The sequence below is a fragment of the Phyllostomus hastatus genome, unplaced genomic scaffold (assembly GCF_019186645.2).
Source record: "Phyllostomus hastatus isolate PE091 unplaced genomic scaffold, TTU_PhHast_1.1 phas_scaffold_345, whole genome shotgun sequence".
Lineage (NCBI taxonomy): Eukaryota > Metazoa > Chordata > Mammalia > Chiroptera > Phyllostomidae > Phyllostomus > Phyllostomus hastatus.
This window is the reverse complement of record NW_025334024.1, coordinates 29,693,192-29,830,808: the sequence shown is the minus strand read 5'-3', so window position 1 is coordinate 29,830,808 and position 137,617 is coordinate 29,693,192. Positions and strand designations below refer to the sequence as shown.

At 62.0% G+C, this 137,617-nt stretch overlaps 3 protein-coding genes across 13 annotated transcripts; 1 reads left to right on the top strand and 2 right to left on the bottom strand.

Annotated features, from left to right (window-relative positions):
• Positions 1-372: 372 nt before the first annotated feature.
• On the bottom strand, positions 373-36,354 carry ABCC11 (ATP binding cassette subfamily C member 11). Its single transcript, XM_045818832.1, is given in 29 exon segments — positions 373-541; positions 666-830; positions 1,968-2,081; positions 2,642-2,720; positions 4,518-4,677; positions 6,055-6,244; positions 7,563-7,652; positions 11,175-11,361; positions 12,621-12,758; positions 12,882-13,097; positions 13,712-13,920; positions 15,018-15,121; positions 16,786-16,875; positions 18,601-18,697; positions 18,781-18,915; positions 20,086-20,289; positions 21,214-21,286; positions 22,748-22,872; positions 23,800-23,871; positions 25,794-26,057; positions 26,506-26,613; positions 27,776-27,924; positions 28,093-28,240; positions 29,018-29,191; positions 30,773-31,006; positions 32,347-32,494; positions 34,236-34,394; positions 34,729-34,865; positions 36,256-36,354. Coding segments are annotated over 29 exon segments (4,218 nt in total). The 3' UTR covers positions 373-391.
• Positions 36,355-41,928: 5,574 nt separating this feature from the next.
• On the top strand, positions 41,929-73,447 carry LONP2 (lon peptidase 2, peroxisomal). 2 transcript variants are annotated; one of them, XM_045818591.1, is made up of 15 exons: positions 41,929-42,290; positions 49,252-49,486; positions 51,056-51,187; positions 52,312-52,434; positions 54,407-54,570; positions 55,703-55,797; positions 58,511-58,769; positions 61,031-61,172; positions 63,057-63,207; positions 64,862-64,988; positions 67,047-67,180; positions 69,567-69,706; positions 70,373-70,580; positions 70,994-71,184; positions 73,039-73,447. In XM_045818591.1, exons 1-15 carry the CDS (start codon positions 42,058-42,060, stop codon positions 73,255-73,257), a joined length of 2,553 nt encoding a protein of 850 aa, XP_045674547.1. In that variant the 5' UTR covers positions 41,929-42,057; the 3' UTR covers positions 73,258-73,447. The 2 variants fall into 2 exon arrangements, with proteins under 2 accessions (XP_045674547.1, XP_045674548.1); XM_045818592.1 differs by lacking the exon at positions 41,929-42,290 and adding an exon at positions 49,021-49,191 and having other exon boundaries at positions 49,346-49,486.
• A 3,947-nt stretch (positions 73,448-77,394) lies between these two features.
• SIAH1 (siah E3 ubiquitin protein ligase 1) lies at positions 77,395-97,196 on the bottom strand. Of its 10 annotated transcripts, none has more exons than XM_045818579.1 (4): positions 95,951-96,227; positions 79,925-80,085; positions 79,499-79,619; positions 77,395-79,335 (listed from the first exon to the last, which is right to left on the bottom strand). In XM_045818579.1, exon 4 carries the CDS (start codon positions 79,331-79,333, stop codon positions 78,485-78,487), a length of 849 nt encoding a protein of 282 aa, XP_045674535.1. In that variant the 5' UTR covers positions 79,334-79,335; positions 79,499-79,619; positions 79,925-80,085; positions 95,951-96,227; the 3' UTR covers positions 77,395-78,484. The 10 variants fall into 10 exon arrangements, 9 of the variants coding, with proteins under 9 accessions (XP_045674535.1, XP_045674536.1, XP_045674537.1 ...); XM_045818580.1 differs by lacking the exon at positions 95,951-96,227 and adding an exon at positions 95,254-95,536; XM_045818581.1 differs by lacking the exon at positions 95,951-96,227 and adding an exon at positions 80,515-80,597.
• Positions 97,197-137,617: the final 40,421 nt, after the last annotated feature.

Here is a 137,617-nt window from a genome sequence, read left to right as displayed (position 1 = left end):
CCTGAGCCAACCAAGTTCCCTTTCCCACAAGTCAGTTTCAGGGAGTTCCTGCTCCTGGAACCTGAAGGAACGTTAGCTCGAGTAGAAAGCAGGACAGAGAAGGAGACTTCTCTTTACAGAGTTAACACATCATTTGCAACACTCTTCACACAGATCAGAAAAGTATAATCAGCTTTTACATTACGATGACATTACTCAACACATCGGTCAAAAAGAGACACAACATCATCTGACCCCATGGTCTCCAAGGATGCTGGGGTCCTTAGCATCCCCAAACCGCCCTCGGTCTCCTCGTGTGTCCCCTCCCCAGCACCCCTCGGCCCCCATCAGCCCGGCTTTCGGCAGGAGTCTCTGCTGCCCCTGCCCCTGAAGGTCACAGACTGCGCGGGGCTCACAGCGGCACACCCGGCGAACCGGGGTGATGCGCTCGGCCCCCGGCCCCCGCGTCTCCCGAGCTCTGCAACCGGGCCATCGCCAGGAGGGTTGCGAACATGGACCCGGGCTGCCTCTGCAGGACCTCGGGCCTGTCGAACTCCACAACCTGGAGGGTGGAGAGAGGGAGGGACAGCGACCCCCGCTGGGCTCAGCCTGGAAGGACCGAAGGCCTCCGGGGCGCTGGCGTGCACGCCAGCCAGTCCTCCCCCTGCCCGGGCTGCCGCCCTCACCTTCCCGTTGTCCATGACCAGGATGCGGTCGCAGTAGAGGACGGTGGTGATGCGGTGGGCGATGACCAGCACCGTGCAGCCCCGGAAGGCTTCGCGGATCGTGTGTTGGACCAGAGCATCGGTCTCCAGGTCGATGGAGGCTGTGGCTTCGTCGATGAGGAGGATCTGGCGGACACAGACGGGGGGAGAGGGGGTGAAGGTGAAGGCGGCCTTGGGCCCCGAACCTGGGTCTGGCCCCGGGTCGGCCCCTATTCCGCCGAGACCCTGAGCTGCACACTGAGAGCTTGAGACTGCAGTCCAAACCCGCTGTGAGCTCTTGTCGCTGGCGGCGTGTTGAAGACACTGTGAGGTCGCCACCAAGGGCTAACTTTTCTAGTTAAAATCTTTCCCCAAATTTACCGATTAGAGAGAGATGCATTGATCTGTTGTTCCCCGAGTCCCGCACTCATGGGTTGATCCCCCTGTCTGTGCCCCGGCCGGGGCTGGGACCCTCAACCTTGGCGTGTTGGAATGCTGCTCTGACCGACCGAGGGCCCGGCCACGGTGAGAGGGAAACTCTTGAAAATGTCCCAGGGGCCCTTCTGCTTTCATGAACCGCCTTCCTGTTCGCCGCATGAACGCAGATTGACGTCCCTCACGGGGGGGGGGGGGCAGGCACATGGCACGGGGGGGGGGGCAGGGAGGGGCGCCTCGTGGGCCGGCAGAGCCCCTCCCCCACCCCCAGACCACCGTGCTTTCTACTGCGGCGTTTTGGAACTTGTTTCATGAACCACCTGCGTTAGGGAGCTGTCACGGGCACGGGTGTGACTTCACGAATGTCACTGTTCACGACGAAACCCTTCGTAAAAAGAGGGCGTCGTGAGTGAGTCAGAGGGCACCCAGACACGACGAGATCGAGAGTGCGTGCACACCTGTGTGTGTGTGTGGGCGCGTGTGGGCGTGCTGTGCGTCGCTCGTGAGAGAAAGCTAGCCGCTCACGAGCCCAGGGGGTCTACCTGTGTTAACTGGTGAAATTATTTTGAAAACTCCAAGAAACACTGTCAGATGAAATTTCCCCAACCTCTATAGCTTTGCCCCAGAACGGCAGAGCTGTCCGTCTGGGTCCTAATAAGGACAAGGGAGCATCCTGCCCCCACGTTTTAGGAGAACGTGCAGCGAGCCACTTTTACATCAGTCAGCTCCTGACCTCTGAGCCCCTTGGGTGCGGGACCTCGGGGCTGAGGACGCAGGTGCGCCCCCTGCCGTGCGCGGGCGGTCCTGCGGCCGCGGAGGGAGACGGCCGCGGAGCTGCCCTGGCCTCACCTTGGAGTTGCAGAGCAGGGCGCGGGCGATGCAGAGCAGCTGCCTCTCCCCGACGGAGAAGTTTCTGCCGTTTTCCAAGACTTCGGCCTGCAGCTTCTGGGGCAGCTTCGAGATCTGTCACGCCGGGGCGGACGACAGGAGGTCAGGCGGGCCTGTGCGCGCTGCGGAGGAGACCTACGCTGACCCCCGTCTGCCCCTCCCCTCCTCCGCGCTCTCTGCACTCCTCCGCGGGGGTCTCCTTCCTTGCCTGCGCCCGCCCGTCGGTGTCCGGTCTCAGCTCCAGTCCTTGAAGGGGCCCTGCCTGGCCGGCCCAGGCACTAGGGCTGCTCCCCCACCCCCATGAAAGTGCTGGTGGTCTCCCTGCGCCCCTTCCAGCCCCGGCCACCATCGGAAAGGATCTCTGTGGTCGCAGGCTGGTTGCCTGGTTGCGTCCCACCCAATGCTGGAGGATAAAGACCCTACCTGCCTCCCCTCTGCTGCGTGCCCGAGCCCAGCATGTGCCTGGCGCACTGTCCGTGCCTGGGCGCCAGCAGCCCATCCCAAGGCATCTCGATCTCGGGTCACGCCAGCTGCACGAGACGGGCCCACCCACGGCCCAGCGCGGCCCCCTCGGGAGCCCCGTGCGGGAGGCCCCCTGCAGGAGGCGCAGGCTCGGACCCCATCGGGCTACTGACCGTCTTGCTCAGGGAGGTCTTCTCCAGAGCGCCCCAGATCTGCTCGTCCGTGTAGTTGTTGAAGGGGTCCAGGTTCAACCTGCCCGGCAGAGGAAGACCAGTGTCCGGTGACCGTCTCGGCCACCGAGCGGTCTGTCCTGGACACTTCGGGTGACCAAGGACGCTAAGAACGGACACTGGGCGTACAGAAGCCCACGGGACTGCCATGCGCAGGCATGTCTCGTGCCGGTCAGTACCCGCTCCTTCTGCAGGCAGCACCCCGAGTTTGGTTTGGGAGCCCCCTGACTCCCAACCCCCAAGCCCAGGCGGTCCAGGTGGGGCTCCGTCACCAACCCTAGGGGTGGACGGAGCAAGTGACTCGGGTACAAGCAGACCATATGCGACCAGCCCCCGGCCAGAGCGGTCAGTCAGGGGTGGTGGGTCACCATGCAGAGCGCGTCTCGGGACTTGTAAGGCATTCACTGGAAAGGAACTCTCCGAGTGAGCAGGAGAGGCTGCGACCCCCCTGCTCCTGGAGGGGCACACAGAGCCCCCCAGGGCCCTCCCTGGGGCCTGAGATGGAGCCAGAGCAGGGCTGGGCGGACCCTGGCCCTGGAATCAGCCTGGGCCTTCCCCGGGTCATGAGGCAAAAGAGGACTTTTTAGCTTAAGCCGTGTGTGTGTGTGTGTGTGTGTGTGTGTGTGTGTGAGAGAGAGACAAAATGTGCATAACATGCTCATCACTGTGACCATTTCTAACTGTGCAACCAGTGGCATCCAGTGCGTTCACAATGTCCTGTAACCATCCGCTAAAACTCATCAGCCGCAACAAAATTTCTTCCGTCAACCCAACCCTCTCTCCCCGCCCCAGCCCCTGCGAGCACCGAGCATCCATCCTACTTTATGTCTCTGTGAATTTGCCTGTTCCGGGCACTCGTTTAAGTGGAAACACATAGTATTTGTCCTCTCTGCCTGGCTTACTCCACGAAGCACAATGCTCCCAAGACCCAGCCACGCTGTAGCTTATATAGCTTGGTATACATATAGATGCATAGAGCAAATACGATACTTTGTTCATACCCCTGACCGGGCAGTTAGCTCCCGGTATTATAATGTGTCAGGTCGTAGGTCTCTGCAACACCCGCATCCCCGGACTGCTCTGTGACCCTGGGGGTGGGGGCAGGGATCACCCATGTCCCCAGTCCCTAGCCAATGTCTGGACCTGGCAAAGTCTCAGAAAAGACAAGCCGATGGATGAATGAATGAATGAATGAATGAATGAATCAATCAATCAATCAATAGATTCTCTGGCCTCTGAGAATGCCCCTGAACTAGCCCTGAACCACGAGGCCTCAGGCTTCACGTTCAGCGCCTCAGCCCTCACGTTCAGCGCCTCAGCCCTCTCGGTCGCCAGCCCTTGGTGGTCCCACACAGCCAACATGCACGATGGTCAGGCGGGAGCTCTCGGTGGCTGAGGTGGGGTCCCTGAGCTGCCTTTGGGGGGCTACAGCCTGCGAGTGCCTCTTCTGCGTGTTCACGAAGCAGCCACCAGGGCCGCTTCTTACTCTCCCCACCCCTCTTAGAATGTGTGCCCCGGGGGGAAGGACCCCTTGCTAATGTCCAGTGGAGGCTGGACGGTGGAGAGACAAGACTAAACGGCCCTAGACAGGGAAGCGTGTGGTCGCCATGGCGCACGTGCGGAACAGTGAACGGAAATCGGCCGTGAAAACTGGGCCTTGCTCTGGTTTGGATGTGGCGGGTCCCCAAGAGGCCTTGTGTTTACCGGGGTCTCCTTCGACCCTCAAGGACAAGTCGGTGCTGGGAGGGAGGGGCCTGCCTGGCAGCCAAGCCCCGACACCCGGTCCCCGCCCCCCACTGCCCTCTGGCCCAGCCCCCACCTGACGGTTCCCGAGAACAGGACGGGATCTTGAGGGATGACGGACAGCTTGGACCGCAGGGCCTCCAGGCTGATGCTGCTGATGTCCACGCCGTCGATGAGGATCCGGCCCGCGGCAGGCTCCACCAGCCGGAAGAGCGCCACCCCCAGGGAGGACTTCCCTGTCGGGCGAGAGACGGGCGGCGCGTCTGTGTCCCGAGTCTGCACGGGGACCCCGGCTTGCACGCCGGACCCGCTCCCCGCCGCGGCCCCCTCTCTTGGTCAGCAGGGGCGCAGACAGGGCACAAGAGGGCTGGAATCTCCGCTGCAGGGGGCGTCCAACCGGCAGCTTCCTTAGAGCCGAGAGCGGGAGCAGGGGGGGCAGGGGGGCGGGGCCACCGCGGAGCCAGTGTATCCGATCCAGCCACGTGTGTGTTTTGTCTCACACACAGTGTTACTGTTACTTTAAAAAATTCTCTGCCAACATTTCAAACAGCCCAAGGTCCTATACATAACATTCAGACCGCACGCTTCTAGCCCCGCGTCCCCGGGGCGACCGGCAGCTGGAGCTGCTTTCCCGGGAAAGCCCGGGTGCTCCAGCTCAGCGCGCGGCCCGCCCCACCCCCACCCCACGCATCCACGTCACTTGCCAGGCCCCGCACACTTGAGCCGTCAGCCTCTGCTCGGAAAGACAAGGTCAATGCTTGTTCTTGTTCACCTTGGCGTTCCTGTCGCCGCGCCCACTGATGCTCAGTGAACGCCTACTGAGCGAACACGGTCCTCTGGCCCAGGGTCCACTGAGAGCCTCAGTTCAGAGTCAGTCCTCCGGGCCCATCCCCCGCGAGTGCCCTACAGAGTCTAGCCGCGCCGTGAGCCCTGCAGGGGCCTGAGGAGGAGCAGCCCCGTGAAGGCCGTGCTCAACCCTGGGGGGCTTCCTGGAGGGGGCAGCTCCAAAGTGCACAAAGGTAAGGTGAGAACCAAGTCTGAGCGAAGTCTCTGAACAAGTAAAGCTCAAGAGGGAGTGACCTTGGGCCGGATCTCCCAAACGTGCGCGGAGGGAAGGGAGGAGAAAGGACAGGGGAGGAGGAGACTGGTGCAGGTCCAGGAAGGGAGGGCGGGGTGGGGGGGAGGAAAAGTGGACCGAGATTCCACTGCTCGGCCTGCTTGCCCCCTGCTTGAAGCGCTCCACCCCTGCACCCTGGTCTTCCTGTCTCGGCTCCAATGCGGACCTCGGGGCCCAGGGCACCGTGGCTTCAGGACCCCCAACCTGTCACCGGTTGGACCCCACCCCTGCCGTTTCCTCCGCGCGCTCACCACACCCGTCAGTATCTCGCTTATTCCCCCGTCCGACCACTCGCGCTCAACACCCGTCTCCTCCGCTGCGATCCCGCGACAGCAGGGGCTGGGGGCTCTGTCCACCAGCGTGCGGGACAGGGCCCAGCACAGGGCGAGGGTCAGCAAACGTCTGCGGGGTCCCCGAGCAAACCCATGCCCCCAGGTCGGCCCAGCACCCCGAGACCGAAGTTGAGGGCGGGGCGCGCAGGACCCTCTCAGCTCACCGGAGCCCGTCCTGCCCACGATGCCCACCACCTCCTGGCTGCGGATCCTCAGGTTGATGCCTTTGAGGACGATGGGCGTGTTGTCCCGGTACCTCATCTGATAGTCCTGGAAGGTGATCTCCCCACGCTGCGGCCACCCGTGGGGACAGCTCGCGCCTTCCACGTGTGAAGGAGCCTCGGGGACACACATCTGGTTTGCGAAGAGAGAAACAGAAATCGGCAGTTACCACCCCCCTCCGCCCACCCGCTGCCGACCCGCCGGCGCCAGCCGTGGGGGGGCGTGTGAGTCACACCAGGCCGCCCTGCGTCGGGGTCCAGCCCCCGGCCGGGTGAGCGCACAGACACCCCGAGGGGGCTTCTCGGCCCCCACCCCCCTGAAAGGCACATAGTTTTCCCCCCAAAGACGGAGAAGCCACACAGCCAGCCCCCTTGTTTCTGACAGAGAGAACTCTTTCTGATTTACTGTCTGAGGTCAGAGAGAAATGGGATCCAGGGTGAGAATGGTGACAAGGGCGGCAGGCAAGCACGCCCCCTGCAGGGCGAGCTGGGCAGCTCGGGGCCCGCGGCCGACGCGGCCCCGTGCGCGTTTTCCCCACGCGTCTCACAGACGGGCGAGGAAACGGAGGCTCAGACCGCGCGCAGGGCGAGCTTGAGGCCACACAGCCGGGGAGCGGACAGGCGAGGACTCCGGCCCAGGGCTGCCGGCTCCAAGGCCACAAGCCCCGTTGGGAGGAAAGGACGACGGAGGGGAAACCGGGGCAGAGCACGGCCCGCCCCGCTCAGCGCGGTGTCACCGCAGCCCGCCACAGGGGGGCGCGCGTCCCAGCTGTGCGGGTCACCGCTTCCGCGCCTGGGACCCGGCAGGGCCTGGCGTGGGAGGGGGGGGGGGGCTGCCGGCCCCCGGCCGTGCGACCTTCGGCCAGATGCTCAGCACGGCCAGCCTCGGCGTCCTTCTCTGGATAACGACCCGCATTCAGTCGACCTTCTACCAGGGGTTTCTGGCTCTGCTGACCGAGGCTTCCCTGCGGGCCAGGCTCCGCTAGGTGGTGCCTCGGACACCACGTTACTTAACCCGCGTACGAGTCCAATGACGCAGCGACTGGGGTCCCTCCCATTTCAGAGACGTGGGGGGGGGGGGCAGGGGCGGTGTCGGTTGCCCCCGGCTGCACAGCTGATTGGGGCGGCTCCAACGCCTGCGCGCTTTGCTCTGACATAGAGCAGCCGCAAGGACTATTGTTGTTGTTAAACTCGGGCAAACCTCTCGTCTCCAAAGAGGGGAGAACATTCCTTCTGCCCCCAGGCCCGCTGGCGCGTGAACGGATTGGTCGGTGTGAGCCAGTGAGCACGGGAGGGCTTCGGAGAGGAAGCTCTTCTGGGAAGAAGGGGGGGTGGGGGGGCCGAAGCGCCCCGAGCCCCGGCGGCCTCCTGGCAAAGGCTCGGGCCCCGGGGACCTGCGGAGACTGCGGAGGCCGAGCCCCGGGCCGGCGCCGGGGCCGGACCGTGCCCACCTTCATATACTGCAGCATCCTCTCCGCCGCCGTGAAGTGCGCCTCCGTCTCTGAGGCCACGGGGCTCATGGCCTGGAAGCTGTTCGCCAGCTGGAAGGAAGGGCACACGTCGGACTGTGTGGCTACGGGGGGTGTGCCCAGGCTCCCCACGCTCCCGAGACCTGGTCGCTGCCGTGCCCCCGGGAGCGGCGCAGTGCTCCCGAGTGCAGGCGCGGCCGTGGTGGGCAGTTCCGGGTGAGAGTCCCAGGGGCGCCTCCGTGCCCTAGGCCCCGGGGGGCGACCCTCCCCGAGTGGGGACAGGAGACAGGGGACGAGGCCCCCGTTCCCTCAGCCCTCGGGGACAACCCAGGGAGCGTCCTGTACGCTGCCCACGAGACCCCAGTCAGCCCCGTGCTGGGGACCTAGACCCAGACCTCGGCGACACGCCCTCGTGATGCAGTTCCTCCTCCCTGCCCCCCAAGGCCTGCCTTCCTTCCAGAAGCATCCCCTGAACAATCTGCCCGCACCCGCAGCCTTGCTGTCAGGCTCTGCCTTCAGGGGAGCCCAGGCGAGGGAGTCCTGGGGGCTCCCCAGAACTGGCGGCTCCACAGAGGAGGAAACGGAGGCCCAGAAAGAGGACGGGACCCTCACGGTGTCCCCGGGAGCCCGAGGCGGAGCTGGGAGGGGCCCTGCCTCCACGCTCCAGACCTGGGCAGACAGGCTGTGCAGAGCGCTGGCGACCCCTTCTTGGTATGGTGGGTTACCAAACCCCGAGGCCAGGCTCTGTGCCCCGAGAGCCGAGGACACAAGGCCCGCCAGCCAGGAGAATCCCGTCCAATGGGGAGAAAGGACAGGTCGACAGAGAATGGTGCTCTCCACCACACAGTCGACCTGGAGAGCCATTGGCACCCATGGGACAGCCACCCATGCAGGGGTCTCGGGGAGGGCTCCCGGAGGAGTTGGCACTAGAGGTGCACTCTTATGGAGAAGTGGGACTTAGCCGGTGGAAAGTGGGCGGGGCCAGGTGTTGCAAATAGGGGGCAAAGTGCTAAAGGTCATCAAATAGCAGGACGCACCCAGGCCCCGCAAACCCAGGGTCCCGACGGGGCGGGAGAGCCGTCCACATGTGAGAGAAGAGGGACCCCGTCATGGCGTGGCACTAGGCTGGGAGAGGAGGTCATGGGCGGGCTGGGGGACTGGCTTTCCTCCAGTCAGCAGATCAGACACGCTGCGTGCCTAACCAATAGCTGAGCCCTTCTTTCTCCTGCTGTGTTCAGGCAGGCAGCGGTCGGGGGTCCCAGGGGGCCTGGCTAGTTCAAACCAGTCACATGAACCCCACTGCTGGAGCGCTGATAAAGCCTGAGGAAGAGTCAGGTAGGAGCATTCTGCAAAACTGCTCCTTGCTCTTAAAAAGGGACCTGTGGACAAAGCCGTCTCCTCTCTAGCCTTGGACAGATGTTGGATGAGGATGTGTGGGTTGGGGCTGTGGCAGCTGTTTTGTGGACTTGAGTAGACAGGCTGTGGATGCTGGAACAGCACAGACACAAAACAACCACGGGTTCCTGCTAGGCCACAAAATTAACCAACAGAGCACAGCCCTGCCTCAGCCTTCCCGTCACATCAGGTAAGCACCTAGACTGCCACGGCCACTTTGATTTGACTCTGTGGTTTCGTTTGGCAACCAGAAGCTTCTCCAGTATTTACTGAGGAGCCTCTCAGGGCTGCAGAGCGACACGGCCTGGGGTTCCTGCTTCCCAACGAGGGACCGTGGCTTCCTGGAGCCACACACAGCATCAGCCGGGGACCCATGCGGGCAGAGGAGAGAGTGCATGTTGGGGTCACGGGGTCAGATTTGAGGGGCCTGGATGGCAGGGCAGAGCTCAGGAGGAGGCAGGGGGCCTCCGGAGGCCCTGAAACAGGCAGTAACATCAGAGCCACTGAAACTGGAGATCACTCTGGGGAGGGGGGGAAGGTGGGTGGGGAGGGTTTTGAGGGCAGGGGGCAGGCAGGCAGGGAGGTTCCCCAGGACACGCATGGGGCAGGACAAGCTGACCTCGAGGAGAAAGGGTGCACCTGGGGCTGCTATGTGGCCAGGCCAGGCCTGCAGGCGGAGCCCCTCCCTGGCTCCTGCCGGACGGAGCCAGGGGTTCCTGGGAGCAGGCGCCCTCTGGGACAGGAGAGCCCCTGCCCACGCTGCCCTGCACCGGCTCGGGAAGGCCTTTCCCCCGAACCTGGCCCTCCCCGCAGCCAGGGGCAGTTTCTGGCCTTAGTGACTCTTGGGTCCCCTGGGACACCACGTGGCACCTCGCCCTGCATCCTGGAAGGGTTGGCAGCAGCCGCGCTCCAGGGCGCGTGTGCCCGCGTGTCGGGGACCAGCACAGAGACCGGCAGGGCTGCCGCCAGCTGTGGGAACACGCGCTCTCACAGCCGTCTCCTCTCAGTGGGGCGTCAGGGAGGGCGCAGGTCTCCCGGGCGTTTCCCCCGCTCTGACCCGCACGCTCACACACACTCCTCCCCGGGCTGGGAGGCGTCACCTCCCTTTGGCAGGTGAGGAGTCCCGGGAGGAGGATAACACACTTCCCCAAAGTCACGCTGCGAAGGGGGGCCAAGCCCGGGGCGATGCCGCCCATCCGAAACCACACGGTCTGGACCACTTCGCTGTGCCCCTCAGCGCGTGATGAGAGCACCGTGAGCAGAGGCCAGCACACGCCCAGCCCAGCCCAGCGCCGGCCGAGGTCCGGCTCCCAGGAAATCCCACGGTGGACGCACCGCGTGGCCCGTGCGCCAGGGAAGGGCCTGCGCACACAGGCGTGGGTGGTGCCGGGTGCGTGCGTAGACGTGCGTTTGCTGCTCGGCCTCGCCCAGCAGCAGCACGGAGCCCTTAGCTCGCCCACAAGGAGGCGCCAGCACTGGGGCGCTCAGCTCCGAAGCCAGTTGGAGAGGAAGGTGCACGGCTCAGGGGACAGTTCATGAACTCTCCGGGCGGCGGGGGCCGGGGGCTGGGGGGACCGGGGCCCAGCAGCCTGGGCTCGCGGAGGTGGCTGCTGAGCCGGCCTCTGGCCTCGCAGCCCTTCAAGGATAGGCAGCCCTTCCGCAGGAATCTGTGGACGTGAACCTCGACCACCCAGTCGGCTCCGGCCCCCAGAGCCCCGGGAGGTAGGCAGACCACCAGTTCAGACCACCCCCCTCCAGGCAACCTGGCTTTAAAAGTAGATCCCAGACCCCACCCAGCCAGGACTTGACTCCGTACCGCGCTAGCCTGGGAGCACTGGGACCCCTCCCCGTGTTACCTCCCCCGGTGACTCAGGCAAGTTTGCAGGGCGTGACCGGTGACGGGAAAAGAACCGGCCAGGCAACCGAGGGGGTCGGCGTTCTCGCCCTGGCTCTGCTTCTAATGCTCCGTCTGTTCGAACGACTCCTTTCCCTCCCTGGGCCTCAGTTTCCCTGTCTGCACAATAGAGGGCTGGCTTCCCCTTCGATGCCAATATTCTAGATCCCATGCAATATCTTTAAATACAGACTTCCCAGTTCAGAAGTGACGAGGAAGCAGCAACAGATGCAGGAAGCCAAGGTCACGGCCCCTAAGATCACAATCCCGTGTCCGTGGGCCACAGGCTGAGCCCCCTCCCTCACCTGCAGGATGAAGCTGATAGCCATGGCCTTATAGGAATAGGAAGCAGAGGAAACACCGAAAGTCACGAACAAGGCCACGGCCAAGGATACCAGGTTGATCATGAGCTCCATCCTCAGTGCCAGCCATCGCGTGGCAGACAGAAACATCAGCAGGTAGTTACTCTGCACATCGATCAGCCTTTTAAACCTGAGGGAGAAAGGACCGCCTGAAAGCCATGTACTCATGTGTGTGTCTGCCCCAAGGTTTCCCAAGGGCGGACACTGGCTGTGCCCCCCTCACCCCCGGCCCCCACCCACACAACCTGACCTTTCTCCAGGGGACTCCTCCCTACCCCTTTCCCAGGCCATGGAGTCGACCTGACCCCAGATCTGGGAGTAGGGCTCTGGGCAACGTAGGCCTGTCCACACACGCTCGTCCCAGCCTTGGTGACAAGTTCAAGGGCGGGTAAGTGGCCCTCGGGGGGCCGAGGAGGGGGAGTAGTGAGTCCTGCGATCTGTGAGCGAGGGGAGGCCTGACTCCGCCCCACCCACCCCCGAGCGGGGCTGTGTGTGCCTGGACCGCCGAGTGTCCCCAGTGGGTGCTGAGCACCACCTGGGCTCCCGGGGCTGATGGCCTGAAGGTGTCGCCCCGAGGGCCCCTCAGCCCTGCTGCCTGCACCGCCCTCGAGGGCTCTCGCCATGACCCATCCGATATGCCACCAGGTGACTGGGCTCACGCCGTCTCCCGCGCCCACATCGCAGCAGGCTTCGGAGCTGGCTCAGACGCCGCCTCCTCCTGGGAGCCTTCCCTGATATCCCCTGCAGGCCGCCTCGTTTCCCCCCTGAACCCGTCTGGCGTTTCACCTGCCCGTCTCCTCGGCTGTCTGTCATAGTCAGCCCTGGGTTATTACGAAAATAGGCCCTAGTGGGTGTCTCCTGCCTTCCTCCTGAGTGTGAGCTGCCTGTCCGTCAGGGCAGACCGTGTGGGGTCCGTCTTTGCGAGTAGCTAAGCTCAGAGGGCACGATGAGCCCCCAGCAGCCACCACTGGGCTTTTGTTTGTTTGTTTCAGCCGACAGTTTAGAGGGCAAATCGGCGCGTGTGAATAGTAAAGGAAACTCTGTTCCTTAGAAAGCTCTCGTTCCTTCCTCTTCTAAGAAAATGAGACTCCTGTTTGGAAGGGAAAGGGGAGACCAGGAGAGCAGCGCGGCCCCAGAGAGACTTGTCCCTGCAACCCTAGAATAGAGGGGTCCACAGCCCCTCGGGGGTCAGGGTCACAGACATTTTCTGTGTCGCTGTGCGGGTCGTTCCTCTGCTGGTGGTCTGAACAGAGGCGGCGCTGGAGGCTCGAAGGAACACACGGAGCAAAACCAGCGTTTCCCTGATCCTCCTGCAGATGGCGCTGTTCCCGGGGCTCTCCGCACCCTGCGCCCGCCGCCCCCACCCCCGACGGCGGCGGCAGGACTCACTCGCGGATGAAGTCTTCGGTTTTCCCCTAGACGTGGATGGAGCTGAGGCCCTGCAGCGAGGTGAGGATGTGGGAGAACAAAGGGGAATGACTGTAGTTCTCCAGCCTCTTGAACACGTTGATGACCCTCTTGAACTTCCTGCGTCGAGAGGGACAGGGAGTGGCCGGGCCGTCCGCCGCGGGGACCACCCAGGTGTGGCTGGGCCCCCACCTCGAGCCCCAAGTCGCAAAGCCCATCGGTAAGCAAGAGAAAGCCCCTCACGTGTGGCCAATGAGGCACACCACTATGAGCACGACGCCGATCAGCAGGATAAACAGGGACAGCACGCTGGACACCGCCAGGTTGAAGACCACCACCAGGAGCAGCACCAGGAACTCTTCCACCACCATGGGCAGCAACTGGTCCAGCTGGTGCAAGTCCCCCACGAAGCAGTTCAGGAGCCGGCCTGTGGGCGTCGTGTCGAAGAAGCTCGCGGAGCTGCCGGCCACCTGCGGGGACCAGGGTGCCGGGTCCTGAGCAGAGCGGCAGGCCTCGCCGGGGGCGCCGGGCGGCTGGAGCCCCGCCTCCAGCAGGGGGCGCTTCGGCCCACCCGCTCTGACCTGCCTGCATCCGCCTGGTGCCGCCGCGCCCCCTTGCACCCATGTGACACTCTGGGAAAGGCAAAACCAGGGAGACAGCCCTGGGATTGGTGGCAGCCAGGGGTGGGGGGTGGGGAGGAAGGAGCAGGTGGGCCGGGGGGGCGGGCAGGAGGTGGCCTTAGGGCAGAGAAAACAGTCTGCACGATACTACGTGGCAGGTCCACGTGGGCATACCTTCCTCAAAACCCTAGAACGCACAGCGCGCAGAGTGAACCTTCATGGCAACAGTGGGCCTCCGTTAATAACAGCAATAATAGACCCACGCTGGCTCTCCCACTGTGACAGACGCCCCACTCGGCTGCAGAAGGTTAGTGCGGGGGGGGGGGGGGGCTGCTGAGGGGCGAGTGAGAACTCCCTGTCCCTTCCACTCAGTGTCTGAAACCAGAAACTGCTCAAAAAGTGAAATCTAGAAAGAAAGAAAAAGAGAAGCCCAGGTCGAGTCCAGCCTGCGGCCAGGCCCCTACCCGGTGTAAGAGCTGGTTGTGCAGAGCGGTGGACGCCTTCCGCGTGACCTTGGTGAACACCAGCGAGGAGCAGCACCCCACGCAGGTCAGGGCCAGGGTGCTGAGGCCGAACACCAGCTCGTAGAAGGACAGGTGAGGGTTGTCCAGGATGTCGCCGGGGTCCGCGGCGGTCACGTTGGCCTCCCGGCTACTGTTGGTCTTGGGGAGGGGACAGGGACGCGATGGGATAACGCCCGTGTTTGGTCTCCGCCCCGGGCCCTGACACAGAGGTCCTGCAGCCCTCGGCATTTCCCACACGGGGCGGGGCTATGAGTTTCTTTGGCTCCAGAACTTGGCCTCTGACTTTGGTTCCGGATGCAGGAGTGTCTGATCCCCCTGGGGTCTCCCGAGCAGCAAGAGAGACTTTGTATCTGATGGGCCGGCAGGGGGCTGGGGCCCTGCCTGGCCTCAGGGTGCAGCTGGTCCCCGGCAGACCAAGCCATCAGTCAAAACCTGGACCCTCAGCCCCACCTCAGCCTCCTGCCAGTGGGGGAGGGGCTGGAGATGCCACTAATTGCCTGTGTGACCCAGGCGCACGAGCATGGATTCCAGCGGCCTAAGGTGCGTCTGTAGGAGGACCCCAGCCCCCCTAAACCCCAGGCTAAAACGCCTGTCTCAGAAAGCTGAGGGGCGGCCCCGAGAATTTCCTGGTGGTTCCAGCCAGCACCTCGCGCGCCCCCCTGAGCTGCCTCTCCCCGCTCACCGAAAAGGGTCCGGGGTGTGTAGGCTCCAGCCCGCTGGCATTGACCGACACCTCCCCCACAGGTGTCCCTTCTCTGACTGCACAGAGCCCCGCCCACCGGCTCCCTCCTGCTCCCTCTGAAACCCGAACCAGAGTGGAGCTCAGCCCTTCTGCCCACTGCCAGGAGTGACCGGATAAAACCTGTTTTCCCTCCTTCGCTACGTTTCTCTTCCATGCGGCCTCCCAACCACGGGCACCCACCCAGGGCAGGAGTGTATCTGGAACAACGCAGGGCCAAAATCTGCCCCCCACGGAAAAAGTCACTGGGGTGGAACGAAGAGCAGACTTGGGGAGGTGCCTGCAGCCAGAAACCTCGTGGTTTTGTCCCCAAAAGTCTGCACGGGTGACGGCTCATTCGGGGAACACCGGTTAGAGCTGGGACGGAGCAGCTCTAGAGGCCCTCCCTGGGGGTTCCCCGAGTCATCTGGGCACTGGTGGCCCCGGGCAGCTCGTGGGGTCCCCAGCCTGTGCTCTGGTCATCGGAGAAGCCACTCGCTCCCACCGCGGCACTCACCCCTGAGCCCTGCTCCATCCAGTAGCTCAGCCACCAGAAGTTGAAGGTCATGAGGAAGATGAACGTCACCATGAGCAGGAAAACCAAGACGCAGACGATGTACCCTGCAGGGGGAGGGGCAGTGACACGGGCACCCCGAGACGGTGCACAGCAGCTGTGGACAAAGCCGCACGTCCGCCCCAGGCCCTTGGCTCTCCCCGACCCCTCCCATCCACCTCGGACACTGTGAAGGACCAGAAACAGCTGGGCTCTGAGGTCGGAAAGCCCTGGGTTCAAATCCTGACTCTGCTTCTTACAAGCAGTGTGAGCCCAGGCAAGGCACCAAATGCCAGTGACCCGCCACTTCCTCAGCTGGGAAATGGCGTCGGTAGTCACAGCAGCCTCCAGGGCCGCTGTGACAAGGACACAGGATGACCTGGGTCCCGGCCCGAGCCCCATGCCCGGCCCACAAGCAGCGTCCTGGAGAAGTCAGCTCCCCCTTATGCAGGAGCTGGGGCTCAATTCTCAAAATAGCAACACCAGCTCCCACTTCTGCGGTGAGAGCTCTTGTGTGTGACGTGCCAGAGGTGGCCCCCCACACGTGTGCCGCTTCTGAGTTAGGGGTTCCCTCCCGCCCCCCATCACTGAGTCTCCCAGAGCAGACCCAGCTGTCACAGAGTTCCCAAGTCAGGGGGGCGTGAAAAGTTGCTATCAGAATTGCTCTCAGAATCTCATAAATCACTCGAGGAATGCAGACCCGGGCCCCAGTTTGGGGGGTTCTAACAGGGTGCCTCGGTGCGCACACGGATTGGACAGCCCACCAGTCCCAGGACGCAGGGGTTCTGAAACTTCTCATCCCCACCCACCCGCCTTCAGAAGTGCAACCTAACGCCGTCGCAGTAAAAGCTGCACCCTGTCCCAGCATGCAACAGGGCTGACGGGCTACGTCCTGCTCCATCTCTTCACGCTGCTAAGAATTCAGCCCAACCGAGTATGTAGCCCTGCAGCTTGGAAAACGCCGAAATGCGGACGACTGCGTTAAATACCATGCTCCCTCAGATCTCGGATCGGGTGCTTTGGAATCGGGGCCTCGGGCCCAGAGAGGCCGCCCTTCCCGGGGTCAGCCCATGCCTGGAGCCGGCAAATGACCCTCGCGGGCCCATCCACAGCCCACACACCCCACGGTCTCATTTGTCACGCTCTCGCCCACCACGTCAGGGTTCCTCCTGCCCTGCACTGTGCACCCCAGGGCCAGCTACCTGACAACGAGGGGACACCCCGAGAGCCCGGAGCCCCCCGAAACCATTCCGGCCGTCCAGCCGACCCTAAGCTTGCTCAGTGTATCTGCCCTGCCTTGGCCCGCTGTTTCCCACGAAGACCCTGGGAAGGGCTCTGGGCCACGCCCTCCCTGCCCGGCCCCCGGCCTCCTGACCGGCGGAGGGGCCTCCCCGCGGGGCCCCAGGTGGCCTGGCACGCCGGCTGTTTCTAGGGACCCGTGAGCACGCACCTCTTCCTTCTCGACTGTCATTTCTCTGCGTGTCTGACCCCGCCCGCACAGAGCAAACCCCGGTCCATCATAACGCAAGGACGCCTGGAAAGCAGCTCCCAGCACGGACTGGGAGGGTGGGGCTGCCAGAGCTGAGGGTGGCCGGGACTGTGCGAGGACCACGACTCCTCTGTGCCGCTGGGCCACACGTGACCTCACACCTCCTGACCTGACCCGGCCCCGGGGGGCAGGGCTGGTCCCACAGAGCCCGGGGCTGGGCAGGGGGCAGCTGACAGACCGCACCTCCAGCTGCCTGGATGTAGTCGTGATAGACACGCCACGCCAGGGACCCTTCTTTTATCTCCTCCTTCGTGGTGAGCTGATTCTCCAGCCCTGGGGGTGGGGGAGAGAAGAAGGAACCGGTGTGGTCGCAGGCTCCGTCTCACCGCACGGGGGGCGGTGGGGGGGGGGCCCTGCAGACCCGCCTGCCCCGCCCCCCCCTTCCCAGTTCCCTCGCCTCCCAGCTGCTGTGCGCCACCCCACCTGACCCGAACTGGCCGGCTTTCCACGGAACACTCTGGACTCCAGAGTCTGGAAGGTGGGGTCCATCCCCAACTCTTCAGTGAACCCTGGAGGGCCTGGAGCCCCCCAGACAGCTAGATGGACTGAGAGGCAGGTGTGGAGAGTGGAGAAAGCAATGACCTTGGACCAGGACACTGGGTTCCAGCATTGTCCCCACAAGGCTGGGCAACCTCAAGCAGATCACTCAAACTCTCTGTCTGCATCTGAAAACTGGGAGGAAGGGGCCCTGCAGCAAGACGCTTCTCGGACAGCCCCCCAAAACCTCTGTCGCACCCACCCGGGCAGGTTTTGGGCCCGGAGCAGGGCCGGGAGGTGGGTGCCTGGAGACGCCAGCAGGGGGTGCTGACGACAGCCACCCGGGAAGCAGCACGTGGAGAACGGCTCTTATCGCTGCTAGATGCCCCGTGTCTTCCTACAAGATCGCCCCAATGTCTCCTGGGGAGAAGGGGCTCTTCCTGGAAGATTTGAATCTTGAGGGAAATTATACCAGCAAGGAAAATATTCGGGGTAGGTTTCCTTTCTCTTCTTTCTTTTAAAGATTGTATTTACTTATTTTTAGAGAGGAGAGGGAGGGCGAAAGAGAGGGAGAGAAACATCCAAGTGTGGTTGCCTCTCACGCGCCCCCTACTGGGGACCGGCCCACAACGCAGGCCTGCGCCCTGACTGCGGACCCTTTGGTTCCCAGGCCGGCACTCGGTCCACTGAGCCGCACCGGCCAGGCCCAGCGCCGGTTTTTCCGGATGGATTCCGCACCTGCGCCGGCTCCTGAGCCCCCGACCTTGCGGAGGCCCGGCGCTCCAACCCTACTCTCCATTCTGCGCTCTCCGCCCTATTCCAGTTCCTTTTCCGCCCCCCTCGGTTTCTGTCCCCCACAGCCGAGGCCACGCCGGGCGACAGGGGCCTGCGGGGGGGCCTGCGGGGGGCCGGGCCTCTCTGCACATGACCTCCTGTAACCTCCACGCTGCAGAGTCAGCCCTGTGACCTTCCCTGGTTGTGCCAAGGAGGGGTCGGAGAGGTGAGGCCGCTGGCCGAGGTCGCACAGCTTTGCAGGCGGCAGGTCCCCAACGCCGACCCGGAGCGTGTCTCCCTTTAAAACCCAGGTCTGCCTGTTCCGCTGCGCGGGCGGGCGGGCGCAGAAAGGGGCAACTGGGCCTTGAGCGTCCGGGCGGCGGGGGCGGGGCCCGGGGCCCTTCCGATTTAGTCCCTTTGTTTTCAATGTTTGCTTTCCACAAACGCGGGATGAATGGAAGTCCAGATGTGACGTTTTCTACGCAGGCCACTTGGGGCCAAAGCGACACCCCCCCCCCGCCGCGCCCCCCCCCCCCGCCCAAGCACTCACTTCCTGGACCCTCCGGCCTCCTGACCCGCACCCCCACCGCCCTCGACCCGTAGGGCCCTGCAGCCTGCGGTGTGCGTGGTGTCCCGGACCCCCGACCACAAGGGCGGTGGCCCAGCCTGGGGCCGGAGGAAATGCCAGGGCCTCCGGGGGGCCCGGCCAGACACAGGGAGGTTCGGGCCGGTCCCCAGCCTCCTTACCCGCATTGTCACTCTGAGGCTCTTCCTGGCAGAGGGCCTGGGCCTGACCTGGCCCCTGATGCTCTTTGGCCGTCTCTGCTGCATCCTGAAACACGTCCTGGGGGGAGGCAGGGCCGTGAGCGCGGGGGCGCTCCCGCCCACGGGGCGTGCGGCTGGGGGGGTGGGGGGGTGGCGAGTCACCTGCTTGTCTTCCCCGTGCATCTTCTGGATGAGGTGGGCGTACTGCCCCTTCTTCTCGACTAACTCCCTGTGAATCCCTTTCTCGGAGATTTTACCGCCTTCCAGCAAGATGATCTGGTCACAGAACTGTAAAAACTGAGGAGTCGGAAGGAATGAGGTTTCCAGGGAGTGGACAGAGATGTCCGACTTCACTATTCAGAAGGAAAACGTCGATTCGCCTCGTGATAAAGTATCGTGATGTTTCGTGACGCCGGACAGCCCCAGGTAGCGGCGGTGACTGGAGGTTCGGGGGACACTCCTAAAATGTCGGGGCGTGGGGGCACAGGTTGTAGACCGGTATGATGCCTTTGGCAAACAATTTGACCGCCTCTAGTCAAACGAAAGGTTTCTGAAGAATTACCAACCAGCAGTCAAACCGTTAAAACTCTGTCCTAAAAAACAAAAAACACCTCTCAAGAGCGCACCGAGGCACCCGGAGACCGGCGCACACTGAAGCATTTTTTTTTGTAAAAGTGAAAAATGGGGGGCAAACCCCAAATGTCCACCTTAGAGAAACACACCCCGGGGGTATGTTCCGGCGCCGGAGCACTTCACCAGGGAGAACTCGGGTTCCCCGTGCCAACAGGGAAGATCTCAGAAATGCGGTGCTCAGTGAAAAGGCGGATTAACCCAGGACGCGGAGAGTAAAATATCAACTGGACGAAGATTTAAAAATGCGGGAAAGGAGATGAGACTCCGTCGGGTGCGAAGACCCACATATGTGAGGCAACGGGACGAAGACACACCAGGAGCCGTGAACAGCGAGGCCGGGAAAGGTGGGAGGGGCCGGAACGCCACCTGGGAGGACCCGTGTCTGATGAGGTCCCCGGGGCAACTGGATGTGTGGGTTGTTACCAGAGCGCTTCCTAAAGCTTTTTGGTATGTCTTACATATTCTGTCCCACAAAATATCGTGAGGCCGAAATGCAAGATGAAGAGGGAGAAATAACACTAATGGGTTAAGGCGGAAACCAAACAGGAAACTACCCAGCAGCAAAGACCTGTGAGAGGCAGCCCCGGGTTCGGCGTTGCACTTGATCCAGGAACGGGAGACCTGGGGCGTCCTCCTCTGAGGGACACTGTTTCTCCACCAGCACTGGCCCACCCAGAGGTTTGGTTTGGGTTGTTCCCAGCCTGTCTTCTTCACAGGGAAAGCAAAGGAAGTCCAAGTTCTTTCCGACACCCCCTGCATTTGGGGGCCCAGTCCGAACTGAAGGGGCAGCTGCTATGAGGTGGTCATGAAGTCACAACCGGGAAGGGCGGTCACCTGCAGCTGGTGGGTCACCAGGACGACCGTCTTGCCCCGGAGCGTCTTCTTAATGCACTGCTCGAAGATGTGCTTCCCCACGTGGGCGTCCACGGCCGACAGGGGGTCGTCCAGCAGGTAGATGTCGTGGTCGGAGTACACGGCGCGGGCCAGGCTGATCCTCTGCCTCTGCCCCCCGGAGAGGTTGAGGCCCCGCTCCCCGATCTGCGGACAGGGGCCGGGGGCACCGCGTCTAGCAGGGAGGCGCAGCCGGGCGTGCTCACGCCAGCCCAGCGGGCAGACGGGGCAGGCTGAACCCCCACCGCATGTACTCCTGGGCACCCCATGATTTGGCATCACTGGCATTGAAAAAACGAGTTTCAAAGTTGGCGTCGTGGCCAGTGTCCCCCCGTGGGCGACCGCACAGGGAGGGTGTGGCCCCTGCGTACAGTGGAACACCACTCAGCCACAGCAAAGGGTGCGGTCCCGCCACTCGCCACAACAGGGGTGGGCCCGGAGAGTACCCCCGGCCAGGCAAGGGGAGTCAGACGGAAAAGGGACAGAAACACGCGGTTTCACGTGCAGGTGGGATACCGTACAGAAAGCAAAAAATAAATGATCACAACTAACGAATGCGTGCTTGGACACGACAGGGTGGAGGCCCTCGGAGGGAGAGGGAGCGGGGCGTCTGCGGCCCCCCGAAGCAGTGCCCCCAAGTCGCCAGAGCAGCGCTTTGCACAGGGCAGGGGGCGCACAGGCCGCGCCGCGGTCGGGCAGTAAAACCGAGACCACCACCCTGCTTCTACCTCACCGGGGCGTCTGTGGAGCCAAGGCGGCCGCGGCTGGGAAAGGTGGTGAATTAGCCGGAAAACGCAAGTCAGAACCCACATCGGCCCTCTGGGGCAGTGGCGGGTGTCCCCCTGGACGAGGGGAGTGGGGGCCTGCGGGGGGCAGTTGGGTGGGGGGCCAAGGGGGTGGGCGAAAGGTTTCTTATTTCCTCACTTTTCCCTCCTCAATGGGGAGGCTCTGCAGTAGCAGCTCGGGCTGCTCTGTGAAGAAGCTGGGGTCCCCCCTCTCTTTCCCCAGGGAGGCCGGCGGGGGACCCCGCAACATCCCCGCAGAAGTGGGAGAGGCCCACCCCCCACTCACCTCTGTCATGTCTCCGAAGGGCAGGATGTCCAGGTCGCGGTCCAGGGAGCAGCAGCGGACCACCTGCTGGTACCTGCCAGGTCGGGGGGCAGAGGGGACAGGGCGGGGACCCTGCGCTGAGAGGGTCCGGTTTGGTTCCCTGTGCGCTGGCTACCGCGGGGCGCTCTTTCCACGTCCTCCCGTCTTTCTCTGCTTTCAATCTAATGCAGATACCTCATGAATATTTAAACAGAACAAAAAGAAGATACAGTGGGAACGCATCTCTCTCGCGTCTTTGACCTCCAGGGGCTTCTCTTAGAAGCCGCCACCCTTGCGCTTTCTCGGGCATTTATTGAGAAACGGCCTCTCCCTGTCTTTCTGCGTAGTGAGCACGGGCTTCTGTCACCCTGATGCCGCCACTTGGCCGCGCCGTAAAGGTTTTAACCTGTGTTCTGGCGGGGACATTTGGGTTCTTTCTGGCTGTGTGCTCCTGTGGTCAGTGTGCCGTGTGGACACTCTTGCCCACGGGGCTTGGTGTGCGTGGGTGAAACCATCTGCCCACTGAGCACCCAGTGTGGCCGAGCTGCTGTGATTTTGCAGAGATGTTTCCACACGGGCCCGTGTCGTGTCCAACTGAGGGCAGAGCCACGGTCAGAGGAGACCGGGCGCCAGGGGCCAGGGCAGGAGGACAGTCCCAGCCGGAGACCACAGCCCCAGACTGGCTGCAGAGACAGAGAGGGAGATGCAGGGAGAAACCCGGGAGAGGGGAAGGAGGTGGAGCTTCCCAGAGCTGGTGACCAATGAGACGGGAGGGAGCTGGGGGGGGGGGGGCGGCAGGCTGGCTGCATTACACTGCACTGGGCAGTCTGGGGGCTGGGCGAGAAGGGGATTCACCAGCTGGTGTTGGGCCCGGCCTCGGGGAGGCTGCCGGACATCCGGCCGCAGCTGGCCAGCGCAAACACCTACGCGTCTAGGCCCCCGGGGCTGCTCCCGTGGGGGCAGGGGCAGATTGCAGAACTGAGCCAAGAATCCACGGACGCCTGTGCCCCACAGCCAGAGGCCGGCGGTGACATTCAGACCCTCCTCCGAAGAGACCTCACTGCGATTGCCACGTGACCGGACCCGGCAGGTCCCCCCGGCGCCCAGGGAGGAGAGGCCCCCAGGCCGTGGCCCCAAAGGCGACCCCCCCACACTCACAGCCTCATCCCCCGAGGGACTAGCCCTGAGACCTAGAGGTCAGGAGCGAATCGGCACAAAGCTTTAAACGAACCCTTTGGACGGCGAGGGTTACTTCGGTCCCGATAATAACGTAGTGAAACGTGAAATTTCTGAAAGCGACTGGGTTCCACGCCGGTCATTCCAAACGCCACCAGCTGCGTGCCTTTGCGCCTGTTAGCTAACCCCCTGGGGCCTCAGTGGCTCCCCCGGAAAACGGATGTGATGAGAACCCGTCTTTCTCGGCCCGGAGGACTGAGGGCCAGGCCTGCCCGTGGGCTCGAGGAACACTGTAGCTTTAAATTACCCCCCCACCCCAGACCCCTCCCCAGAGGCTCACCAGGCTTCCTCGAACCTCCTGCCCATGAGGATGTTGTCCCTGATGCTGCCCGAGATGATCCAGGCCTGCTGGGGCACGTAGGCCAGGCGCCCGTGCACCCCCACCGCGCCCTCCAGCAGGTGCATCTGCGGGACGGGGAGCCCAGCCTCAGCACGGCAGGCCCTGGGGACCCTGGGGCGGGGCCTGATCCTGCGGCGGCGGCAGCAGCTGAACACCCCAGGCTCTCTCCCCTCTGACGTCCCAGCCCCTCTGGGGCCGCCCCTGCACTCCCCGGAGCTGCTGCTGATGTCAGGGAGGTGAGAGGGGAAACGGCCCTCGGGGTTGGGGCGTCACGAGGAAGTGGCTAGCGGGACAGCGTCATGGTCTCTGCCGCGAAAAACAGTCCCACAAAACACGCATCTGCATAGACGGGGGCCGGGGGTGGGGGGGGACCGCGAGTGCCTCTGACTGCGGCGTCTGGGCACTGGGTGTGCGGCTCTTCGCCGCGGTGGCTCCGCCCCCTTTTCTCCGCGCTCCGTTTACAGACGCCCGTTGAAAAGGTAGAGACCACGGCCCACACCCAGGCACCCCAGCCGCCCCGGGGCCCAGCACCCCGAGTGGCTTTCCCTCTCCCGTCCTGGGCGCCCTGCTCCTGATCTGGAAGAACAGATCTTTCAAGGGACATCTTTCTGTTCTCCTTGCTTGGCGTGACAGCGGCTGGGGCCCCGGCAGAGGAAACCACCCCTGGCCACGGAGGAACGGGGCCTCGAACCGGGGTTGACGGCGGGAAACGCGGCTGTGATGGGAAGCAAGGCTCCCACCGCCTCCGGGTGGGGGACCTGGTGTCAGCCCCGGGCCCACGCCTTCCCCGCTCCGCGGCCTTGGGCAGGGCGCCTCTCTGACGCCCCTCCCCCTGCGGGCCCACATGGCTGTTTGCAATTTATCGAGACAGACGTTCGGTTGGCTCAGACCCCTCTGAGGAAGGAAGTGAGGGAGCCGCTCGCTGGGGGGACTTGAACTTGGGTGGCCCTGGTCTGCCTGAGGGTGGACAGGCAGGGTCAGGGGTCACTCACCTCCCCCAGGATGGCCGACAGCAGGTTGCTCTTGCCGCTCCCTGTGTTGCCGCACACCCCTAGCACGGTCCCCTGCAAAGCCAAGGAGGACGGACAGGCGTTGGGACAGCACAGTGCTCCCCTCACCCAGGCGGGGTCTGTTGTTTGAGCACGGTGACAAACAGAAAACAGGACAACCACACACACACACCCCCAAAGCCCCTCAGACCAGCAAAGCTCGGGAGGACATGTGCGGCCAGTCTACCGAGGCGGGGTAGGACCACCGCAAAGCCAGGCAGTCCGGGGAGGGGGGGCGGCACAGAGGAACCGACGGATGATAGTGGTCCTGTTATGGGGGCAAACCCGCACTCCAGTCCTGCCTGCAGTCTGCGCTACGGCTCTGGGCGCGCCGCTGAGCCCCTCGGCTCCTCAGTTTCTCCGTCTGTGAAACGGGGCGGCAAAGCCGGCTTTGCCGAATTCGTGCCCGCACCCACTCGCTCCCTCCCTCACGCCTCCATCAGGCAGTCACCCGAGTGTCTCCCAGGCACCAAGGAATGAACAAGAAGCTCTCACTGGGCTTACATTCTGGTGGGGAGGGGAGCACCGTGACACAAACAAGCACACACACGAGCCGTGGCAGGTGGTGAGAAGCGGCAGGAGCCAGATGGGAGTGGCTGCCGTTTCGGACAGTCGGGGGTCAAAGCGACTGTGGGTGGGCTGGCTAAGGGGCTCGACGTCTGTGCGCAGCAACTCCCGGCAGGTGCCGCTGCTGCTGGGACCCAGTGACCAGAAGGAGCCGGACACAGGAGGACCTGGAGGTGCGGTGGGAACGGCAGGGTCCCGAGGCAGGAACGGAGCCGGCTGCCGGCGCACAGGGCCGGTGTAGGTGGTGTGCGGACAGTCAGTGGGACAAGGAGGCGGCGACAGGTGGGCAGGGTGCTCAGCGACCCGGGATCCCGCCCGTGTGCAATGTCACCGAGGCGTTGAAGCAGGAGAGAGACCTGCACGGGTGTGTGCCTTAAAGAGATCCCCCCGTGTGTGGTGCATTGGAGAAGGCCACAGCGGGAGCAGGGAGGCTGGCCGGGGGCTCCTGGAGGAGCTGGGAGTGGCGTGGTGGGGGCTGGGGGCCAGGGGCCGGCGCCGGGGCAGTGGAGGGCGCTGGGTGGGAGGTGGCGGCTCTGAGGTGTGGAGGGGGAGCTGACCGTTCTCGAGGATGAGTCAGGCTGGTGGGAGGGAACGGAAGGACGCGACTTTGACTTCCAGGTCCTCCGCACCCGCTCCCGGGAGGGGATGGCAGGGCGAGGCGGTCTCGCTGTGCTGGAAATGATGGTGATCCTTGCAGAGGAGCGTGTACATGAATCGCCAGTTGAGTCTGCGGCCCAGAGGAGTCTTCGAGGCTGCAGAAAGCCGCTCGGAGGCGGAGTTAAAGGCAGCAGGCCACAGGGGACCACCAAGAGGGAGAGTGTAATGGGTGATGGGTATTAGATGGTGCCGTCTGTGGTTACTAGAGGTTAACCCTGATTCCTATTGAACACAAACACCTATTTGAGGCACCTCTGCTCCTCTGAGATATAGCTCAGTGTCTACGAGCTCTACCGGTATTATTCTTCTATATCTATGTCACCTGTCACAAGACGTGAACACACCACAGAGAAGGGCAGGGCAGAAGCAGGGGAGCACGGAGCAGGGAAGCCGGCCCTTGCCAGTCTGACTCAGAGAGGAAGCCAGGGAAGGGGGTTCCCAGGCAGGTAGGGTGGGGCTTGGCACATGCCAGGAACTTGTTGCTAGTGTGATCTCCTCCCCCATCCCCTCCCCGTGTCCTCGGTCTCTCCGAAGACCAGCAGGCATGCAGCATACTCTTCCGGGTTTTTCCATTACAGAACAATTTCAGGTGTGAAATACTTTCATACTAAAGTGTGAAAGACTGCCAGTGTGTCCCTTCCATGAAAACTCTGTTGGCCTCAGGCCCCAAAAACCTGGCAGAAGGCCTGCCCACACGGCCAGGAGGAGGTTACCTTTGACACCACCAGGTTTATCTTGTGAAGCTCTGGGGCCAGGCTCTCCCCTTTGCCCTCTGGCTCGAGGGCACCCAGAGGTGGCTGGGCCCCGGCCGTCCCCTTGGTGGAAGCGTGTCCATTCCTCTCCAGCTCTAAGTCTTTGCTGGCAACCACAGAGCAGGTCTTTCTCCAGGACAAAGTGGCGTCCTCCAAAACCAGCGCTTTGCTGGGGTCTTCCAGGGCCTGGACATATCGATCGGGACTCTCCTGCAGGAAGAACCTCTGTGCAGACAGAAGAAAAGGAGAGAAGAGGAACTGGGGTCCCCACTGCAGCAGGAATGCGGACCCCCTTGGCTGGACGGGCCCGGGACCAGTTTATGAACTCACAACCAGGGCAAGTGCGAAAAGCTACCGTCGATGGAGAGGAGGCTTGTTTCCACTGGGGAAGCTTCAAGGCCTTCCAGCTTTCAGACCCCCGGGCCCCGCTTTCACGGCCGAACACGCCCTGCCCCGTTCATGCTTTTCCAGGACCGGGACAGCCGGGACCTGCACCTATCTCTGGGGTCCTGCCCCCAACCAGCTCAGCCCCCTGCAGGGGCGCACCAGGGGGCTCGGTGCCCTCCAAGCACCGCCCGTAACCACTGACCCCACGTCCGGGGAGGAACGTCTTGAAGCCGAAGGCAAACACCACCCCGTGCTGAGGGCCGCGCCGCTGGCCCCACGCCCTCACCTGGAGCCTCTCCACCGCAGACTTGGAATTGCTGAAGCCTTTGACCGAGAAGGGCACGAAGAACATGGATACCCGCATGACGTTCCAGACGGCCATCACGGTGAAGGCCTGGGCAGGGGCGGGGCGGGGTGCTGGTGAGGGTCCCGCCCTGACCCGCTCCCTGTGCCCCCGCAGGCCCCTGTTCCGACCCACAGCTTCCCACAAGCGGGCCCTTCACTTGGCAGGGGCCGGGCTGCTGTCTTGGGGAAACCAAAAACTGGTGAAGAGCAGCTGTCCTAAAGACTCCCCATCTGAAGGGCGGGTCTGTCTAGTCGCTCAGCCCACGGGGCGCCCCCGTGGACACAGTGCCAGGGACTGTAAATCCGGGACCGGAAGGGGGTTTGGGCAGCAGGAAGGAAATGCAGGTGAGACAGCGTTGTCTGCTGTCCGCGCAGCGTGGCACTAGTATTGCTGTCAAGAGCCAATTTCTTCTTCTTCGCCTTCGACGTTCTATTACTTTCTGTCATTTAAAATCTCCCTGCACGTCAGGCCTGATCCGTGCCTCCCTCTTCCCCAGGGAGCCTCCCTGACTGTCGCAAACCACCTCTGGCTTTCAGGATCCCAGAGCATGGGGCGCCTGCTGCCACCCTCCGACTCCGGGCGGGCGCTTCCCCGGGGCGAGCCTGCGCCCAGCGGAGGGGACTGCTGTGCTGGGGCGGTGAACCCTTGGCCGCGGGCTCCCAGGTGACACCCCTCTTGCTTTGGGTGAAGGCTCCTGGCTGCCCCAGCCGATGCCAGCCTCTCACAGGTCGGCACCCTGTCCTGTTCTCCTCGAGGACCTGGGATCCCTCACCCGAAAAGGCACTGGCTCTGTCCCCTGGCCAGGGTCAGGCCGCAAAGGGAAACACAGAAGAAACTAGATCTTTTCATTTAAAGGGCATTTGGGGGACCCTCTCGGGGCATCAGAGAAACTCATCGATTGCGGGTTCCCAACCTCGAGACGTGTATCAGGATCATCGGGGTTAGAACTATGCGTTCTGCCTCCCCTGCACCCCGAGACAACTCCCCCCTGCCCCCCTCCCTCCCGGGGCTGCCGTCCAAGGGATGCCAGTGTCGCCTGCAGCTGGGATGGAAGAAAGCTTGACCCCGCTAATGCCTGGAAACTTTGAATGAACTCCTATTCTCCGCGTGCAGAGCCCTGGGATCCCTGAGGGGCGTGAGCTGGGAGGAGGCCCGTGAGAAAAACCCCTGTCGACGAGGGGAGGGAAACCGCAAGGGCGCGCACACTCACCACCGAGGCTGTGAGTCTCAGCCGCAGGCCCAGGTGGATGAGGAAGGTCACCACCATGGCCACGGTGGGGCCCACGAACAGGATGGTGGTGCTCAGGCTCTGGGTCAGCCCGTTCTTCTCCAGCATCCTCCTCTCTCTCCTCCTGAGATCTGGGAGCGGGCAGAGACATGCCCCGAGGGAAGACCCGACGCCACCCTCAGAGCACAAAGGGAGCCCCCCACCCTCCGCCGGAGCGGGGAGGCTCAGCACCCCCCACCCCCACCCCCACCCCTGGGCGGTCCGCAGGCTCTGAGTAGAAGGCCTGATTCTCTCTGTACCTTTGATGATTTTTGCAAACGGCTTCTCCCACGTGTACATTTTGATCAGCTTGATGCTGGTGAGGACTTCGCTGGTCACCCGGATGCGCTGGTCGCTGATCTCGGAGACCTGCCTCTGAGTCTTCACCTCCCCGTGGATCAGGAGCCCCTGCGGCCGGGACGTGGCGAGAATGCCCGCTGAGAAGGGCAGGGGAGGGTTCCCCGAGGGACACTCCAGCCGTGATGGACCGCTGGGTGCCCCCCCCCCCACACACACTGTCTGGATCTGCGGAGACTGAGTCCAGGCCCCTGCTGGAGGCTCTCCTGGAAGGCCCACGGCCCACCCCCCGGCCCATCATGCCCCGGGGCATCTGCCTCGCACACCCCGTGCCGGGGGGCGTCTGGCTCTCCCGGGTGCCGAGCCAGGCTGGGGCTCACTAAACAGAAGTCCGGCACCTCCGATCTGGGGAATCCTGACCCTCTGCCAGTAACGGCCACCTTTCCCGAGGGCCTGTGCGCCGAGGGAGGGAGACATTCCGTCTAGTGGGTCAGAGCACTAGTCATCCAAGCGTCAGCCCCCTCCCCTCAATTTCCCCTGAAATTTAGGCAGCGCGTGGGCCCCGCACCCCCACCCCCATAATACGGGGCTCAGCCAGCTGTTAAACACTGGGTGTGTTCTCACGTCAGCACGCTCCGGGCGGAAGGGGGGGGGCGAACGTGCAGGAGCCTGTCTACCGAGGGAAGTGTGAGACAGACCCCCCCGCCACAGAGGGCTCTGCGATGGGCCACGCACGCCAGAGTCACCTCCGAGTCCCTGGGCCGACCGGGGCTGTGGCTTCGGAGAACCGTCTGAGGTGGGAGTGGAGGCTGAAGGGCCAACGTCTCCGCTCAGAAGTGCCCCCCCCCACCGGTAGCGCCGGGGTTTCTGGGGCGCATCCGACCTTACCAACAGCGGCAGAACCAGGAGAAAGCAGAAGGTGCTGATGAGCCCGGTGGGGCCGAGCAGGAGGCAGGAGGAGATGGTGCAGGTGACCATGTTCATGAGGGTGATGAAGATCATGGGGCCGTAGTAGATGCCTTCAAACAGGTAGTTGATGTCGGCGGTGAAGAAGCTGATGGCCTGGAAGACACCGAGCCCGGCGCACCGGCGTCACCTCCCCCGTCACCCAGACGGGGCTCCGAGCGCCCCTGGCAGGCGGCTCCCCCAGGCCTCCTCGCGGCAGGGCGGCCCGGGAGGCAGGTAGGCGGGCAGGGACGGACACGCCAGCCGCGTGAGCCTGGGCCCCGTTCCCGGAGGGCTACGATAATCACGCCTGCCCGGGGCGAGACTCTCCAGGAGACGCCGCGTCCGGGCTCGCGGGCCGCGCTGGAGGGGAGCTCTGTCTGGCGATGCCGCGGCCGCTAACGCTCACACCCAGACCCCAGGGAGCAGCTCCGGTCTCCTGCGCCTCCCTGCTCCACTCTGCTCCGGCCGCTGCTTGCATTAGTAATGACCGAGGCTTTTCAGGCGGTACCTGAGGTTTTTTCTCCTCTCCTCTTCTTTTTTTTTTTGGCTTGACTCCTCTGCCCTCTTGCCGTTACCCCGACATGCACCGCTGAGTTCGGTGTTATTCAAAGGTCAACGTTCTAACTCAGGAAATATTTGAGGACCCCTTTCATGAATGTCTTTCAGGAACACCCATCTGGACTCCCTTCAGAAGTGATTTCATTTGAACTTGAACCTGATCTCCTTCCAGCCGCCGGGACGTGCCCCCGGCTGAGCCTTTTTATAAAAATGCTCAGCGCGTGAGGGGGTGTGACTCGGGACAGCCCCCTCGGAGGGCAGCTTCGCAGCGTCTTTCACAGTGAGATGCTTCCACAGACGGGGCAGGGTGGGGGGCCTGTGAGGCACTCGCTGCAGCACCGCCTGCGGCGGCCAGACCTCGGGAACGTCCCAGACCCTCCCCGGTGGGAAAGGCTGACGGGCCTGCCCAGGGAGGGTCAGGTACCATGGGGTCCCGGACCTGTTATCGACCAGCTGTGCAGCCACGGCCACGCTAGTCAGTCTCTCTGGGCCTCAGTCACCTCCCCAGGAAAATGGGGACAGCACTGCAACCTGCGTTGTCGTGCCGAACGGACAGCAGAAGGGGACACTGCCCACAGAACCGTCCGGGCACATCGGAAGTGCTTTGCGGGGGTGGATGAAGGGGGTCGGATGTACCAGCTTCTAGCGATGGGACGAGTCAGCCCCGGGAATGTGGTGCACAGCGTGGGGCTGGGGGTCACGGCAGCACTGTGTACACCTGCTGGTTGCCAGGAGAGTCGGCCTTCCAGGTTCTCACCAGATACAAGAAGAAACGTGGAACTCTGCGTGGCGACGGGTGTTAACCCACTGACGGGTGTTACCTAGACCTACGGTGGTCGCCGTGTTGCCGCACGGAGGCCGCATCGTGCCGTGGCGTACCCCAGACCAACGCCACGCCACGTGCCCATGAGGTTCCGACAGAAACGGGGAGGGGAGGGAGGGCTGGGCCCCGAGGAGGAAACTTCTGTGTGTGAACGTGGAAACTCGGACGTAAAGGGGAGGGAGAGAAAGCCACAAACGGACCTAAACCACGCAGTCCCTTCGATGTAAAAACGGACCCCAAAGACGATACTGTGTGTTTCCCTTGGGTAAAACCGGGGCGCTGCCCGGGCACTGACCCCTCCGCCCGGCACTGACCTCTCCTGAGCTGATGTGCGTCAGGGACCTGAACTGCAGCAGCTTCTCGAAGCTGAGGGCCAGGGCGGCCGTGCGGAACCTGAGGCCCGTGCGCTGGTTGATGACCCAGCTGCTGCACATGCACAGAGACTTCAGGCACTCGGTGAGGAACAGGGTGAGGCAGAGGCCCACGCCGTAGCCGACGTCCGTGGACGACCCCTGGGAGTAGTCCAGGATCCTCGGTAAGATCAGCATCTGACACAGAAGCCGGGGGGTTGGGTCGCTCGGACCTTCCGATCCTTCTTTCGGGGGAGGGCTCAAGCACCGGCTGGGCGCCAGGGCCTGGGGCTGAGGCCGGGCTCGCTGAGTGACTCACGCCCACGCCGTGGGCGCGGTCCCGCCTCCAGGTCAGAGGGTCCAGAGTGGGGGAGCTTCGGTCAGCCGGCCCAGCTCTGAGCCCCAGCTCTGCCACTTCCTGGCTGGTCCCGGCAGGGAACCGAACACACACACACACACGTGCACACACACACACACACGCACTCGGGGTAATAGGGAGTTAAGGACCATTGCTGAAGGTGTGTGCAGAATTGAGGCAGCCCACCAGGGCCGGTGGAGCACCTCGGGGCCGGGGACAGCAAGGGTCACTCACCTCCCCAGGCCTGAGGACAGAGGGGGTGGGGTTCCCGGAATCCAGCGGAAGAGCCACTGAGAAAAGGCTCCTCGCAAGACTCCAGTCGCCTCCCGTGAAGGCGGACCAGGGAGGCGGCCCGCGGACCACGCCCTCTGCCCTGACTTCCCTCTCCCCTCCGGTCTCCTGTTGGCGCCCCCCACTGGGCACACCCCACCAGAAGCCAGAAGGCGAGGGGACCCCATTCGTGTGCTCCGTCGTCTCTGGGGTGACATCCACCGTTGTTTCTTCCTACGTCCATTCTCCCCTTAGCCGGTCACAGCACTTCCGTTTTCTTGGGGGACACTGTCACCTGCCCCATTGCCTGCCGTTCAGGCCGGGCTGCCCTACCCTCTGGTGGCCCACAGTGACCCCAGCTGGGACAACCCAGCCCGTCTTTGCGATCAGATCTGGAGCCGAGGAACCGGAGGACCCAGAGCATCTCAGCCGGTTCAACCCCAGCAGGGTACTCGGGAGAGACCACCGGGTCCCGCCACCTGCCTCCCCCCGGGGCTGCTTGGCCATTTCTCAGGGCGGCTAGCGTGGGATGCGCCAGGACACGCTCTGTGCACGTGTAGACTTAGCCCACCTAACGTCACCCTCTGAAGCAAGTGACACGTGAGCATCCCCAGGACGTCTATCGCTGACAGGGCAACGGGGCTCCGGGACAAGTGAAGGCACAGAGAAGGTCAACAAAGTGCCCAAAGTCTCCCAGCATCTCAGCAGAAGGACCACGCTTTGAACCCAAGCGAGGGCTGCAGAGCTCACACTCTAGTTATTAGCTCTACTACCCACACCCCCACCGGAGACTGTCACGTCTGGGGCAGCACCCGAGAGACAAACACCTCCGAGACACCTGGCGCAGACTGGTGCACACGCCGACCCCCAAGCCCAGGGTCCCCCGGACGTCACCGAGCCTGCCACTTACCGGCCCCAGCACACTCGTGACCGAGAGGCAGACGCTCACGATTATGTAGAGCAGGACCCGAGTTCTTTGGAATCTCAGCAGCACACGAAGCAGCGAAGCTTTTTTAATCCCACTCCTTGAGACTTCTTCTTCCCAAAGGCGGCGGAGCCTTGAAAAGAGGGATGTGGAGCCACGTGACATCTCTCCGCCGGTGTCACCCGAATGTCCCAGGTGTGGCTAGCACAGGCTTTCGTCACAGAACTCCTCAAACGCAGCCAAAGGCGACCAGAAGAGGGCACCTCCCCCAAACACCCATTCGAGCATTATCGACAGTGGCCGTGTCTGTTTCTCCTCCCCTCCCCTCCACTTCTTTTCTTTTTTTTGCTACATTCCAAGCAAATCCCAGCCATATCTCAGCGCCTCCGTATGTATCTCTCCAGATAAGCCTTTCAAACCTCCTCCGCAGCAGCTATCATAACAATACTTATTCATCATCATTAACAGTTACATGTGAGTGACGTAGTGACAATACTTTCTTTGCGGTGTTGAATAAGTACCCGGTCTGGATTCAAACGGATCTCATTATTTCAAAAGTATCTTCTTGCAGTCAGCTGGCCTAAAGCTGACGTTCATTTTTAAGAGCCACATCTGAGAGGCCTCTCCCGTCTCATTGTAACCTGTGGTGGTTTTCCCTTCCCTGCACTTCCTGCCGTTCTTCTGTGAGAGAAGCAGGTTTTGTCCTCTGGGGCAGGGGTGTCACCCTCACTGTCACCGGGGGCCGCATCGGCCTCTCGGTCACCTTCAAAGGGCCGGCTGTGACTTTAGGGCTGTGTACGTGTAACTGCTCCTTAACTGGGGGCCAGGAGCTCGCGCTGCCGCCGGGCGGAAACGAGGTGCCGGGCCGGATAGCACAAGGTGGGGGGCCGGGTTCGGCCCTCGGGCCTCGTGTCTGCCGCCTGCACTGCAGAATGTCCCACGTTCTGGATTTGACTGAGCGCCTCCCTGCAAGGCTGTGGCAGTTTAACCAGATTCTGATTTGCTCTGCCGACCCCCGAGGCCTGGCTGCAGTGTGCGACACGGCCTGCCCCCTGAAGGCTCCCCTCGGGGGGCCCCCCCGGGGCTGCCACGGCCCGGAAGGTGTCTGGAGCGGACACTCCACGCCCGCCGACTCTCGGGGAGTCGCTGGAGGTGGGGACGCGTGTGCAGAACATTTCTGGTCACTTCGTTGCCCCCTTCCACTCCCCGTGTCACCTCGCAAGGCCGGTGACACAGGAAAGAGAATCCCACAGCCGGCTCACGGCGACTCAAGGACGGAGAGACGGGGCCGCCGGCCCCAAAGGGAAGGGCCCTGACGCCGGTCAACACCTGACCCTGGGGGAAAAGCGAAGGGACTCGAAGCGGCCGTGTTCACCTTTCCTGGGGTCCCGGGCCCTTAGGCAGAGCTCATAAAAGACACGAATCCTTCTTAAAAAAAAACGTTACCCTCACTCGGGGACAGGTTCTGTCACTGCTCTTAGAGACAGCGGAAGGGAGACCGGGGGGACACGGATGAGAGACAGGGACACCGACCGGCTGCCTCCCGCTCACACCCCGGCCGGGGTCCGGTGCGCCGGGCCCAGGAACCTTTCAGTCATACGACAACCAGCCCTCCATCCAACCAAGCCATGCCGGCCAGGGCAAAAGATGAGAATTCTTGCTCCAGAAAAAAAAATCTCTAGCCGTATGCCTCAAACGTGTATGCCGTTCCTGGAGAGTCCTGAGCCCCAGGGGACGGAGGGAGGCTCTCGGGGTAGCGGAGGACCCGATGCGGCCGCCTGAGGGGGGGGCCTCACCGACTCCCGGGCGCCTCTGGTCCCCTTCCCCCCAGGACCGTCTCTCACTGCCCCGGCGGCCGCCCGGCAGCCCCGCACCTTCTGGAGTTCCGGGTGGAGGCGTCGCGCAGCGACAGAGGCGGCGTGGAGTTCTCGTCCAGGCGTCTCCGCAGGCCGAGGACCATGAGCCCCGTGATCCAGGTCACCGTGAGGTAGGAGAGCAGGCCGGCATTGTCGATGGGGTTAGGGGAAGGAGACCTAGGGGTCGCAGGCAACGAACGCGGTCACCGGGAGGGTGCCGGCTCCAGGCGGGGAAAGCGAGGTCCAGGGCGAGGTCCCGCGCTGATGAACAGTCACTCTGTAAAAGCTGCCGCGTGGCCGTCCAGGGGCACAAGCACGTGTGTGTTCCCGTGACTCGGTTGCGTGTGGTGGGGGGGGGGGGCGGGAAACCGCCACCGCACCCGCAGCGAGGGGGACACGTGTCAAAGACAGGAGAGCAAAGACAGGAGAGCGAGTCCGGGAGAGGTCGCCCCGGCGGCCCCGCCGGGGGCTGCCCGGCCGGGAGCTGCCCCTCGCCCCGCCCAGGACTCACCTTGGCTTGAGCCGGAAGGGCAGCATCACCCTCCAGTCCCTGTCCTTCCCCGAAGGGGGGGGCCCCGCGCTCCCCGGCGCCTCCTCCGGCTCCCCCGCCTGCGGGCTCCGGGGTCTGTCCTCCAGGGCGCACGTTTTCTTGGGCAGGAAAACCAGGGAGCGTTAGTTTCAGAACCGCCGCCGCCCCAAGGGCGGGCGGGTGAGAGCAGCCACGGGAGGGGGACGGCCCCTCCCACACCCAGCTCCAGGGCCAGGCAGACGACCGCTGCGTGTCCTCCCTCACAGGCAGAATCTTAAAAAGAAAAGAAAACCTAGCTCGTGGGTGCAGAGGACAGATGGTGGTCACCAGGGACGAGGTGGGTAAGCGGGTGAGGGTGCAAACTTCCAGCGACAGAATCAGAAAGTGCTGGGGCCGGAGCTCGCGGCGCGGCGACGGCAGGCCACAACGGTGCGCTGTGTCCGGGGAGTCACTCAGAGGGAGAGCTCAGGGCTTCTGGCCGTGAGAAAACCCTGCGCAGCTCCCTGGGGCGGCGGGCGCTAACTGGAGTGACTGCGGCGAGCATCTCACAGCGCAGAGAGACACTGAGCACTAGGATGCACACCAGGAACTGACATACCGTTGTGTGCCAATGCTATCTCAATGAAAGCGAGTGAATGAATGAATGAATGAATGAATGAATGCAATGCTGCCAGGCAGAGTGTGAGCACTGAGCCGAGAGTCAGGAGAACCAGGTCCCAATCCTGGCTCTGCTGCCCCAAAGCCGCTCGGGGACCCTGGGCAGGGCGCTCCCCCTCCCCGGATTTTCATTGGTCGCCAAACACCCCGAGTCGACAGAAAGAAGAGGGGGCGGCGGTCAGTCGCCCGCAGAACGTGAGGCCCAGTCACCCTCCGGGGGCCAGCCTCCTGAAATCAGTAAGTAAAGAAGTAAATCCCAAGACACGAAGTTACCCTTTTGAGGAAGTGGGACATGACTAAAATGACAAAAGAGATACATTGTCTCTAGGGCTTCATATAGAATAAGTGATACGACCTTCAAAGCCCACCATGGATGGAGGGGAAGGGGCTCAGAGAGGGGTGCCTTCAGGGCGGGGGGGCTGGGGGAGGAGGAGGAGGAGACCAGCAGCTGGGTGTGGTGGTCAAGGTCCAGTCTGGCACGTTGCTGACAGGTTTGTAGGTTCTCGTATATTATGGGTAAATACATAGATGTGTAGGTAGTAGGTGATATATACATGTGTATGCAATAAACACATAGATACACAGGTAATAGGTGATACATACATGTGTGTGCAATAAACACATAGATGCGTAGGTAACAGGTGATACACACATACACGCACATGAGCCATGAAGGTTGGGTCGTGACCAAGGGTTATGGCTCATCTAATTCTAGAAGCCTGGGGTCCACTAGAAAACATCCAGGTTGAATGAACACGGGACACCACTCCTTGACCCGAGTTCTGAGCGCCGAGAACCCCCCGCCACCTCCGTTTCCAGGGGTTCTGATGCAAAGGCGATAGAGCTACTTACGTAGCTGAGTCCCAGAACCACGTCATCGCCCGCGTCCAGGCCGAGATTCACGACACCATTCGAAGGCCTGGGGACCCGGTGTTCCTTCTTCCTGGTCATCTTCAGTTGTCCTGCCAGTTAATTCTCCGTTTTCCAAGGTCAGAGAATCTGCAAACGCAGCAGGCGGGAGCGGCTCAGCTCCGGACCTGAGCAGGCGGGAGAGAGGATGGTGCCCAGCCGCGAGCACGCAGGGGCCGTGCACAGGGCGGGCCATCGTCCCAGCCCCTGCCCTGCCCTCTGCCTGGAACGGACTCGGCTCCTTCTTTTCAAACATCTACTCCGGCCTCGGCCCCACATCCCTGGGGGAGACCTTCTCTCACTGCCCGCTCCCAGCCCCACGCCCTGGCGCCGGTCCGTCTGCGTCCACTGACGGATCTGCTCACGAAACCACGCTTCTTCCCTTCTCCCAGGCTGTACTGCACGCCCAGGTCCACCGTCATGTGTTCTGGGTCGTTTCCCGCACTACACGGAGGACAGGCAACGCATCCGCTGTGCTCACCGTGGGGGGGGTCCCGGGGGCCGGACGGTGCCAGGAGTACAGGCCAGGTGCTCAGCGGCTGAGCGACAGACGGGCGGGTGAACGAGGGAGAGGCTTGCAATGTTGCCATTTTGTGACTCTTGGTTTTCGGACTCGGGGCAGGGGGTCTGGGCAAACCGGGGAGCCTTGAACAACCAGGCATTTTTACCATGTACTGACGTGCTTTTGGTTTTCGACTTTCTGGGGGTGTGATGCTCCCGCAGCGGGGCCGCTGCCTCGGGGAGGGGAAGGGCGGTGACGAGGAGTGTCTCTGGAGAGACAGAAAGAGAGCGGGCGTCCCAGCAGCACCTGGGTGGGGCGTGGCCGGTGCCTCACGGGGCCCCATACCCCGAAGGGCCCCCAGCTCAGGTTCGTGCTCTGCCGCCACCAACTTGAAATTCTTTTCTTTTAAAGATTTATTTTATTTTATTTTTAGACAGAGGGGAAGGGAGGGAGCAAGAGAGGAAGAGAAACATGGATGTGTGGTTGCCTCTTACGTGGCCTGTAATGGGGACCTGGCCCACAACCCAGGCAAGTGCCCTGACTGGGAATCGAACCGGCGACCCTTTGGTTCGCAGGCTGGCACTGAATCCACGGAGCCGCACCAGCCAGGGCCCAGCTTGAAGTTCTTAATAATTTCCAACAAGGAGCCCCACACGTTCACGCTGCCCTGGCGTTGCGATACAGCGTGTGACGCTCACATCTGGGACTGTGCTTCGCGTCAGCAGCCTTGCAGGCTAGCCTATCGTCTCGGGACGAGATTTACTCCGTTCTTTTATCCCTCCTCCCCGCCCTTCGGGTTTTTTGTTTGTTTGTTTTTGTTTTTGTTTGTAATTTTGGGGGGCCCAATTTGGTGGACTCGGTTTCTGGAATGTTCCTGTAGAGCGTACAGGTAGATCGACTCCCCGGGAAGGCGCCAGGCCACGAGCTAGACTCACTGAGCCATGGTCGAAGTGGGCCTTTCAGGCAAAAGGAAAAAGAGAAAGAAGGAGGCGCGTTAGGTAAGAGGGTGTCGCAAGCTCCTTGTGGAAGACTCTGGAAAGAGGCCAGGTTTCTGGCTGCCGTGAACCAGCCTAGCTCCTAGACACGTTCCAGTACGGCTGGCAGGGCTCCGTGGAGAGCGGCCCGGGGCAGAGGACCGTGTTTGCTGCTGTCCACTCTGTTCCCTGTGCAAAGTTCCCCAGGGGAGGGAGCTGGGGGGCGGGGGGGGGGCAGTCAGCACATTCTGGATTGCAAGTCATGCGCCCTGGCACTGGGCCGCGCCCACAGGTGCCTGTATGTCACCAACCTCTCGTTGCGGCCGGTGAGTCAGCACGGCGGCAACACGCAAGGTGCTCGGCGCTCTGCTCTGTGCTAAGGAGCAAGAGGAGAGTGAACCGCCAAAGATGGGTGCCGGCCGGAGCCGCCCTTGTTTGTGCACGGCCGGGGTAGCTGTGCTCAAGCTGCAGTTTTCAAACAGGGAAAGAACAGTTCCTTGGTGGTTCGGTGCTCCCCACAAAGTCTCGGCTGCAGGCAGCACCTGCTTGCCAACTCCGTCTGCCCGAATTTCTTAGGCCTAGATACTCCATGAAGTAGCAACAAAACGAGCCCTGGTCTGCAGTTTTTGTTGATTTTCGTGGTGAAAATACCCCCCCACCCCGTGACTGACTTCCAGCCTCTGGCACAGCCGCGGAGTCGCGGCTTTTGGAAGAGGGGTGTGGTCAGACGCCGGGTGGCCTGTCCGCTGTGCAGGTCCAAGGTGTGTGAACTACCTCGAGGGTGCACAGTGACGTGAGATAACGGGGGAGGGAGAAACCTGGAGCCCCCCCTCTGTCTTTGACGGAGTGCATTCGGGACGCGTGTCTAACGTGTTTCTCCTGATGCTTGCATTTGACAACGGGGCTCTCCACGTCCCTGCGAATTTGACAGTCGGTCCCACAGACCCGAATGAACAGACCGCCGTCACATCCATCTGGAAAAAGTGATGCTTTTTAATTAATCTTCTCAGCAGGAACATCTTTGTCCAACTCACTCCTGTGTGTGCTCTACGGGCTTATTTTGGCTGCACCTGGGGGCCGCTTTCCTGGCTCACCCCGAGATGCGGGTGGGAGCAGGAAGTCTGGGTGAGGGCCTGCCCACAGGGGCCTAGTGGCCCACCTGAGCTGCAAATAAATGAGAACCACGGGAGGGGAGTATGGTGCCAAGAGAAGCCAGGCCACCCTGGGGACACCACCAGGCCACAAGCAGGCCACAAGCATCGCTTGAAGGCTACAGCAGGTCCTCCAGCGACAGCAGGTCACACAGTGACCAGGTGGACAAAAGACACCATTTGGGAAAGCTGGGAGCGGCGTGGACAGTGCGCCCGGGACCCCGAGTCTGAGACGGAGCCTTCACGGACTGCTGCCCGGGGAGCTGTTCTAACGAGCGGATGAAACCAGGCCTCACAGTGGGGAGCGAGCATCAACACCTGCTTTCTCCTCGCTGAACAGCGAGGAGGTTCTCAGGAGCAAGGTCGGGTTCTTAGGGAGCAGCTCAAGAAACTTCCTTTTCTTCCTCCTTTCAGCTGCAGTGTGGTTTCTTCACCTGGTTTCTTTAGGTTCCCAGGCGAAGAGAGGCAGGGAGGCTGTCCAAGGTGGGGCGGTGCGGGAACCAAACTCCAGGGAAAAGCAAACCGAGGGACAGAGAAGGCGACGCGAACTTGCGCAACGTCTGTGTTTGCAGAACACTGGCTGCTCACCCCAGCGTCCCTGGGGCTCAGCCCCACAGTAGCTCAGGCCGCCTTCCAACCCTCGGGGGCCCAGCTCCGCTCCCTGGACTGGCCAGGAGAATTCCCTCTGGAGCTTCCTTCGGTCGTTCTTGAGAAGTTCCCTGTCGCCCAACTTCCTCTCTGGAGGAAGTCGGGGCTGAAGGTCATTCACTCTACTCAAAGGCAAGGCCATCGTTGCAGGCAGGGTGGGGACCAGGACGCGGCTGGAAATAAAACAGAGAGGGACCACGCTTCCAGCCTGTGTCCTCCCCAGTCCCCGGGGACCACAGTCATGGCTGTACACTTGGCTTGCACGTGGGCTATTTGCATATGTCGAAACGGCCTGCAAACAGGAAGGGGGCACAGGAGCAAGGTAAACTGTGGCCCGGGTCCAAGGCCAGAAGGCGCCCGGGGCTGTAGGGCAGAGCCACCTGCCAGCCAGGCCCCGAAGGAGTTTGAGATCCGACCTTTCTCCTCCTGTACGTCTCTCGCCCAGGCAGGTCACACCCCGAGCCGGTTACCCTCCGGGCTCCCCTCCTGGCTTTTAGCTTTACTCCCTCTGCCAGTTCCTGTGGCTTCTGGAGGCCATCGCTGGCCATTTGTTGAGTGCCGAGCCCCTACATCGCAGCGCCTGGACCTTTCCTCTGTCCCAGACAACTGGGAGGCTCCTCCCCACCTTCGTCTTTGCTCTGGTCTTACTCTCTGCCGAGAGCATTCTCCCGCCAGCTCCTTGCAGAGCTGGTCCATGCTCGAGTCTGGAATAGTGCCAGCACGCAGCAGAAGCTCAGCACACACGCATCTGCTGGTTGCTTGCTCGAAGCAGATGCAGAACCCGTTGAGGAGGAGAGCCGCATGCGCACTGCAGGCCTCACGTCTAGATTCTGAGGTTGGCCCCAGTGGGCTGACCCCTCCCAGTGCAGAGACGCACCAACGTGGTGGAAGGGAAGCGTTCACCAAGCAAGCGATCTAAACACAGGGCCCACTCTCACTGCACACCTCCTGGGGTGGGGTCTGAAACTGCATTTCAGAAAGTAAATCCGGCCATCGTTAGGGGATAAAACACTCGGAAGGTTTGTTGATGGTGGTGGCCGGGGTGGGGAGGGTGGGGGTGTGCGTTAAAAGCATTAAACGTGTTTTAAAAAGACACTGCAAAGTTTGTAAGATGGTGTTTGAAGTTCTTTGTTAAAACACTGGGAACTTCAAAAATGCCGTCTCCCGACCCCGTGCCCTGGGAGAGACCTGGATGAAAAGGCGAGCCCCTGTGGTCCTGGGCCGCCCCGGGCGTCTCTCAGAGGAGGGTGCATGGCGCACATCCAGGGAAGGATTCAGCATCTTCAGTCGCCCCTGAACTTCCCTCTAAGCCCCAGAGGCTCCGCCCCATCCAGGAGACACCCTTGACAACGGCTGTCCTTCCCTCCCAATGTCCAATCCACCAGCACGCTCTGCTGCAGCAGCTACACTTGAACATGGCCTGGCCCCTCAGCTCCAGTCTGCGACACTCTCACCTCTGGCCTCGATGGGCGCAGCCCCCTCCCCACTGGCGTCCCTGGTTTTCCCCTCAAACCCTTCCGTTCCGTTCTTCACACTGCAGCAAAAACGCTCTTTTGAAAACGCAAGCCGGGCAATGTTTCCCTGCAAGTTGGAACCTCCAGTGGCTTGCACCAGGCCTGGAGTAAGAGCCCAGCTCCTCACCAAGGCCTCCTCAGCGTCTAGAGTCCCCACACCACTTCCGTGGTCTCCCTGCCCACACTGCGAATGTTTTCTCTTGACCCCACCAAGAGAAAACATCCGATAAACCCAAATTGAGGAACATTCTACAAAATAATGGACCGAAAACACTTTAAAAGTACCAAAGTTTTAAAAGGAAAAAAAAAAACTAATTGCGGAAACCTCACAACTAAATGAAATGTGGGGTCCTCAGCCAGAAAAAAAGGACAGTAGCCAGAAAACCAGCAACAGTTAAGTAATGTCAGCAGCTTGGACAACAGTGCCGCTGAGGTCCTGGTTGTTCTCGTGAAACCTTGACTTTGTGAGATGATTGCAGGGGAAGTTGAACGGAAGGTGCGTGATGGGACCTTGTTATTAGATTTCTGCAACGCTCTTGCCCATCTCAACTCAACTCTAAACAAAAGTTAAAAACATTTCCTTTTTTAAAATTTTTATTATATGTTTTCCCATTACCATTTTAAAACATCTCAAGTAGCTAGAATTTGCACTCGATCGTCCCAGTCCCACGAGAAAGCGGACAGCAGACGCCGGTGGGCAGGCGGGGAGGGGTGAGTCGCACGGGGCGGGTGGGGTGGGGGTGTGCGCCTCTTTTCGCGTAATTACGACGCGCGCGCCTGGCGGTGCGGCCCCAAGAGCGGCGGCGAGCGCGGAGCGGCGGCGTCTGAGCCTCGGGGCGGGCCGTACCCTGGGGCCGGAAGTGCGGGCGCGCCAGCGGCCGGGAGCTCCGGAGTTGGCGGCGCGGAGCTGCGAGTGCTGCGCCGTGCGAGGTCCCCGGGCCCGAACGGCCGGCGCCATGTCGTCGGTGAGCCCCATCCAGATCCCCAGCCGCCTGCCGCTGCTGCTCACCCACGAGGGGGTGCTGCTGCCTGGCTCCACCATACGCACCAGCGTGGACACGGCCCGCAACCTGCAGCTGGTGCGCAGCCGCCTGCTCAAGGGCACGTCGCTGCAGAGCACCATCCTGGGCGTCATCCCCAACACGCCCGACCCGGCTAGCGACGCGCAGGACCTGCCGCCGCTGCACAGGTGGGCGCGCGCGGCCCCGCGGTGGCGCCCCGACCCCGGCCCCGGCCCCGGCCGGCGCGGCTCCGGAGGGGGGAGGGGCGGCCTTCGCGGCTGGGTGCTGCCCCCTAACAGGTGAAGTAGGGGTGACAAGTGTCCGCTCGCGACCGCTCAGTGAGAGAGCTCAGGAGGCAGTGCGACGCTACAGTGAACTGTCACTGCGAGCAAATCAGAATCCCCTTTCCCGAACCGCCACCCCCCACCCCCAGGTCTTAACTTTCCAGGCTGCTCCCTTCTCTGCCTTCCCTTCCTCCCTGTCACTTTGGACCTCTCGACTGTGACACTTGTTACTCCGCACGTTTTCCTTTTTTTCTATCCCACCTGAACCGCATCACCCCTGCCGTTAACTCGCGCTGCCTCTTTTCCGCACTCCCTCGCCTGCCCCTTCTCTCTTCCCCTCCCTGCTTTCCTTCTGAGCGGGCCTTTCCTGCCCACAGGTGCCCTTGACTCCGCTTCTGCCGCTTGCTCCTCGTCTCAGCTCCTTGTCTCTGAGCATTTCTCAGGCCCCGCGTGTTCACCGAGAGAGCGCCCTGCGCCGTGGCCGTAGTCGTGTGACTTTGACTGGGGGACAGCCTGTGCCTGTCTCTTTCTTCCTTTCTTCGTCTCGTATGTGGACGCAAATAGTCTGTCTCTTGGGTGTGCGGGGAAGATCAAGTGAAATAATGTGTCCTCTGCTTGGCGCTGCTCGGTGGGGAGTTGCCTGTCTAGACTGTGAGCACTGGCCACTGGTGCACCCTGGGACGCTGGGGTGGCCTGTTGTCCTGGTTTGCTGAGGCCCCTCCTGGTTTTTGCAGTGAGAGAGTCCTCGGTCCCAGACAAACCCCTCACCCTTTTGGAAACTTCATCTGAAACACGTTGATTATGAAAGGACTACATTTTCTGTAGATTAGGCCCTGGAATGGTAAGATTTTGGCTCTTTGCACTTAAACAAAACATTAGCATTTTTGCCTGTGTCTTTCCCCTTATCACGCAAGCACGAAAATTTGCATGTGTGACTCCCATTGCGTTTCTGTCGCACGGTGCTGGGCTCGCTGTGGGCGAATGCTGGCCCCTCAGACCTGCCTCCCATCCCTAGCTCCTCCTGAGGGGTCTCCCCCTTGGAGCCCCTTGTTCGCCTGCGGGTACCCTTGAGTGAAGGTCTGGCCTCCTGGCTCCCTGGGTTTCGAGAGGGTTAAGATAGCCTAATTTTATCCAAAACCTTGTGACTGTACACATTTTTTAAAAAGCAAGTCTGTAGCTTTCTTCAAATGTCCGAAGGAGACTGGTGCCTCTCCCCTCCCCCCAAAGCAAAACTGAGCAAAACAAACCCTGAAAGACCTAACAGCCCATTATCAGCCCGTGTTGGGAAAGCTTTGCTTTTCCCAAGGTTTTGGCTCCGGCCTGACCGGTGGTGGGGGATTGCTGGGGTGGGGCTGGCCACTTTCCAGGTCGCAGCGAACTCTGGTGAATTGCACCGGTTGCTGGTTTCCCTACGCCTGAGCCGACCCCTGACCCGACCCCCGAAGGCTCCGTTGACCCCTCCCAGAGTTCCTGCTTCCCGTGCCCAGGCACTTAGGCGCCTGTCGAGTCAGAGTGGCCTCGGTTCGATGTCTCCTTGTCTTCCTCCTGTGCGCGCGCACGCACGGTGATTCCCCGTGGGCACGCGGTGAGTCTCAGAGGCGGATGTGGCCCTCGCTTAGGCTGGAGGGACTGTGTGTCGGTATTATCCTGGCCAGATATGGGAGGGTTTTTAAATTCCTTTGATGGAAGTCCCTGTGAGAAGACCAGTAACTGAACCCTACACCCTCCTGCACGGAAGCGTGTGCTGAGATTCAGGTGGGGCGACCTCTGGCCCTTGATGCCCACATTGCTGCCTTTGTTTCGTGTGAATAGCGATGTTAAAATTTAATCATTTAAGTCAGAAAATTTTCCATCGAATTCCAGCATTAGAAGGACCCACCCGACCACCCAGCTTTCCTGGAAACGCTGTTTGCTGCCTGGAAAGTCTGTGCAGAAAGATCACACTGCATTCTCAGTATTGGCTTCCACTGCCTTTTTTTCTCTAACATGATCTTGGAACACCCTTTACTTAAAAAAAAAATTAAAAAAAAAAAAAACGTTTACCAGCACAAACATCGAGTCATTCATAACATTTTTCTGTTTTGCTATGCACTCCTCCCTCGTGGGTTACCTGCTCTTCCAGACGGCGGTCTCCGGGGACAAGGCCGGGCTGGCTCTGCTCCTGCCTGCTCCTTTACCCCATCCAGGGGCAAGACTGAGGGAGTCTTCAAGGAGCAGCCGAAGTCAGTCTGCCCCCTGGGCTCCCTGCCACGCGGAAGAGCCGGCCAGATGTTGACTTCCGGAACCAGCTCCCCTGCGGGCCGGACCCGCAGCCCTGCCCCGCCTGCCGCGCGCAAGCCATGCTCGACGCCGGGCTCTTCCCGGGAAGAGCTGTGGGTCATCCCTGCAGGCTGGGACTTGGGACCCGGCGCCCGTCCCACCGCAGGCCACTCTGCTTAACGGGGCTGTATTTTTAGTGGCTCCGGAGGGACCCATTGCTTTTTTAGTGACTACGGTAGAGTTCGCACTGCCTGTATGGAGGTCACGTCGTCCCGTCTCCCTCCGCCCTCCCATTCGTCGGGGCTGGTTTCTCCGCCCCTCTGCATGGTGTGACTCTTTCTTCACCTCCGAGACCCTGGACTAGTTTCCTTGGCACTTGTCTCACGGCAAGCGAATGCGTTGTATGTGTAGCACAGGTGTTCGGTTTTATCGTGCTTCGATGCACGGTCTGTGCCTGACGCCAGTTGTGTCTGCTAGCGTTCCGAGGCAGCGGCCATAGTAAGAAACACTGACCATAGGTTTAAAACTTTAGCCTTCTGTGTGAGCAAATGGGTCATGATGAGCTCCAGTTAGAGCTTCCTAAATGTGTATTCATCTGAAGGTGGAGCCCAGTTAGGGCTTCCAGAAATTCCTAGGACCTTGAGAGAGGGCGGCGCTGCGGTGCGGATCTGCAGAGCCGCTGCGGCCTGGGGGGGAAGGGCGGCGCCGGCGCGGCGCGCAAACTCGGATCTGCGGCAAAAGCAAAGTGTTGCTTTTCGGTCACGCCTAGTGAAGGAGGTGTTATTTAGAAAGGTGACTAACTTGATACAAGGTCTACTATGTATCAAGTCTTACTAGTTAGAGGGAAAGTGTTAACTGACCATTTTGTTTACTTAACACCTGTTCTGATGTACAGGCCTGTGTGCTGCGCGCGCTCTGCAGACCCTGCGCGTGCACGCGGCGCAGGCATGGGGCGGCCCTGCGGCATCGGGCGGGTCTCCGCACGCGCTCCCCACCGCCCGAGCGCGCATCCTGCCTCTGTCACAGCCTGCTCCTTCTCGCAGTGTCTCGGCCCTTTTCGTTACTGTCGTACATGTCCTGGTGACCTGTGACCCCTGATCTTCGCTGTTGCTACTGCAATGGTTTTGGGATGCCGTGGACTGCACCCATGGAAGTGGGAACTCGGTGGCCGGCTGTGTCCTGACTGGCTGTGGCCTGTCTGGCTCCCTCTCCGAGGCCTCTGTATTACCTGAGACTCAACAGTCTTGAAATTAGGTCTTAGAGTAACTCTGCAATGGCCTCTAGGTGTTTGAGTGGAGGAAGGAGTCGCACGTCTCTCCCTTAAATTCAAAAGCTAGAGAGGGTCAAGCTCGGGGAGGGAGCGTGTGGGAAGCCAGCACGGGCTGGAAGCCCCGCGCGCCCGTCAGCTGTGAACTTGAAGCAGGTGTTCCTGCAGGAAATGAAAGTGCCGACTGCCCCAGGGAGCATGCAGATGACAGGAGAGGGAGACAGCCTTCTCGCTGGCCATGGGGACAGTGTCAGTGGTCTGGGAGAGGACCGACCGGCCACCACTTCCCCTCCGTCCACAGCCTCGTCCAGAGCCAGGCCCTAACGCTCCTCCCTTCTGTGAGGCTGCGGGAGAAAGGCTCGCAGCCGGCGGCGGAGGGGCTCGTGGGGGCAGAGGGCAGAGGGCATCTCCACACCACGAAGGTGCCAGGGGAGGCGGCACGGTCTCCGGAAGATCCGCCTGAGAGGTGCACGGAGGTAGCCACAGCAAGCAGCAGGTCTTCGGCGCAGAGAAAAGAGCCTTCTGTCGGAAGAGTGTGCCAGCGAGGACTCCGCTGCTGGGGAGACATCCGTGCCTGGCTTCGAAGCTCCGGAGGACGACGGGCTGGCTCTCTCCCCCGGGGGCTGATGCGGCTGCCTACTCCGCTCGTGGGTGGGGCCGGCGCTCACTCGCGTGGGTGAGGGGGTGCGTCTGGCGGATGAGCAGAGAGATGGGTTTCTTGAGACGGAGCCCACTCTGGTGGCGCCGCCACAGGTGGTTGCGGAAAGGCAGCAGAGGGTTTGGGGTGTCGCGCCCTGGGAGGGCGACACCCTGGGTGAGCCCTCCTGCCTCCCCCGCACCGACCCGGAGATGGGGGAAGGAGCCTGGGACGGCGCCCCCGGTTACCGGCGCAGTCACGTGACGGCCAGGCGCCTGTTCCTGAGTCACAGCGCGGCGTCCCTCCTCCCGTTCGTTGCCCCCCCCCCCTTCCTGCAAGACCAGCGTGGAAAACCTTTGTCCTTCACCGTTTCTTCTCTCCTGGCTCCAGCCCCTCTTTTGAAAAAGAGTTCATAGCACAGTTTTTTCAAAGCCCTTGGTGGCTTCCACTCCGCTTGTCCCTCCTCTCCGTCGGCCGGTCAGGGGGTTGCTAGGAGTGGCAGGTGTGCGGCCGGCGAGGAGGGTGGGCAGGCCTGTCCTTCCTCCGGCCCTGGGAGGGGCATGGCCCCCGTCGGCCAGGCCAGTGGAGCAGCCCCCGCTCCCACCCCCGGTGGTCCGGAGACTTCAGAAACGGCCCCCGAGGGGAACAGAGCTGGCGCTCGGAGAGACGGATGCCTCCAGGACCCAGTGTCTGAATCTGTTAGGGAAAAAATAGAAAACATTTTCTAGTAAGTGGATGGGCATTGTCTTTGGAGACGCCGTGCTGCTGCCCGCTGAGCAGACCGCGGCGCAGTGTGGACACACGTTCTACATGCACCGGGAGACCAGAAATCCCTGGGACGCTGTCGTGACGCCCGCCGAACCGCGGGGCTCCGGGTCCGAACCCACTGTGTCTGCGCGTGAGGCCCAGAGCCCAGCAGACGGGGGCACTGTCTGGAAGAACGTTAGCGCAAACGTGGTCTTTTCTCCAGCCTTCCACCCAGAAGGCCTTGAACCGGGTGTCGTTTCTGGCCATCTGTCACTTCACGGATCACAGTTTTCTTTAAAGGGGGCACGTCCGAGTCACTGTAAGTGATTCGAAGTGGGAGCCAGTGAGCGTGCTCTCAGACCTCTGCGGGGTTTGTCTTCTCAGGAGGAGGGACACAGTGTGTCTCCCTCTCACGGTCGGCAGAAGTGTTTTATGGGCGCTGTGAGAAAACCCATTTTCGGTCTCTCCTGGGATCAGTGGCGTGGCCCAAATAGATAAGCTCATCTCCTGATCTGGGGGTTTGGGTTCCCGCCTCTCTCCCTCTGGTGTCCAGTGTGCAAGCCCCCGAGGCCAGGGACCCGGCTCCCCGCCGGCTGCTGTTGCCCGTGGGCAGTCGTGAGCGCCTCCCGCACCAAGAGAGCGTCAGGGAGTGGCGTCCACAGAGAACTCGGGTCCCAGCCGGTCTCCGTCCTCTGGCTGCCGCCTGCGTGCTCCTGGTTTCCAGGAGACGGGGAGACAGGCCCCTTTTAGCAGCCACAGCACAGATAACTCCGTGACAGATCCTTGCCGCATTATTTCCCGTTCTTACAGCGTAGGGCTTCTTTCTCCCCGCCAGACTATCTCCCTGCTTTTTTCGGTGTAAGCGATTGTGGAAGTCAGTTTTTACCCCTGTGCCCGTGATAGGACCGGAAGGGCAGCGGGGAGGGCTCTGCGGCCCGAGGTTACGCACCACCTGCAGGAGGGATTTGCAGGGCGGCGGCCACGTGCGCGGTGCCTGCGGAGCGGACGGACGCACCAGGTCCGTCCGTGTGTGAGGGGCGAGGGCAGTGTCCCGCGGTGCCGTGCCCAGGGTGTCGGGGCCTCTGGGCCCTTTGGTTCTTTTCCGAAATGACGGCCTTCCCTCGGGCCAAAGAGAGAAAATGCGGTTTCAGTTTGGGATCTGGAGGTGTCTTCTGAACGTCGATCTTCCTATTTTGTGTCCCTTTGGCTTAGTTTGGATGGGGCTTCCTCTCTGTGAATTAAGGTTGTATGTTACGTGGTCAGCGTTGTATGTTTTACAAGGAGTTAAGACTTAGGTATAATGCACCTTCCTCAACTCGTAGTAGGCGAGGTGACTACCGGGTGGAACAGTGTTCAGTCTGTACCTTCCGGAGAGGATGGATGCAGGTCTCTGACCCCCCTCCCCCGTGACCCTGTGGGTCTCTGATACTTAACCCCCGCTTTTAGAAACTCAGTGTTCAAGAGCATATCTGTGAATTGCCAGATCTGAGGTCCCTTTGTGTTGAGGAGGGTTTGTGGAGGCTTTGCAGCTTGCGTAACAGCCCTGGCTTGATGCCAGCAGCAGCACTGGTGTTGGAGCCGAGACTCTTGGGGTGGTGCGCATCCTGCCGTGCGAGTCTGTTCACACCGCTAATGTTGACTCTGACCCAGGGTTGCCGCCCGCCTAGGTGGGGAAATTCAGCTATGTGATTGTCGGCTACTTTTGTGTTTTTATGCTTGAAGCATCCAAAGGTGTAGGAATGTCGACCCGATTCCTGAAAGGGGTGCTGAGGAGAGGGCGCTGCCCCGGGCCGACAGCCGTGACCTGGCCCCCGGAGCCCACGGAGCCAGGTCACCCGGAGCTGCACGTTCTTGGAGTTCGGGCGGAGCTCCCGGACGGGGCAGCAGCCCCGGAGGTGGGTGTCTGTCCCCGCAGACGGGACGTTTGTAACGCGGGCGCTTGGCGTGTGTTTCAGGATCGGGACGGCCGCCCTGGCCGTGCAGGTCGTGGGCAGCAACTGGCCGAAGCCCCACTACACCCTGCTGATCACGGGCCTGTGCCGCTTCCAGATCATCCAGGTCCTGAAGGAGAAGCCGTACCCGGTCGCCGAGGTGGAGCAGCTGGACCGGCTGGAGGAGTTCCCCCACAGCGGCAGGACCCGGGAGGAGCTGGGGGAGCTGTCGGAGCAGTTCTACAAGTACGCCGTGCAGGTGAGTGCAGGTGAGGCCTGCCGTGCAGGTGAGTGCAGGTGAGGCCTGCCGTGCAGGTGAGTGCAGGTGAGCCCTGCCGTGCAGGTGAGCTCTGCCGTGCAGGTGAGTGTAGGTGAGTGCAGGTGAGCCCTGCTGTGCAGGTGAGTGCAGGTGAGGCCTGCTGTGCAGGTGAGTGCAGGTGAGCCCTGCCATGCAGGTGAGCCACTGTCGTTCGGGCCCCAAAGCGCCCCTCTGTGGCGCCCCCGCCGCCCTGGGCGAGGGCGGATTCGCCGGACAGTGCAGTTTCGGGGCGGGCAGCCTGTGTCCACGTGGTTCACCAATGCGCCGGTGTCAGTTTGCTTGTCTCTGAGGTGACCCCTCCATCAGTCCAGGACATGCCCGCCAACCCTTGGTCAAGTTTTTCCAAAAAGCATTTCTGAAATTTTCCTTACAACTTCCAGTGTCTCCAAACCAGACAGCTATGAGAAGTAAACACATTAAAAATGAAAACACTGCTGTTCGTGGCAGAGTGTCGAGGCGCCGAGCTGAGCCACACAGGCCACGCCGGCTCAGTGCGGGGACGGACACTGCGCCACGTGGCACTGGGCCCCACGGTGACGCCGGGAGGTGGAGCGCGAGGCAGACCGATTCTGCCTGCGCGAGGGACCCAGGCGGGTTAGAGGCCAGTCCCAGACGTGCCCCCGCTGTCCTGGAGTGGGAAAAGGACATGGGGCCCATGGCTGCGAGGCGTCTGCCCGGAAGGAGCTGTTGCCTCCCCTCCCGTTTATTGGGGGGGGGGCTCCCGGCCCCGTGGGTGTGCAGAGCAGGTGGGAGAGCAGGCCTGCCAGGGCCCAGGAGGAGGCGGGGTCTTCGCCGCAGCCCCGCTGACGACCGCAGTTACTGGGACTGGAGCGGCCTTGAGCGGAGCACCCTCCACGCTAGTGTGCGCCCTGGGAGCTGACGCGCAGAACTCCTTCGCGGTCCGTGTTCAGGTTCCCGTGGGCCCAGGCGTCCTCCTGAACAGCGGGGTTGCAGCTTCCCAGTGGTTAGCATAATAGCGTCCGCCACATCCAGCTTCCAGAACTTAGGGGTGGTGGTGCGATTGTGCAAGAGGAGGCCCTGTTCTCCGAACAGGGGCCTCGAGGCCTGCGGCTTCTCTGGCGTGCTGCGCAGCAATCGCCTGTGGGAATGGGAGTGGGAGTGGGAGTGGGGGGAGCAGGCAGGGAGGTGCGGCACGATGTGAACAGTTGGTGGGTTTAGGGGGAGGACACACACTTTATTGCACTATCTCCACTTCTCTGTCCATGCCTTTGTTTTCTACATGAAACTTAAAATCACAAAATCATAAAGCTTTTTCTAAACATGAGTATCATGCGCTTTCTTTGAGCCATTTTTCCCCTTCGTTCCGGTGGGCATCCTGAAAGCGCCCCCCTCCACCTCCGAGGCCGCACGGACCCCGCGCTGGGCCAGCCAGCGACCTCGCGACCACGGGGACCCAGGGACCCGGGCCCAGACAGGGCCCCGCACACGGGCTGGGTTCCGAGAGCCGGCACTCACACCGGGCGTCTCTCTCTCTCTCTCCCCCCGCAGCTGGTGGAAATGCTGGACATGTCGGTCCCCGCCGTCGCGAAGCTGCGGCGGCTCCTGGACAGCCTTCCCAGGGAGGCGCTCCCCGACATCCTGACCTCCATCATCCGCACCAGCAACAAGGAGAAGCTGCAGGTAGCGCCCCCTGCTGGAGGGCGGGCTTGCGCCGCCCCTTTCTGGTGGGGTCTGGAGGGTGCGCACACGCGGACCTCAGGTCGGGGACACTGGGGGCTCCCAGAAGAGGTGACGGCAACTCTCAAAGCGACGGGTGTCGTCCGCATCCCCAGCACTAGCCCTCGGCCAGTTCACGGGGCAGCTGAAGCAGGGAGTGAGGACGAAGGCAGACACGTACTTGAACTCCGATGCGGGAAGAGCCCCGTCTCAGTGTGTCTGGGCGTGTGGTGCCGGGACCTTCCCACAGCGTCCGGCGTTCCTCTCAGGGACCGCCCGCCGTCAGGGCGCGTGCGCTGTGGTTTTCCTCTTCAGTGTTTCTCAAGTGAAAAAGAAGACAAGTAGGAAACCTTAGATCTGCATTCCCCCCAGACCATGGAAGCTCTCTGGCAGACTTATTTTTATAGTACTTTTCAGCAGTGTGCTTTCTTGCATCTTCCTGGAACACCGAAGTTAGTTTGCAAGGAAACAACCCTCCTCACTTGATCCGTTCATTGAACACTCAAGTCCAGTAGCTGTAGCAGCAGGGGCAGCGGGTGCAGGCCGCTGGGTGTGGCCCGGGAGTTCAGTTCTGCGGGGTGGGGGGTGCAGGGGGTGCAGGAACCCCAGTTCTTTCCCGGCGGCAGGCCGGCCGGCCGGCCAGCCAGGCACACAGTTCTGCAGAGGGCGTGGGGAGCGCTCGGTGCTCAGACGATGTGGCGTGGGAGGTGCTCAGAGCGCTTCTAGTCTCGTGTGTGTGTGAGAGACTTTAGTATTTCGAACCCAGAACTTGTCTACACCTCATGCCCACACACGCATGGTCTAGGCTGTGAGGGAAGGGTTCCCGGAAGGAGCTGACGTGACGCGTGGGTCTTGTTCCTGCTCCTGGGGCAGCACTCTCGGACTCCTTTCAAGTGAAAGCTCAGGCTGCTCTTCTCCCGCTTCCCAGGGCCCTGGTGTCGGCGCCAGACGGGTTGATTGGTCTGGTTAACCGGGTGGCGTTGGCCGCGGGGCGGCTGTGAGGACGGTCTGCTTTGGCGGGCGGGCGGAGCCGCCAGGGCGCGAGTCCCCGAGAGCGCGGAGCAGGTCTCTCACGGGCGCCCCCTTAGATCCTAGACGCCGTGAGCCTGGAGGAGCGCTTCAAGATGACCATCCCGCTGCTCGTGCGGCAGATCGAGGGCCTGAAGCTGCTGCAGAAAACCAGAAAGCACAAGCAGGATGAGGACAAGCGGGCAAGTACTTCCCATAGCCCACGTCCTGGTGACCCAGGTCCCCGAGACCCAGGTCCCCGGGTTCCCGGTCGTCCGCCCTCGTGGGGTGCCAGACCCCACAAGGTCCTTGAAGGAGAAAAGGGGGGATGCGCGTAAAGAAACAAACAGAAGAGAAGTTTCATTGCCTCTTACTGGTTGAGCTACTGAGAACATTTTCCATTTTAGTGTGTTTCCCTCTCGTCTTTTTCATGCCAGAATCTTTTTTTTTCCTAAGCAGGTGAACATTTTCTCTTCTCTGATTTTGGTTCGGTGGTCGTCAAAAAAAAACGACGCGCTCAGCCCTTTCCCTCTTTGCCGGGCGCTGTGCGTCGTTTCTGTGTTTTCTGTGGTTTCAAACCCAGCAGAGATCTGCTCTGAGCGAATGAGTGTCACTTTTTTTTTGCGGGCTGTCGCATTAAGGAAAGGCTACGAGCCCTGTGGGCGGAGCTAACATCGGAACCGTGCGGGTGCGGGCAGGGGTGAGAAGGAGTGTCCTTGAAGGTCATCGGAGACACAGTGAGGGGTCGAGAGCCACGTCCAAGGCCACAGAGTGGAGGCGGAGGCTCTCCCCCGCTGGGACAGACGGTCAGAAGCGGTCAGGAGGCGGCGAGAGGGAGCATTCCCGCACGCCGCGTCGCTTAAAGCGAGCGCCACAAGTCCGACATGTTTCTGGCGTGAGATCAGACCGACGACTCGGTTCTTGGTCTGAGGCGGAGAGGCCAGGGCAGGCGCTGCCGTGGGGGCGGAAAACTGAGCTCGCGGTCAGCAGCCTCATTACTTGAAGGGAAACTGTTGCGAGTCGCTCCCGAAAGCCTCCAGCAGGGGGCGGTGTTCGCAGGCAGAGGAGGCTCGGGGCGCTGGCGGGGTGGGTCCCGGTTGGCCTCCTCGCCGCCCTGAGCGCCGAGCGCCGCCGTTCTCGGAGCAGCGGGGGAGGGGGGGGTTTCTGCATAAAAAAGCACTTTGTCTCAACAGCAGGGTCATCGATGTGCTTTGTTTTTCATCTCACTCTGAAATAAGGTGCTGCATGTTCAGTTTTTTATACTTTATTAGTTTTTACCTGCTAACTAGCACCTTCTGTAGGAGTAAAAGTATATATTTAACATTCCTGTTTTTATAAAGTTACATTATTGTTCCCTGCTTTGTGTCTTTAACTTTTTATATTGGAATGCAGTACATGGGTCATTTCATAGGCTAAAAAGAAACAAATTCTGAGGCTTCTGAGTGCAGTGCCAGCACCACGTTTTGCCGCAGTGAGGGCCGGAGCGCAGCCCTTACGCTGGTGGCTGGGACGGGGCGGAGGCAGGTTTGAAACGCGGTTGTGTGAAGGACCATTGCAGCAGGGCGCGGACGGAAGCTGCAGGAAGTGCCCTGAGCGAAGCAGAAGTGCTGGTGAGGAAGGGGGGGAGGGGGAGCCCCGCCCCCGGCTGCAGTGGCAGAGCTGCTGGGGTGTGGTACCTGGAGGGACCCAGGTCAGAGCCCCGGTCTGAGAGGAGGAAGGCTTCCTTCCTTCTGTGTCCGAGACCCAGGCCTGCGAGATGGTGGGGAGGTCAGAGACTGGGGAGGTCGTGATGTCGGAGGCAGGGTAGGACCGGTCCAGCCGCAGAGCTGGGGGCAGTGCCTGTGTCCGGGGCCCAGTGGCGGCGGCAGCGGCAGGGCGAGGAAGGGAGCCCCTGGGTGCTTTCGCTGCCTCTGGCGGCCGGTTTCCTGGTGTTCCTCCGCGGTGCTGTGAGCAGACGCCCGAGAGTCATGCCACGTGGTCGTGGTCGGCTGCCACTTTCTGCCGCCTTCCCCTCTGCGTGTGCCCTGGAGGGGGCGCTCTGGACCTCGGTTGGATCCCATCCGCCGTGGCCGTGGAGTGTGTACCCGGCCCCGGGCGTGAGCGTCTGTGTGGCCGGGAGCTTCTCTCCGGGGTGTGTCGACATCGGTTTCACCCCCCCCCCCCTTCCTCCCGTAGGTGATAGCCATTCGCCCCACGCGGAGGGTCACGCCCCTCCCGGGCACTTTAGAGGACGAGGAGGAGGAGGAGGAGAACGATGACATCGTGATGCTGGAGAAGAAGGTCCGGGCGTCCCACATGCCGGAGCAGGCGCACAGGCTCTGCCTCAAAGAGATCAGGAGGTGAGTCCCGGCGGGCGCTCCGCTTGGGGGCTGCGGAGGTGTCGTCCTGGCAACAGGCCCGCTGCTCTGCGTGGGGAACCGAAGCCGAGTCACGGCGCGTTTCAGGCGTTCCGCGCGCTCTCCGTTTCTCCCGTGGCTGTGGACTCGGAGCTCCCTGCCCACCTCTGTCCCCGAGTCGTCAGCTCCCAGCCACCTGCCGTCCCCGGGTCTCAGGGTCTCCCCATGCTCCGGGCGGCTCCCCTCTTCACCCCTCGCCCCGTGACACGGCCCTGCTGCCCCCGAGCTCACAGCACCGCCTGCTCTCCTCCTGCGACGCCCGCCCCCTGCAGGGCGTGCGGTCAGACGTGGTCCCTGCTGTGACTCGCGTCCCTCGGCGTGGAGAGCAGGCCACCCTGGCGTCGACGGCGTGTTTGTTTGCTCCCGGTGTCCTCCCCGGTGACCCTGCTCTCCGGAGGGTGGGGACAGGCATCTCCCTTCGTGCAGGTGGACGGCCGGGGGCTCGTGCCATCGTAGCCGAGTTTTATTTTCGCGTATTCACGCGTCACAGCAGGCCCGACTGAAGGCGCTCTCTCTGAGCTTCACAGTAGGAACACGAGTGCGTGCAGCGGAGGGGCGTTCCACGGTGCCGCCCTGCGTGGGCAGAACACGCCCGGCACACGCGGTGTGCTCCCGCACACCGTGGGGGCCGCACCTTTGATTCAACGGCCGGTGCCGGCATGCTCGTGTGAGCGGGCCGCGGCTCTGACGTGGAAACACGGTTGTGCGTGGCCAGGCACCTGAGTCCCTCTGTGGTGAGGAGACGGTGGCTGCGCGTGACGTGAGACGCTGGGACGCACTGACACCGGTGTGGCCACGTTTCCAGGCCGGCGTCAGACCCGGGGCCCCGCCCTCCCCCCAGTCTGCAGGTATCGCTCCACTGTGTTTTGTAGCGTACCTTCCAAACAAAGTAAATGTTTTGTTAACCAGTGGGTAAAACTTTCGGTTAACCAGATACGTGGGATATATCTGGTGTGGGACGTAGCTGGTGTGATGACATGTGCATTTATCTCCAGAAAACGGAGAGAAGCCTGGTTTTCCTTTTCACGGAGTGCTTTTCTCTTGAACGTGTTTGCTCTGTGTTCCTTCCCCGCAGACTCAAGAAGATGCCTCAGTCCATGCCAGAGTACGCTCTGACGAGGAACTACCTGGAACTCATGGTGGAGCTGCCCTGGGACAAAAGCACAACCGGTGAGCCGGCCAGTAGCAGTCCCGTCGCGTCCGATCCTCAGGCTGTGCTCACACGACTCCTGCGGGGATCCAGGGCGCGGCGACCCCCCCCCCCCCCAGGCGGCCTGCGCCCACCCGCTCCTGCTGGCCGGGCTCGCCCGGGGAGGAAGGGGCGTTTCCCTGCGCAGCTGGCAGCTGCCCCGCCGGCCTCCGCGCCAGCGCGTGCTTGGTGGGCACCGGTTTGTGTCGCTGGTGGGTTTGCGACACTTGTCCTCTTGCATGGCAGGCGTTTCCTCGGTAACGTTGTCCTGGGTTGCGGGGTTTATTGTAACTGACGACTGCGGAGAAACGCAGGGTGCCTGTGGTGTGATGGCCTGGGGACGTTAGAGTGACAGCTGAGATTCTTCCCCGTTCGTAACTCAGCTTCCTGCCTCACCGCGCCGCGTCCTGTTTACAAAGTGAAATTAATCACAAGCCAGTGTCCCTGTAGCGACTTGGGGGGAAATGTTTATTGAGCAGAGAGCTGACTCCCATTTTTTATGAAAGTAGCCAAGACAGTGTAAACACAGGGCAAAGCAGTTACTATTTTTACAACCAGGGAAGGAGGCCACTCACGTGCCAGAGCCGGGGTGAGTTTCTGCAGGAGCCAGGCGCCCGGCCCGCTGCCTGCAGGGAGTGGCCGTGGGGACCGTGGGGAGGGCCAGTGCTGAGCGCCCGACCCCGGCCCGTGTGCACCAGGTCTGACTGCGACCTGTGGGCGTGGCGAGGAGGCCACGGAGGCAGAGGCCTGTTGTCCCGCCCCAGGCGCTGCCTCCCTCCAGAGCCGAGCCCCGCGGCGAGGGGAGCGGAAGCGTTGGGAGACGTCGGTTTTCTGATGTGCCCACCTCGAGCGGAAGGAGCCAGCAGGACCGTTTCAGATTTCCGGTCGTGAACAGGGAAACTTGTTCAAGTGCGGTTTAAACATTTCCCATGTGTATTACTCCAAACGGGAGGCGCGCCTCCCGGACCGTTGACAAGGACGGCCGGAAGAAATGCGGGCCCTGCCCGGAGAAGATGCAGACAGTGACGACACGGTGGGAGTGGCCTCGTCTCACGAGTGCGGAAGTCCTTCCTTTTTAACGCTCTCTCCGCTCGGTGTGTTTCTTGGGAGAAATTCCTTCCCAGTGCTCTTTGTGTTTTTGTAAATGGCCTGGGATTTTGTTTTTAATTTACTAAACATTGGTTAGGAATAGATGATGTATCATAAAACCGCCTGTTACGTACAAAACGACACGTCGGTGGGAAGATTTTCTCCTTGGCCGTGGTGACACGGTAAATGCATCGGCGCCCTAGTATCTCCGCACAGCTGACCCAGATCCCACGGGGCTGTTCCGTCTTTGCAGACACCACGCTCGTGGGGCCGGCCTGCGGTTGTCCTTGGAGCTGCCGGGCCAGGTCTCGGTGCCAAGGCCGGCCCCGCACAGACGGCTGGGAAGCTTCCACTCTTTCGTTCGTTCACAGTTATCGGTTGGGTTCTGATTGCTGGGCTGGGACTCGCTGGAATCAGTACTCCTGCAGTGCAATTACACGTACTGCTGCTTAGCTGGGGTTGTGTAGACTGTCCCGGGAGCTAGACTGTTATTTAAAGACGTTTTCCTGCTGCACGAGAGGCCCGAGCGAGGCCCAAACTCCCGGAGGAGGAGAGGGTGGGGTTGTGCGCATTGCTCTCCCCCACCCCTCTGGGAGGGGGTGGTCCGGCGGCCGTGCCTGACCCCCCCCCCCCGCCACCCCGCTGGGGAATTCGTTCTGGCTTCCCCGACTTGGTGGCTCAGCTGCGAGTGTTCTAAGTACACCGCGGGCCAGGAGACCTGGGGAAAGCTAGTCTTCAGGAACAGCCCCGCCCACACATGCGGTGACCGCGCAGTCGGTGGGAACTGGGCGCGTCCTCACGTCTCAGGGCGCTTTTTCTCCCTGCACTTCCGTTTACAGAAGATCAGCTCAAGGAAGGACTTCCGGGTACACGTGGAGGTTTAGTTAAAAGGGCGCAGTGGGAAGAGTGCTCTGTAGCTGTAAAGATGCACAGAACGCCCACATGCCCGGCCCCAGGGAATTAGTTAAACGAGCGTACGTGCGTAAAGGACGGGACGTCATTGACGCGGCCGGTGTCACCGGCAGGTACACTGGACGCGGAAAGATGCTCGCACTGTACGAGGCGAGAAAACACCTCACAGAGCCCGAGGGCCCCCCCGAGGCCACCGCTTTGAAAAGCAGGTGTGCGCAGTGGGAGACGCACACCGAGAACCGGAGTGGCGCCCCCCGGGGGGAAGAGGGCGGCGGGCGGCCCCTTCCTTCCAGTGAGTGCCGCCGGGGTCTCTGGCAGGAGCAGGCAGGACAGAAGCAGTAAGGGGGAGAAACGCTTCGAGAGGAGCAGGTGCCCGCACACACGGAGTGCGCAGACACCGTTTCCGTAGGAACAGCGTGCGTCCGGAAAACCGTGCGTCCGGAAAACCGCCCCAGACGGAGCGGTGGGAGCGTTGGCCCCTCCGGTTCGGGCGCAGCGCCCGCTGTCTCTGCGGACACTGCGTCTTGGGGGGGGGACCAAGTCCGGGTCCGCCCCAGAGATGCGTTTGGGGGGGACCCGAGTCTGTCCTGGTGCCGCCTCTCTCCTCGGGCGACGTGTGGGCCCCAGCCGGCCCCGAGAGGAGCTTCTCTGCTCGCGCTCACGCCGTGTCCGTTGTCTGTCGGCCCTCCCCAGACCGCCTGGACATCCGCGCGGCCCGGGCCCTGCTGGACAGCGACCACTACGCCATGGAGAAGCTGAAGAAGCGGGTGCTGGAGTACCTGGCCGTCAGGCAGCTGAAGAGCGACCTGAAGGGCCCCATCCTGTGCTTCGTCGGCCCTCCCGGCGTCGGGAAGACGAGCGTGGGGCGGTCCGTGGCCAAGACCCTGGGCCGGGAGTTCCACAGGATCGCGCTGGGAGGCGTGTGCGACCAGTCGGACATCCGGGGGCACAGGTGGGGCTCCTCCCGGCCGCGTCCTCCCTGCTGACTCGGCTGTCCCAGGGCCGGGCAGGGTGGGGCATTTCTCTGCAGGGTTGCGGGGGTGCTGAGTGGAAGGGGCACTCGCCTCCCCGTGACAGGGCCCCCTCCGCTGCCTGGACAGCCGAGGCTGCCTCCACTCCCGGGAGCCTTACCTGCACGCAGGTGCAAATCGGCCACGACCAGGGCATCTTTATGGCGCTCTGGCCCCGTGGCCTCTCGGGAGCAGCGGCCAGACCTCTGGGAGGGCGAGGAGCGGGTGCAGCGTGGTGAGGGCGGGAGGAGCTGAACTCCCGTTCGACAGGGCTGCCTCACGGCGGGGGCGGGAGCGGGAGTCACGAGGGGGAAGGTGAGCATCGCTGTCCAGGCTCATCCTGGGGTGATCGGCACTTCCCTGTGGAAACCCACGCGGCGGGGAGGGCCGAGTCTGCTCACCTGCCGTGCTGGGTCGGACGGAGTGCGTGTTAGCTCACCGCGCGCTGCTGCTGCTGCTGCTGCGGCTGGAGGACGCTGGGGCAGCACGAACCCCTGTTTCCCGGTCTTGGGGGACAGAGCAGGGGCAGGCTGTGAGGTGATGTGCCCCCCCGTGTGTGTGTGTGTGTGTGTGTGTGTGTGTGTGCACCTGTGTCGGCCAGATCGGACCCAGCTGTGCTTTCTACAGAACCTGCTGAGCTTCCGGTAGGGGCGACCCAGCTGAGCACACAACCTCCGTCCTCGAGACGAGACCCTCGGCCGTGCGGTCATGCAGGAGGCCCCGGCCCGGAGTGGGGGCTCGCGCCTGCGGGCCGGCGCCACCGGGGCCCGGGCACTCCCCCTGCGTGGCGACGGGCCGGTGCGGAGGAGACCCGGCTTGTGGGGAAGGGTCTGGTGCTTTCACAGCGCCTGGTTTCCCGCCTGCCTCCTCAAAGGTCCCTGGCCCTGGGGCGGGGCGGGAAGCTTCAGAAAGTGGCATGAAAAATGGGTCTTTCTATTCTTCTCTGTTTGCTTCCCATTCTCACGTGTTACAGAAAACTCATTCCGAGGTTTTAGCAGGTAAGCGGTGAGGGCTGCAGGCGAGTCGGGGAGTGGACTTGGGCCGTCCTCTCTGGCAGTTTCAGACGCTGCTCCTGTCACCGGGAGCGTCTCATTCTCTCTTGCGCCACTAGAGGCTGTGGTTGGCTTTCGCAGAGAAGTTGGCGTCTTGGGCCGGTTTCGGGGGAGCTGGCCCCAGGGCCGGAGTCCTCTTGTTACAGCTGCGGCGCTTTGGGGGTGTCCTCCCCGTTCAGGTGGCTTGGCCCGGGCACCCCGAGCTGACCCGGTCTCTCTCTCCCTTCTGGGCTCTCCCGCGTGGTGTCGTGTGTGTGTGTGTGTGTGTGTGTGTGTGTGTGTGTGTGTGTGTGTGTGAGACGGGCGCCCGGGGAGGAGCTGGGGCGGGTGTTCTCGTGTGGCAGTAGCAACTCGGGCACGTGACACGCAGGTGGTGCGCCCTCACCCCTCCCCACACTGGGGGGCGCGGGTCCGTGAGGCCCGGGAAGCGGCCCCCCCGCCCTGGCGCGCGGGCAGCGGGCCACGAAACCCAGCCTTCGTGCTGTTGGAGGTCTAAATGCTCGGGGATCAAGCTCAGGTTTTCCTGTTTCAGCACATACACCTTCTTATAAAACTCAGTCTGGTTTTTAAATTCTACCCCAAGTCTCCAGCTCTCTGCGTGGCTGTTTAATGTGTGTGGCAAGACTGTGGGGCGACGTGTTTTCGCAGGCCTGCTGGTGGGCTGTGGGCCACAGGCCGAGTCACGGCCCTCCACACCCCCCGTGGACGCCGGGTGGGTTGGAGCGGGCCTCCGCTTTAAATCCGCCGACACCGACGGATGTGAAAGGTGTCCCTTTCCTCAAGTGAATGGGCCGTCACATGTGACCGTCGTCGTAAGGAGAACCTCCCCAGAGGAGGGAGAAGAAGCTGTTCTGTAGAAGGTGGCACATCTGCCCGAACCGCGCACCTGGGGTGGTCTGGATGCGCGCTCGCCGCCAGCCGGGAAGCGTGGGGGCCCCCCCGGGTCACACTGTTGGCTTGAGGCCTGATTCTCGGTGCGCCTCGCCGCGCGGCGCCCCCCGGCCGTCACTGCACCCGGGGCTCCATTCGAAGACACAGCCGTCCCGGTGCCACGGCACTGACCCCAGACCCCAGTCACAGCCGAGCCTCCCTCCCCGCCCCCGCCCCAGCCCCCACCCCCGCCCCACTCACGCATGCCCGGCTCTCCGCAGGCGCACCTACGTGGGCAGCATGCCCGGCCGCATCATCAACGGCCTGAAGACGGTGGCGGTGAACAACCCCGTGTTCCTGCTGGACGAGGTGGACAAGCTGGGGAAGAGCCTGCAGGGCGACCCGGCCGCGGCCCTGCTCGAGGTGAGCCGGGGCGTCCCCTCCGCGTGGACGTGCGCGGGAGCCGCGCGGGGTCGCTCCCCGTGGGGGCCGTCCCGGCAAGAGCGGGGGGAGACAGACCGCGGCGGGAAGCAGCGTGACAGTTACACTCCAGCGTCCGAGAGATGCCTCTTCTGAGAACCCTCGGTCGGTTCTGTTTGTTTCTGTCTGCGAGTTTTTCGAGACCTCGCGCCTCGGGTTGCCGAGACCAGCGGCTCGACGAGGTTATTTATTACAGAAGAGAGCGTGTGAGCCCCCTCCTCCCGGGGCCCCTGTGTGCCCTTCTGCCCTCGGACCTCCAGCTCCGAGGCGGCTCGCGTTGCCCCCGCGGCGCGGCCGCTGCTGCCTGGCCGTGCAGTTGGGGGCCTCGGGGGGGTGAGGGTTCCTCCCTGTGCCCTCGCTGTGTATTGTTCTTGTGCCCCGTCTCCCAGAGCGAATGCTACCCTGACGTGAGCTCGTTGGGCGTCTACATTTCTGTAGTCATGCAGGTGCTTTCACGCCGGAGCCAGATGGTGAACTCACTTCTCCTTCTCTGTCTCCCCTTTCGCTTGTCTGTACGTGTCTTTAAAAGTCTTTTTAGAGATGATAATTGGCTTTTGTTTACTTTGACCAGTTGTCTAATTTATGTTTCGAGGAGTTCAGGCACCATGTGCTCTGTCGGGTTTAGCTTGTGTAAGCCTCCGGTCCGAGCTAGGTGTCTCTCGCCTCTGGCACGCCGCTGTCCCCCTGGGTGCTCCCTGCGCCTCTCGCCCTGGGGACTTCCTGTGTCCTGTGTCCTGGGCCGTCTTCTCTCCCCGCGCTCCCGCGTGCCTGGCCTGACCCCCGGCGGTCCCCTGAGAAAGCCTGCGTGGGTGGTGAATGGTCTTCGGTGGTGCGTGCCTGGCAGCGTCTGTGTGTTTCCCTCACATTTGATTGGTGGTTCGACTGCGGTAATTTGCATGAAAGGTGCTCGTGGAGTGGCGGCGGGTCTTTGCCGTGAGTCGGGGACTAGGTCATCACCGAGCCGCCCTCCCTCCTGCTGCCCTCGAGTCTGTTCTCTCAGGGGTTCCAGCGTGGAGCCCACGCCCTGGCCCTTGTCATAGTTCTGTCCCTACAGGGACCCCCACCAGATTCGGCAGTAAAATGAAAAATGAAAACAATAACAAAAAACAAGCACCCGAGAGAAACACAGACAGTCATTTTGGCCTGTCTTCAAGTTCCGATTCTGTCTTCTGGCAGCTGAAATTGCTGTTTAGACCTTTTCCTGAATTTTTCATTTAAATTGCTGTGTTTCTCAACTTCAAGATCTCTTTTTGCTCCTTTATCACTCCTGCCTCTTTCTGATCTGCATTTGTTAGAGCATCGTTCTCGTAGTTGGCTGTGGTTCTTTGGACATGGTTTCCTTCGGTTCTTGTTTTCTAACTGTGGTAACACACACACGAATGTGAAATGTGCCGCTGTAGCCTTTGTTCAGTGCCCGGTACAGTCGTGTCAGGCGTGTTTGCACTGTTGCACACCCGGTCTGCAACGCGTCTGCATTTCTCGAAGCTGAAACCCCGCCCTCCCCGCGCGGCAGCCCCTTCCTTCCTGCCGCCCCCAGCACGGAGCCTCGACTCCGCTCCGCGCGGACACGGCTCTGTGGCTGACCCCTGGTCCTTCTGGTGCGGGTCCCCTGCTGTTTGGACGGAACCTGTTGTCAGGCGGCCTTTTCAAGGGTGTGTTTGCGGATCGTACTCTGAGGCCTAGGTTTGCCGGGCCCCTGTGCTGCCCGCACCGGGGGTCTCCACGTGTTCCGTCCACCAGCCCCTCGAGGCAAAATTGCGAAGGCGCATCTGTGCACACCTGGGCAGCAGCCGCTGCGCCTGCTTACCGCTCCCCGCTCTCCCGCAGGTGTTAGACCCAGAGCAGAACCACAACTTCACCGACCATTATCTCAACGTGGCCTTCGACCTGTCCCAAGTTCTCTTCATCGCCACCGCCAACACCACGGCCACCATCCCCCCGGCCTTGCTGGACAGGATGGAGATCATCCAGGTGCCAGGTACCGGCCTCGCGGACCACGTCGCTGCGTGGCGCTGCTTCCTCCCTGAACCAGCCCTGGGCGCGCGGCTGGGCGGCGGAGCTCTGCGTGAAACGCCCGTGTGCTGACGTGTGGTCTTCTCGGGTTCTGGGAGTTGGCTTTGTTCACTCTCACCCGGTGGGAGTATCAGGAGTCCACTTTGCGTAATAACTTCAGACCGACCTTAGCGTGGAAGAATGATCGTGTCTTATAAAAAAAAAGCTAGACATTCTTCTTTGAAGCAATTCCTAAAATGATAGACAAAAGTAGTTCTCTTGCGAAGTCTCTAAAAACCAAAAGCGGGTCTGTGCATGGCCCACGGAGCGCCCCGTGTGTCCGACGGCACAGCTGCCCAGTGTCCCTGGGAGAGTGCGGCCACCGCCTCCCACTCGGCCGGCCCTCCCCGGCACCTGCCCCGGCCGCACCGTCTGCCCCGGTGTGGGGCTGCATCCCCTCTCCTCAGCGGGGCCGGCCAAGTAGTGTTTCTGTCCGTCTGTCTGTCTGTCTGGGTGTCTTCCCCGTGTTCCCCCTTCCACGGGGACATGCAGACGGCACTGTAGTTACTAACAGTAAGTAAATCCTGGTGTTTCCCCCCAGGAGACATCTGGCATCAGTGGGTATTCGTTAAAATGAGCACGGACTGCAGTCTAATACGATTTAGGTCCTCCACGTAGTCTGAGTGCATACGTTTCACAGTGATCTGAAATGTATCTTTACTGTCAGGTGAGCGGTGGTTGGGTGTCTTCGTTACCCGTGAGCCCTGCCAGCTCCTGTACTTGGTTTGCAAATACGACGGAGCGAGTAACTGCTTTGTGCGTATTTACGAGACTAGAATAAGTGAGTCATGAAACCCAAGGGCCGGGGAGGCCCAAATTAGGGCAGCGCGCTCCCGAGACGCGCCAGCGCGGGAGCAGGGCGCACGCCGCCCCTCCTGCAGGCGCGGCGAGCCCCCCCTTACCCTCCCTGGTGCTCGAGGTTGACTTTTCCGCTCAGGGGCGTCTTACCAGTTCATCCTCTTATCCGTGCTTGTTCGGTGGACAGCGGGCAGGTTTTTAGGGGAACTCCGTCTTCCTGGTGTGAAGACAAAGCAAATCTGTGCTCGTTGAGGCTTTCAAATCACTAAGAACATGAGGTCTTTTAAACGTACAAATTGTATACGCAATGCAACACACAGAGGGAGTAGACTTTTACAGGGTCATCTCCGTTCTGGGCTCGTCGCAGTGCTGAAATGCACGTGTGGCTTTTGCCTCGGAACCTGCTGGTTATGTAATCAAAGTCCTGTGCGTTTTAAGTCTTTTCAGATATGTGCCCCGTTATGCTAAAGAAAAGGGACGTGTTTCCTGTGAAATAGTAAAATGACTCGAATCTGAGCTACGGAGAGAATTCTCCCGAAGGTCTGGGATTTCTTTCCTCCTCTTTGAGAGAGCGGTCACTTAGCTGGAGGACCTGCGAAGACTGTGCCCAGTGCAGGCTTGTTGTGTTTGGGGAGAGCCGGACACGCTGGCAGTCATTGGTGGGAGAACAAGTGCCTTTCCTCTGATTGTGTACTCTCAGTCGGAGTAGCACTCAACTCCCCGTGAGAGCACTGGCTCCGGGAGGCCGCGTGAGCCCACGGAGACCCCGCCCCTCCCCGCAGGCTACACCCAGGAGGAGAAGATCGAGATCGCGCACCGGCACCTGATCCCCAAGCAGCTGGGGCAGCACGGGCTGACCCCGCAGCAGGTCCAGATCCCCCAGGTGACGACGCTGGACATCATCACCAGGTGGGTGGGCCCCCCGGGCCCCTGTGACGTCGGGGCCCGGCAGAGCGGCCCTCCGGCGGATCCCCGGCACGCACTGCTGGCCGGCGCGGGCCCTGTGTGGGGCGGGAGCTCACGGGGCCGCACTGAGGGTCTTCTGAGCGGCACAGGACTCTGCTCGCGCCGGGATGTCCCGCAGAGCAGTGCGGGGGCTAATGAATCGAGAACCCAACCGCGGGAAATGTCGAGACACCTTTTGTGGCCCGGGATCTTAAAAGCCGGATTCCCTTCATGTGTGAGGTCCTGCTCTCAGACATCTGCTGTACGTTTTTCGGATTTTCTTCTCTTCTCTCTGAGAGATTTTTAAAATCCTTACTAGAATTTTCATCTTCAGAGTCAGCACGGAGCGCCGGAGGCCGTGCCTCCCAAGCAGCGGCCCCGCGCTCACACCTGTGCGGGCAGCCCACGCTCGCTCGCTCGCTCTCTCTGCGGCTGCCGCTCCGTCAAGGCAGAGCCCCGTGTCTGGGACGCGTGCCCGTGGGGGTTTACGCCCGCGGCCGCCTCCCCCGGTGCCCGCTGCACCCCAACCTCGAGCTGGCCGGCCGGGCCTCTTTGCGGCGAAGCCAGCCTTCTGTGGGAGTCTGTTCAAGTTCATGTACACGACCGCGAGGCTATGTCCGGCCTGGGCTCCGTTTCTGAACTTCAGGGTTACTGTTGGGGGGGGTGCCATGCCAGGAGAAATTAATTAGGTGCTTTATACGCCCAAGTCTTCCAGCAACAGCTCTCTTCCGGGGGAGACACCCCTGGTGCCTTGGGGTGACTTTCAGGAAGTCACGTAGCCTTTCGAGAGCGTCCCCGTCTGTGAAATTTTTGTGACGGAACAAAACACTCAGGGCCGCATCGGTCTAAACAGGGACTCAAAGGGTCATCACTTTGTATTGCCCAGATGTTGCCTGGACAACTGTTTCTTTCCCGCTACTTACTGGCTCAGAACCGCAGGTATGAAAAGCCGCGGACATCAGGACGTGCCCCAAGCAGTTCTGGTGTTCTTACAGACGGCACAGGTGTTTGCTGCTCCGGGCACGTCTTCCGTACTTGGCCAGTTAGCGGGCGCAGGACTTGCGTTTCCCTGTGACGTGGCTTCGGTCCTTTCTGCGTCACAGTCACGGACCCACGACTCGCGGGAGCGGGGGGACCTCCGACGTCACCAGCTCGGCCGTCAGCCCAGGGGGAGCCGCCACCTGCACGCCCCCCTCTGCCAGCAGAGCCCCCGCCGGCCGCCCCGTGGCGCCGAGACGCGGTTCTCTGGCTCAGCCCTGCGTGAGCCCCTGGAGCCCGGTGCTCCTTCCTTTGTCTGTAACGTGAAGCCCTCTGCCGTCACAGACAAAGTGCCATCTCCGACCCACGTCCCAGGGACGCTCCCCCTTCAGACCGACCGGTCGGTCCTGCCCCGTGTGCTGTTCCACCCTGGCCCGCTTTCCAGACTCCGGCCTTCCGGGGTCTCCGGGGCAGTTGCCGGTGTGGGAGGACCGCTGGTCTCCTCACTCCGACTGTGTCGCTTTAGGGCAGCGTCTCGGGCCCTTCGTTTCTGCACGTTCTCCCTCCCGTCGCACTAGGTTACCGACGCCCTCGGTTCTTGTTCACGTGAGCCCCCGCTGCACCCGGCCCGCACCGCGCTGCACACTTTGTTTTCTTTTTTAATTTTTTCAGCAGTACTTGAAGCGTAATAAATTTTTCTGGCGTTTTCTTAAGTTGACTGTTTTGCTCGAGAAAGAGCTCACACATGTCCTCGAACAGGAAGCGATGTGTGCTATGCGGCCAGCTTGGCTGTGGGGAGCCGGGGACATGCCCGCAGGCCTGGGGTGACCGCCCGGGAGAGCCTGTGCGGAGGGAGCAGCCGAGGCCCGGGGGACGGCCGCACGTTGGGGAGAGGACGGTGCTTTCTAGGGGTTTCCCCGTGTGAGGGCTCGGTCCTCAGGACACGCGCTGGACTCGCGAAGGCGCCGTGTCCGCGTTCCGTGTGAACGCGGGTCCCCACGGGGGGCGTCGAGCCGGAAGTCAGAGGCTGCTCTCCGCCGGCAGGTACACCCGAGAGGCGGGGGTCCGCTCCCTGGACAGGAAGTTGGGGGCCATCTGCCGCGCCGTCGCCGTGAAGGTCGCAGAAGGACAGCACAAGGACGCCAAGCTGGACCGTGCCGACGCCGCGGAGGCGGAAGGTCTGGGACTCCACCAGGGGCTGGGGGCAGGCAGAAGGTGGGGCGAGGGCGGTGCTGGGGGCCCCGAAGCAGGGCCCATGCGGTTTCAGCCGGCGCCGCAGCCGGGGGGACGCTTTAGGGCTGTGGGTGTCGGCTGTTCTCCTCTCGTGGCACGTGAACAACTAAAATTCCATGGCATGTCAGAAAGTATATTTTTTTGCTGGTCTGACAAAAAAAAGGTATAATTTGATTGACTTACAAAAAAAACCCCATAGATAATAGTAATTATCTACCTTTTTGTGCCAGAGGGACTTTTTACGAAACCAGGTGCCTGTGCTTGTACGTGAGCATTTCTCGCGCCAAGAACAAGGCAGTCAGATGCAACCTGGTGGAGGGAGGTGACCCAGAAGGCACGGCTCGACCACGGGACCTATTTGTGGTCCAGGGCCGGGCGCCCCCCCGGGGCGGCGGCTGCTGCGTGGGGCTGCCGTCAGGTTTGTGTTGGGCCGTGTGCGGGAGAAGGGGTCAGGGCCCGGCTGGGCGGTCAAGGGCTGCGGGTTCCCCACGTGCCTGCGGCGCCGGTGAAGACCACTGCTGTGGGGACCTGGTGGTCCGGGCGTGGGTTAGCTACGGCTGCTGAATTCCTCGTGGCGTGGCCGCTGTGCGTGGAACCTGAATGGTTGCTCTAGAAATCACTCCCCCCACACCCCCTCCCCCTCCCCCTCGGTGCTCAGAGCTCTGCGTTCACTGCTCCCTGGAAAGGGGCTGGGTGTCCTGGCTGCGTACCTGGGGGTTGGCTTTCACCCTCACCCCCTCCCCGCCCCAGTTTCCCCCTGGGGCAGTGGGATCCGGCCAGCCACAGTAACCAGGTCTCAGAACAGCCGACACAAAGCACAGCGGGCTGAGGGAGCCCACAGCCCCTTCCGGCCTCGGCCTCGGCCTCGGCTGGGGTTTCACGGAGCCCGGTCCTGAGGGCGCGGTAACCGGAGACGGGTGCGTTTCTTCCCCGGTTGACTTTACCGGAGCTGTGGCACCCGCTTTCTGGGCTGTTCCGAGTAGCAGGACCGGCCGGTGGAGCGCCTGGCTGCTGCGGGCCTGGCCTCTGACCCTGCGTAGGTGGGCTGCAGGCAGGACGCCCTTGCCCATGGGCTGCTGAGTGACCCGGCGGCCGCCAGGCCCCGTGAAACAGACCGGTGCCGTAGGAGTGGACAGGTGCGGGGAGGCCCTCTCGGGCCTGGCTGAGCTGGGAGTGGAAAGATCAGGCGGCAGGACAGAGCAGAGGACCGCTGTCCCAGCGCCCTGCCGGGGGGGCGGAGCCTGATGCTCTGTGTGGGGCCGGTCGCCAGCCAGCGGCAGGAAGGCCGACCAGCTGTCCCCCCTGCCTCCCGCGTCACTTGTGGTTCCGTCTCCAGGGGGAGCCCTCGCCCTGGAGGTCACGCCAAAGCTGCAGCGTGCGGGCACCTCCGAGGGCCACTCCCGATGCATCCCGTCTCCAGTGGGCCCTGAGATTAGGGTCTGAGGTCATTAGACGTAGTCAGTGACAGTCTTGAAAGGGACGGAGTTCGTGAAACACAGCTCTCTGACCTCACGGGAACGCAGACGGACGAGTCCCAGCGAAACCGGAGTGAGCGTGCCCAGCTGTGCGGCGCCGGCGGCTGTAACTGTTGCTGCGTGCTGCACGCTGACACGCACGGTCACCGTTGCCCGCAGTCCGGGTGTGTGGGGCACGGGGAAGGGAGGGGAGCTGGAGCCTCACACCCCTCGAGTGCCGGAGGGGCCGGCGCCAGAGGACGCCCCGGGCCCCGCACCCCGCAGGGCTGGCGCTGCCAGCGCCGAGTGTTTGCGTGGGAAGACGGTCACGGTGGCGTGGGGCCATGGGTTTATCGAAGGGGCGTGGCTTGTATGGGTTCCGTCATTCTCAAGTTCACGGTGCCCTTCAGGGAACAGGACGCCCGATGGGACCCCTCTGAAGAGGGGCCCGGAAGGCCTGGGGCCGTCGGCCTGGCAGAGCTGTGCAAGGTCGCCTGCCGCACTTGACCCCCGACCCTGGCCCCTACAGGCCGCCCATTGAACAGGGCCCGGCCTTGCTCGTGGCGTGAGAATATAACGTTTAAGGAGCAGACAGGCGAGGTCGCTGCCCTCCGGGAGCTCACGCTGGTGTGGGGTGGGGGGCAGACGACAGACACGGGGGGCTGGGGGGACTAGGTGCACGAGTCGAGCCCCCCTCCCTGCCCGCCCCCCGGGGCTCGGGGAGGGCTCAGTCTCCCGCCCGAGGTGCAGGCGCACAGCTGAGATTCTGTGCCCTGGGAGCGCGCGCAGGGCTGGGCCTCGGGGCTGTCCGTGCTCCGCCCGCCCACCGACACCGGTGCAGGCCCGTGCGAGGCCCTGATCGGGGGGTCCCCCTCAGGCTGCAGAGAGCACGTCCTGGACACGAAGCCCGAGGCGCTGGGCGGCACGGCCGACCTGGGCCTGCCGCCCGAGATGCCCATCCTGATCGACTCCCACGCGCTCAAGGACATCCTGGGGCCGCCCATGTACGAGCTGGAGGTGAGCGGCCCCGCTCTCGGGGGGTGGGGGGGGTCTGCCCCTCGGACGGGGGCGGGGCAGGAGAACCGGGTGCTGGGGGGCCGCGCTGCGCTCGGCTCTCGGACATGGTGCCCGCGGCCACTCTGGGTTTTCCTGGCTTGGCCGTGCTCACGTATGTGGCTCAGCACCAGGCCCGTGGGCTCAGGTGAGCAGCGTGTTCCGTGTGGAATGGCACCGAGGCAGCGCTGCCGGCATCTGAGTGCCGGGGAGGGACCCGGGGCTCCCGGGGCGTCGGCAGGAGCAGAGCCGGGAGCCTGTGGGGCTCCGGCCTCTGCACCGTGCAGAAGGGGGGTCTGTGCTTCCTGAGACAGACTCGGGGCGACTCAGTGGGGGCAGGGCTGAGCACCCACACAGCCTCGTGACAGCAGCCCCACAGAGAGGAGAGTGGGTGGGTTTGGTCCCTGAGAGTCAGGAGAGGGGTGCCCAGGTCCCCACACGTTCCGAGGCAGAATTGCTCTGATGGATGCCAGAGGGGAGGGAGTCAGCTTCACTCCAGGCGGAGCGCCGTCCCCGGCGGGTGGCACTGGGACCCCAGGTCCTGGATGCGGCGGGGACTTGGAGGTCTGGGGAGGCAGCCGGAAGTGCCCCGGCCCTGGCCGACCGGCCGTCACCCTGCACCCCGCACAGGTCTCGGAGCGCCTGAGCCAGCCGGGGGTGGCCATAGGCCTGGCGTGGTCCCCCCTGGGCGGGGAGATCATGTTCGTGGAGGCGAGTCGGATGGATGGCGAGGGCCAGCTAACTCTGACCGGCCAGCTGGGGGACGTCATGAAGGAGTCCGCCCACCTGGCTATCAGCTGGCTCCGCAGCAACGCCAAGAAGTACCATCTGACGAACGGTGAGTGGGGGGGGGGGGGGGGGCGGGGGTGCAGACACGCTGTGAGCCCGAGTGGGGGCCTGCAGGTCCCGACCCGGGAGGCCGCAGACCACGGCGGGGACCGAGGCCGGCTCCCAGCGGGCAGCTGCCCTTCACTGAGGGACGGGCCTGCACGGGGCGGGGGTGAGGGGGGCGTGGAAGCGCTGGTCCCACGTCACGGCTGTCGGCGAGAGCCTGAGCCAGATGCTGACCCCAAGCGCTTTTCGTTTCTAGCCCCCCGTGAGTGGGCGAGACTGCCCTCCCTGTCAACCGCACCGCCCACCGGTGTTTTGAGGGAATAGTCCTTTACCCAGACGCTACTGACTTTCTCTTCCAGGAGTAAAAGAAAACAGGTTCAGCTTCCCTGCGTTGAAGTCCTGTCTTCCTTTTCACAGCTTCTGGAAGCTTTGATCTCCTGGACAACACCGACATCCACCTGCACTTCCCGGCCGGGGCGGTCACGAAAGACGGGCCGTCGGCCGGGGTCACCATCGTGACCTGCCTCGCCTCCCTTTTCAGCGGGCGGCTGGTGCGCTCCGACGTGGCCATGACCGGGGAGATCACGCTACGCGGCTTGGTGCTCCCGGTGAGTGCGCGGCCACCGGGCCCGCTCCCCGCTCGCCGCGCGGTCTGAGCAGCGTGCTTTCCGACGGGGGGCAGGGCCGCCTCGGGCCCGGGATGCCTGAGTTCCACGTACACGGAAGCTCATAGCCGTGACTCGTGTTTCACATTGTGGTCAGTCTCTGTGAGCCGCCTCCCCCCCGTTTTCCCTTCCACGGAGGGCGAGGACTGGCCGAGGGAGACAGCTGCCGTCTGGCCGCAGAGGGTCGGAGGGCGTGGAGGGTCGGAGGCCGCACCTGCCAGGCGGGGCGGGCAGTGGATGGCGATGGCGTGGGGGCAGCCAGTCCGGGGCCGGCGGCCACTGTGAGACGTCAGGCCCTGTCTGCGCCTGCGGGGCCCCCGGGAGAGCACCTGCCCCCCTCTGCCCCCCCTGCCCCCCCCGCCCCCCCGCCCCCCCCCACCCCGGAGATTGCCGGGCTCCTGGGGTCGGTAGATCAGTGGGAAACGGAGCGGCGTGAAGTGGAGACTGACCGTGTCTGATTGCTGCGTTTTGCAAAATTCTCCACACCTGGGTCCCCATAGCTTAACTCCCTACGAAAACACCGATAAAACTCCCGCACGTGGGGATATATCTGCAGGGTGTTCGGCCATCGGCCACCCGCCGTGGCCCACGACGGAGTTTGGGCGGGTCACAGCAGAACGAGGGGAAAGGGAACGCCCTCTCTTCTGAGAGCTCCCTCATTTCAGGGGGTGATGGGAAGTAGGTCACGGCCGTGAAGGCCCCGGCCCCCAGGGCCCCCAGGCCGCAGGTCACCAGCAGGCCCGCGGTCAGCCCTGCCCGTCAGACGCGTGAGGTCTGCTCTTGGACGGACGGCCGCTGTCCTCTGCGCGGACCAGGGCTGTCGCGTGGGGGAGGGGTGTGGCCCGTGTACTTGCCGTGTGGTCTGAGGTCAGGTGGCGGGCCTCCTCACCTTTGCTCTCCTTTCCCGGGATCGCGGTGGCTGTGCGAGCCTTGGGCGGGTCCATGTACATTTTTGGAATGTTTGTTCCAGTTCTGAGAAGTGCTCTGTTGGTGTCTTGGTAGCAGTCGCGTTGAACCGATAGACTGCTCTGGGTAGTGTGGGCATTTGAAGGACGTGAACTCCTCCCGTCCGTGAGCACGGGACGCGCTCCCACCCACCTGTAACTTCGGTCCCTTCCTCCAGCGTGTCCTCACTCTCCGAGTGCAGGTCCCTGTGTCCTCGGCTAATTTGTTCCTAGGGTTGCTTTTTCACGTGTTTACTACTTCGATGCCGTTGTCAGTGGGATTGCTTTCTTAGTCTCCCTTTCTGACGGCTCATTATTGGTGTATAAAAACGCAACTTAGACATTAATTTTGTGCCCCGCTACTTCCCGGATTCACTGGTCAGTTCTGGCAGTTTTTGGCGGGACCTTCGGGGCTCTGTGTGCGCAGGATCGTGTCACCCGCAAGTGGTGAGCGTTCTGCTTCCTCCTTTCCGACTCGGTGCCTTTCACGTCTCCTGGTCTGACTGCTGTGGCCGGGACCCCGGTGCTCTGGTGACGGAGGGGGGAAATGGACACCCCCCGTCTTGTGTCTGGTCCGAAGGGTCAGCCTGCCGTGACTGCAGGCTGGACCGTCCACGCAGACCTTGGCAGCACCGAAGCGAAATCAGGGACAGGAATGGGGCCACCCGTGAGAAATTCAGACTCTTCCCCCGTTGACAGGATTTGACGTCGCACCAGTGGAAATGGGCTCACTGCACGCTTACCTCTTTGGTGTCTTCCTAGCGCGTGGTGTAACGAGGTGGAGGCTGCCCGGGAAACGGCAGCGCGGGCGGCTGCAGCCCGCGTGACCCATGTGCTCCCCTCTCTCGCACAGGTGGGCGGCATCAAGGACAAGGTGCTGGCAGCGCACCGGGCTGGCCTGAAGCGGGTCATCCTCCCGCAGAGGAACGAGAAGGACCTGGAGGAGATCCCGGCCAACGTGCGCCAGGACCTGAGCTTCGTCACCGCCAGCTGCCTGGACGACGTCCTGAACGCGGCCTTCGACGGCGGCTTCGCGGCCACGAGCGGCCCCCTGGTAAACAGCAAGCTGTAGGCGCAGAGCCCGGCGCCCCGGGAGTCCGGGGGTCGGCGCCCAGAGGTGCCGACGAGGCCCCCCCACGCCTGCCCGGGCGGGCAGACCCCCCTTCGTGCGCGAACAGAGTCGCAGCGGTCACGCACCTCACTCCCGGGGAGGCTGGTTTTTGTTACAGAAGTGGAGATTTAATAAAGTGATGCAAACCGAACCCTCCTCTCATCTTTCACGGGGTCGTTCCTGCCCCCGGGAAGGTCACGAGCGCTGGTGCACAGCGTGGGCCACGCCGGGAGCCCCCGCGCTACCTGAGACCTTGCCGGAAACATCAGCTTTCCAGTCCCACTGATCCCACTCAGATGCACAGTCAAGGTCGAGGGCGGTTGGTACAGGCAGCAGTTACCTTAGTGATGCCCCTGTGGACGCTGAGTCTGGACAACAGTCAACTGGGAAGGGACCCGGGCAAAGGTGAGACGAGGCCAGCCATCGGCCTCCGCGGGAAGGGAAGTGCCCGGGCGAGCCAGGCTCTACCAGGGGCCCCCGACCCCCAGCACAGACCCCTCTGGGGCCGGGGCGGGGGGGTGCGCACGACCCCGAGGAGTCCGGCAGGGTGGCACGGCTCAGCACACGCCCGAGACACGCCAGCCCCGAGTGCCCGTCCTCTTCTTAAAAAAGTCCAGTCCCTACAGGGCGGCCGCCGGCCATCCCAGGACAGTCCCCACGCCCACCGCCCTGACCCCTGCCTCCTCCCCTTCTGCTGCTTGTTCGCCTGGGCCGCCTGTCCGCGCCTCTCCTCTGCTGCGACCCGGGCAGCGTGTGGGCTGTGGGCAGGTCCCACTGGGGAGCTCCCTGGGGGGGCAGGCCCCCTGCCCCGTAGAACGCAGATTGCAGCACCAAGTCAGTGTGAGGGGAAAGGTTAGGTCGGAAAGCAGCGTAAAACCACCGAGCGCCCCCTAGCGGTCATTCCAGCCAGCGGTGGGCCTCAGGAGCTTACAATGTGGGCGCTGACAGACCCGCAAGGGCAAGTGGGAATCTCGTGGACGAGAAAGGGGTCGGCCGGTGACGTGAAGACCTGCCAGTGAAATCGGAACGTGCGCTGGGAGGGCCCCTGCAGCCCGGGGCTGGCTGTGACCAGCAGGAGGCACCCTGCAGGCACCGGCGACCTCATCGCTCTGGCGACACAGGTGTCTGTGCTCGGCCACCCCATGGGGAGAAGAGAGACTGTGGGTGCGGCCCGGCAACAGCGCTCGGGCCTCGCCCAGGCTCCTGCCTCGGTGCCCGCCTCCCCCCCCCCCCCCCGGGCCTGGCAGCAAAGCCTGCTGGGAAGGGGGCCCGTGTCCCCCCTGGGTCCGAGCCCTGAGCAGGCCTCCCTCTCTGAAGGAGCCGACCCAAGACCACGCTGCGAATGCCCTCCAACCTCCAACCTCCAACCCTCGTTCCTCGGGTGCTGCTTTTAGTTTTAGACGTCTAAGCTTTTGCGTTCACTTGTTCCTCTTTATTGCGGCAAAACAGCAAAATGTACCCCTTTAACCACATTTAACCCGGGGACACACATGCATTCCCAGTGCTGCGCAGCCGCCACCGCTGCCTGTCTCCAAGCCTTTCCCACTGCTTCAACCTGGAGGCGACAGGCGACAACCTCCAGTGCCTCCGTCGCCCCCACACCCTGTCAGCACCCGCTGCCTTGTCGGCTTTGTGAGCCCTCGCCCACAAGGAGGGGACACACACACACACACACATATCCCAGCGGCGCCCTGGCGACAGGCCTCCACAGCACCGTGCCTGTCTCTCGGGACCTCGGCAGGTCCTCGGGCCCCGGCACAGACCGGCCAGGGCCCGCACAGCCTGAGCCGGTCATCTGTCCAGCTGGGCTGCTCTCCCGCTCGGGGAGCTGAAGGGAGTGGAACTCCATCAGCAGGGTCACTGCCGATGTCTCTGGGTGGAAGAGCTCTGAGCTCCGGGGGGCGGGCGGAGACGGGGCTGAGATTTCACATCACACGTGTTACAAAGTCCCTCACAGCAGAAGAAAAGCGTGTTCCCAGCAGCCGTCAACATACGACACTGGCTCGTGATTCAACAACAAATCCAAGTTTATAAAAGCCAAAGAACCTAGTTAAAGAGTATCCCCACCCTCCCCCCGACAATCCCAAACAAAAGCCAGACACCAAAAAGAAAGGGCAGGAGCAGTAATAGGAGAAAATAGAATACTGATTCCAGCAAAGGTGATTTCAGAACAAAAAAGACTATAAATCAAATCTCAAACGACCACAAAATACAGGTCTAGGGAGCTCTTCACCCCCGTAGGCCAAGAATAGGAAAACAACTTAGACAAAATGCAGTTAAATATTAAGCCGTCAACCTTACTACCTGTCAGACACAAAATGTACCACCTTAATTTGCATAAATTAGCAAAATATGCAATTACAGGCGAATGAAAAATCCTTCCCACTGTTGGGTCCACGGGAACCTCCAGAAGGCAATGATAAAAGTATGAAGACCTTAAAAAAGATAAAAGAATACCAAGAATATCGGAAAACATATAAATGTCCACAGGTTATTTATAAGTAGCCCCCCAAAATTTACCTGGACCAAGTGGACAAAGCAAATATCTAACCAGGAAACTGGCTAGAACAAGTTAATCCTCACAAAACTTGCCGAAAATGGAGCTTTTCTGAGATTAAAGTGATGAAACGCTTAGGGGACCGTGTGTGGGAATGCGAAGGGGGGGGGGTCACATAATCACGTGATCCAAAAATCTCAGGATTTCAAAGAGCACAGGCGAGTACACGTCAAGGACTGGAAAAATAAAAATACTCGTCTCCGCTGTGTGTGCCATTTTCTAACCTCCAGCATCTGTCAGCACGTTTTTCTTTCAAGTATTAAGAACAAGGACACACCTCTGCAAATCCACTCAGCACAGCTGGTCTTTGAACAACAGCGCAGACTCCGGGGTGCAGACTCCCCCCGCGTAACCACTAGGAGCCCCCTGCTTACCGGAAGCCTCGGAGACGACAGACGCGTCACAAACTGCACTCTTCCACTGAAGTGCGTACGGCCCGGAGGACGATACAATCCCGGGAGAGAATGCACCTTCAGCACAGCAGGCACCTGTGCGGTTCACACCCACCGCCGAGGGGCGCTGGTGCTCCGTGACGGGGAGAAACAGCTTTTCCCATCAGACCTAGACGCAGGTGTGCGGCCGGCGTGTTTCTTTTCGTCACAAGCCCAAGGCTCGCGTGGCAGAGAGATGACAGGGTCACCTTCACTGACGATGGGAATCAGAAGTGCACTCCGTGCTCCAGGGTAGTTCCAACGGGCTTCCCACGGCCCGGGAGCCGTACAGGCCGCGCAGAGGAAAGTGGTCTCAGGTGATTCAGAAGGCAGCTGCAGCGCCTCACCGGCTGTGCAGGGTGGCGGGCAACCATTGGCTGCACGGTGCTAGTTACTCCACGGTGCTGGTTAGCAGCGTGGTGGGAACAGCTGTCGCCTGCTGGATGCCTATCACGTGCAAAGCGCTGATGGAGGGGCCCTACCCCAGCTGAGGGAACCCTTCGAGGCAGCTGCCATAGGTAGCCCCGTGCACGCCGGGGCCCGGGGTCGCCCGCTGGGAGACGCACCCGAGCTGGGACGGCCGTGAAGGTCCGTGGAAGTCTGGCGTCTGAGCCCAGGCTCGCAATCCCCAGGCTGTGAAATGTGGGCTCCTATGGGCTTCGTGTTTTAAGGAGAAAAAGTGACCGGCGTTTTAACTCATCAGCCTCCTAAGAGTTGTGAGAATTGGCCCCAGCTGGTGCGGCTCACGGACTGCGCGCCGGCCTGCGAACCAGAGGGCAGCCGGCTGGATTCCCAGTCGGGGCACGTGCCTGGGTTGTGGGCAGAGTCCCCAGTAGGGGGCGTGCGAGGGGCAACCACACATGGATGTTTCCTTCTCTCTTCCTTCCCCTCTCTCTAAAAGTCAGTAAGATCTTAGACAAAAAAAAGGTGAGAATCAAAACGTGAGCGAGAGGGAGAGCGAGGCCGGCCGTGCAGACAGAGGCCTGGCGCCTGCTCCGGACAGAGCCCCCGCACCTGGGACGGCCACGCTCTGCGGCCCAGCACAGCTGGGCGGGCGGAGAGTGACTCTGGATTTAAATCAAGCTCAGAGCTTAAGCAGACACAGAGTTCTTCAATTTGCCAGATATTCTTTTAATGAGAATTATAAAAGACCACAAACATTTTTTTTTTGCAAACTGCCGTTTTTTTAAAACAAATGATTTGCTTTTAATTACAAATACTGTGTAAGACAATGCCTTCTTTTTCAAAACCAATAAATACAAGAACAAATTTTAAACATGTGATTTGTCCAAAATATTTGGAAAAAAAATAGCCTATTTCTTTTAGTGTTTTAAAAAAATCAGTATATTCTAACCTTTCAGAGAGTAAGTTTGGAGATCCAACTCCACTGGAGAAAAAGAAAGAACGACCCTCCTACAGCTGCTCATAATAGCTTCTGGTAATTCTTCCGGCGCCACCTCTCCTTTCTGGAACTTTCCACAAAAACAACTGAATTTAAAGTATGTCTAATTAACTGATTAACGGGGAGAAAAATATTATGGAGCACACATGTATGAACTTTACCGTAAACAATTATGCACATCAAAAAAGACACTAACTTTAAAAAGGTACAAAAAAATTGGGAAAAGCCTGAATTACAGAAAAGAAAGTCAAATTTATTTAATGAAAAACTAGAATTAATAAAAATGAGCAACACACACACACAGCAGCACTATGCATCGACTCAGAGAGGGGAAGCAGTGGCCCGCGACCACTCACATGGCTTGTCAGTTACAGGAAAACCCGAATGCGTTCGCGCACACACACATGCACGCGCACACACTCACACACTCGCCCACGCATGCACTCCAGCAGAAACAAAAAACAAAACCCAGTATTTCCAACAGGACACTCAATCTACAACGAACACAAATTCAGAATTATTTTACAATGCTTCCTTTCTTAATACAAAAGATGCCCATCTTGGGTGTATATATATATATTTTTTCTCAGTGGTTTACTGTTGACTTATTTTAAATATATTAGTGTTACTACATGCAACTGTCTCCCGGATTTAACAGCCTCTCTCCCGCTCGCCTTCCCGCGACCAGCCCCGCCCGCCCGCCCGAAGTCCGGTCGGTCGGCAGGCGGACTCGCCCGTTCTCTGTGAAGCTGAATGCGATGGGTTTCAACACTGGCCAGAAAGTGTCTGATTGCCGTTTCAGCACATGGAAATAGTTACGTTGATGCCTAAATTGCCATTTTCTGCAAAGAGCTGTGCGATGCTGGTGTCGAAGACTAGACAGTCGCTGTTCATGATGGCTGTCGCGATCCCCTCGTGGATAGACCGCGGAGTGGCTTCCCAAGTCAATCGCCGCCTGTGGCCGTTGAGCTCCAGCCGGTACGCGAAGTTCTCGGCCTGCTTGCGCGTGCCTATCAGCTGCACGATGGCGAAGAACTGCTGGTGCCCGTCGTACTTCTCCTGCTTCTCCAGCACGAGCATGAAGTGGAAGCCGAAGCAGGACTGCATCATCACCCAGTCCACGGCGCCGGGCAGGTTGATGTCGGTGGCCAGGAAGACGATGTCCTCCCCCTGCAGGGTGGTGATGGACTTGTGCTGGTGCATCAGGTGCGGCATGACGGCGTCCAAGGAGCCCTGCCACTTGCAGGACGCGCCGGGGCACGGGCAGGAGTAGGGCCGGAACTCGCAGAGCTCCTCGTGGTCGGCTTTCTCCGTGTGCGGCAGCGTGACCTCGCACCCGGAGGAGGCGTACTTACAAGGGAAGAGTACCGAGTTGGCCACTTTCTCCATCGCCAGGTTGCGGATGGAGCCCAAGGGGCCGCGGCAGGTGGGGCAGCATGTGAGCTTCGGGCGGCAGTTGCTGCAGACCAGGTGGCCGCTCTGGCACTGGAGGATGGGCGGCAGCACATAGTCGAAGCAGACGGGACACTCGAAGAGACTGGCCAGGTCATTGTTGGACGCGGTGGTGCCGGTGAGGGCGGGCACCCTCTGGGACGGCGTGCACTTGGAGGTCCCAGTAGGCAGCGCCGTCGCGGTCTGGCGGCTCATTTCTGTAACAAAAGCATACGTCAAAATAAAAAGAGGAAGGAGAGCAGTAGTTACAGTCTCAACTTGTTTTACAAAAGTTATACTTGTTCCATGCAAATTTTACCAAGCAAAACAAAGGCAAATAAACAGGGTTAGGTAACTGCACAAAGTGTGCACTCTGATTACCAGGAGTCGCACACCGGATGAGACGTCTCTACAGAATGTTCCAGAACACATCGGCATTCGCTTCCTCAAACAAGTGCAAGCCACCCTCGGGTGCACTGTGGGACAAATGCTGAGCCAGCACCTGGGCCCCGAGCAGTGAAGAAACAGTGTGAGCGGCTGAAGCTCAAGCACGTCTGTGGCGACTGGACTCCCCAACCCTAATCCGCCCTCTGCGTTCCGCCCCCTGCTGGGCCTGCTCCTCCCCGGCCCGCGTCAGCGGTGCGAGCCGCAGGCAGTGGGCGTGGCCCGGAGAGTCCCTGGGCCCGGGCTCTGGCGGACCCTCAGGATGACCAGCGACCTGCTCGAGGGGTACACCCGGGGATCGGAGCGGTCGGAAGGGCCACCCCCACGCACCCTCCCCCAGTATGGGTTCCCCCAGAATGTTACCACCAGCTGGGTAGCAGCCTGGTTTCCCACTGAGACGCCCCCCTCAGAGGTGAGGGGGGACAGGGGGCAGACGCAGCGCCGTCCTCCACGTTTCTGGGCGGACAGTCAGAGAAAGCCAATCATTCCATCCACTTCCATCCCACAGTGCACATGAGACGCAGCTGGCAATGGGGAAGCCGGGAAAGGAAAGTCACCCAGAGTAAAGGCACCAGAGAGGCTCACACAACACCAGCACTGGGGGCGGGGCCCACAGGGAAAGAGCTCCTTGGACCCGGGCCGCCCCTGCTGCTGGAGACGTGCGTGGGCACGGTGGGGCCCGCCGGGCAGAGACGCCGGCTGGCGGGGATGACCGGCTGCGGCTAACCTCGGCCCGTGCGGAAGATGGGACAGCCCCCTCCCCAGGACCTACCTGTGACTTGGGGTCAGTGGCAAAAGACCACCCAGCCTACTGGCCTGAGCGTAGCCCCATAACTACATAAGCCACATGTCCACACAATTAAATTTAATGCCTCAAACTTAACGTTTGCTCAACTATCATCATTATTCTGCTGCAAAGAATTTCACTTTGAAAGCCAACACTGGCCACCCACCGGACACGCTGACGACGGAGCCTGGTGCTGCATCGCCCCTGGGCAGACACTCGGGAACGCGGGCGGAGGTGGCACAGGACCAGCCGCGCTGACGCCGAGGGGCCTGAGCCGGAGAGAAGAGAGCCCGGCACAACCCCCTCCCCGGGGGCTCCCCCCACCCCCGTGCTCAGCACGGCTGACACTGGGCCCCTCGTCACCGCGCCCCTCATCACCACGCCCGTCGTCACGAGCCCAGGACAAACGAGACGTGCGGCCCCGCAAAAGGAAAGCACGGGGGCGCTCTCTCCTGCGCCCCAGGCTCCCCGGGGGTTCCTCGGGCCGGGACCCCTGCACTTTAGGTCACTCGTCAAACAGTGGGGTTAGCGCTGCCCAACGTCCTGCCTGTGCTGGTTTCACGGCCCATTTTATGCTGCTCATTGAGTGACAAAACAATTGAGAAAAAAATTCTAAGCCACCAGTGTCTTTCAAATTACTAAACTGAAACAGCCAATCAAATCGAGAGTCAACAAACTCAGGTTGTGTTGAACATGACCTAACTAAGCAACAAAAACACTCTTGTTTAATTTCCTGGCCAAACAAAATAGTTACACACCTAACAATAGTTCAGGGTCATGTTACAATGTATCTTTATTATTCTCTAAACACTGTAAAAAGCACAATTTAAAATCCTATTCAAAGTACGAAAACACGGGAAATGGGGCCCGTGTTTCTTGCAAAGACATTACATTCACAAGACTGCTGCTGTCACCACCTCCCAGAGCCCCCGAGGTGGAACCCCGCTGCAGGTGCAAACGGAGAAGCATCCCCACGCCAGGCAGCCCTGCAGCCAGCAACAAGGACTCAAGTGTCCGTGGAAAACTGCGCAAGTCCTCGCGGGACCTTAGGCTCCAACGCAGATCAAAACAAACGCCCCTGCGAGCTGGGCTCCGTTGCTGCCCGTCCCTGACCCGTCGGCCCCCACCGCTGGCAACTCCCCCGGTTCCCAGGGCCAGCAACCCGGTCTCTGAAAAGCCAGTACCTTTTCTCTTCCTCGTCCCAGCGGCCAGTAAGCACGTGAGCAAGGCGCCCCTCCAGGAGCACAGAGAGGCCGAGGGCGACCTCCCGGTCATGGGCAGCCCGGCAGCGCGCAGCCCTTCCCCCAGAAGCAGAGGCCTCGGCGGCAGCGGCCCCTCCGGAACGGCTTCTGCTCCCGAGCATGCCGGCTGGAGCCGTCAGGACGCGCGGGCAGCGCCCCGCTCCGTCCACCCCGCCCACTCCTCAGAAGCGCGGCCCCGGAGACAGCGAAAGGAAGCCTCTTCCGTCTCAGGAGGAGTGGACTGCACCTCCCCGAGCTCCACCTCAACTGCGCCTCCCAGGGCGGGCGCCACCGCTGCACCGCCCCGCCGCCCGTGCTGCCCGCGGTTGGTGCCGCCCGCGCCGGCGCGGGGGCGGGCGGGCGGGCTGTGGGTGCGCAGTGGCGGCACCGGGAAGGCGGCGCGGTGGGAGGCGCTCAGGAGGGGCTGCGGGCTCCGGCCACCGGAGAGCCCCTGGGAGCCCAGGCCCCGCCCGCAGCTGCTGCAGGAGCCGGGCGCCCCGGCCGCGGCGGCCAGAGGCCCTGTGGGGCGGGGCCAGCGAGGAGGGCGGGGCCAGAGGGGAGGGCGGGGCGGGCCCAGCTGGCCCGGGCCCCGCCCACCAGCCCGAGGCCGCTCCGGAGCCCTGACCCCCGGACTCCAGCCAGCGGGGCAAGAGCCCCGGCACCCCACCACTGCCACCAGGGCACCCCACCACTGCCACCAGCGGAGTTGGGCCGAAACACGCTGCTCGTGCGGGCCGACGTGGGTGGACTCGGCCTAACTCGCGCAGACCGTGCGGGCGCGATGCGGCCACACGGGAGCCCGCCCCGCGCTCCCGGGGGGTCGCTGCCGGGGAAGCAGCACCCCCCCACCGCACTCGGTAACTGTTCACCGGGCGTCCTCGGTTCTCTCTCCCGTCCCCGTTTCCGCCGCCAACACCGCATTCTAGGTCCCCCGTCTCTCGCTCCAGAAGCACCGCAGCCGGAGAAGAAACACACACGCCCCTGCTGACCTCCCACTCCCACCTCCGCGCTGAGACGACATTCTCGTCCCACTCGGGGAAAGCCAGCCTATGCGGCCTCCTGAAACCCAGTGCCTTGCTCGGTCTTGAAACAAGCGCCACCCCGCTCCAGTCCGGGCCTGGGCCTCGGGCCGGCGTCGCGTCAGCGGGCGCACCCCGGGAGCAACCTGCCATCGCGTCACGTCACGCGCAGGGTGGCCCGCCCGCACACCAGGAGCTGGGGGCGGGGTGCGCGAGCCGGCGGGAGGGGGCAGCTCACCCACTGCCTGCGTGGAGTCTTACCGCCGGTCACTCCCCACCCTCCTAATCGTGTGCTCAATCACCGCGACCTTATTTTCCTATCAGACTATACAAATCACCAGTAGGAGAAGAAAATACACTGTCTACTGACAAATACAAACTGCCATTACCTACGTTTTATTTTCCAGTGCTGATCCACTCCAGGCAGCTCTCGAGTTTCTAGGCAGAAGACTTCCGATGTTACGGGCAGAGAAAGTCTCTCCAAAAGCAGTTAAGGCAGAACCCAATGCGTAAAACAAACACAGGGGATCGCCGATGCCGCCAGCTGAAGGGAAATGTCACCCCGCCCCCAAGCTCCCGCAGGGCCTGCACAGGGCCCTGCAGCACTGTCTGAAAAACCATTCACCCGCGGGCAGACTTCTCAACCAGGGGCCACGACAGGGAACGCGGCAGTGGCCTCGAGTCACCCACACTGGAACTGGAACCCAGTCCCAGCCCGGCTCAACTGCGGAGCTGGGGCATTTCCAGCCTTGGGTGCGCTCCGTCTGCGGCAAGGGAGGTGGGTAACGTGCGCGGGTCACGGGAGACACACAGTCCAAGATGTGTAAGTATCCATCTGACACCTCCGAAAACCACTTGCCTGGGGTCGTCGACTAGTTAGAGACCCAGCACTAGCGGGCCCCAGAAACACCATCTAAAACGCCTTCGGCTTGTAAAGGTGGTCAGACATGTCTGCCGACGATCAACGGCCACTTCACCGATTTTCACACGGTGAACCTTAACAGAACTCCTCAACCGGGCACAACTCATCCGCGGTGGTTTTACAGGGACCCGAGAACCGCGCAAACACCACGACACACTGAGACGAGCCCACGGAACCCAGAGCAAGCAAACACTGAAAAGCCTGCAAGTGCACTGATCACCTGCATCTAAAGACTGCATCTCAAGCCCAAGTTGGTATAAAGTTTAAACAGATTTCAACCTAAACAAAAACACTTTAGAAATAGCCTTTAATGTCGTCTTAGCAAGTCCAGAGTGTCCAACCACTGCTTCTGCATGCCAGCCTACCGGAGAAGGAGGTGGGCTTGAACTTTTATTCTCAGTGTCATGTGGGAACCTGTTTCCTTTTCTTAAATGGTGAAGAATGTGTCTGATTAGTCATAGCCACGTGCCCGGCTACTCTAGTTAACCCACAGTGTTGTGCTTAGCGTTTTCTTCCAGTTTACGAGTGTGACGAGAGCAGGCACACGGTGCCCCTCGGAGACGTCCAACCCCGAGCCCTGCCACTGGGCCCGTGAGAGAGTCACGTTACAGCGGCAGCAGGAGGGTGGCACAGCTACCAGCAAAATCAGCTGAAAACGGAGAGAGAGCCGGACGGGAAGCGGACCACACTGTACCCTCACGAAGCCGGTTACGCGCAGAACATACACGGCGGGGACGCGGCGGGGCGGGAGGGAGCTCACCAGAGAGCGACCGGTGAGCTCGTTATCTGAGGGGTGGGGGACCGGCGGTGTTGGCTCTATTTTCCTCGAAGGGGACAATAAAGAAACTTCTTTTTACAAAGATTAGTCTGAAAAATGTGAAAACAGAATGAGAAGTAAAATTTGCATTCTTACTTTGGTAAAAAAGTAGGCTGCAAATACCATTACTCCTTTTACTTCTCAAAAAACATTCATAGAAACAACACAATATTTACTGTAAAATAAAAGTACAGGTCCATATTATAAATTGCTCTTTTAGAAATTAAGGGGTTAAATCAGACTACTCCATTCAAAACATTTAAGGTTTTTTCTCCTTTCCTCAACTGCTTTTTGCAAAAAAGGTACTTTCTACACTTGATATATGAGTATTACGCAGAAAATGTTAAATTTAATGTTAAAAACTGCTTCTATTTTTTATTTACTTTTCACACACTGACAAAATTTAGACAAGTCTCATTAAAAATTCAACTTCTTGCCTGGCTGGTGTGGCTCAGTGGATTGAGCGTGGGCCTGCAAACCAAAGGGTCGCCAGTTCGATTCCCAGTCAGGGCACAGGCCTGGGTTGCAGGCTGGGTCCCCAGTAGGGGGCATGCGAACAGCAACCACACATTGATGTTTCCCTCCCTCTCTCTCTCCCTTCCCTTCCCCTCTCTCTAAAAACAAATAAAATCTAAAAAAAAAACAAACTCATGTTGATGTCAAGACTACTGATGATTATTTAGAAAATCTAAAAAAAAAACAAACCCAATTCAACATCTTAAAACACCAAGTTAAAAGCCAAACTTTGGTTTTAAACAATAATGCTAAGAAAAAAATAACCTATCTTTAGTTTCCAGAACTGTAGCAAAGTAGTAAGAAAAAAATGTTAATTATACATATGTTCCTAAAAGCGCCCTTTTCCTGGAGGTAAATCTGAAAACTTTGTGGCTCCAGAAGGAAGGCAGCGCCCAGTGAGCCTGGCGGGCTGAGGTGAAGGAGGCCGGGGTGAAAGGCCCCACACAGGGCCGCCTGGGAACCCAGAAGTCTGGCCCAGTGAGGGCGCCGTCGACGAAGGGAAAAACCCAAACCCTCACACAGCTCTGCAGAGCGACACACACTGGCTTTTTGACCACCTCACTGTATTTGGAGGCTTCCGCCTCAGGTGAAAAAATACGTATGTATGCAGACAGCGTGACCTAATCAGAACCTGCCAGGCACCGCACCAGCTGGACACTGAGACGCGACCGTGAGGTGCACAGGAGGAGGAGTCTGCAGACTGTCCAGGGGAGAAAGCAGCGGACACACGGCAGAGTCAGGCGAGAGGCTGAAGGAGGGGAGGCTGCCCAGGACCACAGCATCCCGGCGGCGCGTGAAGACGAAGGGCTCACTAGAGGGGGAGGCGGCGGGCCGTTCTCCGGCCTCCCCGCGCTCGCTGGCCACCTAGGGGTCCACTAAAGTGCCGCCTGGGACTCAGAGCCAGAATCCGTCCTGGCCGAGCTGAGAGCGCAGCCGGCCGCTGGCCGAGGCCCGCACTGAGCAGCAGGAATCTAAAGGGCAGAGACGACCGCCAGGGCAGAGAGAAGCGGGCGGGCGAGGTCCCAGAAGTCCCGGGCTGGCAGGGCTGGCAGGGGACCTGTAAAAACTCCCGCGTGCGTCACTGCTGGAGTGGACTGTTCTCGTTACATTGTTGCAGGACACTTGCGTTACTTCTGCCATCAGGAAAAAGCAAGAAAACAGGCAACGAGCTGACATGCTTAGACACGCAAGAACTCAAGGAGTATGGTACCCATGAACCCTTACAAAAATTACTTGGTGAAAAAAATCAAACCGATAAAGTGATGAATCAAAATAAGTAATTTAGAAAGTGGTGATTCGGTTGTAAAAAGATTAGTCAACAGGGACTACTGAAACACAGAACTAAGACTAAACTACAGGCGTTAGAATTACAAGCTAGGATGTAAATACTATAAACTTGGCAAGGTACAAATCACTACAAAATCATAAGCAAGCGTACGATAAGCAAGTAGTAAAAATAGAACAGCACAGCCATGTGGAACCCACTAAGAGGCCCAGGAAGATCAGGCCATGGCTTGGGAGACATGGAAGTTACAATAAATCCAGAAACAGATCTTACACCTTCGCAAAAATTAAAATTTGAGTCAAAGACCTAAATGTAAAATGTAAAACCATCAAAGCTGTAGAAGGCGACACAGGAGAAAATCCAGGTGACCTTGAGCTTGGCAATGGCTTCCAGAAACACCACCAAAGACATGAACCAGGAAAGAAACAATCCCTAAGTTGGGTTTGATTAAAACTAAAAATCTCCGCTCTGTCAAACACACTGTCGAGAGGATGAGACAACATACCACCAACTGGGAGAATGTAATTGCAAAAGGCATATCTGATAAAGAACTGTTACGCTTTGTCTTCTGTAATGCGCACTTTTCGCCCAAATTTTGGAGGGAAAATAAGGGTGCACATTATACATGGGTATAACAATGCCACGTTTAATGCACACGAAACGTGGGTGCCTGTCACACACGGGAGGGCATCATGCACAACGAATAAATAAAACCTGTAAGTATTATCCAACGTACACAAAGAAATTTTCAGCTCATGCTTTTCCTCTGTCCTGCAAGCTCTGTAAACGGGCCTCATAAAGCAGGCTGTATCTCCATTCTGCAGATGAGGGAATCAGAGGTCAGAAAATCGACCTTGACTGGGGCTGGGCTGGCTGGAGTGTGGCCCAGGGGCAGCAGGGCTGTGGGCCTGGCCCCAGGCGCGGTGAGGCAACGTGGGAGGCAGCGGTCGGTGTCTCCCTCTCTTTTTCCCTCCCTTCGGTCTCTCTAAAAAATAAAAATTAAATATTTTTTTAAATCACAAAATTTAAGAAGTAATAAAAATAGAGCCAGACTGCATTATTCCTAAATCTTATTTTCTTCCAAATAACCCTTAAAAAAGTATGAATAATCTTCTCAGTCTGGTGCAGAATATGTAACTTAGCATCCAACACACCTTTGCAGTGTTAATAAAAAGTGACAAAAATATTTAAAATTTCCCTAAATTCTTTACATTAAACCTCTAGTCCTAACAAGTAGTTGCTTGTTGCTATTTTCTGGATCAAAGTGGTAGAACATGACCGTCTGAGTTGGCCATTACATCATCAGACATTAAACCAAAGGATCAAGAAAAGAAGAGCAGAGAAATAAGAGGAAGAAAGGGTCAAACAGGCTTCCTAATCTTTTCTGTTGGTGTTGTTCTTTATATATTTTTTATTCTTTGTTTTGTCATTTTCTTCTCACCCTTTTTATTTCACAGTGCGCATTAAATAATAGAATTTCGGTAACACAGTTGAAATGATTGAAACTGTGTCAGTCAAGATTACACCCCAATTATTACTGCACGTCTCACAGTCTAGATAAAAACATCCATGCCCTGGCCAGGTGGCTCAGCTGGTCAGAAGGTCACCCCCAAAGTCACGCCAAGGTCGGGGGTTCAATCCCACATCAGGGCACATACAAGAGCCAACCGATGATGGGCGAACAGGCGGAACGATGTATTTTCATGCCATGACCCTCTCTTCCTTCCTCCCTCTCTCTCGCTCTCTCTCTCTGAAATCAAATGCATTTTCTCAGAAGCATCCAAACACTGGTCACTCGGTTGTTTGTGTCCGAGTGTGCACACCACTGTCCCCGCCCTGGGTTTGCACTCTCAGAACGTGAGGTCACCACGCGCTCCAGGAGCCGTGCACCCCTCTCGCTCCCTCTGGGCACTGGGCCATCCTTCTGAACGCTCATCAGACGCACTGCGCCCAGACCCACAGTGCGAGGCCGCCCACCGAACCCCACATTCCCGCTGACACGCACAGGCACCTCGGAGTGAAGACCTCAGAGCAGACCCAACCCGGCCGCGGACGGTGACGCCGACGCCGCACCCCGCAGAAACGAGCTCCCTGCTTGGGACTGGAGGGGCTTTAAAGACGAGGGGGAAAGTCGCTCGGGAGAGACTGCCTACGTTATATGACAGACGTCTCTCTGCTAGTCAGATAGAAAAATAATGAAATTTATGGGAAACAAAGGCCACACTAAAATTTATGGAGCCTTGTTCAAATTAAACTGTACTCCACTGGAAGTTATAATGTGTCTTCTTCATAAACATTAGGTCAAAACTAACCAAATCATTTCAGTTATTTCAAAGGAGGATGTAACACATGAACTGATGCACTCTCTCACTTTCCTCAGACTCACTCTCTGCAGCATTTAACATCTCAGTTTCCCGTTAGCACAGTCTGCGCCCCCCGAGCTGCGGCAGCCCCGTCACCGAAGGGCCCCTGGGGCCAGCGCCTGCCGGCCGGGCTGGCACAGCAGCACGGCCACGAGGGCAGGCTGCAGGGAAGCGGGGTGGAGTGGGGGCGTGGCGGGGGGGGGCCTCATCCAGACACGACTTGTGTGGGTGACACGAAGCCACACGCTGGCTGGCTCCCACTGGCGCTCGCGCAGGTCCGTAAGGAAGCAGGTCGGTAAGGACGCGCGTCACGCACAGCCCGCCGCACAGGGCGCTCGGGGTGTGCTCGCTTGGGCCAGGAGGGACTGCCCGCCCGCCCGGCCGTCAGGGGCACTCCGGGCTCCGGCTGCAGCAGGCACGCGCCGGCGCCCCACAGCGCAGTGCGATGGGAGTGGCCGACTGGTGCGGCGGTCTCGCCGGTCTTTGAGTTGCACGTTCGAACCGTTGCCGGCATCTGGCAGCGGACGGACCCCCGGCTCACGACCACTCCCGCTCCTCTGCCCACCGGGCCCTCCTCAGCTCCTCCACGGGCTCCTGCCCCTGTCCCCAAATCCTTGGAATTGCAAGTTGCCCACGGTCCACTTCTCCTCACTTTGGGGACCTCATTTGGCCTTAACAGTTCTTAAATTCCACCGAAGTTTTCAAGGACTTCAAAACCTTTCTGTCCACCCCAGGTGGAACAAACAGAACCCCTGGGCCTTTCTGGACCTCCAGAAGCACACGCCCGTCTGTGGCCCCCCCCCCCCACAGCCCGAGAGCGACCAGGGTGTCATGCTGTGCCTCCTTCCAGTCCGCACCCCCAAATCCCCCCCCCCCCCCCCTGCTGCCTCTGCCACTAGCATGCAGGCCACGCCACCCTCTCTCTCCCCTGGGTTACTGACGCAAGACCCTCCCGCCTGGACCCGGTCTCCCTGGCTGCACCCTTGCCCCTCCACCCCACACGCACCCCCAGCACCCATCTGAGCACAGCAAGCAGAGAGGCCCAGTTCACATGTGTGCCGGGTCACGCCCCCCCTCTGCTGCACCCCCTCCCCACCGGCACCCGAGACGCGTCCCGGTGACGTGTCTGTCCGTGTCCCTCGGTCTCCGTCTCCCACAGCACGGCCTCCGAGTCCCAGGGGGCCAGGCTGCTCCCCGGGGCCTCCGCCGGGAACCACGTCGCTCCCGGGTACCCGAGCGCCTGAGCGTCTCCTTCCAGCCTCTGCTCTTCCTCCCCGTCCTGCTCCAGGAGGCCTGCCCCGCCCCTCGGTTTGGAAGTGGCCAGCGCTGGCCCACAGACGCTCCGTCCACGGCTGCCCGGCCCCCGCCCACTCCACCCCCTCCCACTTCCCTCCCCCCCATGTCTGTGTTTCCCCACAGCGCGCACTACTTCCGAACAGGTTAATGCAAGTTACTTACGTGCTACGTCGTGGCCCCCCATCCACGCACCCCCAAACTGGAAGGCAGGAATTTCTGTCTGGCTCGATGACGTGTCCCAAACACAGACAGTACCTGGCACACAGCACAGGCTCGATAAATACTGGATGAACGAACGAATAAACCGGAAAGCAAAAGAACCGTGGACTTCTGAGCAGTATCACCCAAGGCTAGCCAGACACGACAGAACACAGCTTCCCGACACCCTCGGAGGAAACGACTGGCATTTAGAGCTCTGTGCCAAGACAAACCGTGCTAGGCGTCGCGGGCAGAAGGATGACGCAAGGCTCAGAAACACCCGTCCTCTGGTGCGGAGCTCCTGGCGGATACATTCTTCGGACACGAGGGAATGGGCCGGGGGGGCGGGGACCAGGCGGGCTAGGGGAGGGCGACCGCCCCCGAGGGGGCGCAGGGGGCACGGAGGACGGTGACCGATGACGCGGCGCACTGCGGGCAGAAGGCCGTGCGAGGCGGCGTCCGTTCCGACGGGGCGGGGGGCGGGTGGTAAGGCCGGCAAGGTGCCATGAGCAGTGCGCACACAGAAAACAAAGCAAAACAGCAGCTAAATGACGACAGGCCTGGACCGCGAGGAAGACTGCGCAGGCGCAGGAGACGGGCGCGCGGAGGGCAGCCCCTCCCTGCGCGCAGGCACGGCCGCTGGCCCCGCGCGAAGGAGGGCGGAGGACCGCGGCCGGCGGTCGCCCGGAAGACCAGTGGTCCCGCACCTCTCCCCTCCGGTCCCCTCTGCTCGCTGCTCCTCAGGGGGCCTCTCCAGGCACCTGCGACCTCCCGCGGCAGGGCGCTCACTAAGTAGGGGGCGGCTTCCCCCACGCCGCCTCAACGCAGCGGGAGCCCTCGGGTGCCGACTGCCGCCTCCTTCCCAAGCGACCGGCACCCGGGCACTGTCCCCTCGCCTTCGAGACCCCACGCCCTCACTGACCCTCCCTCCTGGCCTCACGCCCGCTCCCTCTCTCCGCTGGTGCGGTCCCTCCAACATCCAAACGTGCTCGTCCACCTCCCGCCTGCCCCTGCGCCCCGCGTCCCAGCTGGCCTCCGCCTCGCTGTGTCACCTGGACATCTCTCAGAGTCCTCGCCTCCCGCCGACCCGCCCGGTGCTGCCGTCCCGCTGTCCCCTCCCCCGCAGTCTCTCCGGTCTGGGTAACAGCACCACCATCCACCCAGCTGCTGCAGCCAGAGCCCACTTAATTCCTCCTTCCCCCGGCCTCTAGCACCTAATCCGCCAGAAGCCCTGCTAATTCTGCCTCCAACACACATCCCGGGTCCACCCACTCCTCTGCAGTCTCACCGCCACGGCCTTGATCCAGCTCGCACTCAACAAGGGCCTGACCGCAGAGACGGCCTTCTGACGCCCGCCCGGTCGGCTCTCCGAACAACAGGAGCGCAAGTGCCGAAGCTAGGAGAGGGTTCTGTTCCTCCTGCGACTAGAACCTTCCGACGGCTCCTTACCGCCCTTAAAATTGCACTCACGTGCCTCCCCGGCCCTGCCCAGCCGAACCCTCATGTGCGAGCAGCCAGCGCTGTCTTCTCTGAGCGCCGCGAACAGTCCCGGTCACTCCTGCCTCGGGGCCTGCACCTGCTCAACCTGAGGCGTCAGCGGCCCCTTCCCTTCCCTTCCCAGGCCCAGCCGGCTCCTGGCCCTTCCGCCACAGGCCCCCGCCTGCCCCTGCCACTCTCCACGCCAGCCCTGCCGACCCCTCACGGCACATGTCACCGCTGCCGTTCCGTGTCTCCATCACCAGACTGTAAGCAGTCACTTGGAGAAAGCACGCAAGTTACTCGACAACTAGTTTTTAAAAACCAGAGGCACTTTCTTCGCATCGGGCGGCGTGCTTCCGCACGCAAGAGCAGGCAGCACCCTGCTCGGCGAGGGGCCCGGCGTCACAACACAGCCGGAAAGGGACAGCCTGACGGAGCCGAGAGACACGACCAGGTCCGCCAGGTCCAGCTCTCACGAACGTGTCCCCTCAGCACTCACCACGACGCCTGCGTCTCCGGCAGCGGGATGCGGGGAGAGGGGCAACGGCCTCGCTAACTGCCCGCGCGCCGACGGACACGAAGGCCTGCAGGGGCCAGCCGGGCTCCGAGGTGGCACAGACAGGCGGGCGTTCGGGAGATGAGGGGCAACCGTGAGCAACGGCGGGGGGGGGCTCAAGCACGGACAGACGTCAGGAAACACAACAGAATCCAGGCGGACCGGGCAGGGCAGCGGGGAAACACGAGGGAGGGCAGAGCCGGAGAGCACGCTGAGGACAAGGCGGGGGTCTCAGCCAGCCCCTCAGTAAGCCCGCACCGAGCACCGACTGCAGCCCGCACCGACCCTAGACCAGCACGGGTGACCAAAACAGAACCCCGCCCCACGGAGACCGCGGGCTGGTGGCACGGGGCGGGGGGCGCGCAGCACAGACAGCGTTACAGTTCAGGGATGCACGTGACAGCGGGTACAGTTACCGCAGAGCGCGCCATGGGAACGGAGAGGTGACACCCGCTCTCGGCGGGGGTCCAGAAAGAACGTCTCAGACGAGCCAGGCGGAGACCGCAGCGCTCAGCGGGAGGGGACGACACGGCGCACAGGCACTGCAAGCACGCAGCTGAGAAGGGTGGGGAAGCAGGGAGACGGCCGGCTTGGGGGGGGGGGTGCGTGTGCTTCCTGCCCACTTCAGGAGCTCGGAGCTTCGCACTGCCGGCCCCGCGGGCCACCTGCAGCAGACCGCTCCCCTGAACCGCAGCAGGAAGGGCGAGACGGAGGACAAGGACCGAAAGCAGGCAGACGACTCAGAAAGCAGAGGAGAATGACGAATGCACACGTGAAAATGAGAGACGGAGGGAGAGGAGGAGAGAGAGGAGAGAGAGAAAGGGAGAGGCCGCAGAGCAGTGACAGAGTTGGAAATAACCAGACAGGAGAAAACCCAGGGCTTGACCACGGACTGGACACAGAGGGTGAGAGGCTGGACACTTGGGAAAGTGGACATGTAAATTTGGAGTGCCTTAGGACATAAAAGTGGATAGATATGATTGTACGTTTGTCCAGACTCGCAGTGTCCAGTACATCAGGAGAAAACCAGAACTAAAGCACGGACCTCGCGCAGTGAGCGTCACCGCTTCCACCGACGGCAACAATGTGTCGCTTCGGCGGACGGTGCCGACAACAGGGACGGCTGTGTACGAGTGAGAACAGGGGGCGTGTGGGAAATCTCAGTGCCTTCTGTTTTCCTGTGCATCTGAAAATGCTCTAAAAATGAACGTAAAAATATGCCCTACAGACAAGAGGACACGTGAGTCTAGAGAGGTCGGCAGGCAGAGAGACCCGGGAGTCCGCGGCGCGCAGGCAGCGTACCAGTCCCTAACGAGCACGCACTGAGCCGGCGCTGAGGTCCGGGAACAAAAACCACAGCGCCTGCCCGTCCGCAGCCGATGCTCTGGGAACCCTATCCGCGGAAAGCCAAATCACCAGCATTTAAAGTGCATTAGAAACACTGCTGTTTGGAAGAAATCACTACAGAAACATTCTAAAAAAGAAAACGTTCTCCTCAGGTGTGTTTGGTGGTTGTTTTTGGAGAGGGCGTGTGGGAAGTGGAAGTGGTAGACACGAAAACCTATGTCTGAGGTTTTCACGTATTATGTTTGCAGTGAGGTGTACACACACAAAAAAATACCCAGAATTGAAACCTTTTACAATGGGTGTACAGAAAATCTATAATTATAATCAAAAGTCTGTAACAGATCTCTTTAAGAAGGAAAACCCTGCAATTTTTAGAAATTGGGCACCTCGACTGCTCTAACATATACGTGGTCGCTTTGCAAAGTTAGTAACCACTGCGTCACCCTCCTAATGTACGACCTATTTTCAAAACGCTGAAAATAAAGACCTATTCTTCAAACCATGTCACTAGTGCCATAGTTAGATATTTCCTTTGTAACTCCAATTAATCTAGCCTGATTATAATATTCTTAATTGCAGTATTAAAGAGTATTGCTCTATATCAAATTTATAAAAATTTCCCAAAGCTTAGAGGCAACTGATATTAAGCTGAATTGAAATAAATTTGTTTCTGAATCTGTAGTGTGTGAAATAGTTATCCAGAAAAGTTCTGTATCTATTAATTTACTGCACTTTGGTTTAAAAAGATTATTAAATGTTGCTAGATTATGCTGGAAAAATGCCAAGGGCGTCATTTAGACCAACCGGATAATACAGTGAAAGAAAAGAAAATGTTCGGCAGCGCAAACTTGAGGGATGCAACCAACCACCCCAGGTCACTTAAGTCTGTATCTTTAATTTCCAGAACAAAAACAAAATTACACAATTTGTCTAAACCACTTTAAGTCAAAATCTACTCGTCCCAAAGCCGACCAAGGTCCGTCCCTCCCGACTGGGCCCTGATCTCCGCAGTAAAACCCGCTGCCCGGCGCGCTCAGCAGCGGCCGCACTCGGCTCTGCGGGAGCGTCTGGAAGAGGCCGCGGCACGGGGACCCCCCCTCCCCGCCCCCGCATCAGAGCGACGCGGTTCTCCGAGCCGGTCCCCTCGGCCCGGGGCCGCGCCGCCCAAAGGACACCTCCTCCCGGTCACCCCGGCCCGTTCAGCGCGGGACCTCTCCACCTCCCCTCCCGGAGAAACTTCCCAACGCCAGCATCTCGGAACACCTGTCAGTGCACCGTCTACATCTCTTGTTCGCACTTTTTAACAACAAATGCACCAAAAGGGAAAAAAACACCCAAGAACTAAGGGTTTATTTACAACGTGATTTCACAAATTCCGGCCTGGGCACGTCCGGCGCGCCCGTCACGCCAGGACAGCCCCCCGAGTTCCCTAACTCGGCCACCGCGGCCCCGGGGCACCGCGCCCCCGAGCCCCCCCCCGCGCGCGCCCCGGGACCCCCTCAGCGCCCACCCCGCAGCCCCCCACCCAGGGGGCGCCGCGCCCCGCCCACTTCGCAGGTGAGCGACCCGAGCCGAGCGCAGGTAGGCGCCTCGCCCAAGGTCACAGCCCGGGGGGGGCGGGGCGGGACTGCAGCCGAGGCACCGGCCGGGCCTCCGGGCCGCCGCCGCCCGCGGGAGGGAGCGGCTCGCCCCGACCGGCGCCCGCCGAGGGCGGTGCACCTTCCGCCGCCCGGAGCGCGCAGCCCGCGCCCCGTCCCGTCCCCCCCGCCCCGCCGCGCTCGGGGCTGCCGAGACCCGGACGCACCGGCGGCGCGGACCCCTCCCCGGGACGGGGGACGGGGGACGGCGGGGGACGGGGAAACTCACTCCACGCGGCGGTCCGGGCGCTCCGCATGCCCGAGTGGCGAGGCCGGGCGGGCCGGGAGCCGACCCCCGACCGCCCGAGGCGGGAGCCCGCGGAGCCCGGGGCTGACAGCCGCCCCCCGGCGCCCCCCGGCCGGCCGCCCGCCCGCGCGACCTGCTCCCGACGACACAAACAAGGGAGGCGGCCGCACTCCCGCCGGCGCGCCGCGCAGGCTCGGGCCGGGCGGGCGGCGGGGGGGCGCGCGGCGGCGGCGGCGGCCCGGGGCCCGGCGGCGGCGGCGGCGGCGGGGAGGGCGGGGCCGGGACGGCCGGGAACGGCCCGCGCTCAGCTGACCTCCGCCATGTTGGCCGCGCACCCGGGACCCCGCGCAACAAAGGCCGCGCGGGGCGCCCCCCCGGCCCCCCGCCGCCGCCGGGCCCGCCCCCCGGGCGCGCGGGGGCCCTCCCCGCCCCCTCCCCGCCCCGCGCGGCCGACCCCGGCGGCGGGCCCGGCGGGGGGGCGGGGGCGGCCGGGCGGGAGGGGCGGGGAGGGCCGGGGGGCGGCGCTCGGCGGCGGCGGCCGGGCCCAGACAAAGGCGCCGGGCCGGGGGCCGCCGCGCCCCGCCGCCCGCCCCCCGCCCCCCGCCCGGCCCGCGAGCCCCCCGCCGCCCGGCCCCGCGCGCGGCCCCCCCCGCCCCGCCGCCCGCCGGGCCCCGCTTACCTGTGGGCGGAGAGCGCGCCTCGGACCCCGGCCCCGGCTCACACGCGCTCCGCCGCCGCCGCCGACCCCGCCGCCGCGGGCCGCGCCGCCGCCTCCACCCCCGCGCCGCCGCCGCCGCCGCCGGGACGCTCCGGGCCGCCGCCGCCGCCGCCGCTCGAGAGCGCGCCCCGCAACGGCCGCCCCGGCTCCCCCCTGGCCGCCGCCGCCGCCGCCGCGCCGCGCGTCCTCGAGCCCGCCGCGCGCGCCCGCTAAATACCACACACTGCGGCGGCCGCCATGAGGAGGCGCGGCCCCGCGCGCCGCGGCCCGGGGGGCGGGGCCTCGCGCGCGCGCAGGCGCAGAGGCGCTGGCGCGGCCGGCCGCCCCTGGCGCGAGCTCCGCGGCGTGGCTCCCCGAGGGCGGCGGCGGCGGCGGCGGCGGCGGCGGCTCAAACCCTCACGCCCAGCGGACGCCGGCGCGGCCCGCTCCTGCCCGCACCCGCCGCCCGCGGGGCTTTGTCCGGGGCCGGAGTCGCCGCTGGGCCGGGAAGGCGGCCCGGGCGCCGCGCCGCCCGTGCGCTCTGGTTTGCTGGTCTCGCCCAGCGCCTCCCCGGGCCCCTCCCCCATTCCGCTCCGTCCCAGCGAAAAACTCGCTGCCAGGGACCCCACCCTGGAGGACCGGGGGGCAAGCCCCCCCCTTAGGTTAGAGCCGCCTGCCCCCCCCCCCGACCCCCCACCCCCAGAAGCGGGACGAGTTTCTGAGGTTTGTCTCCAACTGAAAACCACGCCTCTTCCCCCGCGTCCTGGTCTGGAAGCCAACTGGGACTTTGCTTTCTTCCCTCTCAATGAAAAAATAAAAGGAAATGCCATTCACAGTGCTTGGATGGATACAGTGTATTCTGTATACCTGAGCGAACGCGGGTGCGGGAGACGTTCGCGAGCCCTGATCAGACCCTCTATGGAAACAGTATTCTACCGGGAAACAAAGTTACTTTTTGTGTATTAGAGACCCAGGGAATTACCTCCCCGTCTCCAGCCTCCCCACCACTAGGAAATCCTTCCCGTGGGAGGTTTTTAAGCAAGCCGTCCCCTGACAGCACACTCAGAGGTTAGCTCGAAAGCCCAAGGCTGAGAGTCAGAGTTACCTTAGGTACTAATGCAAGCTGCTAATTTCCAGCTTCCCCGAACCAATGGGCGGACACACTGTGTCCGTGTTGATACTGTTAATTCTCTCCTCTACCTTATACTTTGCGCATTGTGGCTGCTGTCTTCCTCTGGGACCATTAGCACGTCCAGTGTTTCTTGGGGTCTGGAAAGTTGAAAAAACAAAAAAATCTCGTGTTCTTAGCCACAAGTTATACTGCCAATATGCTGATCCCCAAAGCCCAAAAGGCGTTTGAAGAACTTGGGTGAGTTATTTCAGTGTGCATAGTTAAGCAACTGATGGTGTTACCGTGCATTTCTTCAGCTATAAAAACTTGTGGAAGGATTCTAACGTGTTCAGTCATACACTGTGCTTAGTCATGGAGCTTACCTAGCGAGGAAGGCTCATTCATTCATTCATCCATTTGACACGCCAGGCACTGTGCTGGGCTCCGGGGGTACAGAGCCGCCAGCCCCGAACTCATGGAGCATATACAGTCGGGGAAGCGGGGGGGGCACAGACATGAACCAATGTCACAAATAAATGTATCACGACAACTGTGAAACCTGTTTCCAAAAAAAGGGTGCCTGATGCTAAGGTATAAAAGGCCAAGAGTATAACGGAGCAGGTGACTGAGTACGGAACAGAACGTGTAGCAGGACCTGGCCGAGGCGGGAGTGGTGGACAGTGGAGGGCCTGAACAGGGAGGGCATCTCGGAAGGAACGCCGGCGTGGGGAGGAGACGGCCCGATTCCAGGAACTGAGAAAGGTCTCCCCTGTGGGCTTTCCCCTTAGCGGGGGCGGGGGGGTGGTGGTCAGAAGCGGAAGGGCGCAGGCCAGGGATGTGGCGCAGGCAATGATGCTGAGGCCGGTGGAATCCAGGGGTCCAGGGTGGGCTGGGCTTTGTGGCCCAAGGGACCCAAAGTGTGGAGTGAACGGACGATGCTTCTGAGACTGGTGAGGCCGACCAAGGGTTCGCCGAGGAAGGAAGTTGGCAGTGGGCCTTGGCTGGTGGGGGGCGGATTTCCGAGGCCAACATAACTTATATGGGGGGACAGTCACAAAAGAGAGTAGTTGTTGCATCCGTTCTGAATAGGGGCGATGGGCAGGCAGGGGGCTTGGCTGAGGGATTGACCACGATGAGCAAAGACTGACCAGGAACAGCGCTTCTGTCCAGGCAAGAAATGAAGCTCCGAGCCACAGAGGCAGCTATGGGCGTGCAGAGGAGGTCTTGGCAGAAACCCCTGGAGAGTTAGTTGGCTGCACCCGGAGGGGAATCGGGCGGGGGGGGAGGGGCAGGGATTTAGGGAGGAGAGGAGGACGTGAAGGGGGGTGAGGAGCAGGGCTGAGGATGACAAAGGTAATAGTATGAACCCGGTTTTGTAAGCATCTGCTCTGGGCCAAGCCCACACAAGACCTCGTCAGTCCTGGTGCGAAGTAACACCCTCACAATCTCCATTCCGTGCGCAAGGTACGGCCACAGAGCCCGCAGAGGTCAAACAGCTTGCCTGAGGTCACCCGGCTGCTAGCGGGCAGGGCAGGAGGCCAGCCCAAGCCCCCAGCTGCGCTGCACTGCCGCAACGCCTGCTCGGAGACTTCCAGCTTGACCAATGGTGGTAGACAGGGGGCACCTGGAGAGGAAAGGTAATCTCCGGCGTCTCTGGCCTTAGGTGTGAAGTGCCCGGGGCCAGGCAGAACAGAGCTGGAGACCGGAGGTTGCAGGGCGCAGTCCAGGGGTGAGGGTGGGCGAGGTGGGGTGGGGCGGGGCAGGCAGGGCGGGGCGGGGCCGTGTGTTCCCTGAGTCATGGTATCTGGAATCCGAGAGAACAGGGATTTGTCTATTTTAATTCACTGAGGGCAAAAGTAGACTTCACAGGCACAGATTTTAAAGACATAAGACAGATCTCAACCAACTAAGTTAGAAAACGTGGACAGGAAGCAAACCACAGTACATACGAAAGGGTGAACGTACAGGGCAGCTGGTGGTATCAGGGGCAGGTTCCACACTCCGCCCTTACAGGGGAAAAAAGCAGTGTAATTATTAAAAATTATGATTTCAAGATTACCCTTGAAAACTCTTTAAATCGCCCACAAGTTACAGTACCCATTGTCTGGTCTACAGACTCCTGGTCTATCTGTGTACATGTCTGGCGTAGAGTGTGCTCAGACAAAACACAGTGTTACAGAATTCCTGCTCACGCTATTTAAACCGCACGTTTTCTCTCACGTTTTCTCGGGGTGGGGGCAGGCTAACAGAGTCCAGTTTCACTCCCGTGTGGAGGTAAATTTTCCACTTTCACAAGCAAGGCGCTGCGGCCAGCCACTGGGCTGTAAAAGATACAGGTCTCACTTTCGTGGCCCCGAGGGGGAAAGCATCGTGGGGGTCCGGTATCAATGCCACCTGCTCCCCAGAACCTCTCGGCCTCTCTGCAAACAGTGTAATGGGTTTGACCCAAGAGAACTCGCCGGTGTGGCCATTAAAGTTCCGAACACCCCACTTTGCCAAAACGAAACTTGGGCTCCCCGAGGCCACACCCCCCACCCCACCCCCACCGCCACCCAGCAGCACTGTGTCTATCTGGAAATGACAGACGGTCCTCATTTGGTCCCCTGCTGACAGTCCAGGACTTACCTTACAAACTGGTGGGTTCTCGGGGCCCTGTGGGCGCCCGAGACAAAGTGTCCCCTGAGGAGGGCACGGGCCAGTCTGGCTCCGGAGTGCGGGGCCTTCCGCGTCAGTCACTTAGAAGCAACTTCTGCTTCTGGAGTTCCCTCACTGGCCCCGCTTGGCTGGGTTTGTGCCTGCCCTTCTGCAGAGGAGTCCAAACTACTTCCTTCTCCTGCTTCCTTTTAGACAAAACTAGCCTCAGTTTTATCCCCACTGGTCTTAACTCCGTGTAGGAGGGGTTTCATCTGGTGGAGTGGATTCCGAATGAATGAATGAACGAATGAACGAACGAACGAATGAACGAATGAATGAACGAACGAACGAACGAATGAACGAATGAATGAATGAACGAACGAACAAGTGAATGGGAGGTGTGGTCGGGACGTAAGTCTCTACTGCCCACTGGAAAGCTCCGAAGGCAGACGGCCCCACGGTGACGTCAGGGCGCCCCCTTTTCCGGCCGGGCCCGCAGCTCTGCTCCCTGGGCAGTTGACCCGCCAAAGAGCACGTGGTAAACTGTGACGTCAGCCCAGACAGCGCTCTCTGCTCGGCGGGGTTTCAGGATGCGCGCCGAGCCTTGTGGGGCCCCGCGGGCAAAGTCGTGCAGCGTGGGGAGCCTCCCTGGTCCGCTCGGATCGCCTTCGAAGGCTGTCCCGTCTACGGCCAATGACACGGAACGTGCCCGGCCCGCAGCCGACCCTCGGGGAGCGCTCCGGAAAGAGCAGGCCACTTCACTGTCCTCTGTCCTTAGGAATAACGCAAGCGCTGGTGGCAGCGTCTGCATTTGGCTTCCATATGACTTCACATCAACTCCGTACTTCCCCCGGGCCGGCCACGGACCACGGGCCTCTTCTCAAAAACAGCCCCGCTAGCCTCGGCGCCCGGCGAGACTTCACCGGGAGATGGAGGGGAGATAACGGGGCTGACTCACTTCGCCGGTCTGCGGCTTCTGACAGCGGAACCAGGCCGCCAGAATTAGGTGACGTGGCGTCTTGCGCGTGGGAACTCCCTAGAAATACACACACACACGCACACACACTTCTCCCACGGAGCTTTTCTTCCGTGGCTATTTTTAAACCGAAGGGTGCTCACACTCCAGTCTAGCCAGGTCGTGGAGCACATCCGTGTACCCTGGCTGAAGAAACATGCGTTAAAATTATGCCTATATATATATATATAAATACGTATGAATTACATTTTATATTTTTATTTATTGTGTGTATATATTTTATATGTATATATTTCAGATAGCTAAAATTCTAAGCTCTGTTTTGGCCCTCCAATACAAAAAATGCAATGCTTATAGTAACTTTCCAAACGCTCCCCAAAGCCCAAAATCACCCTCGGCGAGACGCCCCTCCTCCCCCGGTCACCAGCGCCCTTCGTCCAGGGCGGAAACCCTGCCCTGGTTCGCGCCTCATCCGGCCGCTGACCTCGTCGGTGGCTTTCTGCGGGGGCCTTCGCGGCCCCTGACGTCCTGGAGGGCCCCTTCCTCACACTCCTCCTCCCTGCAGCCTCGGCCAGGTCCCTGCTCACCCGACGAACGTGTCGGTGCTGCCCGAGGCCGCCCAGCCGTCCTCTGCCAGGGGTGGCCAGCCTGTCGGCGTCTCTGGGCCACACAGGAAGGAGGAGAGTTATCCTGGGCCACCCGTGAAATACATGGCGACACGTAACCACACACGAAAATCTCATCATGTTTTAGGTAAATGTACGGTCTCGTGTTGGGCTGCCGCATTCGCCGCCATCCCGGGCCGCGGGGTGGGACGCCCCTGGTCCTACACCGTCACAGCAAGGTGCAGCGAGGGCAGCACAGATGAGCTGCACGTGTGTGATGTCGACGCGACTGCTTTACGACATGGCAGAGCGGCTCACAGGACCAGACCCAGCCCCCCGGCCCACTCACGGGCTGTGGGCTTCTAAGCAACCACAGAGAGCCCGCGCCTGAGAAACCGCCTCCATCTTCTCTCTCGCCAGACCACAAGTCCCCGCGTCCCACTGAGCTTCAGAGGGCAGCTGGGAAGACGCTGGCATCCCCTTCGCGGCCCGGCTCTGCAGGCGGCCGACCCGAGAGCCGGTCTCAGCGGGAAAGTGGGAGGCACTCCGGCTCTGACACAGATTCCCCTCGGCCGTGCGGAGGGGAGCAGGCCCCTGGCGGGTCGGACACGCCTGGTGCAGTGTGGGGGGAAGACTGTCGTCAAAAAGGCGTATTTATTTTTAAAGAGAGGGGAAGGGATAGAGAATGAGAGGGAGAGGAACATCAATGTGTGGTTGCCTTTTGCGCGCCCCCTACTGGGGACCTGGCCCACAAGCCAGGCATGTGCCCTGACTGGGAATTGAACTGGTGACCCTTTGGTTCGCAGGCTGGCGCTCAATCCACGGAGCCACACCAGCCGGGTGTGGCTGAACTCACCAGCTTTTGGTGTACGGGAGGAGGCTCCAACCAACCAGGCCACCCGGCCAGGGCGGATCTCTAAGGGTTTGCACATGAATTCTTCTCCAGAGCCCTCAAGTCTTCCTTGAGAATTTCTAAATTCAGGGTCTTCGTGTTAACAATTCTGGAAGAATTCATCAAAGTATATTTTGTGTTTATCTGGGCAACTATCTAAAACTCTCTCTGTGGACGAAACGATGAAGGCGAGTGTGTAACATTTAGGGTACAGGGGTGACCACAGCGGCTCTCAGGCTGTGATGGGTTAACGCGTTACCAGGAGGGGGTGCGGGTGGGGACAGGGCTGGGGAGAGGACACTGGTTTTCGCTCGAAGTATCTGTAATCACGTTCTCCAGAAGCAGAGACGTTCAAAGGCTGTGCGATCCCCAGGGAGAACGCGGCTGGGACTCCGCCCTGCCTGGGCCTGAGCTCCAAGTCAGTGACCCCCCGCCCAGGGTGGGGGGTGGTTTAACCTTTCTGCCTCCGTTCTCTCGTCTCTCCCAGCAGACCCCTCTTCCGGGGCGACCGAGGGCTGCAGGAGTCCGTCCACACTCGGCAGTCGGAGCGGGGCCCTGGCACTCGCGGGCAGAACAGAGCGAGAGGCGGTGGAGCGATGGAGACGGTGGCAGACAGAAAAATGCCCCCCCAAATGTCCTGACCCCCCAAACCTGCGAAAATGCCACCTCAGGCGGCAGAAAGGACCTTGCAGGTATGATTAAGTCTCTTGAGTCGTGGGCATGATCTTGAACCCCCCCAGCGCTGCCAGTGCAGCCCAAGGCACTTAGAAAGAAGGAAGACAGTCCAAGAGGAGGAGGTGTGGGAAGGGAAGTGGAGGTCAAGGTCATGCAGGGAGCGAATCGGGAACGCAGGTGGCCTCTGGACGCCAAACAGGAGGGACTCGGATTCTCCCACGACGCCTTCCGAAGGAACCCGCCCACCAACCCTGGACTTTGGCCTGATGAGACAGGCTTGAGACCTTTGGCCTCCAGAACTGTCAGGTGACGCGCTGGCGTGGCGTTGAGCCCCGGAGCGCGGAGCGCTGGTCTCAACGGCCGGCCGCGGGGGAACGGCCGCAGCCCCGGGGAGGTGGGCGGCGTCGGCCCGCGGAGATGGGAAGGGAAGGGCGCGTCCACACTTTCAGACGGCGCGTCTGGAGACGGAGCGAAAGGCCCGGGGCGTGACCGCCAACAAAGGGAGGATGGAAGGGCCCTGCCCAGTCTGGGGAAGACAGAGGAGGCCATCGGAACTCGCTGGACCCCACGGTCACTCGGGGACAACCCCACGTCCCCCGACGCTGCGGAAAGCGAGCAAACGCCTTGTCGTGAAGGCGTCCCTGCACGTTTCAGCCACTGGCCCCCGGTCTCCGCGACGGCGTCCCCGGCGGCCGGAGAGAAGCTCCTCGCGGTCCGTGTGTGAGTGAACAGACGCATCGACGAGCCCGGCGGCCCGTCCAGCCCGGGCTTACGTGTGTGTCCGTAGACACCTCTCGTCTTTCTTGTAATAAAAACGTAGCTCTCAGAGGTATCCTGGGAAGAAAGCACTCCGGCCTCCATGGGCCCAGGACCTGGTGTTCCCTCTGACACGGAATGCTCGTCCTCAGAGCAGCTCCGCTCGCATCTCGGTCATCCTCCCCACGGCCAGAGCGAAGGAGCCGGCGATGGTCCCAGGCCCCCCCCCCCCCCGTGGCCTCTTGCTTGGTGAGCCTTCCGCCGGCTCGGGGAGGTGTCTGTGCCACCGAGGTATTTCTGGGCCGCCGTGGCCTCTCGGGTCCTCCTTCCCTCGAGGAACCGGCCAGCGGAGCCGTTTCAAGTGCCATCTCGTCGGGCTGGAGGCGCAGGGGGGGTGGGGGTGATCCCCTCCGAGAGAGGACAAAGCCCATCTGTGCCGGACCCGAGGGATGGGCTCGTGACCCAGGCCAGCTGCCAGCGGCCACCGGAGCCCCATTCACGCGGTGGAACTGGGGCGCGATGGCTATCTCGAGGCCCTTTCGCAGGGAGAGGCAACCACGCAACCTCACCCACTCTTGGCTCCGCCCCCCGGGGGCGTGGGAAGCTCTAGCGAGCCCTACTTTCTGTCTATTCGCAACCTGCTTCCTGCCCAAGGTCTCGCTGGGGCAGGCCAGCCGCGCAGCCCCACGGACCAAACCAGACTCCGGGCCGGGCGCACCCCGCAGGCGGGGCCTTCCCCCGCGGAGCCCGCCGTCACAGCTGCTCTGTCTGCTACCACGGCAGCTAGCTGGCTAACGCCGTCCACGCCCTGGGTCGGGGAGCTGGCGGCCAGAGGGATGTCCGGCCCCAGAGCCAGGAAGGAACCCAGGTGTGCAGGAAAACAGCCTGGTGCGTGGGCTCTCTCAGAGGGGCTCCTCCAGGCGCCCCCCCCGCCCCAGAGCTTTAGGAAGACAAGGCAGCTGGGGGACCTGCAGCTTGACTGGGACATTGACATGGGGAGGCTCCCGGTCAGGACCCCCCGCTGAGCCGCTCCCCAATTCCTGGCCCACGGAAACTTCTGAAAACCTGTGTTTGTTGTTTTAAGCGGCTACATGTGGGTAATTTGATACTCATCCACAGATACTAAAGGCAGCAAGAGGAGCCTCCTGGCAGGGAACCACTGGGGATTCCCCCTTCCTCTAGAACATCTCAAGAAATTAAACACCTGCAGAGACCCCTGGACGGCCACCCCTCTTCTCCGGAGGGGGGAAGGGGTGGGGCCAGAGCTCACCCAAAGCCAAACACCGCTCCCCTCCCCCTGCGAAGCGAACTCGCCCGCCCCCCCCTGCAAGGCCCCTCCTCCTGCACCCACGCGCCCACCCGCCCACAAACACCAATTAAGCGCCCACTCCATCCAGCTGCCCGCAGAACCGCGCGGGGCAGGACAGACCTGTTCTCTTGGGCTTCCACTTTGATGGGGAGAGGCAGTGATGAGCCCAGCAAGCACATAAATAATTTCAGACAGACAGCCTTGAGTGTCCCGGAGAACACAAAACCAGGTGGCAGGGAGATAGGTTGAACAAGGGTGGGGGGAGCGGGGGGACTCCAGGTACAGAGTAAGCAGTGAGCCTGCCCCCTTCCTTGTGGGGGCCAGACGGGGAGCACAAATGGTTTCCCCAGAGCAGACGGCAAAAGTGACTGAAGACCTCAGGGAAGGGAAGAATGGGGGGGTGGGATGGGAGGGGGGAAGGGAGGAAGGAGGGAGAGTGGAAGGGGGGAAGGGAGGAAGGAAAGAGTAACGGAGAGTAGGAGGAGACATGACTCCAGAACAACCTCAGACTGATCGGAGGCGTGCGAAACCCCCATGTAGTCAGTCCGTGAGGTTGCCGGGATTAAAGCAGGCGGTTAGGAGGTCACCCGGGCGGCCAGGGCTGTCTGGGGACCACTAGCCCTCCAGCACCTTCTCGCAAACCTGCAGGCAACTTTCGCCCCACTTGGCCTGGTCTCGGGCGAGTCCTGGGATGTGTGTCCACTGCTCATTCCCGCTGAGAGCACACTCTCCAGACCCCGACGGGAAGGACGGGCTGCAACAGGCGGACGGCAGGACATCAGGGGCCATCGCGCCAGGGGCCTGGCCCGGCGCGTCCGGAGCCCGAAAGGCCCCCACGAGCAGGGGAGCCCTCCGTGCCCCCTCCTTTTCGGGTCAACACGCCAACCGTGGCGATTTTCCAAACACGAACCGAAGAAAGAAAAAGCACCGGGTTCCCCCCGAAGTTTAAACGGTTCCTTCTCTAATCAAACATGCGAACCTCTCCTGCCCGTCCCAGCCTGGGAGCATGAGATTCCGTGGGGAGGGCAGGACACTCATGGGAAAACGAACCTGAGGTATTCGATCCGCAGCCATTTTCCAGGAAAGTGGCACTTGCTGCCCACGTGTGTTGCGGGAGGTGGGGGCGGGGAGTTGTCAGGTCTACAGACATCCTGTGCCAGCTCGGGCAGTTCTGCAAGACCCGGAGGCCCTGCCGAGGCGCGCCCGGGGCTGCGGCACGGCACGAGGCTAGTGCCCGGGTCAGGGTAGTTCAGTTCTTGTTAGACAAGTCATTCAGCAGCTGCCAAATAAACTGTGTGATTCTTTAAACCTCGTAAACTATAGTGTTGGGTTTTTTTTCTCTTGGAAGGAGTATAAGATTGGAGTGGTCACATTTGTTTTTCATTGTTTTCCTTGCTTTTGGAGAGGAAGGGAGGGAGAGAAACATAGGCCTATTGCCTCCAGTACGTGCCCGGACTGGGGGCTGAACCCAAAACCCAGGCATATGCCGTGACCGGGAATTGAACCCACAACCTTTTGGTTATGGGACGATGCTCCGACCAACTGAGCCACACCCGGCCAGGGCACATTTTTTCTTTCTGGATATTAAAGAACAAGGCAGGACAGGATGCCTCTGCACCCTACAGGGCCTTGTTGTTCTGGCAACGAGGATGGACGAGCATAGACTTCCTGATGCCCAGGGCCTCGAGTCAGCACAAGGATGCACGTCTGTGAACCCCAGGGAGTGAGGGAGAGAAGCGAGTGAGCAGTGTCCCCTCCTGCTCCCTCGCTGGGGCCGCACACAGGAGCCCATTAACCTCACTGACGCAGGCGGCGGGGGAGCTGGCGAAGTCCCAGCGGGTCGGGTTTCTCCTGCACGGTCCCCGCCCGCCGGGGTCTCAGATATCCTCCCTCCCGGTCACTGAAGCCGGGTCCTGGGGGGGGCCCACAGGACGGCCGGGGACCTGGCCAAGACCCCTGCGCCCAGCCAATGAGAGCTCGGGCCAGCTGGCGCCTCCTGTCTGAGCCTCCCCATCTCTGCAGGGAAGCCATGGGCCTACAAACCCTGCATCTCCAATTCTAATAATAATAACAATAATAACAAAACAAAACAAAAAAAGAACAGAAACAAAACCACTCGAGGAAGGCGGTGCATGCCCACTGCATATCCGCCCCGCCAGCCGCTTTAGTGACTCTGGTAGGAGTTCTCCGTGGTATCCACTGTCTCCCCCCCTCCCCCCCTCACTTTACAAACGAGGAAACGAAGTTCAGGAAACAGAACTCGCCCAACCCGAGGTCACGACAGGGACGCAGGCAGCCGGCCTGCACCCCGAAGTCTGTCTGGGTCCAAAGTCCGTTTCTCCATGCCGCTCTGCCTCCCAGTCGCCCTCGACTTATTTCGTCACCGCTTTTGGTGACGGGTCCCAGGGCAGGTGGGCCTGCTGGGAGGACACCGCGGAGCCATGGTGCCCCCCCCGGCCCCCCCCGCACCTCCACGAGGGTTCCAGAGTCTGCGTGCGCCTTCACGGGACACAGGCCTCGCTCCCCCGCAGCCTCGCTCTCCCGGCCGCCGCAGCTCTCCCCCGCGCCGTGCACCCAGGGGGGCCCCTCTTTCACAGGCTCCCCTGACCGGCTCTGCGACCAGGCACCACTGTTACCCCTGCTACTGAGGACACGGCAGACCAAGGGGGTGGAGACAAGGCCCCCCCCAGGGCCTCGTCTGTGAGGCTGCCCTGCCGGGGCGGGGGGCGGGTGCGCCACCACCACCCAGTGCCGAGCACCCTCCAAACGCAGCCAGGACGGGCACCCCGTGGCCCAGGGGCTGACAGTATCCATCACCTCAACTCACTCTGGTCCACGGTTGTTTCTTCTTCCTTCCTCTTTTTTTTTTAACATGTTGTCAACAAAGGTTGAAAATAAGAAGAAGAAATAACAAAAGTAGCTTTAAGCGGTCAGAAAAAAAGTCTTCAAGTGTCAAGAAAAAAATGTAGCCTTGTTTAAAACAACCTCTCAGGCCTGGCTGGTGTAGCTCAGTGGATTGAGCGCGGGCTTGCGAACCAAAGTGTCACAGGTTTGATTCCCAGTCAGGGCCCATGCCTGGGCTGCAGGCCACAACCCCCAGCAACTGCACATTGATGTTTCTCTCTCTTTCTTCCTCTCTTCCCTCTCCAAACATAAATAAATAAAATTTATAAAAACAAACAACAAACAGTGTCTCATCTCTCGCGCATTTCCTACCAAGTGTGGCTGTAAACGGGTGTTAAAATGCCTGCCCTTCGGGCCGCTGTTCACGCACAGAGCTGATCCGGTGACCGACTCCAGAACGGCCGCGCCTGGGAAGACTCGGCGCCCTAGACGACGGGCAGAGTCCTCGCTGCCCCGGCGGCGCGACATGATAGCGAAGGAACGGGCTTCGGAGACTCTGCACCCCCATTCAGGGGTCACTTCCAGCGGCCGAAGCAAACATAAAGATCCAAGTTCGCTTTCACACCCGAGACCTGGGGAACGGGTCCGGGGAAGAGCCCTCAGCCGTGTCACCCCTACAAGCACCGGCTGGGGCGGGGCAGTCTGGCAAGGAGACCAGGGGCGGGACCGAGGGACCTAAACCTGGACGGCGGTGCTCACTGGGCCCAGAACCACACAGCATTCGCCTCGGTTCCGGGGCCCAGAAGTCCAAGGTCGGCGGGCAGTGTGCTCAGCGCCTGGCCGGGGGGCTCTCTCTTGGGCTGTGGGGAGCCTCACTGCGGCGGTCTGGGCTTGGCTGTTCTGTGCGTCCCGGGACAGGACTCCTGTTCGCTCCGTTTCGGGTGGTTCTCAGTGATGGCCATTCTGCAGTTTAGTTGTAGTGTGGATGTCGCTGTGGGAAGATTTGAGGACCGAGTGCACCTAGGCGACTGCTTCTGAGTGTCCTTTCTATGGGGACAGGGACACCACCGGCTTCCCGGCGGAGCCCCAGCCTTCGTCCCATCCACGAGGACCCGCCGGGAGCCAGGCCTCGGACCAACTGTGGCTGACTGTTCCCGTGACTCGCACGGATGGTCAAGGCCTTTGTGGGGGGAGTGGGGGGTGAAAAAGGGGGTGATCCTCTAAGCGGCTGCGTTTCCATTTACACCTTGCTTTACAACTTCCCGTGGCTTCTCCGACACCAAAAAATACTCCAGACTCCTGCCCGGTGTGACCTGGCCCTTGCCTACCTCTCCCGCCCTTGAACCTGACCTGAGCCTATCGGAGAGAGACAGTGCCTCCCTCCAAGCAAGAGCGAGTTCACGCACAGCCTTGGAAGACACCGGGGCTCACCGCGGAGCAAAGGGGAGGCGGGCTGGCCGCCCACTATAAAAGGTGCGGGCTCCCAAACACGCACAGGGCCCTGCCCACGAGGGCGTGTGTCAGCTGCCCTCCTCACGTCGCCCCGTGGGAGTCAGGGCTCGGGGAACTGGCACGAGAAAACGCTGTCGCTCTGCTCCTGCCATCGCTGTGATGATAAAGTCCTTCCCCCCGACCCTGGAGTCTCGAGTCTTCTGCCGGCGCCTGTAAAACTGTGGCATGAAAGGTGAAGCCTCAGACCCTTCCCAGTCCGGACACCCACGGCCACGCCTGCTCCCAGAGCCGCAGCCGTGTCCCCTCACCCCTGCTCCCGGTATCCGGTGACGGTTCGGGGCCCCAGGGCCCCAGAAGCCAGGCTACTCCTGGGTGCAAGATGGCCAGGGGTTCTATTTAGAAGCTCTCGTAGCCCCGTAAGGGAACCCTGTTAGCATCGAGGCCTTTGCACACTGTGCATGCAGTACAAGGGGGTTGCCGACTTTGCATCATCCTCAAGAAGAAAAAGCAGAAAGAGGAGGAGGAGGAGGAAGAGGAGGTGAAGGAGGAGCAGGAGGAGGGTTAGAGCGAAGAGAGGCTCTTTAGAAATTAACTTCCTCATTTACAAAATGCTGTTTCCCCACCCACACTGAGCTCGGCGGGGACTGAAAGCGGCAGAAGCCTGTCTGCTGCCCTCCAAGTACCTGCCGCCTCCGGAGGGAGGCGCTGTGGGCGCCCGCAACCCGCGTGAAGGCAGCGGGAGCGAGCGCCGGGGCTGCCCCGAGGCCGCGCGTGGAGGCAGGGGAGGCGGCGCCACGAGGCGCCCAGGCGGGAGTCGGGCTGCAGGGGGGGGGTTGCCTAAGAAACCCGGGGGTCTGATGCTGGGGTGCATTTGCGGGGGTGCAGGGTCGTGCTGCTGAGTGAAGACAGGCCACGAGAGGGTGACAGGTGGAAGGGTGGGGAGGTGTCACGGGTGGAAAGTCACAGTGGAGCAAAAGGCAGATGTGCAGGAAACGAGACTGGAGGCCAGAGGTCTGGGAAGGGCCCCGTCTCAGGCAGCCTGCTCCTCCCCCTTCCCCCGGGCCGACCCCCGCGGCGGCGGTGAGGGGGCGTGCTGCGGGGAGGGAGGACCGCCAGTCCGGGACCCCGCCCCGCTTACGTCACGACGTCCATGACGTCACAGCTCCCTTCCGTCCTCCTGAATTCTCCAGTCACACTCTCCGTGTGCTGGCGTCCTTCTGCTTGGCTGAACACGCTCGAGGGACACCAGTCTCTGAGATCCGTGCGATTTTCAAATGTCAGGGCCGAAGAACCGTCTATGGTTGTCGGATCTCACGGCCACAAGCCCTTATGTAATGCACCATGTGTTTAAACATGGAATTTGATATCCTTTAAGACTGGGCTGGCGTAGCTCAGAGGATTGAGCGCGGGCTGGGAACCAAAGTGTCGCAGGTTCGATTCCCAGCCAGGGTACATTCCTGGGTTGCGGGCCATGACCCCCAGCAACTGCACATTGATGTTTCTCTCTCTCTCTCTCTCTCTCCCCCTCTCTTCCCTCCCTTAAAAAATAAATTAAAAAAATCTTAAAAAAAAAAAAAAGACTGGGCAACAATCTTATAATCCTAGTAGGGAAAAATAGCTTTTTTTCTTTCCTTTTTTTTTTTTTTTTGCTTTTACAAAAACAGACAAACCTGCGTGTCCGATGGAGCTCACGAGAACACATCAGGACGGACCTTCTGGCGTCCCGAGACGCTCCCTCCCCGCTCTCCCCGAGGTGGCGTCAAACCGGCACCTGGCGTCGAAGAAAGAGGGCGCGTCAGCAGCGTCCGTGAGTCAGCCGGGCGGCGGGAGGCCCGGTAATCGCCGAACGTGCAGCGGCAGATCCGGAGTAGGCCAGGGGTCACGTGCACGCCCCCGCCGGTGCTTCCGAAGAGGCCACGGAGTAACCTGCCAAGCGAGGGCGTCGTCCGCCCTTCCGCCCCACCGGTCTCAGGTCCCTGGGCCCGGGAGCCTGCGCAGTGAGTGCGGGGCTGTCCTCCGGGCCCTTGGGAGCTCCGGGCGGGGCGGGAGCCTCCTCCCCCCAGCCCTGCCCCTCCTGGCAGGCCCCCGAGAATGCTGCTGCGGCCTCTCTCTGCGCCTCCCAGCGCTCACTCCAGCCGTGTGTCTGCACTTGCTGCTGTCTCCGCCAGGTGGGTCTTAGCCCCTGCCGGCAGAGGCGCACGGGAGGCAGTCCCCGCGAGGACACAATTGCACAGCCCTCACCTGACCCAAGTGTCCCCCTAAAAACGAATTGTTACTCGGCAACCCAAGCAGCCGGGGTCAGCTCAGGACATTTCCTCCCCCAGGCAGCCCACCGTCTGGGGCTCCGGGCCCCAGTCTCGTCCACTGGTCTCCGCAGGTGGGCTCACCACAAGGGAACGGTGCGTGTGTTTGTTGACGACAACTGTGCGTTAGTGGGTTCGGGGGTGCACAGCTCAGCAGTGCGTTGGCGGCTGAGGAAATGCGCCCACCAGAGGCCGTCGCCGGCAGAGGATGCTCTGAGGGTTGGTTAAGGAGCATTTCCCTTTTCCTAGCCCGACACACCCAAATCTCGGGGGCCCAGGGCCAGGTGAGTGGGTGGCTCAGGGGAGGTAGCTCTGGCATCTCTCGGCGTGCGCGACATAGTGGCTGTGTGGCCACGCCGTCCAGGAGTGGAGGTCCGGCTGGAGACGCCTTCCAGGGGCGCTCAGGCCTCCCCCAAAGCACCCCAGTCTTCCTGCTGCTGCTTCCTAGCACCCTTTCAGAGTACTCGAACAATACCCCCCCACTTGGGTGAGATCTGAACTGTAGTTTGTCGATTCGATTTTTAAAAATCAGCCAGATGACTCCCGAGATTTCCGTGCGCCTGATCAATGGGTGGGTGAATAGGGGAGTGGCGGGGCAAGTGGGTGCAATCTGGGGGCGGAGGGAGAGGAAAAGAGCTGATTCCTGGGGAGAAATCCAGACCCCAGGGGAGCAGCCACCTGCCGAGACGCCAAGTTGCATGAGAAACGGTGACGCTGCCGGTAGCGGCCCACGAGGAGGACCGTGCAGGCACCCGGGGCCACAGGAGGCGGTGAGCTGGGCCTGGGGCCGGGAGTCCCCCCGCCCCGGTCGGTCACGGAGGCTGCTTCAGCTCCTGTGTGCAGGGGGCCACCGGGGAGTGTGAGTGAGTGACCGGGTCGGATTAGGGTCTGAACGGCAGCGTTCTGCCGCTCAGTCCAAGAGGAGGGGAGAGAGAGGAGCAAGAATGGCGTCAGGGGACCGGGAGAGGCTGTAAAGGTGACCGGGGGAGGGGCCCCCTGGGTTCGGAGAGAGGAGGGTGACCGGGAGAGGAGCCCACAGGACCAGGAGCCCACGGGGAGCTGAGACGGACCCCGGAGACGTCCTTCTGTGTTGAGATGGGGAGGGGGGAAGGCCGCAGGGGGTGTGCTCAGGCCTGAGTGGGAGAAACTCAGGTGTGGAGCCTTACGAGGAGCTTCTGAGAGGCTTACCGTGCGCCCGTGGCCGGGGGAGGATTCACAGTCACTGCTCACGGAGACGGGACAGCGTGCTCCCCGCTGAACCCCTCGGGGGCTCCCCTTACCTGGGACAGGGGTTCTGGGTCGCAGGCGAGCCCTCGGAAGGCAGGTGGCTCCCTCTCACCGGGAGGGCCGGGCCCTCCCCAGGATGCAGAGCTGCCCCCCACCCCGCAGGCTGGCCGCCCCCCACCCCGGGAGTCTATCAGTCACTGTTCATTCCTTCAGACGTTGTTGTTTGCAAAGGTAATGTGCACACATTGTAAACATTCAAATAACAGACAGAAATTTAAATTAAAAACCTAGGAGGCAAGGGTCCCTCCCTACGGCCCCCCAACCCCCCATCTGCTCTGATGGGGGGCGGCGCTAACAGGCGGGGACTGGCAGACGCCGCCCAGAGTCCCTCAGTGAGACCCAGGAGGGCCTAGGGGCCTGCGGCAGGGCCACCGGGCGGGGCCTGCTCCTCAGAGAGAAGATGGCCCACAGGACACGCTAGAAGACATGGCGTTTGTAAGCGATGAGACCATATCGGCCGAGTCTGCGTGCTCTTTCAGGACGGCCCAGCTGCGTTCCGCTTCTCACTCTACCCCGGACTGGCCGTGCGACCCCGGGCCAGCGATCAGACCCTGCACTCGGTCCCTGGTCTCTAAAGCAGGACGGACAACTGCACTGCGTCGTCGGAGAGAAGTGAGACGGTGCACGCGAAGCGCTGAACGGTCTCAGCGCTGACTCCGGGTCCCGTTTGGCTGATCTGGGGAGCGGGGGGATGGGGGGAGAGCCGAGAGGGGGCTGAAGACGCAGGTGGCGGGGGAGACGCAGGGCAGCCCCGGAAAGTCCCTCTAACTCACGTTAGGAGGTCAGGACTGCTCTCCTGCAGGGAACGAACCCGTCTCAGAGAAGCCAAGTGCAGCAGAGGCTCCGGAAGCCCCCCGGTGGAAGGGCCAGCTCTCGGTGCCCAGCCAGAGCTCCGGTAGACGGCGGAGGTACAGGCCGGGCACCAGCGAGACCGGGACTTGAACGCAAGCGCGACAGGCCCCGTGAGGACGTGTGGCGTCGCCTCTCCGGGCCTGTGCCTTTGACCGAGACGGTTATTTTTGGGGACGGAAAGAGATGCGGAGGGCCGGGTGCCTCCTGTTCCCAGCACGCAGCCCAGAGTCCGGGTGTGATACCGGCCGGCCAGGGCCTTCCCCCTGCATTCCACACATACTTCCCCAGTGCAACAGCTTCACGGTTCTCCCGCCGCCTTCTCCAGCCTGAGCCCAGGCCCCCTCTCCGCCGGGAGCTCTGATTTCGCCAGAGGAACCTCTCTGCGTTCACTTACCCCGGCTGGCGCCGCGTTCCAGAGGCCCGGCTCTCGGCTCTGGGCAGCCCGGGCTGTCTCCGGCCAGCTCAGCCTTGTCCGACATCCACAGCGGCCACGGGGACCGTGATCTCACTCAAGGAAATGTGACAATCAGCACTTCTCTGGGAGGAGACACAGAAGAAACCAGACAAGTAATACTGAAACGTGCAATGTGTCTAAAATCAGAAACAATGACTAGGAATTTGCCATCTGGGCGTGAGCCTTGGGTGGGTGGGGGGAAGGCACCTGCTGAGAAGGGCTCCTGGTGACTGACTGGGCTCAAGATGAACAGCAGGGTCCAGCAGCCATTTCTGCCCAGGGGGCCCTCGTACAAACCACACTTCAAGGAGCAGCCCGCACTGAACTGCCCGCCTGCACTGTGTTCCTGCGGCTGAACCAGTCCTTATAGGAGTTCCTGGGATCCTGTTCCAACCAATAGGACTGAGGCTCACCCTATCCAACAAGAGCTGTGCAGCTGTAGCCAATCAGAGCAGCTCTGTTCTGACCAAACACAGGGCAGTGCCTTTGGGACCAATCAGACTGTGGGGATTCAGAGTCCTCATTTGCATGAGGATGGATCCATCAGGGACCAGGTAAGACAGCTCCCCTCTGGCTCAGAGGGTTCTACCAAAGACTGAATTCAGACCCTGTCTCCCCGGCTGGGCTGAGACTCCAAAGACGTCTCGCCAGAGCAGAGCAGCGCAGGCCGGAGCAGAGCGGAGTGGCACAGGCCGGAGCCGACCGAAGCGTGCAGGGCAGAGCTATCAGCTGGAAAGGGGCCTGGCCCCAGCGCTGTCCCACAGCCATGCTGTTCTCACAGCTGGGCTGTGTCCCCACCAAGCTGTTGTCACTGAATGAAGTCTCCTTCTTCGTCACAGGCCAGATGGGGGGTTCCTGTGGCACTGAATCTGCACCAAGGACCACACCATGAACGGGTAACGGCCATCATTGTTTTTATGAGTTACAATCATCCTGAAATGTCTAGCGTTGGCTTAGTCCATCGTCAGCACATCCAGGAGGCGTTCCGTTCAATGCCGTGGCACACACTCGGACCCGGGCGTCCGAGGACACAGAGGCGGTTGACACTCAGCACCGGCCCCAGGGTTTGGAGCACAGGTCTGTGGGGGACGGACACGGCCTGACGCCTGGGACAAACATCAGAGTGGATGGACGGCGAGATCTCGAGGGGAATTTGGACGCAGGGCCTCGGGGACACGCCCACAGTGGGCACGCAGGGTTGGTGCTGCGGCTCACACAGACTCCGTGGCAGATTTCACGGACACGCCCGTGAAGGGCCAGGCAGTGAACATTGTATGGTTCGTGGGCCGCACAGTCTCTGCCACAGCCGTTCACCCCTGCTGTCACAGCACGACGGGGGTCGTAGGACAGATGTCCACACTGGCTGCCAAAGTTCCACTGAGACTTTGTTTATAGGCACTGAAACTGTGTCAGGAAAGATGCTACTTTTAAACTATTTTTATAAGATTTTATTTATTTTTTTATTTTTAGAGAGGGGGTGGGGGGAGAAAGAAAGGGAGAGAAACATCAATATGTGGTTGCCTTTTGAGCACCCCCTACTGGGGACCTGGCCCACAACCCAGGCTTGCGCCCTGACTGGGAATCAAACTGGCGACCCTTTGGTCTGCAGGCTGGTGCTCAATTCCCTGAGCCACACTGGCCAGGGCTACTTTTTAATTATTTCCAACCATTAAAAAACTGTAAAATACCCTTCTTGGCTCGTGCATTACACAAGAGCAGGTGGCGGGCTGGATCTGGCCTGTGGGCTGCACATGGCCGCCCCGGACGTGGGTCTCCGTGAGAGTGCCGGTCCCCAGAGTGACACGGCAGGAGGGCCAGTGTGGCCTCGCTCAGCTTCCGTTTGCGGAGCAGTGACTGCTGCCCGAGCGGACACGTCGGGGAGGGAGGACAAGCGGAGGGAACGGCCCGGGCAAAGCCACCGCACAGCTGCACCGGAGGGGACAGGCAGGTGGGACAGAGGCAGGCCGCAGATGGACAGCTTAGACGCTGTCCTGGGGGGGAACTGGGGGCCACTCCAGGCATCAGGCTGAGAGTGACGAGGTTTGGGGTTGGGTTTAGGGAGCGAGCTGGGATCCGGAAAGCGCAGTGAGGCCGCCTGCGAAGCAGTTGGTCGGCAGAGGCGTGGGGAGGACCTGACGGGCGGGCGGGTGGGGCCGCCTGGAGGGAGGACTCAGAGGGAACTTGGACGCGTGAACAGATGCTCACCATCACTGGCCGTCAGGGAATGCACACCAAACCACGCCGCACCCGGTGGGGTGGCCAGCATAAAAAAGACAGGGAGCCCTGGCTGGTGCAGCTCAGTAAACTGAGCACTGGCCTCGGAACCAAAGGGTCGCCGGTTCAATTCCCAGTCAGGGCACATGTCTATGTTGTGGCCAGGTCCCCAGTAGGGGACACACGAGAGGCAACCACACATTGATGGCTCTCTCCTTCTTTCTCCCTCCCTTCCCCTCTCTCTAAAAATAAATACATAAAATCTTTATTAAAAAAAGGCAGGAAAAAACCAAGGACGGCAAGGACGGGGGGGGCAAGTCAGAGCCCTCCCGGCCCGCTGGCGGGGGTGTGCAACGGGACAGCCACTGCGGACAACAGCGTGACAGGAGCTGCCGTGGGGGCCAGCGGTACATCCGGAGAAAACAGAAAGCCCCCGCCCACGCCAGCACGTGCGCACCCGTGTTCAGAGACGCATTACTCATCGGAGCCGAGAAGCGGAAACCAGCCAGATCGGCGGGCACGTGGGTAACGGAGATGTGGCCCAGCCACACAGCGGGATGTCACCGGTCCACAGACGGGGACGAAGGGGTGACCCAGGACGGGACGGCCCTCGGAAACACCCCGCTCGGGAGCCCGCCCCGGAAGACGGCACGGTGCGTGACTCCGTGTGCGGGACGCGTCCAGAGCAGGCCAGTCTACACGGACGGCGAACAGGGGTGGTCGCTGAGGGGTCGGGGCTGCTCTTGGGGTGAACGCGATGTTCTAACCCTACCTGCGGGGTCGGTGGCCCAGCTGCGGGTTTGGTGAAAACGACCGAACTGTACCCTCGAAGGGGCTGGAATGTTGAGTCGCGAATGATATCTCAGTGAAGCCGTTTAGAAAGATCACGTGACCTGGCTGGCGTAGCTCAGCGGTCTGAGCACGGGCTGCGAACCAAAGCATCGCAGGTTCGATTCCCAGTCAGGGCACGTGCCTGGGTTGTGGGCCACAGCCCCCAGCAACCGCACATGGATGTTTCTCTCTCTCTCTCTCCCTCCCTTTCCTCTCTAAAAATAAATAAAATCTTAAAAAAAAAGGAAAGAAAGAAAGATCACGTGAATGTAACGCAGGAGAGATCCTCTCCTCCCTGCATCTCTCCAGATCAGTTACCTGCCAAGTGCGATTCAAACCGTCACCGGTTCTAACGCGCACGCAGGTTTTCGCGATGCGGGGTTCTGCTCTGTGTTTTATTCGACGCGTGTGTTTTTGCCGGAGGGCTGCTGTTCCAACAGCCACTCTGTGTCACAGACACTGCGCCCGAGAGCCCGAGAGGGAAGGACCACGGAACCAGGCAGCCTCGGAAGGGCCTCGCGCTTCCTGCTTCCCCTTCGCCCTCACGCCCCGTCGGCCAAGGTCCTCACTTCAGCTTGCTTTTCTGCGGGGGAGGGGGGAACCGTCGCGAAGGAAGACACACGCCAGACAGCGCCTGCAGGTCAAAGGTCCAGATGAGACAGGAACACGCCCTGGACGTCTCCCTCCCAGCTGGGCGCCCCCCACCCCACCTTCTCATTCCCCAGCTTCCACCTCAGCTGACTCCCACCACCCCCAGCTGCTGACCCTGGCCTCCCTGGATGTTTATTTTCCCTCCTGGGGTGACGAGTCTGGACATGGCCCTTGCAGCTGTGTGACCTTCGCCCGGTTGCCTCCCCTCTCTGTGCCCTGGTGTCCCTCACGACGCGGGGCTCCAGTCCAGCAGAGGCCGGCACCAGGCTTAGCCCGATGCCAGACGCACGGCGAGCACTCACAAAACCAGAAAGAGGAGACACCCCCAGCGTTGTCACTTGCTTCTGTCTGTGGCCGAAACCCGCTGCTGGACCTGGGCTCCCCAGTTTGCTGTCCAGGAAGGCCCTCTGTGCCGCGACAGCCTGGGCCATGGGCCAGCCGGCCGGCGGTGCCCTTCCCAAAGCCAGGCCCCTGGAGACGGCCGCTGTTGGGGCTGCCCCGAACCCACTGTCCTCCAGTCGTGCTGCCCAGACGGTGGGTGAAACCCGCAGGCAGCGACAAACCTCCATCCTGCTCCTTCTGCCCTTCTTTTAAAAGATTATGTGTCCCCAAGGGGAAGTGGCGCGGGTCCTGCCTTTGGGAGGCCCTTCTTGGTGGCTTGGAGGCCACCCTCTCAGCAAGGGGTTGGGCGACGTTTCCTAAGGCCCCCACAGCCATGGGGCGGCTGCTTCGACACCACCCGGCTGGCTTTGCTCCTTTCTGGCCCCCTCGCCCACCACGGCCCACTGCCACGGAGATGACCGCAGAACCCTCTTTGGCCTCCGCCCCCCCGCAGGCCCATCCCCGCCGGCACGGGGAAGCTGGAGCCCGCGGGCCTTCCCAGTCTCGGCGGCACCATCAGGAGCAGCGGAGGGAATTGGGTCCCTTGCATCCACCTATTTCAGCAGCTCCAAATGAAGTCCCTCTGGGATCTGTTTCTTTACGCCGTGACGGTTAATGAGAGGCCCCGCCGGAGCGGAGAGCCGCAGAACAGGGTCCCACAGCCCACGCAGCCAGGCGGGTGGCTCCGCGCCGGGAGCTCAGAGCAGGGAAGGAGGGGGGCGAGGCCGGGGCCCTGAGCGCTGGGTGGGTTTCTGGAGTCACCTGAGCCGTGGGTGATGCCTCTTCTCCCCCCCTCTGTGCCGTCTGGGTTCTTCAGAGGCTGAGGCCGGGGACTCGGCGGTGGGTGAGTCTCACAGACCGACGGCCTTCCCCACGACTCTCCCTCTCGCCGGTGACTTCGTGCGAGAACTCCCGGGTACCTCCCCTGGTCAGCTCCTGGTGCTTCTCTGCCCTCCTCGGGGTCCGGAAATGGCTCCAGGCCTTTCCACAGAGGGAACTGAAGGCAAGGAATCGGCTGCACAGCCAGGGAAGAGACGAGAAGCTGCACTCCCCAAAGCGGGGAGCCAGCCCCGAGTCCATGCCCGTGCCGGCTGGCAGGAGCCAGCCCAGGGCCGGGGCTTCCCCGGGGAGCGACCCTGCAGCCACCGGGGAGGTCCCAGGGGAGTCAGAGGCCCGCGGGGGCTGCGCCCTGCGAGCTGGGCCCGAGGAGGACACGCGGCCACCTAAGCAGAGCCAGAGCGGCGGGAGGCCTGATTCCGCCCCTTCCTGCACGCTGGCCCCCACGGCTGTCCCGTCACACACGGGGCCGCCCGGACGCGGCGTAGCGAAGGCACCCTGGGAGGGCCGTTTCCCAGAGCACAGAACAACGGAGAGGCCGGGAGGAGGCCGGGGGGAAAGAAGGGCAGAGTGTCCAGCACACCGGGGAGGAGGAGGAGGAGGAGGGCGCTGGATGAAGCAGGAAATACCCCCGAGTGCGGGCACCCCGCTGAGAAAGGCGGGTGGGAAGGCGGGCAGGGCGTCAGCCGCAGGCCCCGGTGGGACGGAGAGCCCGTCTCCCCTTCCTTCTCTTCCCAGCCATGTCACCACGCCGGAACCGGTGGCCTAGGAGACAAGGCCACCGTGTCTCGGCAGAGTCACGCCTTTCCTGATCTTCGGAGTTTTTGTTTCTTAAAGAAAATGTTCCTAGCGAGGGAGGAAGGAGGAGGGAGAAAGAGGTTCCCGAGGCCAGGGGCAGACAAAGGTCTCCCCTGCTCCGCCTCGGCGGGGCGAGCAGGGAGAGAGAGGGCTGGTGGCTGACAGTGACCGTGACCGGGGGCCCGCCCTGCGGAGCCGGTGGACGGTGGGAAGGCCCCGGGCTTCCTCAGCCAGGCGTCTCGGCCCTCGGCCGTGGTGCTCCAACCTCCGGGCTTCCTAAGGCGGTTTGCCCGCTGTGTCCGGTTTCTGGCTCCGACTCCGTCTGGCGGAGGATCCGTCTGAGCAGAGGCAGGAGCCCGGGACTCAGCCCCGGCGCCCGCTCTGCGAGTCCCATCAGTGTTGACCTTGCATGAGGCCAGCTGTCCCAACAGCACCCGTCCCTGCGAACCAACCCATTTCCTCGGACGAAACGGCTTCTTCTTGCAAAGGCCTCCTTGTACTACTATTTACCTTTTGTTTTTCTCGTGAAATCACAAGGAAACCAGACAATGACGGTGAACTTGGAACAAGCGAATCCGGAGAGAACATGGCGGACGCAGCCACGTTCCCCGAGCCCGGCCCAGAGCCCCTCCCCCTTGTCCCTGGTCCGCTCACCCGGGCGGCCATGGCCCCCACCCAAGGCGACGCCAGACTCCACAGGTGATGTGGAACTCACACGGAGGGGCTTTGAGATGCAGGCACAGCCCACGTGTCCCCCAGTGGGTGGTTGTTGTTGTTAACTTGCCAAGAAATCCAGCCGTCACGTGGTCGTAGAGTACCTGTGAATAGCCGTGGAGGGTAAGGGGAAAGTTATTTTGGTCATTGGCTAAGTGGCATGCAGATTGTGAACAGTTTCGTGCGTTCATTTAACTGGGAAACATATACAGAGCACCTACTGCGCGCTATATCGCACAGTGTGACTCATGCCAGCCCTCCATGCACTCAGGCACCCGTCCCTTCATCCGTCCACCTGGCGCCGTCGGGTCTGCGGTGGGCCCTGCAGTGAGTCGGGGGTCGGACAGGGAGGCACGGGGGGCACAGCTCAGGTCCCCGAGATTCTGCCCCCTGAGGGGCCATGACGAAGGCTCCTGCTGATTGTCTCCCCACGTGGATCGACGCCCTGTTCACCCCTCTTTCAGAAAACCACGCCGTGGTCTCGTTACGCCGAGGTGTGCACCGTTGGCCCACACCGAGTCAGGTGCTCAGCGTGGTGTGACGCGATGCTTGTAAACACTGCACAGCGACCGGCACAGTGACCTAGCGGACACCCGTCCCCTCGCGTAGCTGCACGGGGGTTCCTGGTGGCGGGGACGCGTGAGGCCCCCTCTCTCGGCACCTCTCAGATGCGCACTGCGGCGTGGATGACCCCAGTCCCTGTGCCGCACCCCTGGACTCCCTCGCCAGTGGGAGTTTGTGCTTTCCGACCCCCGACCCCCTGCTTTGCCCACCCCGGCCCCTCGCCGCACGCCGCCAGCAAACTTCTCTCGGGGTCCTGGGAGCTTGTGTGGCGATCGCTGTGGGTTTTGCCCTTAGATTCTCTGTGTGAGTGAAACCCTGAGTCTTTCTCGGGCTGCCTTGTCCCACGGAGCATGACCCCCTGGAGGTCCGTCCCTGTCGCTGCAAACGGCGAAGCTCCGTCTTCCCGGCTGGACAGAGCCCCACCGTGCACGCGCCTCATCCTCCTCGTGCATTTGCCCGCCGACACCTCCTGGTCGCCCCGTCTCAGCTGCTGGGCACAGGGCTGCCGTGAAGACGGAGACCCGGAGATCTCTTTGAGAGCTTTCGTGTTTTTCTTGGAAAAGTACCCAGAAGCAGGATTGCTGGACCATGTGGGAGCTCTACTTTTCCTTTCGGTTTTTCCAGGGACCCCCACACTGTTTCCCACAGTGGCTGCATCCGCTCATGTCCCCGCCAACAGGGCCCAGACGTCCCCTGTGCTCCCCGTCCTCGCCGGCCCCGGTTACCCCGTCTCTCCGATGACGGCCATGCTACCTGACGGGAGGCATCTCTCACCGGGGTCCCGGTTCCGTTTTCCGGACGGTCAGTGATGCCGCGCATCTTTCCCCGCGCCGGTTGGCCACCTGCCTGCCTCCTTTGGGAAAACCTCAATTCAGGTCTTTTGCCCATTTTTTAAATCAGGGTGGTTTTGTTTTTTTTTTTTTTGCGTAGAGTTGTATAAGTTCTTTATATATTTTGGATATTAAGCCTTCATCAGATACACGATTAGCAAATATTTTCTCTCGTTCAACAGGCCGCATTTTCATTTGGCCGATGGCTTTCTCTGCTGCGCCACATCCGTCCCAGGCTGTCCGCCGTGGGCCGCGAGCACGCAGGTGAGAGGGGTTTCCTGGCCGTGAGGAGCGCACAGCCTGCACACCCCCCCCCCCCCCGGAGTCCCCTCCCAGCTGTGTCACCGTGGAGTCCCTCAACTGTCCACCCGCCAGAGGGACGAGGGCACGCCGTGTGAAACAGCGGCCCGTGAGGTGGGGCGCTTGGCCCAGGACGGGCGCGGCGACTGGCGCGGCTCTGGCCCGAGGACCTCAGAGAAGGCCGGCCCTCCCCGGGGGCTTCTCCCCGGCGGTGACACCCCCGTTCCTCGGCCTGATCACCCTTGCAGTGGGCTGTTTGATGGCAGCCACATGGCGATGTTCTTTTTCAGAACAGAGCCTGCACATAGTTGGTGCTCCACAGATACTTGGGGTCTGACTGCCTCTGCCAGCGCGACAGAGGTTTCCTGGAGGAGGGGGCCTCGGGACAGGGTTTTAGAGACGGTCCGAGGGACCTCAGTGTGACGGGAGAGGAGGCACCAGCATCTAGAGGAAAAGTGCCAGTTCCAAAAGAGACATTAGTGATGGTGATGATGGTGGTGGTGGTGGTGGTGATGAAGGTGGTGATGGTGATGATGGCAATGATGGTGGTGGTGATGGTGATGATGGTGAAGAAGGCAGGTGCTGGCTGGAACCAGTGGACTCCAGAGGAGGAGCCCAGCTCTCGAATCCTAAGGGGTGCTCCTGACATCCACGGACAAAGATGCTTCTCTGCTTTTTCCCGCCCAGGTCACCCAGGGGCCTGCCGGGGCAGGACTTCACCCAGAAGCCCGTGGTGGGGGCTCCCAGGCCTCAGCAGCCAGCGGCGGAGCAAAGCCATGGGCAGCACCCCCGGGGCGCTTCTAGCTCCTGCTCTGCGGGTGCAGCCAGCTCCCCGGAACCTTCCCTGGGCATGGGGCGGGAGGGCCAGTGGGGCCCCATTGATCCCTCAAATGACAGGCAGGAAGGGGCTCCTTGTTTTGCAGGATGACAGGAAATGTCAGCCCTGCTGTTATTTATAGTTGAATCGACATCACTTTGCTTTGTGTCTGTGGCCTGAAACCTCTGGCATTTCCCTTCCCTGCTTCCTCCCCCGGCGGCGGGGTCTTCCTTAGTCTGCAGCCCGGGGCTCCCGACGCCGGTTCCCCCCCACTCACAGATGGCTCCCTGTGGGTCAGACGCCGGCCTGGGCGATGACGTGCACTCATGTGTCTGACCCTCCTCGCAGCGCTTTGGGGTACCAGCTGCATCTGCACTTCACGTCTGAGGACGCTGAGGCTCGGTCGGTGTGTGCGCCAGTCACCCCTGCAAAGTAACCAGGCGGCTCGGTGGCAAAAACGGAACTCAATCCCTTAACCACAAACACTTACATCTCCGAGAAAGGCAGCCCCTGTTTCTGGTGAAAATTAAATGGAAGGAAGAGTAAGGGAGGCAGGAAGAGCTGCTGCTTTGTGGGCGACAGCGAATTAGAGGGTGTTTGCTCGTGGCTGGAGAAAATGTTTTTTGGTGTAAAAAAACGGACCTGAAGCATCGCCTCGTTTTTAGCGATCACTTCTACGAGCGAGACGTGTTCCCTGCTCGTGTCCTCTGTCATCCCAGCGCGCAGGGAGCAGACAGGCCGAGGACACGCAGCCTCTGAGCACCGGGATGAGAAGACCCACGGTGACCGGCCTTGAGGGTTCACGGTTCCCAGTTGCCCCAACAGATCCGCTGGGCCCACACCCCTCCTGGACGGCGGGGCCGTGTGGGCGCAGCGAGGTCATCTGCAGAAAACCCGGGTCACCTGCCAGAGGTGGCGCGAGACCAGCGCTGCCGCCGACAGCTGCAGAGAAGCGCGAGCTGGCTGGTTTGGTTTAATAATGAAGGAGAAAACCGGAGGAAGAAGCAAATGTCTGGCCCAGGACGGCCCGAGGAGGATCCCAGGGCCTCAGGGAGAAGGAGCCTGGCCCCGTTGGGCCCCGTTCGAGCAGCTGAGCCCAGACCTGCTGGGCGCCTCCCGGAAGGAGGTGAGGAAGTTGGGGGAGAGAGCATGCTTCCCTCCACTTCTGAGTTCCACGAGCCGATGACTTGGGACACCGGGGAGAACAACCCTAAAAGACGCAGGCCGGTCTGTGGAGAGTGAGACCCACCCCTCCCCTGGGGCGGAGTGGCCACAGACCCTGATGGTCTTGAGGAGGACCCTGACAATGTCAGCAAGCCTCAGGCTGGAGCCAGAGGACCGTGGGGCCACGGGGCAGAGCGTCCAAGCCCCTCCCGGGGAAGGGCTCAGGGAGGTGGCAAGGCACAGGGAAGGGCCTGGGGCCACAGCCAGCCCCCGAGGGTGGGAGCAGCAGAGAGACGGCCCCCGCCGCTGAGGGAGGCCCTAACACCCAGGGCACTGGGGAGAGGGGCCCCCAGGGCAAGCGTGGGGACAGATGGGGTCGTGTGCCCTTGATGAGGGTCCCAGAAGTGGGAGGCAGCCCTGAGGAAAGGGGTGAGCACCCCAAGTTGTCTGAGATGGCATTTCTGCCACCCAGGAAAACAGGGGTTCGGAACAAAATTAAACTGAGTTATAAAATACAATCTGTCTCATTTTACTCCGCTAGGGAATCCAGAGCAGAGCCCCCCAGTTTGCAGACCGAGACACCCCGCCCCCACTCCGAGGTATCCTGGAAGGCCCGCTTCTGGCTGGTACAAGGAGCTTCCCAAGGGACCCCCGTGGGGACCAGCCTTCCAATCCCCCCCTCCACCCGCCTGCGTAGCTCCAGTCTGGAATTTCGAACCCTGGACCGTAAACATTGGGTGCTGAGGACACTGATTCACAGGCCGGAGTCCGAGGGTCTTAGCTGGCCCCCCAAGGCCCGCTGTTACCTGGTGCCCGGTGAGTGCTCCGTCTCCGTGGCCTGACGTGGCCCCAGGCCCTGGCAGCAGCATCCTGAGCTACAGGCTCACCAGCGTGTCCCCACCTCCCACCCCCCACTCCCCACTCCCCACCACCCCTCTAGCCCCGGGCGGGCAGCTTTGATGCTTCCAGGTTCAGCTCCCACAGCACCTCCTTTGTGATGTCTCCCCAGGTGATGCTGACCACACCCTTCTCTGTGACCTCACCGTGCCGGGCACCCAGGCTCCTGCCCCCTTCTGGTGAGCCGGTCGGCTCGCCTGCCGCCACTCCCTTCCACCCCGAGACTTCGGGTTGTTGTTTTTTTTAAAGATTTTTATTTATTTTAGAGAGGGAAGGGAGGGAGAAAGAGAGAGAGAGAGAAACATCAATGTGCGGTTGCTGGGGGCCATGGCCTGCAACCCAGGCATGTGCCCTGACTGGGAATGGAACCTGCGACACTTTGGTTTGCAGCCCGCGCTCCATTCACTGAGCTACGCCAGCCGGAGCCCTAGACTTCGGGTTTTAAGCTGAGGCAGACAGAGGGCGAGAGCGAGCTCAGAGGAGGGAAGGATAGGCCTGTGCAGGGAGGGTCCTGCCCTGTGAAAAGGTGTTTACGAAACTCCCCAGCTCCTCCTCCACCATTGTTTCACGAAAGCCAGGTAACACCAATACAACAAGTAATAGGAAGGTCATGACCTCAGCCTTAAGGAGGGTGTTTCAAAGAAAAGGGCCTTGACAACGGGCAACTGCGACATTGACTTACATACTTGGGCCTACATTTCTCATGTGTCCTTTGGCCGCAGGGTGGGGACCAGCTATTGAGACCTTTTGTGGAGCGTGTGAGTTCTGGCAGGGTGCCTGGTGGCCTGTGAGCTCAGGGCCCTGGCTGCTGCGGTTTCCTTGGCAACCGGAGCCCTAGGGATGCCCTTCCGAGGCTAGTGGTTTCTCAGCAAAGCCCGCGGCTCTGGGCCGTGACCTCCGGCTCCCGCAGAGGCCGAGGATGTGGGCGGCGCCCCAGGCAGCTGCCGGCGCCCCCCCGCGGCGCCGCCCGGGGAACCCCTTCTGCCCGCACCTGCGATGCCTGCTGTCTCCTAGCAACTGCTGCCGGCGTCAACACGAGGGGGGCTGCCGGAGGGGGGGCTGGGCTCCGTTTCGGAGCCTCTGAGGTCTTCAGAGGGGGTCCCCTCTTTCTCACCCATTGGGTGCCCCAGAGCAAAAGGTCAGCCTTGCGTCGCAGGCAGGCAGGGTGGGCCCTGCCTCCCCCCCGCCCCCGCCCCGGAGCGGGGCCGGAGCCCCGGGCAGCGGAGGGCAGGCTGCTCCTCCCAGGCCTCTCCGCCCCGCGCCAGGGTGTACAGTGTCAGACTCAGGCACCCTGGGCCCTCTGATCCGCCAAGGGCCCCCAAGGTGCCAAGCCTCTGGCATCCGGCAGTGACCTCAGAGCTCTGGGCGCGGCTGGCAGGCGGCTGCCCAGGCTTAGAGGTGTCCTGGCGGGCACCTGTCGCCTGGGCTGGAGAGTCATCCTTCCCCTGCCGCGGCCCTTCCAGAAGGGAGCTGAGGGTTCTGGGAGAGCAAGGGGCTTCTGGGGTGAGGCCTCCACATTCCAAAGGCCTTTTCCCAGCGTTCGGCTCCCTGAAGTCTGCCAGCGGCTTGGTCTCGGGAGGGCGGGAGGGCGACGCAGGCAGGAGGAGATGCCCGAACCAGACCCTCCTCTGTCCCCGGAGACTGCCCGCTACACCTCCTGGGGGCGGGGCGGGGGGGCGGGGAAGAAACGGAAACGAGGGCCGCTCCGTCTGCAGGGCCTGCAGCCCCTCCCCACCGGTTCCCCGCGGGGGGGGGGGGGGAGCTGGTGCTGCGTCGGGAACATTTCTCACGGCGGGACGCGCCGCTCAGAAAGGATGTTTTGGGCACGAGGCCCTGCGCCTTGGGTCAGCGCGCACCATGCCCGCAGCCAGGGACTGGAGTTCCAACTCCGGACCCGCCTCTTCCGGGCTGTGTGACCTCGAACAGCGCTTCACCTCTCTGGGCCTCCTTTTTCTCGGGAGAAGACGGAAGTGACCGTCGTGTCTGCTGCCCCTGGGGCTGTCGTGAGGAACGAGGAGGCCGCGAACTCGCAGCGTTGCGCAGGGCCCCGCCCACCAAGGGCTCCGCTCGCTCGCCCGTGGTCAGTAGGGGCCACGTGGGTGCTCAGGGGGCGGGGCGTCGGCCTGGAGCGCGGGCATCCTGGCCCCTCCTCCTCACCGTGCCTCCTGCGCAGCGTCCCGGGCCTCTCACATCTACATGCGCGCTGTAATTTTGGTTGCTAAGCAATAGTGTCATTTTGCATACCGACTAAGTATTACAAACTGTGTAAGTAAAACAGCAGAGCCTGGACCAGGGCCGGGCCCAAGGGACTGGCCTCTTTTTGGTCTGGAGCGGTGGAGTTTCCTTGCTCTCTTTTCTCTCTGAATCCAATACACCAGCCAGCCAGCATGCCCCAGTCTCACGGGCATCTCCCGCAGCCCGGAATCCAGGCTGCCTCCCCAGGGGCCTGGAGCTGAGCCCGGTACCCGACGGAGGGGGGGCGGGCGGGCCGCGGTCGCGGAGGATGCCGACGCCTCTAAAGTCAGCAGGTGCTGGGACCGAGGACGCCCCACGTGCGCGCCCCCGCCAGGCGTCAGGGGACCAGCCGAAGAGCGCATTTGTGGTGGAAAAGCACCGAGGCCACCCCCCCAGCCCCCCCCACCACCACCACGTGGTTAGATTAGCTGCTTAGCTCCCCGGGAGCCTGTTCCGCTCCGACTGCGGAGACCAGTCCCGTGCCGTTTGGAGGTGTTACACGTCCCAGCTCCAGTAAAGACATCAGCGACCCCAGACACACTTCGCGTTTCCAAGTGCCGGGTGGAAACTGTATCCCTTTCCACCTCAGCAGCAGCCTGTCCTACCAGGAGGCGTCTCTTGCTGTGTTTGCTGGATCCCGCCCCTGGGGTTTCATTCCAGCGAACCCATTTCCAGGTCAAAAAAGCTTCCGCTTTTGTGTGTGTGTGTGTGTGTGTGTGTGTGTGTGTGTGTGTGTGTGTGTTTTAAGGAAAACAATGTTGGGTCGAGAATGCTGGGTCTCCCCCTTTGTCTGCAACGATGGTGGCCACGCAGTCGTGTGCCGAGCGTTGTACCAGGAGTCCTACTCCTGCGACCTCATTTCCTCCTCCCCCAGATTGGCATGGTCACCACGGTTTTGTCGCAGTCCTAGGCTCAGCGGCTGGATCCAGCCTTACCTGTGCCTGGCTGCGGTCGCCTCATAAGGGCATGGGTTGTCTTTTCCTCTTAAGAATGACAGAAAGTAAAAACAGCAGTCGTCAACATATGCCCCTTAAATGAGATTTGAACAAGGGTTTGTTTTTTTTTGATCTCTGAGCTTTTCAAAAAAGTTTTGCGCCCCCTCCAAAAGGGGTGCCCACTTCTGCTGTCGTGAATGCTTGTGTCGCTGGCCTCGGGCACCACTTTGCCGTCCACAGCCCTGCAGGGGGTGGTCTTGGGACAGATTGCACGGGGAGTGGCCGTGGTCCAGGGCGTCACCCAGACCCAAGTCTTCCCTTTCTCCAGTGGGCGTCGGCCACGGCAGTCTCAGCCTCGGGCTTGACCTTGGTGTCCAGCAGGGCCTTGTGCTCCTGGGCCTGGCGCTGCCCCTCTTTGTGAATGTGAGGTTCTCCTGAGAACCCCGAACTACTTCTTGCCTAGAGACAGGAGTGACGCTCCGGCTCCTGGCGCTGCCCACGACCCCCGCTGCGGCCGGCCGGGCACGGCCAGTCCTTCCGGCCCAGCTAGGTCTCCTCTCCTTCCGCTGCTTTCTGTACCGCAAGTTCACGGTTTCTCTCCACTTTCCCAAAGCGTCCCAAGCCTCTGTGTCTCCCCTCCAGCCCAGCAGCCTCCACACCCACCCAAGGGAGCTGCTGACATGCTCAGGCGTGAGGGAGGCTGGGCAGGGCTGGCTGCGGCCCAAAGCCGCGACGCCTGGCTTCCCGTCTGGAGCCCGGGGGCTGACCCTTCGCGCCCGTGACCTGTCTGGTGGACCTTCCTGGAGTGGGAGTTCCGGCCTCGCTGTTATTTTTGTCAAGCCCCCCAGCAGCAGACCCTGGTGGGAGAACCCGGGCGCGTTCTCGGCACTGGCCCGCACGGGGTGCCCCAGGAGCTCGGCCATTCTGAGCCCTGGAGGGCCTGCCCGAGCCACGGGAACCACGGTCCACGGCGGAGCTGCAGAGGCCGCGGTGCAGGGTCAGGAGGGACCAGGCCCCACTAGACACGGCGTCCCCGCAGATGCCCAGGGGCACCCACCCCGACCGGGGCTGACAGGATGGGCGCCCACAGCACCCGGCTCAGCCCTGCCGGCTCATGACACGTGTGAGAAAGAGAGTCTCTCTCTCTGGCAGTTCCCACGGGGCTCGGAGCGGAGTCCCACGGGCCTGGGGCCCGTCACGTGGCCGGGCGGGAGGGCTCTGACGGGCCCTGCCCCGGTCCCGCGCCACCTGCCTGTGGTGGCCCTGGGAGGCAGGGCTGGAGTCCCCCCAAGTGAGAGAGAGGACCGGCAGGCAGATGGGGTGGTGGCTCGCCCCACGGGTGGCAGCGAGGAGAGGACAGACGCTGAGAACGTTACAGTCACTCCTAAGCCCTAGACAGGATGTCCTCGGTACCAGTCTCTGCGAACCACTGTGTCACTGGCTCTTCCCACCTCGTTCCCGGGCCGCCGGTGTGGCCGGAGCTCAGGCGCGGCGGCAGGGCAGCCCGGGGAGAAAGTCATCGGGTCCCAAAGGAAGCGCATGTGAGCAGCCCCCGAGGTGCATGCCCCGACCGCCCCGGGAAGGGCTCCCGTTCGCACCCCGCTCTCTCGGGCCCGCGCCCTGCACCCCGCTCTCCCCCCCACGCCTCTCGGCGCGGGCAGAAAAGGGCCTGCTGCGGGAGGAGGGTGGGTGTCTGTCCCCGGAGAGGCCGGAGCCCGTGCCTCTCCCACCCTCCCGCCCCGGGGCCCTCTCTCCTGCTCCCCTCCAGGGCCCGCTACGCCCGGTTTGAGGAGGGACCTCTCCAGGGTCACTTACGCTCCAGTTGCTGGGGCTGGGGGGGCTGGGGGGGCCGGGGGGCCTGCAGGGCGGGGTTTTGGGCAGCAGACCTGCCCTGGAGGAATCCCGCCCGCCGGGGTCGGGCAGACCCGAGTTTCACTCCCAGCTTCGCCACTTGCGCAGGCGTCCGAGGCCCAGCGCTTGACCTCACCAAGCCCCCGGTGACGTGGGGGGTCCGTTGGAAAGTGCACCTGTATTTCAGACACCCATCTGCGGGTCTGGTTTAAATCAGGCGCCCAGGAAACAGGTTACCAGCAATAAACACTCTCTCTTGGCCGCGGCGTACGGGGCCCGGCGTGGCGGGCTGGTCTGGGCCACGGCCCCGCCCCCGCCTGCATGATGATGAGGGTCCGAGTGGGAGCCCGGGGTTTCCGAGTGGGGGCTTGGGGTGTGTGTGTGTGTGTGTGTGTGTGTGTGTGCTTGGGGGGAGCATGAGCCTGTGTGTGCCCCTTTGCACTCCCAAACCCACAAGCCCATGCCAGCAGAAAGCCTCCCGGCTTCCCCCCACCCCACGTGCTGGGAGCATCGCCCCTGCATCCTGGAAACCCGAGGGGCAGGCAGGGGCCCCGGTCGGTCGGCAGGAGCAGTGGGGAGCTGCGGCGGGGCTGGTCGCTCGCTCCCTCTCCCTCCTCGGGCTGCTCGAAGGCGCGGGGGGCTGGGTGGGCCTGGGGCGTCCCCAGCAACTCTATCTCCGTGGAAAAGGGACCGGCAGGCTCAGCCCTCCTGCAGGGTGCTGGCTGGAGGCCAGGCCTCACGGTCAGCGTCCCCCAGCTCAATTGGGTCCAGCTGCCACCCAGGAGTCTGATATCAACGCAGGCGTTGCCGGGGCGGCCTGCCCTTCCCACCGCGGGCAGCCCCAGGCCCGCCACTGGATGGAGGTTTGGGGGGAGCCCCGGGCCCACGGGATCCCAGCAGAGCAGTTCGAGGGGAAAGCGGGGTGCACACTGTTAAGGGTGGGAGGCCTGGGGCAGGGGTGCAGGGGCGGGGAGCGTGCTCTCAAAGACCCGGAGGGGACGGAGGACCGTGGGGCTGCAGGGCTGAGCGAGCCTTTCCTTCCCTCGGAAGCCGGCAGAGAGCTGACTCGGGGAGAGTGGGGGGGAGCCCACGGAGCCCCTGCGGCACTCCTGTGATGACAGTGTGGAGTGACCGCGAGGGGTTCACCGTCTGCCTGTCCCCTCCCTCCGCAGCACGCCAGCCCCCACCGGGCGGGCGGCACTGCCCCTCTGGCAATCTCCACCGCCAGCCCCGCACCTGCTGGGCCCGGAGTCTTTGAAGGAACACGTGTAAGACGCCGCTGTGTCCACCTTCCAGGGCTGTCTTGGCGTCTCAGCCTTGCGACCGGGCAGGTCACTGGACCTCGGCGCCCCTGCTTCTCGTCTGTGAAATGGGCATGGACGGCCCTGCGGGACCACCGCCCACAGCCCTGACCTCAGAGCCCGTCTCAGGCGCCCTGTCCTAGGGGCTCACGGTGTCGTTAACAGTGGTCCTTCTGGGCGCCGCGGGGCTGCCACCAGCCTCTGTTATCCGTGCTCACCTGGCACCTGTGGTCCTGAGTGGCTCGGCAAGGGAGCCCAGGGACCCCGGTCTGGCTGGGTCCTCTCTCCGTGTCGTGCGGGACTGAGGAGCAGCCGCGTGCCGGCAGGGCCTCTCGGAGCCCGGCTGACGGGGCCCCTGGGGTGACGTGGGAATGCTCCGCGCCACCTCCGCAGAGGGTCTGCCCGACTCGGCCTCTCCCTCCTGCAACAATGCCTGTTCCCCACGGAAGGAGGGGGTTGTCGCCGCAACGGTTCTTATCTCCAGGGGGGAGGAAGCTTCGATGTTTTTATGTTCTTCCTTATTCTTTTGGGTAGTTGTGGGTGCTTATTAAACACAGTTCAAACATGTACAGAAAGAAAGGATGGGTGGGAGGGAGCGAGGAAAGCTGGAAGGGAGGGGGAGAGAGAGGAAAGGAAGGAAGGAAGGGGGAAAAAAGGACCAGGAACTAGGAAAAGAAAGGAAAGGAAAAAGAAAGTTGGAAGCGTGCTGGCAGCAAACACCACTCAGGCCGTCGTCCCGGGATTCTTGCTGGGTGGGTGCTCAGAGGCGCACTGGGGGCTCGCGACCCGTCCCCCCAGCCCCGCCCCTGACTCTCCTCCCCCGCCAGCCGGTTTCTCCCGGGAGCCTCGGAGGGGAGGGCCGCTGCTGGCTCTGCTCTCCAGTTGGCCCCCAGAGCAGCACCCAGAGCGGGGTGGGTGCAGGAGGAAGCGGCCCCCATTATCCGCCAGGATGTGGCGAGGGAGCGAGGGACAAAACGCAGCATCGTGGGGTCGTAGAGAAGCGCACTTTTATTCTTGTCTCCCATCGGCCACGCCCAGAGGTTGGCCCGGGGTCGGGCTGCCGAGCCCGGGGTCACCCGGTGGGAACCCGTGACGGGGGGGGGGGACCCCAGGCCTCCACACCGTCACTTGGCGGGCCCCTCCCCTCGGCCCCGATCCACGCCGCCGGGTCTGGCCCACGCCGCCGGGCGCCGGCCGGCCGGGAAATCACACCTGCCACCTCCACGCACCTTCCCGCCTCGTCAGCACACGGGGCCGTTCCGAGCAGCCGCCCTCCCCGAGAAGGGCGGGGGCTCCCTTTCCCAGAAGCGGCATCTGCCCTGGGCCTGGACGCGTCCTCACCCGCCGGGCAGAGAAGTCACCCCATCTGGCACTCACAGCGGTCCTTAGAGAGGGGCGTGCGTGTCCCACTTCACAGCCCTGGCTGGGACAGCGGGCCCAGGGTCAGACCACCTGCTGGCTCCCCGGGGCGCCTGGACACGGCCTTACCCGCCTGTGAGTGGGCCCGTGGGCCCTTCCCCCGACACGGCTGAGGCCCCAGGCTGGGGGGGCTGGAATCTTCTAGTCCTCAGCAGGGGACTCCGTCCCGGGGACGCCGGAAGTGCAAGGCGGCTCCCTGCAGGCCTGGCCTCCACCGCTGAGGGCTCCCACCACCCAGGGGATCCCTGCTCCCGACGCCAGCCGCCTCCCCTCCCCTGAGTGCCCCGCGGCCCTGGCCCCGTCCTGCTGCTGTTACCCACGGGGTCCGCCCTGCCCGCCCAGGCAGGGCCCCAGGCCCAGGCCGGGAGGGGCAGGTCCCGCCTCCTGCCCGGCGGCTGTCGTGAGTCAGGGGCTGCCGGGCACGCCGGCTGGTTTCTGGGTGTCTGGGTGTCTGGTCCCGACAAGCTCTCCGCCCGCCACCTGGGCCTGCCCGCTGCCTCCCCGGCTGCCGTCACCGGGAGCTCCGGCCCCGCCGTGCCCGCATGGCCCCCGAGGAAGCTCGCCTTAGCGTATGTAGCCTGCCGGGAATTCGGCCTCCAGGTGTCCTCCAGACCGCCCCCCCAAACACTGGGCGGTGCCTCCCGCCACCGCTGCCTCACACTGACTCGGGCTCCACTCACCTCCCATCAGAGGTCCACCCACTCACTGAACGTCTGTTGAGCACCTACTATGTGCCACGCTGTGCTATGTGTAGGGAACACAGTTAGGAGTGAGTCCCCGTGGCCGGGAGGGAAAGGTGCACGTCCCGTGTCAGCATCTGGAGGGGCGTTTGCGGGCAGCGGGACCGCCCTTGTCCTGTGGGCACGTCCCCCCCAGAAGGATGCACTGAAGGCCGCCTGTGTGCCGGGCTCCGTGCCCCGACGGTGCGTCAGAGATGTGGGAGCAGCTGGCGCTGGGCGCGAGGGGACCCGAAGGTGCTGTGGCCAGACCTACGCTGGGGGCTGCCGTGGCCGAAAGCACTGGCCGAGGGCTCACAGCAGAGGGGCTGCCCTGCACGGCTGTCCCCTGGCCCGGAGGTGGGACAAACCCTGGGGCATCTGGTGAGACAGTTCCCTGGGGGGCAGGCGAAGCTGTCCCAGCGGGGGCCTCGGCCCTGCTGTGCGCTGTCCCCGGGCTGCCCGCGCCCTCCCTCTCCTCTCCCCGAGAGCCGGGGCCTCCTCAGTCTCGGTCTTACCTGGTCCTTAGGCTGCCAGCCCGCCCGCCCCCCCCACCACCACCATCGCAGTGCCTCTCCGCCCTGGGGCACCCGTCAGACCTGGGGCGACTCTGGCCCTCCGCCTACACTGGGGCAGCTCCATCTCAGGAAGGGGGCCCCTGGCCTGCGGGCTGCTGGGCCGACAGCTGTGCCATTGGAGGGTTGTCATGTCCGGTGGGCGCAAGCCCACTGCTGTGCCATGTTCCCCCCAGCGCTGCGTGATGTGGGGGCTCCGTACATTCAGGCAGTGCTAGCTGCCCAGGGCTGGTGTGCTGGGAGGGTAGAGGCGGTGCTCCCTGGGGGACTTCCTGGAAGAGGGCGCTTGGTGACGGCTAGAGGACAGTCCCCCTCCACGGCCAGTGCTCTGGCACCCACTGCTGGCCAGGCCGGTGGCAGGCGGGAGATGTGCCTCTGTCTCACGGGCTGAAGTGCCGGCACCCGGAGACGGGGAGGGCCCAGCCCAAGGGGTTGCCAGCAGGGCTGAGGCAGAATGGGGGCAGCCTTGACCTGAGAGGAGACACGCTGGTGGGTGGCAGGGGCGGGGACCTCCTCCCTGGGCCTGTACAGTCACCCCGCCCCCGCCGCCGGGCACAGTGGGGTGCAACACCGAGTACCCGGACGGCCACCAGCAGTGGGTGCCCTCAGGGGCCTCGGCACAGCAGGGGTGAGCATGGGAACCCCCCCGTCTCTGGGGGGGGGTGTGGCAGGCAGGACCTGTCCTCTGGAGGGGCTGGCAAGGGCGGAGGGACCTGCTGGCCTCAGGAGACCCAGGTTTCGGGAGCAGAGAGGCGCCCGCGGCTCCCGGGCCAGCTGCCCCGGCCCTCTGCTTCCTGCAGCCTGTTTTGGTGGCTGAAACCCTAGACTGATCCTGGAGCCAGACAGGCGGGCAGACAGGCGCATTCCTTCAGCGGGGGCTACCTCCTCTTCGCTCAGGGGGCAGCGAGGGGGAGGGCGGGGCCTGCCCGGGCCTGACCCCAGCCTGGGCTTCAGGCCGCAGCCTGGAAGGCTCCCTGGGGACCTGGCCGGGGGTGGGGGGGGGGTGGGAAGGGAAGCCCCAAGCCCCCCACCTACGGCTGGCCATCCTACGGGAGGGGCTGACTCAATGAGCCCCACGGACCCCGGGCGTCCAGCTCCGGCACTGGCCGTGGGCACTTCTGCCGTTTCTGGGCAAATCCCAGCGTGCCCAGACTCAGTTTCCCCAGTGGCTGCCACCGGTGCCCGCCGCGGCAGGGCTTCCGTGCTGCAAGCCAGTCCACTCTCTCTCCTGTGGAGACTTCACTTAGCCGCCTGGGGGGGGGGGAGCGTCGATGCGCGGTTCCGCCTCTTCAAGGGCTCCCCGGCTGCCTCTCGTGTGTGCCCCAAACGGGGACTGAACCCACAGCTGGGGGGTGCCGGGCCCACGCTCCAACCCTCCGAGCCCCCCGACCGGGGCCCCACTTTCTCCTTCTAAAAATGTGCTCTCATGCCTGGCTGGCGTAGCTCAGTGGATTGAGCGTGGGCTGCAAACCAAAGCATCGCAGGTTCGATTCCCAGTCAGGGCACATGCCTGGGTTGCAGGCCACGACCCCCAGCAACCGCACGTTGATGTTTCTCTCTCTCTCTCTCCCTCCCTTCCCTCTCTAAAAATAAATAAATAAAATCTCAAAAAAAAAAAAAAATGTGCTCTCGCCCCCGGCCCCAGGAGCGGGGCCGGGCGTGGGCCCCCAACGGCGCAGGCAGGCGGGGTGCCGGGAGGCAGCTCCCCATCTTGCCTCCCTCTGCCAGCGGCAGACGTCCCGGACCAGGTACGGGCCTCAGCGCTGCTCACGGGTCAGCGCAGGGGGTCGTCTTCGGCGCCATTCTGTCCACCAGGTCACCTGTGGGGCAGTGTGCCTCTGGGGGCGGGGGTACAGCCTTTGGAGGTCGACACCTGAGTCCTGGACACGCCGGCCATGTGGAGCGCCGTCTTGGAGCCCCGCGGCTCTGCCCCCCTCCCAGCCTCCCCTGGCCCCCCCAGCCCTGCTGAGGCCCCTGGGGTTTCGGCAGGGACCGAGGGCTGCGTCCAGGCTCTGGCTGTGCGTCTGGGACGGGTCCGGAGGGACGTGGGAGGACCCGTGACCAGGGACGGTGTGGCACGGGCTGTCAGGACCCAGGCCAGGCACTGCCTGCGTGAACACGCCGCACCCCGGGGTGGCAGGTGCCTCTGCGCCCCGCCCTGCCCACGGGCCGGGACACGGAAGGGTGGGAAGGGCTGTGTGCGCGAGGACGGGCCCGGTCTCGCCCGGCGTGGGGACTGAGCTGACACAGCCACGTCAGGGAGGCTCAGGGACACACAGGCGGGCCGGCCTGGGGGTGCGCTGGAGCACCCCCCGGGAAGAGTGTGTTCCTCAGGGGCGGTGGGGGCCGACACCGTCCCCTGCCCGGGGTGGACATCTCCGAGTCCCGTCTCCACACACCCCCCCCCGGGGGGGGGGTCTTTCTACAGACACCACGAGCCCTGGGGTTTCTCTGCCAGGTCGAGGGCGGGGACCCAGGCCGCACTCGGCTCCTGGTCCCCAGGGGCGTACACCCAGCCTGACCCAGGGCGAGGAAGACGGGCAGGGTGCTAGAACGAGGCACCCGGACAGCTGAGGAAGGCCGTGGTGCACCAGGCTTCCGCAGTGACGGGGCCACGGGCGTGACAGCCCCCGCTCCCACCGCAAGAGCGGCCCTGCCTGGCCTTCATCAGGACAGGCGCCTGCCCCCGGCCGGACGTGTGTCGGAGCCCCAGAGAAGGGGAGAGGGAGGCAGGCAGGCACCCGCCCGCGGCCCACCACAGCGGGGCAGGGGGCAGATGGGCGCGGCTGCCGACACTGTGGTCCTGGGGTCCCCCGGGCTTGCCAGACGCTCTCAAAAAGGCACCGTCCCCCAGGTGGATGGAGCAATGTTTATTGAGCACCCAGGTGCGAGGCACTCGGTGCCGGACACACACAGAACGAACACAGGCGTCCCTGCCCGCGAGGAGCTCACAGTCTAGAGAGGGAGGCGGGGGGCAGTACAGTCGGCGGGACATGGCGCGCGGGTTCCCCACGCCGCGGGCTGCAGAAGAGGAGGGCGCTGCTAGCAGAGGGGGGGACACGGGGCCGGGAGCCCCCAGGTGGCTGAACACGCGTGCGCGGCCGCGGCGAGCGTGTGGGGAAGCGGGCGAAGTGGGCGGGAAAGGGCGGCTCCCAGGCGGGCAGCCCGGGGCGCCGAGCTCGGGGCTGTCGGAGCGGGGTGCTCTGGTCTGGAGCCGCCGAGGACCGCTGACCAGGAGGAGGGAGTTTCTGGAAGATACGCCAGCAAAGTGCCGCGGAGTCCGGGAGTCCGGGAGTCCGGGCGGGCAAGGGAGTCGGGGGCGGGCAAGGGAGTCGGGGACGTCCCGGGGCTCCAGGCAGAGCTGGAAACGCACCCCAAGGGGCAGAGGGGGACGGCGGGATTGGGGGGAAGGGCTGATTTCTCGGGGCGACACTGGTTTCTCCAAGTGTGGCCCCCGCACCATCTGCAC

What these genes read in the sequence shown, in the direction of transcription:
- LONP2 (XM_045818591.1), top strand. Translation starts at nt 42,058, where the DNA reads ATGTCGTCGGTGAGCCCCATCCAGATCCCCAGCCGCCTGCCGCTGCTG. An exon ending in GACCTGCCGCCGCTGCACAG is followed by an intron (nt 42,291 to 49,251) that starts GTGGGCGCGCGC and finishes CGTGTGTTTCAG; the next exon opens with GATCGGGACGGCCGCCCTGG. An exon ending in CGACGCCGCGGAGGCGGAAG is followed by an intron (nt 67,181 to 69,566) that starts GTCTGGGACTCC and finishes GGTCCCCCTCAG; the next exon opens with GCTGCAGAGAGCACGTCCTG.
- SIAH1 (XM_045818576.1), bottom strand. Translation starts at nt 81,623, where the DNA reads ATGACCGGGAGGTCGCCCTCGGCCTCTCTGTGCTCCTGGAGGGGCGCC. An exon ending in TGGGACGAGGAAGAGAAAAG is followed by an intron (nt 79,336 to 81,532) that starts GTACTGGCTTTT and finishes CTTTTGTTACAG; the next exon opens with AAATGAGCCGCCAGACCGCG.